This window comes from Charadrius vociferus, unplaced genomic scaffold (assembly GCF_000708025.1).
Source record: "Charadrius vociferus isolate BGI_N301 unplaced genomic scaffold, ASM70802v2 scaffold187, whole genome shotgun sequence".
Classification (NCBI taxonomy): Eukaryota; Metazoa; Chordata; class Aves; order Charadriiformes; family Charadriidae; genus Charadrius; species Charadrius vociferus.
The window spans coordinates 29,492-140,201 of record NW_009649180.1 but is presented as its reverse complement, the minus strand read 5'-3'; the positions used below and the strand labels follow the sequence as shown (position 1 = coordinate 140,201).

Sequence of the window (110,710 nt, the reverse complement as noted above, 5' to 3'; positions counted from 1 at the left end):
TTCAAGGCCAGGCTGGATGGGGCTTTGAGTAACCTGGTCTAGTGGGAGGTGTCCCTCCCCATGGCAGGGGGGGTGGAACTAGGTGATCTTTAAGGTTTCTTCCAATCTAAAGCATTCTGTGATTCTGTGATATGAATTAAAATATCATAATTTTAGTCTTTATTTTTAGCAGTTATTTTCTTTTCAATACCCATTGCATCCAGCTCAAAACTTCACTATGCTACAGTTTCTTTGAAGGGAATTCTTCCATATGTGTCTCCTTCCACTTAATAATAATCATTGGTTTAGTTCGATCCTTCAACCACATTTCTGAATGAAGGGGAGACCCCCCTTGGGATGTTCCATGTTAACACTACCATGACTTAAATTGTCTTATTCATACAGTTCTTGGCATTAAAAGAGGCATTACCATGTGCTTGGGGCAGTCACATGGGTAACAAGATCAACCAGGTATTTCAATCTATGTGACATGAATAGGCTTCACCAAAATGAGAGAAATGCCAGAGTTATAAAAGGCAGAGCATAGATGTCATGTTTATTTTGTGCTGCAGTCTTGTTAGCTTTAATTAGCTGTCAAGCCAATTAGCCTGAACAGATATACCAAAATCCTCCCTGTGAGACCAGCTCAAGTACGTGAGTCAGGGACTGGGGAACTCCACGGCTGCTCGGTGCCGCCTGTCCCTTTCACCTCCTTGCTGCAGCAGCAGGAACAGTAACTGAACACCCATTTTTGCCAAAGGATGCAACATATAGCAGTGACAACTTGAACTTCATGTAATACACAGAGAGCCCTTGCTGAGTCAGCCTCAATGATCTGCAAATAGCTATATATTGCATTTCCTTTCATTACTTCCTATTTATTGCAAGACATCCCGGTAGCTAAAGGGAAGGGACAGGATTTGCCCTGCATTTATTCTTCAGCTGAGAACCAGCACAGGGTTTATGTTTCCCTTAAACCCTCAAAACAAGGATTAAGTGTGACTTGACTGCTGTTGGCCCAGCCAGTTCTTTCACAGAGAGGTGTGAAATTCATCTAGTCCGATCATAGCAAAAATATTTCAGTCTCCTTTTCCAACTGGTATTAAAACTAACTTTTGCAGAATGAACCTTTTGCAGGAACAGCTGCAGTAGCAGGAGGTGGGGAGACAGGAGGAGAACCCTTGAATTTTACCTGCTGTTTTAAGCTCTCACGAGGCTTAGAACCATTTTAGGGCGATTGTGCCGTTTTTAAAGCTGTTCCAGTTTTTGGCCTTTATTAGATTTTTGTATTGTGCATTTTGTTATGTTTATATGTATTATGATTATATTTCAATTACATTCCCCTTTCTGAAAAACTAAAATTCTAAAATTAAATTATTAACTCTGTACTATTACGTTAAGTAAAACATCTTTCTAAATAAGGCTGCTGTACTCATTTATTTATCATATTAGAGTAGAAGAAGTCAGTCATATCTTTTGCAGGGTATGGGCATACAAATATGCTTTTTTACATGGTGTTTGTTTATTCCCTAAAGGTAAGAAAACAAAGTTGAAGGCTAGGTCTTGAAGTCCTCATTTATTATTTCCGGTAGAATCAGAACAGTAACATAGATAGTCCTGAAGATGAAAAGTAACCGCCTAAAGACAACTCACGGGGAAGTTGCTATGACAATGGCTTCTGAACAGAGGAAAAAAACCAACCCATTTTCTAATCAGAAGGAAAGCATGGCACAGGACTTGAGGTCATTCTGAAATTAGACCCCCTATATCAAAGCTTTCCATCAGACCTCCTGCACTAGAGCTTTCAGTGAAGCTCTAAAAGAGCTTTTGTGAATCCAAGCCTCACTGCGACCCCCAACATCTGCAGAAAAGTACAAGAAATATTTTCTCGCTCACAGTAGGAAAATAATGAGACAGCTAGGTAACCCAGACAGAACGACGGAATCAAGGGCAAGCTAAGCAGTTAAGAATGCCAATTCTCAATTCCATTCATAGATACTCAATTCGAACATCTTTCTAGGTGCTGCACTGGCATATCTCACTATGTGGAAGAGGTAGACACATGCTGTTCTACACCAACTTTCCTTGTCAGGGCTCCTCTAACATCTCACCAGCATGACACGCCTGGTATGCATCACTTCGAACATGTGAGCTGTTAATTGCCACCGCGCAAGATTTCCCTTGGAGGAGAATTCCCATGGTGAGATTTGTCCGCAGAGCCTATTCTGTGCTACTTAAGGGACAGCTGTTACAGCAGATGACAAAATCTGCAAACAAATTGAGACAAGCATGACTTTGATATGTGGAACTGCTGTTTTAGAAATGCCAAGAGGTTTATGTTACAGCATGGCTGTAGAGGTGGAGTTCCTATGAGACTTCAAGGTCTGCATTTGGCAGACACAGCATATACTAATTCAAGGAGATACAGCTGGGAGGAAGTGGTTGTTTGGATATGCAACGTATACAACGTGTATGTTTTTAATGAAGATAAGTTGTGTCACCAGAGATATCAGTTTATGAAGGTAAACAACATGCTGTCTTTGGGCACCAACTGAAATGGGGACAGAGACTCTACAGACTTAACGTTAAAGATTACCATAAGGTTTTCCAGAGGGGCTTTGGATGCCTTCACTTCAGCATGCCAAACCTGAGACTCTGTTAGAGACAACTGCTCTTCCAGTAAGTTCCTCTGAAATCAGTTCAAGGGGTCTCATACTAAATGCCCAAAATAAGAAGCAGCCCAATTGATTGGTCATTTGTAGTTTTCTTGAGTTTTATTATTATTGTTTTGTGCATTTTCTTTTTGGGGTAAAGAGGAGTCAACGCATTTCTACTGGAAAGAATATCCAGTTGAGGCACTGGGCCATCAACACATTCCCTACAGGCAGGATCTTCTGTCTGCTTCAGCCATACAGAATTAAATTTTGTAATAATAAGAATAAAGATGGTAATATATCTTAGCTGATTGAGTTTAAAAAAAAAAAAAAATCCTGAAATGACAACATGTTATTCCAAGAAAGTGAGAGTATCAAATTACGGCCTGTCTGCTGGAAAATATAAACTCATGTAGTGAAAGATAATCTATTGTACCACATTAAAGCCATTTCTAACTATTAAGTTATGACTTGGTATTTTTTAAATAACAGCTATGCTTATGCTTAGCTTGTCATCAATTCTTTGGTGCAACTTACCTTTAAATTTTTATACAGAAGCTCAGATTAAGCTTAATATAAAATTAAGATAAATATTCATATATTTTGAATATGTAATGAGATAAAAAATGTATTCAGCTTCTGAAAGGTTCTCTCCATCAACACCATTCTTACCACCTTTTCAAGAAATTTAAATTGCCACATGGTGAGTAGTCACCTCTGTACCAAGTACCTTCTAACAACTGGATAATTTATTTAGACTTTTTAGTAAGAAAACATAATATTTTCTATTGTAATTTCTACACATCAATTGATTTTTACAGCAACTTTGTTGTTCCCTGAGTTCCACTTGACTAAATGCATATGTACTGATAATGCAGAAGTTTTGAATATTGCCAACAATATATTAATTTCTCTCTCATCACAGAAAAAAATTCAAGGCCTGTTTGTAAAGGGTATATTTTTCTGTGTGGTTACCTATGCTTCGGCCTATGGAAACACTGTAATAATTTGAATAGCCATTTGTCACTGTGCAGTTGAACCAGGATAAATGTCTTTGCTATAAAGCACACTAGTGTCTTGAATTAGAAAAAACCCATAGTGATTTTATTATGTTTTGCTCTTATTTTTAGAAAACAAAACAAAACAAAACAACAAAACCAAGCCTAAAAAAACCCACAGTTATCCATTGGCTGAATTTTACAAAACGCACAATTTTTCTACACTAAATAGTTTTTACATTAAAGGTATTTTTTCCTAGAAACATGTCATCTCATGAGAACTTCTTCAGGAAACTTATTATTTGCTTGCAGGTTTCTATGTAATAGCACAATATGTAATCATTATATTATATATAAATAACATACGCTGTATATATAATTCTGTGAGTTTTTCTCAGACTTCCATTTTTTTAATCAATAGTGGAAGAGTCACACCTGATATTAACCTTTTAAATGGTGAATATTTAGGAATTCTATCCACTTTATAGATGGCATCTGAAAATAGAAATATTTCTCTAAACAGCCTATTATTCCCCTGCTGCCATTAAACAACATTAGAACCTGTCATTTCCTCACATTTAGTTATCTTTGGATTGCCTGCTCCTCCCACAGTTGGCTCCAAAATATAAAAAATAAATCATTTGTACTCTTTAAGATCTTATAGCTTTGATAACCCACTTCTAAATAGAGAAAAATAGTAAAACAGGTATTGATGCTTCTTGCAAGTGGCTTTTAGATTTGTCATTTTTTCATTAGTGATTTCTTTAAGAAAAAGAGACCATAAACTGCCTTCGTCCCAACTTTTTGGAAGTTCAGCCATGATAGCATGGTAATGAGCACCACAGAAACCATCTCCGATTCAAAGACAAAATTTTCCGCAGAGCTGAGAGTCCAGCATCTCTCACTGAAAACAAATCTAGTCCCAATTCTAGAAGCACTGTTTTTTTTTAAATTTTCCCAAAATAACTTAATAAATCATATGAATTAGCTTGAGCTGTGGTATTAGTCAAATGCATAAACACACAACAATCAATTGCAATTTCAAGTTGCAAAAATGAATTTTTGGCTTAAATATAAGCTATAAGTGTCAGTTAATTTTCATAGTGGTATAACGATTTTAAACCCTTATGGGGAGGGATTGTTTCTCTTGCAGTGTCTAGCATATTTCAGTCACAAATGCAACCGAGTAACAGTAATGCTAACACAAAAAGGACCATATATTAACAAACTTTTCTAGCTCTCTTGTTTCTTTAAGCCCTGCAAAACTGTCTTGTCTTTTTCATGAGAGGGGAATATTTTTCATCAGTCATAACTATACATAATGCTTACAAGTGAAGCACAGACAATTGTCTATTTCTTTTTCAGTTTTGATATGAACCTGTTTTGCCTCTATACATACACAAACCAAAAAAAAATGCAGAGAATGTCAGACAAACCCTTAGCCTAATATACATTTTAGCACTGCTTTAGACTGAAACAAATACATTTAGAAAAAAGAATATAATATTTTGCATTTAAAAGGTGACTTTGTGGAACCATCCATCAGACTAAAACGTGCTTGTGCCAAACGAAATGCTGAACACGGTTTGCAATGTCCAAAGAATAAGACAAAATGCAGCCCAAACCAGAGCCCTTAATCAACTAGGCTGTGCTCACAGCGGTCTTACTAGCCCACACCTAAAAAATGCTTTCGCTTATTTTAGACAGTTTTCAGACCTTGCTCCACTGATTTAATTTCTTTTGAACGCTGATTAGGTTCATTGTTTAATAGGAATGGAAATCACATCCTGGGTTCTTCTTCTGGCTTTCAAATTTTGCTAGCCTAATGCTCCAGATCTTTGCTAAAAGATGGGTTTTGCTGTTGACTCAGCCTGTGCAGTTTCACAGTCAAGCTGTGAAAAAAGCTTCAGATGAATTATACCTGGCGTATAACCTAAATTTAATCCATGCAGGTTTAGGGATCGCATTTCCCTGCAAGTCCTTGTGTGTTAAGTGGTAGGTGATAGATCGGCTGTTAACACACGGCATAAGCAGTGGTGACAGGTCTGCTCATAACAGAGAACTGGGATGGCCCTCAACCGTTTTGATCCATTACTCTCCACTCGTGCATCGTTCTGCCCCGTGACCGCAGCTCGGAGTGGGGACAGCAGCCCTCCTCCCATCCTGCCATCATTTATTCTCCCTTCAGCTGCTGCGCCAGGGGAAAAAAATGTAGCTGTAGCATTGGTGCGTGATACAACCGTGCGGGATGAAGCAAAGGCAGCCCCAGCCTGGCTGTGGCTGGCCAGAGTCACCGCGAGCCCTCAGGTGAAGATCTTGCCCCTGCCTACTTTATCTCTGACTCTTTGCAGTCTGCTGCCTGCGTGCCTCTAACCAAAGGAGAGGCTGTATTTCTTTGCCAGGCGAGGTAATTACTGCTTTCCAGCCGCGTGGCTTTCTCCCAGCTATCGACTGCGTTATCTTCAAAACGAGACAGTGTTAGAAAATTTATGTACTGAGTTTAGGCTCAGTCTCCCGTTCGCACCATAAGCTGTAACAACCGGAGAGCGTGTCTCAGGTTAATGACAAAGAGCTCCACTTACAGCAATTGCTGAAAATACGCTCCCAAGGACTTTATTTGACAGCCTATATCACAAAATTAGAGTATTTATCTTAACCACTGCCTAGAAAGAACAGTTCCCTATTGTAAATATAAAGCATTTCTCTATTTCTTCAAGAGAATTTGTGAATTAGTCCTCCTTTACCTCCATTCCTTCTGTAATCAATGTTAGAAATAGTATCGGAAGCTGACACACGTTATATTTTTTGCATTAATTTGCTCAACTGATTGTCAAGAAAAGTTGTTCTCAGCTGGTAACGTAAATAAAATATTACTGTATCTATAAAACACAAAATATCAACAGATAGCAGACAGAAGATATTGCTTTTTAAAGGTGCGTGCTCCTCAAGAGACATTTGACGAGTTTAATGCTTTAAAAATCTCAATAATGCAGTGATGTCTGACCTATATGGTTCCCATTACTTGACATACCACAGTATAAAATATAACAGCAAATGATGTATAATGATGAGTAGAAAAGACAAACCATGTGCTATAGGCAGAATCTGGAACATTTTCGCTGACTCAGTTAACTCCGTCCTTTTACAAGCTTTTTAACCAGGGACCAGTGGTTACAAAGGCAAAATGCACGTGGAGTCTGCTGGCCATTTCTACTAACTGACCAAAACCCCAAACTTACAAGCATGAAGTGGTCTCACGTATAGTAAGTTCTCACACTGATCTCAGTAGCAGTAATGTTGTCCAGCCACACAGATTTTTTTTTAAGAAACACTTGGAAGTTATTGGCATTATTGCTATGAATGTTTTAATTTCTGCCTTCCTTATTATTTTGAATATTACTGCAGTATAAGAAAAACTTCTGAAATACAGTTTTCAAGCAAATTTCTTTCTAAAGTGACTTGCAACAAATGCAAACAAGCTGTTTGCTATCTGTAGTAAATGAGCTCTTTTGTTTAACTACTGAAAAGATGCAGCACTGGTAGCACTGGAGGGATATTCCCTACCAAAGAGACAGTCCTCTAAGACCATTTCATTCAAGGTCTTCTTTTGAGACAGGCAACAAAGTTTCTATTTTTTTATTATTTTTTTTTCTTTCATAGAATCATAGAGTCATTGAATGGTTTAGGTATGAGGGGACCTTAAAGATCATCTAGTTGCCACTCCCCTGCCACGGGCAGGGACACCTCCCACTAGACCAGGTTGCTCAAAGCCCCTTCCAGCCTGGCCTTGAACACCTCCAGGGATGGGGCAGCCACAGCTTCTCTGGGCAACCTGTGCCAGTGCCTCACCGCCCTCATAGGAAATAAACTTTCATTAGGAAATAAACTTTAAGCACGAGATTATCTCACAGAGCACCTCAGACTCTAAACTACTGAGTCAATGATGTCAAATCTTCAGAAATAATGGTCAGACCAGAGTTGAAGTAACTATTGAGAGTGACAGTTTCTACATCCCATCACCAAATCCCTCCAGATCAGCAACGCAAGCTTATGTCCTGAACCATCTGCTGTAGGAGAAAAGCCCACTTCACTTACAGGCCTCACTTATTCTCCTGCTCTAAAGGAAGGGGGCACCTGAAGGTGGGTCGTAGCAGCCAGCACTGCACTTCTATGGAAAACCAGAAAAACCTCCATGTTCACGTAAAAGGTAGTGACAGAGTAAAGCTGCCCGTTCAACTGCAGCGGTAGGAACTGTGTGCTATGGTCATACCCAGTCTTGATTTTTTACTGCATACTTGCAGAGGACAGTTCAGCTCTGGTGCACTGCTTGTTCTTCCAGAAGGGAAGGCTTTAATCCTATTATCCTGTGGAGCCGACTACTTTCTGGCAAGAGTCATTACAGTGTTATCTGTGATTAGCAATCGCCTCCTCCACTGAGCCTGCATATCCTCCCTAAGGCAAAACAAAGACTTTCTCTCTCAGGGTTTCTTGTGTCATAAAAAATAGAGCTGAAAACACCCTACTCAGTCATTTTGTACATTCGGGTAGTGTTCTGTGCAGCATGTTTGAGCTCTTTGCACAATGCAATTTCAAACTCTGAGGCATCTGTTCCTCAAGTAATAGATCTAATTGAAAAAAAAAAGTTTCTCCTTTAATCTTTACAAGGACATATGAATGCATTCCTCCCCTAGAAAACAAAAGTTAATAGTTCTCTCTTTTGAGAGTTACTTTTGATTATTCATTTTCTATGTTTGAGAAGGGTTGTGTGCATAGTCTGAGATTTAATATTTGATTTCTAGGCCCCTGTCAGAAATAGCAGTTAAGATCATTAGACATTTTCATTCAATAAAGAAGGCTAAAAAGGGATAGCCCTAATGGACACCCTGCCATATCTTACCCATCATAAAAAATACACCTCATATAGTAAATACAGAGCTTCTAAAATACGACAAGATGCCTCACTGCCCTTAGCTTTCCTTTCAGCTAAGCAAACTGAAGTCATTCAGATTCTACAGACACTATTCATGGTACCTTAAAAAGTGAAATCTCAGCCTCGGAACACCTGCCAAGAGACGAGAACAAAATAATACGAGGAAAGACTGTGTAAAGGGATTCAAAAGCCTCAAATCCCCGAGAGCACTGTTATTAGCTGATAGATTTAGATTTCATTTCTGCTAGAAAAATTTCAGACATTAGGGACACCTCATCATAAGCAGAAAAGCAGAAAATAAAATGTAGTGACTTTTACCATATATCCTATTTGAAACAAAACAGATACTTTAACCAAAAACTGTTCTCAAATTAGAAGTACAAATCAATATAGTCAAGACAGATTACTGGAGAGTTTGCCAATTTATGTCTCAGAGGAAAAGTAAAAATTTTAACCTTTCCTAATAATAGTCATTTCTCACGAAGAAGCTAGGTTGGGCCAGCAGGTCTCCCAGAACTGAGGGCTGAACCACGCATGAAAGGAGACAGACCACGGTATGACTAAAAGTTCTTCTATAAATAACTGGAACATTTTTGGGGGAACATTTCAATGAAAATGGCAGAAAGTAAGAAATTAACTTTGGGGGTTTTTCCATTCCTTTTTATGTTTGGTTCACACTCCCCCACTCCCCCCCCCCTTGAAAAGAAACACGGGGAAAAAGAAATAAAACAGCTTTAAAAAACATAGTGCCCAAAATAATAAAGTTCTAAACAGCTGGGGGAAAAAATAGGGTTTGAGAGAAATTGTGCCCCCTTTGTAGCTCTACTTCTATGAAATCCAGCAATGTTTTCTAACAATTACAGTGACTGCTCATGTGAAAAGCACCCACATCACGGGCTTCCTTTCTTACTAGGAAGCCATCTGAAGGGGGTTAACAGGAATAACAGGAGGGGGGTGAGGGTAGGGGAGTAGTTCCATGGGTAGCAGGACTAACAAGGCTTTCTCCTGCAGTCTCTCCTTCAGTCAGAGCACTAGCAGGGTCTCCCCTCTCTTTCTCGCCCTATATTTTCACTTCATCTGTAGAAATTAAATTTTCGTAAAGATTTTTTCACTTCTGTCAAACGAGGATGAAATCAGACAACTGTTTTAAAAGTGATTTGAGAGAGACAGCAATTGCAGGAAACAGACACAGACAGCATAATAAGTCTTCTTTCTTTAGGAGACCAGACTATAAAAAACTAGGTGCACGGTGAATGACAGCACATTTTCTGCAAAGCAGAAGGCTGTGAGCCACCAATAGCTGCTTGTATGTGGAGCTTTGAAATGAAAATGCACACGGAGAAGTTTGAAGGCTAATGAAACATTTTCCAAATATATAGCCAAAGAATTTTATAAAAGGGTTGACATTATTCTGACAATCCGTCTTGCCGACAGGAGCTTTAAATTGAACAGATGGAAAAAAGTAATTCTGTTGTCTAACACCAACTATTCAGTAGCCAGAAGGAAGGAGGACACGCATGTAAGGGACGGAGCTACAAGGGTCATAGGCTCAAGCCTGTGTTCCCTTCCTGGCCTTGCCGTTGTCCTCTAGCAAGATCTTCAACAAACGGCACTACTCATGCCTCTTTCTCTGTCCCGTTAACCTTCTTGGCCATTTAGACTGTAAAGTACCACGATGCTAAAGTTGCAGGCGTACTTCAGGATTTGTGCTGTCTCTCATACTTCCTTCTAATAAGGCAAGGCTTTTAACAGAAAGTTACATCTCTGTAAATCTTAAAGTCCTCCTTAGATTTCCATGTTTTAGTGAAAAAAAAGTTAAAAGGCTTAAAGACTTTACAAACGGTTATTTTACATGAAAGTAAAAGGGATGAATAATTCAAAAGCAGAATTCAAGCACTGGTCATACTCTGGTTGCACTTAGTAATAGCTAGGAATAACAGTACTCAGCGAGGGCCTTTGAAAATGCCTGTAAGGTTTTTCTCCTTCAATCCTATAAAACTTACATCCGTATTTTATTTTCTCCCTGCATTCTACTACTTTGTTTTTCGTATGTATCATTATACAACAAAGAAATTTAAGAGATGTCTTATTTCTTCTTTTTCTTCTTCCACTAAAAAATATAACAAAATAGGGAGAAGGAAGGGTTTTTTATTTCCTTTGGGGTTAGGCCAGAACATGTTACTCTGGCCTTCTGCTTGGGACGTGCATCATGAGGAAATATCGGGATTGTATTATTCTTTTCCTTCACGTTTTTGTAAGGTATTCCTCAAGCTTTACCTGCTATTCCTTTTTTTCTGCCTAGTGCTTCCTTCCCCTCTCTGCCCTTCTCACAGAGAGAGGGAAAGATACTGATTTATTCCGGAACAGTTATCAAACAGCTCCAAACCTAGGGATCAGTATGGCAAAGCTGAATAAAAAAAGCTATAGTGTACTTTAAAAGAGAGACATTAGCTGCAAGGTAACGAAGGATACTTCATTGGTAATAAGAAACCCACTCCTGGGACCTCATACATATAACAAAAGACCTGCTAAAGGATAGAGTGCCCTATAACGGATGGGTATGTGGGACAGGACTACAGCATAGCTCAGTCTCTGATGCGTCACTTTAATCAAACCTGACTTAAGGAAATAAAGTGCTTAAATGGCTGCACAAATGTTGCTAGCATCATGGAATAAAGAGAGGAGGGGATCTGAAAATAGAGGCCATGGAAGGAGCTGGCTGAGTAAAACAGCCGGGCCACAGGAATTCAAGGTGGAGTGCCAAGCTGGGTGAAGACCCTTCCCTACAAAGTTTTATACCAGTCATATGCCAGCTGTTAATAACAAAATATATAAAAAAAAAAAAAAAGGGGCAATTTCTACAGTATAGGCCACTTCTGTGGCTAAGATCCTCTACAACATAATGCTTTTCCTATCCATTTCAGCCTGATTTGCTAAATAAATGAATAACTGGACTGTGAAACATGGCAGAAGGATATTAAAGGCTATTAGCATGTGAAATGAGCTGTCTGCTGGTGTAGTTCTAACCCCGTGTCGTGAAAATCTATGTAATTCATATGGGACCGATGGATAATTAGTCCTCAGGGCTGCCGGAAGTCCCTGATGTGTGAGAAATTAGACAAACTTTCAATAAGCTTTCTTCTGCCACTTCCTTCCCTGCCACATCAGTATGGTCCAGTTACACACATAGCGATGTATGTTGTAAGGTTAAAAGCTGGTCCAAAGGCAGGCATAGGTGAGGCAGCAACCCCAGCAGCTCCCTGTACTGCTGGCTGTCATCCTGGCTCTGGCCTGAGCTCTGGTTTCCCCGTTCTGCTGGGAGAAGCTCTGGAGACCTGCCGACAGATTGTGCTGTGCGCAGCTTATCCGGATCAAACAGAGAAAAGTTAAAGTTCTCACAAAGGCACCAAATATGAATGAACTTTGTCCTTGAGGGCTCTCTGCTGCTCGGCATGAGTCTAGCAAACCTTTCACACTACCACTGCCTCTGGGTTTAGTTTTGAGATAAAGCTGGGGCTCACACAAGGAAGTAGGAGAAGAAACATGATGGCAAAGCTCTGTGCTTCCCCTTTCACAGCTCTGAATGCAGCAAGGCACAGGAGCTGTGCCCGGACTCAAGGGTATCCAAACTCAAAATCTCCTACCTGACTGGGTTCCTGGATACCGGATTCCCCTTTTTGTCCTGTCGTTCTGAGGCCAAGGCAGTTTCTGGATAGCACTTTGCACTTTTTTGTAACAACTGCTTTAGTGCTTCATGAACTTCTGTACAGATTAAAAGAAAATGCAAAATGAGATTGGTGAATAAAATGGCTTTTTTTTTTCTGTAGAATTATTTTCTTTCTAGCTTCCTTAGCCTGGTGAATTGCTCTCTGCCAGAGGACACTTACCCTTCAGCTCCAGTTCTGTACTATGAGAATAATACTCATTCAGACCAAAATAAAAGTTTACATTTTCTGGACTGTGGTAAAATCTATGTGAGAAACGTTCGTGCTGATGGATTCTGTTGCTATGCCAGCAAAGGAGACCACACCACAGCTCTTCACATTCTGCCATCTACCAACAATACTTTACTCTCTGGCCTCAGTACAACAGAGAAGGCTCTTGGGTCTCTACAGAGTCCAGTCGATAAGACGCCATCCAGATGTACAGGCTGTTCCAAACCTTCCCGTTTGCCCTGCAGTCCAAATATATAACCTAGCACTCCCTGAAGCCCCTTGGAATCCATAAACTACTCACTGTACAGACAGCGCTGTTTTACCTTTTTCTGGGTAGTATTTTGCATTCTACTTAAGTCTTTGAGAATTCAGCGTGTAAAAGCATCAAAACATAAACTGCTTACGGGGAAAACAGGGTGATAAATTCAAACAGAATACAGGTACAGATTTATGTGAACCAAAAGCACCTTACAAACTATCAATTGAGCAACAAGGAGACTGTGGCGAATTACAAAGTTTCTCGAAAAAGTGAAAATCAAAGAGGAAGGCAGTTCACTCTGTGAAGTAAGCTAAAGAACTAGCAACACAGCTTGTTTTGCACTAACCTCTCTGGTTTCCTTCTCACATTCTTTTTGTTGATATATGTGTGTTTGTGTATATACATATATACAAATACAAACATTGGTGAAGCAGCTGAGATTTTCCAGATTCAGCTGGACAATGTTTATTTATTTTATCATCCTAATCTCTTGCACTGTGTAATCATTTTCTATTGGATTATCTGGAAGGAAAATTTCCGAAAAGGCAGGGATGTATCAGAGTGACACATGTGTCAACCAAACTTTGTAATCCCTAACATTGATATGTATTGTGTGGTATATCTAAGGAACAAAAGGCATCAGAAAGGGTTCTTCCTCATCTTGTATGAACTTACCTGAGTTTGAAGAAAATGAGAAGAAATAAGAGCACAACTGAGGAAAGAGGAAGATTTCAACTGAACTTGCAGCCCATTGGAGATCCTAATTGCCCTAAGGGCTGCTTTATCCCTTCCTCTTGGCATAGGTAATCAAATGGCTGCATGGGTCAGGTCTTGCATTCTACAATTTGTAACGTGGTGTATTTGATAACCACCCAGCTCTGTGCAGCTACCGTGCTGTAAGATTTATGGAGTCTACCACCATCTACAAGTTGCCCATTCATACATCTCTCTTGCTTACGCCTTTCCTTTTTATTAGGATGCACTGGGCTTTTTTTCATTAGAGATGATTTATTTTAACACTTGTGATAGTACTAGGTAATTATATATTTCTTTCTTCCCCTCTCTTGGAATACAGCTACTTTGGGAGTGAGTTCCGTTTTTCTGAAGTTGCAAGATTTAGTATAATTCACATTCTCAACATTTTGTTGGGGATAGAAGCTGTAAATCTTACCCTGTACGTGACAGAAATACAGATTTGCTGAGCTGTAGAATCATCAGGGTAAATCAAAAGTTGCACCATTCCACCCATCTATCATATTGCTTTAGTCCTTTACTTTGGTTGAAAGTTATTTCTTCTAACTTTTAACTCATAAGGCCACTGTAAGCAGTAAATTACAGGAGAACACCTTATGAGAGGGATTATCCAAGAACATCCAACACTTGTGTTCATGCCAGTCATCAGACTGCATCAGAAGTGTGGCCAGCAGGTCGAGGGAGGGGATTCTGACCCTCTACTCTGCTCTGGTGAGACCGCACCTGGAGCACTGCATCCAGCTCTGGAGCCCCCAACATAGGAAAGACACGGACCTGTTGGAGTGAGTCCAGAGGAGGGCCACAAAGATGATCCGAGGGCTGGAGCACCTCTCCTGTGAGGACAGGCTGAGAGAGTTGGGGTTGTTCAGCCTGGAGAAGAGAAGGCTCCAGGGACACCTTATTGCAGCTTTCCAGTACCTAAAGGGGGCCTACAGGAAAGATGGGGAAGGACCTTTTACTAGGGCATGTAGTGATAGGACAAGGGGGAATGGTTTTAAACTGAAAGAGGGTAGATTTAGATTAGATATTAGGAAGAAATTTTTCACTCTGGGGGTGGTAAGGCACTGGAACAGGTTGACCAGAGTTGTGGATGCCCCATCCCTGGAGGTGTTCAAGGCCAGGCTGGACGGGGCTTTGAGCAACCTGGTCTAGTGGGAGGGGTCCCTGCCCATGGCAGGGGGGTTGGAACTGGATGGGCTTCAAGGGCCCTTCCAACTCTAACCGTTCTATGATTCTATGATCTCTGTTCTATGTTCCCTGCAGCTCATTTGCAAGAATTAAGCTTGTACTGTAGGTTAACGCAAGCATTCACCCAGCTCAGTTCAGCTTCTGCTAGCCATGTAGCTGCTGCAGACTGATTCAGCTAGAAAACTTGCCCGGGAAGATAAACAAATATTCAGGCAGTGAGCCCACACTGAGCTCCAGTCTGCCACAGCTATGTTGATAGCAGTGTTTCATTTGTCTAATTTAAAGCTAGTTTCTTCATCTGTGTGTTAGATCCACTCACGGCAGTGTTGATAATGTCCTCAGGGACATAAGGAGCATAGAAGTACAGGACTAGGGCAGCAGATCCATCACCGAAGCCAGGACTCCCAGTTTCAGGCGACCATGAAATAGGTGTCTGTCTAGTCCAGAAAGAGTCACACAACATCTAGTCCGCACCTATGGCACAGGTCACAGAACAGCACCATAAAGTCTTTGACTATAGTCAGAGTCTCAATCATAACATGCTTCATGAAAGGAACAGGAGGGCTCAAAGGAAAATCACACCTAGAGCTTAATAAATAAAACTCATAAATGAGTTTAGGTAGTGATTGTGCAGAGACAGAGGTGGAAACAGACAGGGAAACTTGGCAGCCAGATCTGGGCCCTCCCAACCTTGACCCGAAGAAAATTATGGGTTCCTACCTACAAATGAAAATACAGGTTACTATGAAAGAAATTTGAGTTTGATATCTAGCTTCTTAGTTCCTGGGGCTGAAAGTGTTTGACAATTCTCTGGGAAATTGCATCCACATCTCTGCCAAGACGATCTGGGATGGAACAAACCCTTGATGAGACTCAGGACCCCCATTTATTTCAGTTTTGAGTGCGGTTATATTTAGCATAGATATGCCATCTTAAAAATAATAACCAAAAAAAGTCTCTAAACTACTTACCAAAGAAATTTTGTGCCCATATATGTGATCCTGTGTCATAACAGCTCCGGCTCTGCTCTGAGTCTTAATGAAGCTCATGTGATATCAGTTATAAATGGGAACTGTGTAGAGCAAGTGACATAGTGTATCTGAGAAGGAGTTATAAAAAAATATGCTAATTCTGAAAATAAGATTCTTGGAAGGAAATGTGAATATGTTGATGGAACTCTACAGAAAGCAACATATTCCTCCACAAAGACCTCGCTGTTGCCAAGAACCTCTTTTCACCCATCTTAAATGATTGCTTTATATAAATGCAGAACCTGTATGCGTTTTTACAGAAGAAAGAAGATTCTCTCTCAGCAGTGTTCACTTGCTCTTGGGGTTGGAGAATCTTTAATCAGGCATTATGTTATACAGCTTTTCAGATGTCTCTATCTCCCAAATTCTGATGACTGAAACATGTTTAGAACAAGAACAGCTATAATTGTAAAGACTTGTGCCTTTTCAAAAAGTCATGGCTAATGATAGTTTTTTAAAATGAGCTTCTCGGTACTCTGTATCCTTTAGAGGGCTGGTGGGAGGAAGGGTTACATGCGTTCCTGGTTGCTCCCTTTAGTTCCTCATTCTACTTCTGAAATCCCTTCTGTATGTTACTGAACTAGCTGTTGTGGAAAAAAAAAGAAAAAAGAACAGAGAACTGAAGCCCTTTGTGCATTTATCAGTTGCATCTTAAGCCATTTGCAAAAATAGTATATTTTGGAAACTACTCATCCAAATGTTCCTGTGAACACAAGTTCTGTCCATTTTTCACTTCTTTTCTTCGCAGGTCTCTTTTCCCTACCTTGGTTGAAAATAGAGGAATGGCTGAAATTTTTCAATTCAAACATTTTTGTGCAGGAAATTTTAGCTAGTCAGTTAAACAAATTTTTTTCAAGAATGCTGATTTTATGCAGGTTGGTTGGGTTTATGTGAAAATTGAATGCCTTTCATTTTTCATTTGAATGTCTTTCTAAAGCATTGGTCTAGTGTTTCATAATACCTACAGTTTGTGTTCTTCAACTCCTTTTTTTCCCCTCACTGAACTATGAATGTGTCGATGCAATGGCCAAGACTCTGTATCAAGAGGAGACTACGGAGTGCAACCACAGGCTTGATTTATCCAATACCAGCTGTACAAAAAGCGCATTAATCCATTTCAAGATGGAAATAGAGCTGTTTTCATTCAACATTTTCCATGGTTTATTTCCTGTGGTTTTCATTAACATTCATGATCAAAATTATCTCATTGTTCATATGCCAAGTAAGATACAGTGTGGTAAAATTATTCAGTATGGATGCTGTAACATAATTCATGTGATATGATTTTGTTTTTTGATAAACAAGTACAAACCTTTAAACACACTAAAGACCAATGACTAATCACTGTTAATGAATTAAAGCACAGGTCTAATTGATGTAGTTGTTAAAATTATGGTAGCATCTTATATCTCTATTCTAGGTCTTCCAAATTGGCAGGACTGAACCAGGGTCAGTACTGTTGCCCCTAGAGGCATTACATCATACTGTGCCAAGAAAGTGGAATATAAAATCATTTAAAAAATCCAGAAATCAATACAAAAAGCTACAACAATCTTGTTAATTTCTTTAGTTGTTTTAGCAGCTAACATATTTCTGCCAGAAATGAAACCTCCCCCGCTTTTTCCCCATGAAGATACTGATAATTAATGTCAGAGTGACACAGAGAACGTGCATTTCTATTACCTAAAATATTTGGCCAGAAATACTTCCTGCTCCTTTTTAACTCAATAAACATCAGCAAAAATCTATTGGATTTCTTTCCTTTATACTGTTCAAACGAAAATGAAGGATAACACCAACTGCAAATGCAGAGTGGGGAATAATCCCAGCATGTCAATTAAATTGACAGCTTATAGAAAAATGCTAGTGAATTCACTATATATTTCATTTTACAACCATTTCAGCTTGAATAGTATATCTGGGAAAGCTTCTTAGGACTACAAGAGGTTTTTCCAGAAAAGCATATTTATTATAGTTGTCTTGGCAACAGGAGCTCTGTGGAAATATAAATTAGGGCTTAAGAAGTTTTTGTTTTTAAACAGAGGAAAAAATAAGACAACTAGGTGAGCAGAACTTTATCGTCTGGTCTCTGTTAGATGCATGAAATGACCAGATCCATTCCACGTTAAGGTATTCCACCTTGCTTTCTGCTGATGAAGCTTTGAGTGGAATATAGTCTGAAACAGGAGCCCAGAGCAATGCACTGAGAAAGATGTAAGCAAGCTGCATGGAGCCCACATTAAAACATCAAACAGGATAATAAAGGAACAGGACTCTTGACAGAGTTAGAAAGAATTCAGAGTAGAAAATAGAAGACTGAAGGGACTTACGATTCTGATTTCTCAAAACCTTGAATGTTGTTATAAGAAGAAGAGTTATTAATTGTTCCAGACGGCCATCAGGATCCCAGCCTTGAGAAGCAATACAGGGAAAGACTAAAAAATTCAGCTTAAATGAAGCAAAGTGTTAAGCTGTTAATTAATCAATGTCTTTAAACAATGTAAAAAGTTACCTAGAAAACCGCTCTATATCAGTAATTTCTAAGCACAGGCTAAACAAGAGATTTTGATTATTTGTTCTTGTACAGTTGTAAAGAAATTTCTTCAAAAGTTTGCAAAAATGTAAAATACTCTATCCCACCACATTTTTGTACTGGAAAAAAACGGCAATCCCTTCATCTCACACAGTGGCTGAGCCTAGCAGAAAGCTGGGTGTTTGCAGTGCTGCCACCTGTGTGGCAGATGGGTCTGGACACAGCTCCACCTGAGCGGGTACACAGCCTGTCCTAGCGAAGTTGCTGCTGCCATCATCGCTTTCATATTAACATTTATTGAGAATCAGGAACTTCAAATTGGGAATCAAAGTCTAATCACCCATCTTCTCCTGCTGTTTTAGCTAAAAGGCTCGCCTGGTGGCGATTGCAAAGGGAGAGCAGAGAGAATGTGCAACTCTGAGGAAATAGCTTGGCCTTCGAGAGCTGCCTCTGCTCCCATCATTAGCTTTGGTCCAATAGCACATAGAAAACGTTGTGAAATTCAAAGAGGTAGCTGAAACATTTCTAGCTAAATGGCACGTAAACCTAATTTCAGCAGCAGACAGGGAAGAAAGTACTGAACTAGCTGAAAGACAAATTCACTAACCCCTGATTTCAGCCTGGATCCAGATTTCAAGTAAATTTTGTCTGCATTTTCCTGAGACCCCAGCCGTGGTGTGTCGTGTGAAGATCTTATTTTCTGTTCATCTTTCTGAACGGAAGCTGTAGTACATTTCCGGTTTGGCACCGGTCTAGCAAGGCCAAATACATTTCTTTCTTCAGTCAGCAATCACTAGTAAAATGACACAGGAAACAATCAATTAAAACTAATCTGACACCAAACAGAAGTTAACCAGATGGACAAGATAAATGCCATTTTTTTGATCATATTGATGCTGTTACGTTTAGAAATAAAATGTGATCCAAAAAGAACAAAAAGGTGTAGCCAGAAACTGAAGTTACTCTAACTCAGTGTGAACTTCAAAAAATTTCACTAGCACTTTTTAAAGAACTTTTGCCCTTTCTTAATCTCATAAACTAAACTCATTATAGCTAATGCTCTCAAAACACTCCCAAGGACATTGACAGATGAAACTTAACACAGAAGTAGTGTGTCTGGATAGAAATCGCTCAGTGTCCCAGTAAGACAATTCTGTTCTATCTCAAAGAAAGGCTTGTGTAGTGAGGAAGGGTTAACACCAGCTGCAGGAAATGTTTTGAGTTTTCACTTGTGCTACATATCACACAATACTGCTGCCTAAAGAGAAAACTGCTCCCAAGTGCAACCCCCTCAGCAGAACAAAGTATGTAAAGATGCAAATGACACTTACAAAGGGCACTCACTTAAGCTCTGTAAGGCAAGAAAGGGTACTCCCACTTTAAAATATTTTTTTCAGAAAGCTGGTATACTTCAAGGCCATCCACTGATGTAAGTTTAACTGTTGTCTACTCAGTGATTAAGAATTTGCCTTGGCTAAACTTGTTAAATGTCATCCTTCTTGAAGTAGCTGTTATCTTGGATTCTTCTGTGCTGCCCATTACTAAAGGGTCTGCGGAACTTAAAATCTTTGATCCCAATGAAACCAAAAAAGTACAATTTTCCCATTTTATTGATGGGTAACAAAGACAAAAGGCACTTAAGTTTGTACCTAGAACCTCAGGAGAACTGGCAGATTGAAGAAAAGAGCTCCACTCTTCCAAATTGCAATCTGCCATGTGAAACCTCACTGCATTAAAAGCTTTTTCCTCTCTTTTTTTTCCCTATTTACTATGCCAATTTACGGTCCATGAGTGACTTTTGATAGCAACAGTAAAAGAGCAGGGGAAATGAAACCTATGATATGTTTATAGCTTCTTGATATACGAGAACCTTCCTCCTTGTTTGTATGGGGATGGTTTGCAGTGCCAGCAGTTTCATTATGTTGAATCAAATGGGATTGTGTTTGAAGTAGGAGTTTTGACTAGCTTCAGTACCTTATCCAGCGGGATTCTGTGCATCGCTGGAATGATCCTATTTGACTCCGAACTAAGAAGGGCAAATTGGCTACTTGTGGCTGGATCATGCAGATATTCTCAAACAGGCTGCAAGACTTTGTTTTGTTTCTTATTTCAAAGGCGGAAAAGTGTGCGCTTACATCATAGAAGTAAGAGGGAAAATGATGTTTAACTTTTAGTTGGGGAAGGCAGGTGCTGAATTTCCACAATTGCCTGCAATGAGTTTTCTGAAGATCCTAGTCTAAAAGCTGCTCTTTCACTTGCCATATTGTCCTCAGAGACAGGCTTTGCTCATGTCAAGGTTGAGCAATCTCAATATCCGAAATGGCAGCATGATGACAAGCACGAAAGAGAATGAGAAATAAAAGTACTCGCTCTCTATTTCAGTCCCTTTTCATTTGATTCTTGCTGCTGATGCCGCTGCGGCTGAAATAATTGTATTTCTGGTGCAGAACCTCTGGCTGGAGACTCAGAGCTGGTAGATTTAAGAAAAAAAGGGATGTTCACTATTCTTCTGATTGTCAAGAGACACTTCCGCTTTACTAATGGAATCCAGCACGAGCTTGTTGAAGGATTTTCCATGCATGGGAGAATATGGCAACTATCAAAGCAACTTTAACTTTCTTTACTCCAAAATTGGTTTCCTGGCCTCTAGCTGTTAAAAAAACGTGCAGAATGTGTATGCATTCAGGATCAAAACAGCTGCAGGGGTATGAGACCAGATCCTATATTGATATTAAGGATGTGAAGTAAGCATCAGCTAGCTATGAGAATATCTAAGAAGAGGTAGAAGAAGAAACCAGCTGTTGGGACAAGATTCTTGCAAACACTCTCTTCTTTGGCTGGCTGCAGTCTCTCTCCAATTACTACACCACAGTTAATTTATTATTTTTTTTCTTTCAAAACCCATTTAAACATCACACCATAATACGAGATATAAAAACTCAGGTCTTGCAGCTAGAAAATGTCATTGGAAGTGCTGTTTCCATAACACTCATTCTTAGCAGCAGAATAAAGGCTGTATTAGTTACTGCTTGAGGTTAGTGCAGACACATTAGTTTGGAATTAAAGTAGTGTTTTCGAAATGTTTTGTACTTTTACCAAGTGGCAGCTTATTCTTGAAGGCATTCGCATAGTATAGTGGGGCGTGACAGTTCTAATCTGCTGCAATTAAAATGTAAAAGTATGATGCTATACTCCATCTGGACAAATAGGTGTTAACTGATTCCTCCATTCTTTCTTTTTCTGATTTTTCTCTACAAAGTTCTTTCCTTAGGTCTTAGAGATCCTATAAACCTCGCTGATAGCATTCCAGAGTGTGGGCATATTAAGAGACTTCTTTTAATTCTTTACGTCTGCTGATTGACCTCCTCTCGAAGTGAGTGCTCTACAAGCAGGGGACATTTTCATCTAGAATTTAACATATGGTGGTCTAAAGTTCAGATTTGATTTGTCTGCTCTGTCAATTTAAGTGCTACATAACCTTAAGTGCTCTGAAAAAAAATCTGTTCCTGTATGTATAAAGTAGGTTGTCAGAACTAGAGAACAGCTGTCCTTCTCAGGTCTTCATCTGTAAATTATGAGCAATAACATTCATTTTATCTCATAGTGACAGTAGTAAGACAAATTAATACCAACACATCATTGATATATTTTAAGGATGAGTCCACAGAAAAGACCATGCATACGTTGCTACTTTGCCATCGCAATAAGGTTATGTCAAACGAAGTTCTTCAAACCTGTTAAAGGACTACTTCTCAGTGTGGTTAATTAACAGTGTGGGGAGAGGGGGGAATCTCACTTTTTACCCTCTGCAAAGACATTCATAAAAAGTATCACAGAAATTATTTTTGATGATCAGATACCCCTCAGCCCTTTCCTCTCAAACCCTACCAGAATGAGTCTTGCCCTACCTAGCTTCTGGAGTTAATGTTCATACAGACTACAGTCCCGGCAAACAGCTCGAGCATTTCATACTTAAACCAATTTTTATGAAAAGTTGAAAAACCTTAACTATCATTGTTCTGGGTACTTCAGTAGTGGCATCTGATTACGCCACAACAAGACTTTCTCTCTCTTGGTTTCTAAAGAATGCAGGGTCCCACCTAGTGGGACTAATACTTTCCTGTTCATTCTACTATGGTTTACGTGGCATGAAATGATGAATTACAGGGCATGTTAATGTTCTGTAAACAACAGCATCTTTGAATGTCAAATGAACTCAAAATTAAAATTAAAATATTAATATCTTAACAGCATTCCAGAACTTCAAATCTATTCTAAATATATTGTAAAGTACATAATGTTTACCCCATATATTCTAATACCAACTATATTCTGATACGTTCTAAATACAATTAAGACATATCTATAGCTCATAATGGGAAATTTGGCTTACTGGATATAATTCTGTCTTGATAAAAACATATGCTACCTTGCATAGAAACCTCTTGTTAAAATACTGTTGGAATAATAATGTACACAAAACCCCATTAACATTAGTGCTTTTCTCATTACAGCTGATGGCAAAACCTCATTGATTACAACAGGAGCTCTTTTCAGTGAGCGTTTCTGCTTACTTTTACCGCAGGCCAAATTATACCTCTGTAATCTCTGGAACCCTTAGTATTTTCCATTGCCACATCAACAGCTGCTAGCAAGTGCTCGGCCTTATTTCAAGTGCGTGAGTCTCGGCCGATGTCCCCAGCCGGCTCGCCCCGCGAGGTCACATCTGAAATACACACATTCCGCTGTTTGAATTGGCATTTCCCTCCCATCTAATAACTAATCTCAGCACAGATTTGTACCAACTCAAATGAAAGATGCACGTAACATGGCTATCTAGGTGTAAATCTCTCTGCATATACTCATTTTTGGGGTAGTAGATCAATTTAATAAAGACCAGTGACAAGCCTGCTTTAGCTAAATCAAGATTAATTACTGAAATATGAAATAATAATATAGTCACCAGTTTAAGCTAGACAGTGTTTGTTTTAAACCATGCTTTCTGTTAATTTGATTCAAATCTGTTTTGATTCAGTACCATGTAAGGGCATGGAAGGACAGCAGGTGACTCTTCTCCACGTAGATAAACAACGCATGTCATTTGCCATTTGTCCTATTTTTTAAGTAAAGATGCTTCAATTATTGATCTTTTTTTTTTGCTTTCTGAGTATGAAGACTGGGATTTTGGGCTGGTTCACATGTAGATATTGAGCTCCAAAACCACCTATCTGTCAGCATCAGTTCCTTTCAAAAAGTGCAAACTTTCCCCTTTTTAGTGGTCCCTCACTCAGGGAAGACACCCACAATATTATCGTTCATGTAACAAAACAAAGCTGTACACAAAATAGTATATATTTTCAAAATTGTAATAGATCCCGGAGTAAAAAAAATGTAAAAAGATTTTAAAAATCACCCCCCTTAAGGTGTTCCTGAATTGAAAAACTCCTAAGCTTCTAAATAAAAACATGCACTAAAGATTTACATAAGTTTACAGGGGAACTGCCATTTGGGATCTCATCCAAACTGCCATCTGATGGATATAGATGCACACAGACATCCTGTTTCAGACTGTGGCCTGAGTTAACTTTTTTGAAGGAAGATGCAAGGAGCTATCTACATACATAGGCTTGGTTTTTTTATATTCACACCTTCCTATAACACTAATTACTTTCCAGGCTCTGACAAATTCTTGCTCATGAAGAGCAGTATTTCTCATTTAGTTGGTCCTGTCACAGGAAGGCACTGATTGTGGCAAATTCCTCCTGTCCTCAAGTAAGCTATTTTCTCCATTTCTGTGCTAAAGTTTATGTACGCTTTCTATTTGTTATACTGAGTGAAATAGCCAGAATTTTGCCTTTCGCCGTCACTTTAGCTTCTTCCATTTCTCTGCTCGTGAAGAGGACAATGATTTCATTATTATGATGAAAGTATAATGTGTATGGTCCTTCTTCAGCCCATGCCATCTGCAGATATGGATCCACATTTATAATGGTGCCAGCTGCAGATGCTGAAGGTACCATTAACCAAGGAGGGGAAAAACTCAGCAAAGCTGTAAAACACAACCATAAAGATACACTTGTTATTGTTCTTCAGTCTTTTTTAATAAGGTATGTGTTCTGCATGCCAAGCTCGAACAAGTAATATCAACAAACCTCAGCTACCTTGGAAAGAATCTATTATCATTAACAAAGACATTCACAGCTCTACCAATGAAGTCTGTAATGACAATGTACATTGTACAAACATTTTTTTATGTTGTAACCGGATAAAGAGTTGAAGCTATTATCAAATTGACAAGGCTGCTGACATAAAGCATGCAGGCAATTACTTTAGTACATTGAAGGCCATATGTCTCACATATAGTATTTAAACACGATAGCCGCTCTTTTCTTTTTGATGCCCATGTGTAATTCTCATGAGTACTATCATTTAACTATGCAGAGCAGCATATAAACTTGTTGGATTCACTCTGCAGAGGGCCAGGGTCACAGTGTTTTGTTATTATTAAGGAATACACTTTTTTACAAACTTATATTTACCTGCCTTGTTTTCTTCCCGTGCCCTTAGGTGTTTCTGCAGAACCTAGAAAACTGTGCTCAGTTATCTGCTGTCTCATTGAAATAAGAGCAAGAAGCCTCACGGATACATGATACAGGAAGCCCACTTGTGAAGTTTACTAGTTCCACAGGGACGGCAGTAATGTTAGCACGTACTGACCTGTGTGGGTATGAAATTGGCAGAAGAATTCTGTGACCAGAACCAAAGTGGGATGAAAGTCAATCACAGAAGCAGTTTTCCTGACAGAAATGTTGCTCTGAGAAGTGGTCAATGAGATAAATCCACGTCAGTTCCTGACACAAAAAAAACTTAAAGAACTAAGATACTCCAGGAAACAGTGGTTAACGTCTTGTTTCACAGTGGAATGGGCATTTTTGACTTTAATGTGTTCTAGTATTTTATGTTATTTCATTACATTTATTGCAGACATATTAATCTGAGAATGGCTATACTGGGTGAGAACAGTAGCCAGACTCTCTAGACTGTATCCTCCCTCCCATAGAGGCAGCAAATGGGTGCTTATGAAAGAACGCTGCCCAGAAAGGGGCCTCCTTCCCTGTAAATATCTTGCCAAGAATCAGCAGCTTAAGATCCCCTTGATTTGGAGGTGCATGCAGTTCACGTTCAACAATCATGGATGGACTCCTGCTCCAAAGAACCATTCGCAAAACCAAGCATGTTCTTCACCCCCACAAATCCTGTAGCGATAAATACATAAATGTAACTTTTTACTATAAAAAGATATTTTCTCTTGTTTGCTTGAAAAACAAAAAGCTCTTAGGATGGCTCTTATCTCTTTTATTTTGAGACATAGGATAATTTATTTCTATTCTCCTTCTCTACATCATTCATGAATTCAGGGAGCTCAGTATTCCCCTACAGATTTCTTTTGTCTGTTTTGCATCTCAGAAGTTACACACCTCTGATCATCCTTATGAGAACTAGAAAAGTTTTATATATCCTTTCCGGAGGCTGAGGGACTCTGACAAGGCACACAGTACCGAAGAATGTGTTGCATGGATTTGTACAGTAAATGTTTTCTATTTTACTTCCTATTTCTTTTCCAAGAATTGCCAACACCTTATTTACCTTTTTAACTACAATAAACATTACACTGACTGTTCAAAAAAGTATTCAGAAAGGTGGTGATGGCTAATAAAGAGTCTACACACACACACACAGTTAAACTGTTAACTGTTAATCACATTAGCTACGCACACATACATTCCTTTTCATTTGGTATATTGCTTTGCATTTGTCTTTTATGGCTTCTTCAGAATAAGATTTCTCCAATTAATGTCTGGTTTACAAAAAAAATACTGGTGGAAGAACTTCTTTGATCACCTTCTCCCTGAATACTGATGCAACCAATACATTTAGTTTTTCAGCCATAGCTTTTATCTTCCCTGACTATTCCTTTTATAGCTGGATCAACAGTCTGCTCCAAAACAACTCTCTCAAAATCCTCCTAGGTTCTGATGTGATAAACCCAGATTTTGCTACTAGTTTTCATATCTCTAACAGGATGCTCCTGTTTTATCTTTAACTAGCAAAAGATTAGGCTTATTCATGGTTGCTTGCTGGGAAATAGTTTCTACTTTGGAAGCTTTTTTTTTAAAAAAAAAAAAACCAACCAAAAATAATAATTACTTCCTTTACACTGCTGTGCAATCATGTTGGCTTTTGAAGGTCATTAAAATAAAATCAAATGCTATTGCATTGTTTCAACATTTCTCCTTTAAAAAGTGCTGTTCTTGATAGACTATCTCTGCTGCGGGAGATCTTAAACTAGCATATCTCACTTCAAAATGGCAAGTCCCGGCATAGTATGGAATGCCATATCCTGCATTATGCTCATCATGTCATTTATGGAAAATGTCGTAATATGGCATGAAATAGTGCATTGTTCTATTTTTAATACGTAAAACATTTTATTTTATTAAAAAGACTAAGACTAGCCATTAGTTGATACAGGTTGACATCTCTCATCTGATTTATTGGATGGCTTGTGATACAAATGAACACCAAATACAACGAAACCATTTAATACTAGGAAGAAGAAAAACAGACAAGCGTTCAGCGTGCTAATTAGAGGAACAGCTACTTTCTGGATACGTCTGTTAGCCTGGAATCATTTTTATAGGATATTGAAAACAGATGCTCTTTTAATTAGAAGCAGAAAATCTGAGTTTCAGCTAGCAACACCCAAGAGTACTGGAGATAAACCACAAACTTTACATGAGTTCTACCACCTTCTGTTATGTAAATGTCTGCTTATGTATACATCTGCTAGATGGCATCAGATCGGTTAAAGCATGTGCATCTATCTCCATGTGGCTGTGACAGTCTCCCCTTCACAGAGAAGGGACTACTAGTCAATACTACAAGTCAATAAAATAGCGTGAGCTGTTCTTCTTTAGTATCAGTGGTCAAGACCCGTAGTTTTTTAAACAGAGGATCCTGGCTTCTATCCTCAGTGCTGTCTGTATGCAATTTAGTTGGCTGTTGCCGTCTATGACTATATATAGAACCAGATTTATTACTATGGGTGTGTTACCAAGAGAGCAGATCCAGCCTGATAGAAGGAAAAATATTAATTCCCTTGAGTTCAAAAACATCTCCTGTAGTCTGCTTATCCTTCTCTCTCTTTTATAGCCATGACAGCAGTGATAGATGCACAAAGAATACCTAAGCCAGAATAAATCTCAGCAGAGAACAGAAAATGAAAAGTGACCTCTCAAAAATTTTAATTTTACAACAACAGAAGTACAATAGCACCATATCGCAAATGACAATTTAATACACACAAAGAAACCAAACCCAAATGTTCACAACCGGTCGTTCCATGTCTAAATGTGGACAGCAAAAATGAGAAGGGAAAAGCACAGCCTTGTTTACAGTACTGTCTCCTGAGGTTCAGGCAGCCATCCCAAAAATAATAGCCAGCAAGTCACAACAAAAAGCGTGACCTGGACATTAACTCCTGTTGGCTCTACATAGGGTAAAACGTAACTATAGCATTTTTATTCCTTCACAGTGCAGGGTTGTCCATGACAACACAGCTAAGACCATTCTTATCTTCTACATTGTTTTGACTGCCCAAAGTTGCATCCTCTTCACCAAGCATTTCTAAAAGCAGAAATATCCTAACATTTTAACTTTTCCCTTGTTACAGTCTCAGTTGGAAGCAGAGAGATAAGTGCACAAGAGGTACCCTGTTGGCTTAAGATGACACAATCGATGGTGAGACTTGTCTAAGCTGAGACAACGAGCTAGTAACTTAAACACTCCGAAAGCCCTAGAATTGCTGATGTCTAACAAAGACTGCTTAGCTCTCATAAAAGGGAAAGACAACTCCTTCTTAAGCTCTTTTGTTTAAAGAATGAAAAGAGGAAAAAGAACTAATGGAATAGGGCTTTAATTGGCTCACCAGTGCTCATGACACCTGTGGTAATTAGCTTTCTCAATACACTCTCATGGGATTTGAATAAAAGATTGAGGGTGTTTAGATCACACTGCCATGTTGAACATAGGTACAATATCCAGACCCGCTTGCAGACCTTGGCCCTAAGCAGATCACAGGACATCTGAACGCAGACTGTAGCTGCTTGTTACTATAGAGAGGACAGTGTGGGAGGCAAGCAGTAGAGTTTTAAATAGGCTTTAAGACCTAGAAAAAAGCCTGAGTCAACTGCAGAGAATAGGGAGACTGAAGGGAAGGAAAGCTGATACAGTGAGATGCATAAGCAGACTGGCAAGACTTGTGACAGTTGGTGTTTTCCTCAGAGCCTCAGCTTTTAGAATTAAGGGATGAAGCAGAGAGACTGATTTAATTTAATGTTAAAATATTTCTAGCTCTTGTCCAGGTCATTTCAACATTAAATTAGTAACTGCCTCTCCTACTTTTCACATCAGTTTAATAAAAATAGTGAATACTTGAGAGGAGAAAGAGTTTGGGAAACATGTAATCTACACAATTTAGCTATTGAAAGTTAAAACTTTCTTACTGTCACTATGGCTTTGTTTTGAGAGTCAATACTACTTTGATGGAGTCAGGTGAAAGTATAAATGGAACCCGCAAGGTTGTGGAGAGTAGAAGGCTAAGAGGGAATAAGATAAGAAAATACCGCGTTTTCCTTCCTTCAAATCTGATTGCTTCTGTTATGGTTGCCTTGGTACACAGTATTTAAAAGGTAGCTTCAAATGACATAGTGTCATCCAAAGTGAACCTAGAAGTCATGGTAACTGGGACTAGAGAGTGGAGAGTGCATTGTAGCTGTCTCTTGACCTTGCATGCCAAGACAAAGGTGAGTTCTTCTCAAGGAATGATTTGAACTTCTCCATTGTAAAAATATTTTTCTTTTAGAGTTCAGAGAAATGAGTATTGAATATATCCGTGGTCTCCTGCCCATCACTACTACAGCTCTAAGGATCCTCAAGCACTCTGCAAATATGAATTCTTTCATTCACACCTCCGAGTTGCAAAACCAGCCTTATACCTACATTACAGAAGAATAAATGGTGGTTTGGGCATACCGTGTGACAAGCTCAAGGTCACACAGCAAAGGAGGAGCAGATCTTGGAATAAACCAGGACAAGCCTATAATTCCTTGTCCCTCTTGGCTGGCATTCTTTCCTATTCCTATGCTCGCGTCTGATGACTGTACAGCACTGTAAATACCAGCCAGTCCTTCAGCACAGAAGGACAGGGTTTGCTTTAATGCTATTTTTAGTTAAGCAGATCCCACTTTTAAATCTGCAACGCCTTCATTTTCAATATCGTGATTATGTTTAATGTTCCATAGGAAGATGAGGGGATTAGTATGAATCAGAAAGCACAATGCAGCGTAGGCAGTACCACGCTGCCTTCTGAAACGCCAGCACCGAGCAAGCAGGAGCTTCGGTGGGGGCTTTACCCAGGGAGGAGGCATTAGGCAGCTGGACGTGTCAGCTGGGTGCCTCATCAGGCAGCTGGTGCGAGTGGAAGGTCAAGAGCACATTTACTGTTTACTGAATTTGTAAATTACTAATTATTCAGCTCACTAAGCAAGGCAGGCTCATTGCCTGCGCGTGATATTCCCCCTCCCATCGAGTCCGAGCGCATATGGAAGAGTAGGAATTCTCAGCTATATTTTGATAGATTGAAGTCATTAAAGTGCTGTAATAAAGGGCATAAAGAGCTCTAATGGGTAGGTCACTAGTAAGTCTAAGCACATTTCCATGTTTGTCAGAGAACAGGTGTAGAAAATAAAGTCCTGCTGTGCGCTGAAAAAGGCAGTACTCTGCCTCTGCAGAGAGCCTGGGGGGAGCCTGGCCAACCCCCAGATGGTGGGACGCGGTACCCGTGTCCAGGGGAGCAATGGCCAAGGAGGAGTTATAGAAGGGCCTTCATTCACACTCACAGCTTTCAGCTGTGGGCGACCGAGAGAGCAGCTGGAGAGAGCATCTCTGAGCTGGGGAGATTTCAGAGGCACCGACCAACAGAAGCTGTGGGAACTACAGTGCAAGAAAAGAGACGGCCGAGAAAGGAAGCAAAGAAATGGTCTGCAACATGAGAGTCAGAAAAAAAATTATACAGTGGGCACTGAACCAAATGAAAGGAAAACCTAGGGAGAATATATGCAGCTATTAGTTAGCTCGCAGTCACTTACAGTAGCTAAGTGGAGTCATCTCCGAAAGCATGTCCCCGTATAAGGAAATCTTTGCTACAAGAAGAATCCAAACATAATACTTCTGGAATGAATAGGGTTAAAGGAAGCAGTTACACTCTTCACAAAGTCTTTGGTTGCTGCAATATCTACAAAGACTCTTTATGACTGTCCTAGACTCAGAAAAGATTAACCCCTCCCCGTACTTGACTGCTCAGACAAGAATGGGAGTGAAGATTAACAAATTAGCAGATCTTCCCAGAATAAAGACAAGTAGGGCAGTACAGAAAAACCAAGAAAAGAGAAATTATAGGTAAAGTCAATGTTCAGCATGGAGGGATGGAAATAAGGGTCAACTGTAGCAGATGAGTGAGACAGTGCATTTCCCAGAATACTGGAAAACCAGAAGCAAGCAATCCAGGTGGGAGGGATGGACTTAAAAACAAACAAAACCCCCCCAAAATGCTTCAGTGGAAAACATAACACAGTAATGAAAAGCAGTCATTAAATCCAACAGAAAGACCGTGAATAAGCTGTATTGTTTCAGAAAAAGTTCTATGCCAAGAAACCTCCAAGCAAGTCACTCCACCTATAGGTATCCCTGGAAGCCATGCTTCACAGGCAGTGTTGGGACACTGGAAGCAGGGGAAGTGAAGTGATGCACTAGTGAAAGTGAGATAAAGAGTATTCTGCTGATATGGTAACAAGAGTTGGGTTTTGTGATGGCAACTTTCTTTTTTTATTCTGGCTGTGCATCAGAAAGGGGATATATACCTGAGATGAGGTGGCTTTGAAATTACAACACGATGTGGCTTTTTTTTTTTTCCTCCCCTCTCTTTTTTTTAGAGTTGGACTACTTTAATACAGGCTTTCATGGAAAGAGGCAGCTCAAGACTTTTTCAATCACAGTTTGATTTGCACTCCCTGCATTACCTTAAAATGCATGAAATTGCACCTGACATTTTGAAAGATCTGTTTTAAAACTAAGAAGCACTACCAGCTTCTCAAAGCATTCCATGCAGCTCAAGACCTAATGGATAGATCCTTATGCCTATTGCCTCTGCCAACGAGTATTTCAGTCTTGCTGCATACATATAATGCATATACATACATTGTTTTAGAGTATATGGGAAGCTGTTCTTCTAATCCTTCTCAATATAATTTACAACATTAATGTGCATCTCAAATTTTTTTGTAGGTGCTGATGCAAGTTGTGCTCTCATGTCAATACCTGGTTTCCTACCATGGCTCTACAATACGTAACCTCAGTGAGGTTTGAACAGCTCTGAAGGACTGGAGCTTTTAAGAACACTTGAAAAAGTCCCATCAGTCATGATGACATGCTGAGGAGTGCATACACAGTACTTTGAAACTGTTGTTCCTGCTATATAGTAGTATACTCCAGGGGGAGCTGCACACAGGTCAGGGGGGCATTAACTCAGTATGGGAACTGACTTTCAAGTCACTTGAAGAAAGAGGGAGGGAGGGCAGTGGCTCACATTCTGTCTAATTAGAGAAAAGTTTTATTTTAACTGTTACTTTAAAAGCTGTCAGGTTATAAAAGAAATAACATTCCCATGAAATGACTAAAGAGACCTATGGGACAAATGTAACTGCCAGAACTACTGTGGAGTATAATGCAAACAGCAGAGGCAGAAAGACAGGCAGTTATATCCTATTTGCAAATATGGCTAGAAATTGCTTCTCCCTCATTTTCATCTCTCAACCAGAAAAGGGCCATACAGAGATCCAGGGAAAATCTAGACTGAGATAAACATCGCGCTTCCCATGCAGTTTCCATATACCCCCTGAATTTGAGCAGTATCTTAACTCCTTTGTGCATTTCACCTTTGTTTCTTCCTGCCGTAAATTTCATCTCAGTTTGCCTTTTCAGCTTAATAGAATAATCAAGAGGTGACACTTAAAAGTGAAAAGCAGATTCAGAGATCCTCAGGCTGTTGAATAACGTGATTATGGATCTTCAGTTGTTGGAAGGAGCAGCAAAATGTGATGGATTAAGTTGCAATGATTTTAGCACATCTTTTCAGCAAACTATATATACGTGCTATAGTTTTGCTGCTTTCTACAGAGGAACATCAGGCACTTTCGTCACCAGCTGGAAGCTGCTTTTGGAAAAGAAGGGCACCAGTGAGATTCGGAGTTTGCATGTGGTGCTAGTGACCCCCTTTGCCATTTTGTCAGTGCTTGTGCTGCACTGCCTCTGAGCCTCCCCCACCCCCAAGCAGAGCTCACAAAGGTCCATTAGAAATCAACTGCAAAATAATTACTGCAGTGCTTGGCTCTAGATCTAACTTGGAAAGTGCTAAGTCATCAGCTCTACAATCCATAAATTATCAGTTCTGGTCAGTCTCAGTGAAAAAATGAAAGCCACAGCTTCTTGAATGCACATCTAGACATAGCTTAAATCCAGTCAAATTAAAATAATAACACATGATGAAAATGTGTAATGCTCTCTGCAGTGGTTTGCAGTGCCTTTAGCGTAAAGGGAGAAGCAGATAAGGGTGGCTCTGAGACTGAGCAGCACTCATGCCACCCTGGGTATGTTGGTCATGGTCTAAACCTGATCTGAAAAGCAGGGAAGACTTTTTTAGTGGAACTTCTCCATATTCTTAAAGATAATCTTGAATGCTTTCCTCTTCAGAGTTTCATTCCCCCTCTCTTTGTGCCTGACTACAAGGAAAAAGTAACATTTAGACACAGGACTGATGATCCAAGAGATAAAGGTACTAGAAAAAATATTTTGTTTATGAATTTTCATCGAACATTTTCCGATTTTCACATTTATTAATATTCTCTAAGTAATTTCACAGAATCACGGAATTTTCAGAGTTGGAAGGGACCTCTAGAGATCATCTAGTCCCACTCCCCTGCTAAAGCAGGATTTCCCAGAGCACATTACTCAGGACTGCATCCAGGCGGGTCTTGAAAATCTCCAGAGAAGGGGACTCCACCACCTCCCTGGGCAGCCTGTGCCAGTGCTCTGTCACTCAAACCGTAAAGAAGTTTTTCCCTTGTATTTGAACGGAACTTCTTATGTTCCAACTTGCACCCATTGCCCCTCGTCCTGTCACTGTGAACCACCGAGAAGAGTGTGGCTCCATCCTCCTTCAACCCACCCTTTAGATATTTGTAAGCAATAATAAGGTCTCCCCTCAGCCTTCTTTTCTCCAGGCTGAAGAGTCCCAGCTCTCTCAGCCTTTCCTCATAAGGGAGATGCTTATTTCTGCGATAAGTTTTTGGCGTAAAGACTCTGAGCAATTTAAATTTTCTTGAAACCCTAGCCTTGCACAGCACTTGATAAATAGCTCTTGTGAGCTGTTTCCATTACTTTGAGTGAAACCAGGCTCCTTTTGCAAATACTTGTGTCTTAGAGTTCAACATTTGTCTTCTTTAAATACTTCGCTTTTATTTGTCTAAGATTAGCTGTTTCACAAACATTCTTTGCCACAGATTTCTTCAACCATCTGTGCTAAAATACTCTGTTAAGACGAGAATACTGCTCGTAGATAAAATTATCCATTTTCTCAAAACAGACACAAAATATACTTTCAGTTATTTGTCCAGCCGTGTTAATAGGATATTAATCAAAGAACTAAGAAACATTTATCCAGTTACTGTGTGTCTATCCGGTACTGTTGCGTCTAAGTACCTCACAATATTATCCAGAAAATGTTTCTGTGAGGGAAGAACATACTGATGCTCGTATTTTATAGCCCAAGAGCCAGGCCTGGAGAGGCTGTAACAGCCTTCTAGGGATCATCCAGAGGTTTTGACAGAAAGGAAAACGCAACCACAGACTCCACCAGAGTATCTCTTCTTTCCTGAGAAAAGAGGAAAACTATTTTGCTGATTGATCTTCTCCAACCAGCACCACTCAACTATTGCTTTTTTTCTTCCTTTTTTTTAGGGGGGGTCAAAATATAACCATATAAACAGAGTGCAAATGGTAAACTACCAGTAGTGGGACTGGTGTGGTACTTCAAATTCACAGACTAACAGGATACATATAATTCAAGCACTAAATAGGGACCCAGCCAGACCAAAATTGAGTCAAAATCATCAAAATGGAAGTGACTAAAAAACCAGATCACTATGTCATACTCTATATTTTAAAGTTGGGTCAAAACTGCTAAACACAGACTATAGTCTCCTACATTCAACATATACAAATAATTGAATGGACTCATAGGAGGAGCCAGGAACACCCTCCTGACACTTTAGATGATAGATGGATAGATGTAATGGGGCACGGATGGTGTGGGCCTCTGGGTGACAACTGCCCAGAGTGGAAAACACAACCTGGAGAGGACACAGTGCTTTAGGAAAGGCAGATGCTTCGAAAGGGGTGTTCAAACATGAGAAAGGGAGCTGTTTAAAACTAGGCAGTTAAAAAAAGAGAAAATGCTAAATGTCAGGGTGACTCCTTGAACTAAACTCCCCGTTGGAGTTCAGTCCTGTTGCGCGGGGCCCTGCTTACCCAGCTTCAGCACAAGCCTGAGGCATCGCCATCCTTCTAACTGTCCTTTGAAAGACCTGAGCAGGCCTTGCCCTTCTACCATTAAAACAAGACTGCTAAGGTAGAAGACGAACTCGAGTTTCCTGTGCCACAGCAATTAAGGATTCTCATCCTGAAAATGGGAAACCTAGGTCCTGTAAGGATCCGAGGGGAGAGTGTGGGGGGATCTGAGCTGTGTCTCCCATTCCCTGGGAAGGTTACAGGCCAAGAGCCGAGAAGGGACTGCAGAAAGGAACGGACAAGCAACGGCATTTTGAATGGCACTCGGAGAGCACTGAGGCTTTCAGAGTCTTCTAGGAATATTCCAGGCACGAGCCTTTGTTTTAGTCTCTCTGACACTTTGTCTGGTTTCTGAATCCCAGTGGTACTGAGGTAGGATGTATTTTGGCATGCCATGAGAAGTCCCAAACTATTGTGAAAGATTTACTTAGATAACTTTCCATAAAAAAATGCAAGAGTCTTTACAAGTATCCCATTTACTTCCAACTTTGAAGTTAAAAAAATCACAAATGCTTTAACCAGCTAAATATTTATAATAACTTGTCTTATGCATGCAGTGCCCAACGCCTTCCAAGTACTTTCACAAGCTAGAAACAGAGAAACATTCAAAGCTGAAAGAGCCATATTTGGGGTGAAAAATGGAAATTGTTTAAAAACACCACCATCAGCTAGAAGAGAAATGACATATTTTAACATATGGGCTATTTTAAGTTGAGCAGGCTGTAAGGATTATAGTTAGAATTTGGCCAGAATATCAGGCCAGGATATCATACTTGCAGAAGAGAACAGCTGTCAGTAATACAAATAAATAAGCAACAGGAGCCCTCCAAAGAAAGAGACATCTGCACCTCTGGCCAGCCTTGAGCCTGAGCTCTGGGGCGACCCACCTTCAGCACTTTTGGTGCTCCTTCCCGCAGCATCCTGCGTTTCCTGGTGAGGAAGCATCCCCCGAAGTAAATACCTACTGTCCAGAATTACATGCAAGATGCCCAAGGCATGCAGCGCAATTGTACCAATTTGTCTTGTAAAGTTCTTGTAACATGGATGGTCTTCATTTACGGTGGGTTTTTCCTCACTCAAGCAGCAACGCTTACTTTTCTACCACCTGGATTTCTTCTCCGAACACCACAGCCCTTTGATAGGCAGACCTCTGCAGGCAAAGTGCCAGCACAAGAGCCCTGCCAGCAGGTGACAGCCCTGGGCTCTTTCCAATGCATGCCTACATCTTCTGCAGATATAAGACACCTTTGTGAGAAGTTCATGAAGGTAGCGGAAACAGCCAAGAGATGTGTATTCCAGTGATGCTACAGCTGCCAATATTGTCACTTGACAGCAGTTGGCAGGAAAGCTTACCACTGCAGACCTGACCTCAGCCTTCGCTGCGTTGGGTACCCTGAAAATCTACTCCCACTTTCTCTCATGTCACAAAATGCTATTTTCTTTATTGGGGAAGACCGAAAGGGCACATATTTGCTCTGCATTCAATAGATTTCTCGTTAGAAGCAAAACTTTGGGTATACAGACACACAGCTAATTGCCTGAAGTGCTTGAAAATTTGCACTAAATACATGTATATATATATTCCCTTAGCCAATTTTCTGCTGCTTAGCTATTTGAAGTTGTTATATCTCTCTGCAAAATGCAAAGTTTTATTGCCCGTAAATCAAAAATTGCATTGTGGCACTTGCACTCTTTGTTTTTCCTTACTTTTAAAGTCTGTTTGCCAAAGGCAGTATTTTTATTCCCTGAAATTTCATGACAGATGGTGGGCGCAGACTGATAGTGAGCCATTTTCATAAGCGATGAAAATGCATTTGACCACTCTTACGGGCTTCCAAAGAGCTCCCGAAGAACCAGCAAGGCCGGGCAGGGAGGAGAGCAGGGGAATGGCTGCTTCTCCCACGTCACTTTGCCCTTGAGGCTCAGCTGGGTGCTGGGAAGCACCAAACATACTGTGACCAACAAGTAACTCTATATTTTGTGTCTCTCTTTCAGCAGCTCCAGACCACCTCCTTTCACCAGACAGACATGCTATCTAGAAGTTGTTACATTAACATTTCCTTCCAGGTACAGCAGTTCTATACATTTTCCTATTTGGGCTGCACAGGGGCCACAAATGAGATCACAGCCTCTTTCTACAAGCTGTTATACAAAATTATAGATCAAAAGCTACAGCCTGAAGTCAACAAGCCTGGCAAGGAAACGTCAGTGGTATTATTCTTCAGCCAAGTGAGGCAGAGGATGATAACTCCTCTGAGGTAAGTCTACATAGTCTAGATGGCCCATGAAGAAAATGCATTAAAGAAGATCAAGATATGTGCAACTTGGGGTAAAGTTTCTCAAGCTGTAGTTGATTTATGCCAGTTCAAGGCTATTATGACTGTAATATTGTCTTCTTTTCCCTTCAAGCCTGTCGAGGTTTTCATGGGATATCTAATGTCAAACCTGACTGACTTGCCTAGGATTATAAAAGAAAGTCATAATATCCCAGAAACGGGAGACAATTTTCTGAGTCCCCACCCAGTAGCTTTCATCGTCAGTTCCTTCCTTATTTCTGCATCTTCTAACACCACAACACATTGAATGCAGCCTTGGCTGTGAATAGAAATGTATCAGCTATACAGAGGGAACAGTAGTCTGTAAGCTACTATCCTTCCTCCTTCTAGTCATGGTACACATCAAGAACTTCAAAAAGGATGAAAGGAAAGTAACTATTTCAAAACCACATGGCTGATAGGAGAATCCCCATTATATAAACGTGCCATACATGTATAGCTACAGGTGAGCATTTCTTCGGAAGCATATACCTGACATCCCTCACTATCTTCATCCTAAGCTAGTGTAGCTTCCGATGTACTTGTTCATGTAAGTCTCCGTACGTTCACAGAATGTCACTCAGTTAAAATAGAAAGGCAGCTACTATGCCAAAAGGAGATGTTCTGAACTGCTCTCAGCTGGGAGTCTTATTTTATGCAGCTTACAGAAAGGCTTCTGAAAAGCAGCACATTAGCGCAAAACGCAAATGGTAACTGAACAGGATACAATGAGACTGTTCTCACAAATGTCTCATCAATAAACATCATAAAAGACTTACGTCAAGAAATAGTACTCCATCTACCAGTATACGCAAACCATAGTAAATAATGAAAACATAAATAGGAGAGCAATAAGGAAGGCAGGCAGGGAGTACAAATGATGTAATTGAAACACAAATAAAGCAGCAAGGTTACTGGTGAAAACAGAGGGTATTTTCTATAAGGGAAATTGTGTGTATCTTTCTGCTAGAAGCAAGATTACTACTGGGGTGAAGAGTAAAGTGCATGGATTCATCCATATCAAGATGCTGGAGTTAAGAGACCCGAGTCCTTTGTGTTTGCAGAGTCACTTGGGAAAAATAATTTGAATTTATTTCTAATTGAAGTACTTGCACATCTCACATTGCAATGTGAATGCTCTCAGCAGAATTCACGGAGCTTTTGTTTCCGCAGCGTAACTCACTTCAAAATGCCCCTGTTCTTGAATGAGCGTATCCATACTGTCCTCTGTGGTTTAAGAAAAAAACATTAAATTCACCTGACTAGATTAACGGTCTGAAGCACCTCCATACAGACAGGCAGTAAATGAGAAAGGGAAAAGAGATGCACCAATGATGAAGAAAAGAGTAAGACAAGACTATAAAGCTCGTTTTGTCTTGTGCTGCAGGCAAGGCTTGTCTCTAAAGGTATCAGGTAAGTGCAAATGCAGTCTTAAATTCAGCCAGCAAATGCACAAACCACATTTGCACAGAAAATGAGTAAGTTAGCATTCACGTGGAAAAGGTATTAAGAAATTAAGTTACAGATAAAAATTGGAATCTATTTATTCTTAAGTTCTTAAAAGCACACGTGTTTTCTTTAATTAGAAGCAAGCATCCACAGAAGAAATGCAACCATGTAACTTTTAATAGCTGAAGCATAAGCATAATCAGTTGTGATGGAAACTCCAGATTACACGCTCTCATCTCTTGACCTTGGAATCACCATGTTTCTCTCTAGCTGTAATTAATATCCTCGTATTAGGGGGGCAATGACTTTGTCGGGAATGTCAGTAAATACAGGCACTCTGACATCCTTCGTATTGCACAGGTGCCACAGGTCGAGCGTGTGCTCCAGGCTGCTGCGCACCAGCAGCTGGCACTTCTTTCTATACCCGCAGGACTGACCACAGACGTTCAACAGGGTGCACACCCCATTTTCAAGCACAGTGAGGAGAGCACTAGACAGTTCACCCTATAGTGACCTGCATAGTGTCGTGCAGTCACATCCTAGTCACGGACACCCTTCCATCATTAATGAAAGGGGTGGGATAACGCTACTTAGTACTTGTTGGAAATCAAGGCTGTAAATTTCAGTGCATTTCAGCTCTCCTGTAGGTAAAACTCGAGCTACCAAGTGGCTTCATAACAAAGGCTGGTCTTCTAGTACCAGAACAAACTCCGTTAACAAGGTAAGCACTCATGTGCTCCACACTTTTTCTCCTTCAAGTTGCTTCCTTTGTTCTACAAGTTTCACAAATGGAAAAAGCAAGCAGTCTAAAAGAAGAATGTTTACATCTTGTTGGAGAGGGGGATTTACGTCCAACTCTGCCCTTCATCAGGTTAAAACTGACTGATGACTCCTCCAGCTCTGGCTGGGGGCCATAGCAATATCCATGGTGTGGACTGCCCAGCTTTATACTTGTATAAGCCCAGCTTTAACTCAAAAACAAAGAAAGAAAGAAAAAAAAACCACAAACCCAAGAACACCAGATTTATCACTCTCTCTGCGTTAAAAAAAAAAAATAAAGTTTGTGCCCCTACTCCCCCATTCCTCAAAGATGAGAATTGTTGGGCTGCTAAACAATGACAAAAGGCAGCAACAAGGTTTTTTGCCTTTCAGCTGCAGGAGAAACTCTGTTGCCCTCAGTGGCACTAGAGCAAGAGCTCAAAGTCCATTCTGGAAGATCAGAAGAAATAGGAACAGAATGATGTGAGGAGTAAACTCAGAAATGTTGTGAGATACTGAAATGTTATTTCCCGGAGTAATTATTTGCCTCAGTGAGTGCGCTGAAATCAGCAACGCTAAGGCAGTCTGACACTTTACACAGCATCCTGTAGCACAGTCCTCCTGTTAAGCTACACAGGCAGAGTAACATGCCCTGTCCTCTTTATGGCATCATTTAAAGTATTGTATTAGTCTTTTTTTTAGAATCCCTTATGATTTCTTAAAAAATTGGGTCTCTGCTTGCTTCTCAGCTTCCTATCTGTAAAAGAGGATACAGTCTCCTATCTGTAAGACATCTGTAAAAAGATGTTAAGCTGCATAAAAACGATTCTCTAATCTTCTCGGATAAAACATAGGCTCTTCCAAGAGCCAAAGTCACTAAGAAGAAACTTGCTGCCTGCAATCACATCTGGTAACGAGGTGCTCTGCCCCTCACAGGACACCTCACTGTTGAAGGGTTTGTTTTAATCATATTGCTGTTTGAAGTAACAGCTAACCATTCACTGACCTTCGTGCCCCATTCCCTCTCTATATCATATATAGATGTGTATAAATACAAACAGGTAAGACACCTGTAAAACCCAGGTAATTAAAAGTTTTACAGGTCTCAAAGCAACATTTAAAAAAAAAAAAAAAAAAAAAAAGAATAAAGATTAGCAAAGAGGGGCTCTGGGGCCTCCAGCAGGGCGAGGAGCGAAGCAAGAAACACAGGCAGCATCTCAGTCCCTTAAAAAACAGCAACCCGAACCGCCGAGAGCAAGCGCCCAGCAGGCAGCGCTGGCCCGTAGCCACGCTCCCGCGCGCGCCAGGGCGAGACCGCGTCTTCTGCCCTTTGATGGTAGAGGTTAGCGCTGGCAGCAGGGCACACATCGCATCGGAACCTGTACGCAGAGGTGTCTGTAACTTGAATAAAGAAATTTAGAAGAGAAAGGTCACGGCCCACTGCACGGGTGGCAAAAGGAAAGACTTGTCGCAACTTCTCGTGGGGCGCTGGGACAATTTGCATGTGCTGCGTACAAGACAGCAACACATGGCAGAGGAGGCTGTTGACAAGTTAATGACTGTATTGCTTACATTGGTGCCTAAACAAAAGAAAGATGCACATTTCTATTTTTTTCGAGTAAGAGAAAGTTCCGTATGTCGAACTGTGGAAGCTGGAACCTAAAAATGTGCATCTGTCAGTGGGAAAAAATGCTGTTATCAGTGAATTCTGGACCTTTAAAATTTTAAGCTCAAAGTCAACATAATTAGACACTGGTATTTCAAATACTTGTGTCTTAGAGGGCTTCCTCCACAAATTTGTATGAATATACCTTAAAGGATTGTAGAGAGCTCCGAATAGGTCATAAAAGGAAAATGCTACTCAAGCTGTACGTATGTTTCCGCAATGAGAAAGGCGTTGTATGGGTGAAGGCTTATACAACAGTGACTTCTGCTGTGACAGCCTTGTCAAACCAGCGTTTCGCTTAGTACAGCTAAAACTTCCTGGTATTGCTCCTAATACTCAAAATACTTAATATGCTTTAAATAGAACTTAACAATATGCTTCTGGCAGAAGCATTTATAGTGTGAGAGGCCTTAGTTCCTCTTCTTGTTCCTACAGCAAGGGCTAAAGCATCGATTTCAGTGGGACAAGGATGGAGACTTAAAAATTAAACCATTTGTTCGCTAGTCCCCAAACAAGAAGCTTTTCCATTATTAGTAAATTCTGAACACTTCATGTTGAAAAAGGGGGATTCAAAAGAGTTGTCAAGACTTACATCTGACACCTTGATCTGATGCTATTGCATCTTACCCAAGTTAAAAGCAGAAGCAGTTTTAGTGAACTTCTGTTATGCCTGCATCCTATCAACTCTTACAGATTTTCCTTCCAGGGAAAAGTGCAACAACATGTTTAACAGCCTTTGCCTCTAGGAGAAAACAGAATATAATAAAGTAACAGGTTTTGAAGGCTTGAGAAAGTCGCTTTGGTTTTACACAAATGGTTTCAAGAAAGAGCTTTACCTAGGATAAAAGAGCCCATGAATCCTCACAAATTTTGATAGAGTTATCTTCTGGACAAACAATTACTAATGAAGAAAAAACATCTGTTGCCCATAAATTAGAACTAGTTAACTGTCCATCGGAAAATATTTGATGAAACAAAAGAACTGTCTGCACCCCTCTGTGTTTAAAGCCAATTTCCTTGCTTATGTCTTCACAAATAGGTGGAAAATAACTCTCCACACAGGCTATACACACTGAGTTACTCAGCATAAACTGTCACAAAGGCTTTCCATTTTAAGTCATACCTTTTATAAGTATGACTTGACACTGAGCCAGTCAGCCCAATGCTCTCTCATGCTTTTCGCATACTTTACAGACTAGATTATTATTGTCTCGTCTCAACTAAAGGTCTGTGGCCATACAAGGCTTCGTATGCCTTCAGCAGTTTACAGTGATTGTTACAAAATAGCCCATAATAGGTGTTTGGATTTAACACACTAGAAGTGTTGCATTTACAGATAAGAAATATGTAATACTTTTCAATCTCTGTAGAATCACCATTAGTTGAATGCCCATTGATTGTGCACTATAGATGGCAGCATATATTATTTTAAGATTCAATCACTTTGGTTTTTCATGCCATGCATGGCAGCTGTTGATTTACAGTCATCACTAAGGCTGCAAGTTCTCACTATTAATTTTGCTAATACTTTCTGTCCTATGGAAGAAATTGTCATAGAATACATATTCTTTTATTTTCTTAAACCTAAGCATGACTGTCTGGTTTGGGGTTTTGGTTATTGAAGTAGTTTATCACAAAAACAAGAGAAGAATTTCCTACCAGGCTTGTGACCTTGAGGGTGACAGCTTGAAACTCGGCTCGTAATTTTGCAAGAAAAAAAAAAATCAGTGCTATATACAGCATAAAATTACTGTAAACGAGATGTCGTAACTATAAAAATAAATAGAGTGTCAGAGATAATGTTCAATGTGTCAGTTTGCATCAAGGGATAGTTACTCAAATTTAAAAAAAAACAATTTCATAAATGCAATTCATCTTCCATGTATTATTGTTTCTGCTGAAGAAATAATTTTTAACATCTTTTTTCATCTGTTGTAGATTTTGTACTGACCATAGTAACATACTGGGAAAAGAAAGATTTAATCTCTCTCACATACCAGAAATATTTTTTTTTCTCTAATCATTACATTCTGTACTACACACAGTAAAAATACCCAAACAAAACTTTTAATGATGACCAATTCTATAGTCTAACTCCTGCTTTGAGTAGCTGGCTTGAGGCACCTTTTAAAGGGTCCTTCCTTTTTCAGAAATTACTCAACAATTTCCTGAAAATAGTGACTACCAAGAATATGGATTAAATATAACAGCAGCCTTCCTTTTGCTGAAACTTAACGCCTCATTTCAATGTTTATCAAATGAAATATTCCATTCCGATTAATTTACATTTTCTAAATATAACTTTCAGGCTCAAACCAACAACAAAACCCAAACAAACCAACCCTGCAAAACCACACACAGAAGACCCAGGAATATACACTCAAAGGGGAATCCCCCATAGCATAGGTTACCTGAGCTAACTTTTTCTTTTTTCCCCCCCATTGAGGAATAGGCCACTTGGGCTTGGAGTGCCTATAGAACCAAGAATTCACACCATCAAGCAGGACGACTCAATGGGTTTTGACAGAACAAAGCCTTATTTAAACAAAAAACACATCCACTAAGTAGCAGGGGATAACAAAAAGCCATAAAAAACAAATCATTGAAATAGATCAGGTTTACATCTGCCATACTTGAAAGTTGTCTCTGGATTAAAAACCTCCTTTAAGAATTCAATGGAGAAATAACAAACCATCTCCGCTTTAAAGGGCAAGATAAGATTGTGGCAGAGCTAGGAACCTTCTGTAAATAGACTCTTCTTTGCTTCAATAAATTTCATCATTCTGTGCTAGGAGAAAAAAAGGCGCCATTCCTCGACCAGTGCTATATTTAATGCCTGTAAAGCAACACTTCCATTTGTTCACGTGGTAGTAAAACTTTGGCTATTCGAAGTAGCTTCATTCAATCTAGAAAAGGTGTGGAGAAGAGGTAGCGGGAGTCAAGAACCAGCCATTTAAGAGTCTAAGAGGTAATTTTGCTTAGCTTAGTAAAACAAAAGCTGGAAGTGCTCTGCATCATGAAGTACGTACACTGCGGCAGAGAACTTAAACCAGTATGTTCAGAAGAACAAGTATTAAGGTGCCACAGATGCATTTGGTCTGGACATCAGATGATTTCTAAAAATAAGGGAGTTAGATCTTGCAAGTCTCATTGCCAGAGCACTGAGAGCAAGAAAGAAAATTACTTTCAAACTCTGGGTTAATTGTTTCACGAAAGTTTCTGAGTAGCTCTTGCTGCAGGTAAGAGAATTGAAAAGAATTTTAAGGGCCCATGACTTCCAACATCCAACACTGGTTTGTTGCTGTTCTTGTTCTTGCCATCATACTGTGTATTACAGACAGCCTACATCTTCAAATCACTGACAGTAGAAAGGGTGTAAAACGAGAATTGGGCTTTATTGCAAGAACAGAAAGAAAGAAACAGAACGGAAAGAAATAAGAGAAATATGGCTACTTCTGGTGAGTTCCCGCATTTCAGAACTTGTTTTATAAAGTGCCCTCTCGTACCTTCAGTAACATCTTAAGTTACCGCAAAACCGGTTAAAATTAGAATAATGATAGTTTATTTCTAGTGAAGGTCAAGCACCATTTGTGGGTCTCAGTAATTTGTAGTAAGTCAGTTCAGCTATACTTCTGCGTACCTTATCAGCGCTGTGCTATCACAGAATCAGAGCAACGCAGAGGGAAATCCAAATTAATTCAAAGATTGCAGCCTCTGTAAGCCAGCAGAGGTCATAAAATCCTAAGGCAGGTGTGTGGACTTTCTCAAGTTGTCATCTGTTGCTTACCAAGTAGGTTCTTTTACGAATGTACTGCTGACACTGCTGGAAACATAGTAAGGCATCACTTTCAGAAACTGCAGACGTGGAAGCCTTGCTAAAACGTTATCTGAAATTGCAGGCTGCTGAATGCTGGAGGGGAACAGCCGCTGCTTTCACGAGATCATCAACAGTGAGTATAACAAGTGCCTAGAACCAAATCAGTAATTAATACGCAACCGCATACTATGCTTTATGAAACAAACCGACTTTACATAATGTCCCAAAATACTTTAGTATTAGATAACAGGGTGAGGAAGAAGGAGATTAGGTTGCATCAGCAATAGAAAAAAAATATCTTTGAGAGTTTAGATGTGCAAGGAGTTGAGGAGCAGTGACACAAGTGAAGCATGAAGCAAGGAAACGGGGCAGAGAGGAAGGCCGCACGCGGTGAGAGACACACCTTGAAAGAAGATTTATCTACTAACGGTAGCGAGACTATAAGCAAAGGGCAACTAAAGCTGAACATAACAGTAAAAGGGAAGGCTTGTGATGTATTTTTAACATAGTTCTCACGTAAACTAGAAGCTCATTCCTATTGTGAGAAAAATGTCATGGCGCACTTGCCAAAATTGTATGTCTGTGTGTGGTTACATGGCAGAAAAGGGACAACTGACAGGAAAAATGCGGCAGCGATTGCTGATCAGAAACCCCGTTTCAGCTCCAGAAAGCACAGAACTGCCGCTGTGGAGCCAGGGCTGGAAGCATGATGCAAAGACTGAGGCATTATGAAGTATCCCATGGAGGAGCAGAGCTGTGAATGAAGCCAGTGCAGCCCCAACACTCCCTTACCCCACGCCGGCAGGAGACAGCTCTGATCCCGTCCTGCGCAGGACAACAGAGCAGCGTCAGCATCAGCTAGGAATCAAGTGTCTCTTGCAGTTCAAACCTTGCAGCTCTGAGGGAGACTCTGCCATGTTAAGACCAGGAGGAGGGAGAGAATATGCAATTGATTTTCACAACTTCGTTTGAATTATTCTGCAGCTGTAAAATAGTCGCTCTGGCATGAAATATGCGGTACCACCCTGAAAAATGAATTCTAAATAATTGAACTGCAAATCAGAGCAGGTCTCAACAGATCACACTATAACTACAGCTATTAAACACACATTTTTTTACTGCAGTACAAGTCAGGGTATACAAGCACTCATTTGAATGCTAGAAACACATTGTCAGCCAGAAGCCCTGCACGGCCACACAGTTCAGCCGACCCCAGATATAAGTGATACACATTTGCCACCATTGGGACGCACCTTAAGGGTTGCTGAGGACATGCAGCTTCTATCACCGTCCCGCAATTCAGCTCCATGTGTCTGGTTTCTTCAGCAATTGCACTTACTCATCCTTGCATCACAAACCTACTTGTTACTATAATGATGCGAGCAATTGCTAGCGCTCTCAAATCATATCTTCACAGCAGAGAAGCAGTTTCTATCTCTTACCTTAGGTGCTTTTGGCTGACTCCACTGGAATTATCCTCTCAAGATGTTGAAACTTAGAATTATTTTCACCACAGAACTCTACGACTTCAAACACATTTAGACCCCTTGCACGTATTTAGATGAAGCAATGCATTTTCAGCCTTTTATTGCTTACGCCAGCCAAACATCACACAAGCTCGAATCCTAAAACCTTAGGTTTGTCACAGGTGGGCCACAAATATTGTCTTCATTAGGTTAAACAATTAGATTATTTGAGCATCTAAATGCTAACCTTGAATGCTTTTGTGGAGGAGGCAGATTTGGCAAATGAAGGACTTATGATGATTTTAATTGATTGGCATTGTTGCTACCGAGATAAGATGAATCTGCAGCAAAACCACAGGCAAAAGCTGTGGGAAAAGGGTCGCTTCCTCTGAAGATCGAAGTCACCACCTTCAAAAAGCCGATCATCCCCTGCCTTTGGAGGAAGGCCACAGGGAAGATTACGTAAGAAATGTCATTCACATTTGCACCAAAAACAACCTTAAAAGAAAAAAAACACCGCAAAAATAAGCAAAATTTGATCGAGAAACTTTTTTTTTTTTCCCAAGCTGTTTGAAGTGTTTAATGTTCTGACAGACTCGTTTCCAATTTTGGAAACATCAGTGTATTGTTAAATATGCAGTATGGATGTGGATTAAGTTAAGAGTAAACTGCTGTCTTTGTTTTCTGAACTTTTAATAAATCTTGAGGAAGATGGGAAGGACCCAAAATCATCAGAAAGGCCAAATTGGACACTTCAGGAGTGGGGTTTGGGGGTGAGGGGGTTCTTTTGCTTTGTGTGTAGGGCTGGGGGGTGGGTGTGTTCGATTTTGGGTTGTTTGGGTTTTTATAGCCAGCAGAAGTAGTATTCTAGCTCTTGGACATTCTCCGTATACTGCTAAGCAAAGGAAAGGGTGATAAATCAAGACACTGTATCTCTGAAAGCTTCCTCAGCCACTAGGCATTATTTCCTTCAATATGACAGACAGAAAATAACGCAGAGACACACATTTAGCATATAATGTACTGTTAATAAAACATAGCAATGACAGATAATTCACCCTAATATTAAGTGACTATGTTACATATTTCAAAGATTCTGGTGACTTGACTCTTAATGATTAGATTTCTGCTATTTTACCTTCTGCATTTTTAGAAAAAAAGACTCGTATCTTAAATGTATTTAAAAAAAATCCTCTGGAATATCATATTTTACACATAGGGGAAAAAACAACCCCACTGCATCTTTTCCAGGTGCATTTTGCAGAGGAAAATTAATTACACTTACTTGAATGAGAGCTGCTGAGATCAGAATACCTTTAATACGCCTCTTCTCACTGTTTTTGAACTAAGTTACAAGATGAAATAGACATAAAATACAAAAAAACCTGAAACGTTTTCCATACTGGAAGCCTACAAGATAACCTCCAGTACTGAAAAAGTTTTGAACTTTTTAATCACACTATGATTTTCATGCACCGTTTATCTCAAGAAAAGGATCCATCTAGACAACTTTTAAATATAAACATTCATATAAAATTATTTATAATGTAATAAACAACTATTCTTAGGAAAGCTTGTAAGGAATCGTTTGTTAAAATAGAGTTGAATAATCCCAAGTTAAGCTAGTATGTTTACACTTAAGTAACAGAACCCCCTATTCACCTGGTTTTGGGATTCACACTCGCATCATTTGGGCTGCGCTAGCAAAAGCATCTCTTTGAATATTAAGAGAGAAAGTAGTCAAATTGAATAGTTATAAAAGTTTGCTACCAAATGTTCATCAAAACCAACTTTTTCAGTGAAGCACGCCAAGAATTTTCTAAGCAAAATGATACAGAATTAAGGTTGGGGGAAAAAAAAAAAATCTCCTTAAAAGTAACCAAATTAATAAGAAGCCCTTACACCCACTGACACAGCAGCCATTAGAAAATTCCCAGGAAGAGGTCAAGCACCTTTTTTATACTGTTCAGTTTGTACTGCAGGTCTGGGACCTTTACTGGTTGTCACACAAGACCAAAGTCAGCCTTGTTGGTATCTGTATTATTCACAGCAGTCTCTTTTGTTTCCAAGCCAGTGCACGTTTTTCCAATGTCAGTGTATTTTAAAAGAAACTGTCCATTGTGAAATGGAGGTGTAGAATCTTAGAAACCACATGGAGCCTTAAACGTAAGTCTAGAAAAGATTAAAAATACTGTATTTCAACCATGAATACACCTCGATCTGAGATGCATCTAGCAAAGCCCTTCAAGACTGCTGAAGGCAACATTTGCATTCACTGAAAGGGATTATCATACGGCCTCCAAATTTACCAGACACTGAAAAAGGACCCTTGTCTGAGGTGAAGAGGTTGGCAGCTGTCAGAGTGTAATTCTGGATCTGGGGAACACTTGCTCTGCAATTCAGGTCAATGTGAACAGAATGCAAAGGTTGGAAAGTGAGTAGATGCTTGTCCACACATTAACAACAGATCACACACGGGCTGCAGTATCTTCAGCCATTTTATGTCACTTTAACTATGGAGAAATAAAGTTAAAAAATGCTGATTTCTAGCTAAATTCTTTACCTGCAGCAATACATGCTACATAGTGGCTTATGAACATGCGGGGGGAATTTTCAGACTTCTGTTGTCTAGATGTATTACTTTTGAACTATTTTTAACATACCCACAGAACTACATTCTTTATTTAAACACCTGGACAAAGTTACTCTTTTCAGAACGATGACCAAATCTAGCTCCAGTATGTAGTATTATAAAATAAAATGGTGTATCAGGAAACTCTTGATCTGAGCTAGAGGAATCTTTCTAGTGTTTAACTGAGACTTCAATTCTACTTCCTTGTGGTCAGAAGTACACTAGGTACAGCTGTTACTGACCTGCCAGAACCTGCCTATTCCCATTTTCTTTGTCCTCTGTTAGAAAATGGCACCATGGTTTGTTGCTTGTGGGTTTTGTTTGGGGTGGGGGTTTTTTTTTGGCGTTGTTCCCCCCCCCCCAAGAAAAGCAGATAAGGTGCAAGTTATGCCTTATGACTGAAGGCTATTACTAGGTCTGCAGATTACAAGACGACTGACCATCCATCAGTCTGGTTCATGCTGAAGTTGACTAGCTGGCATCTGAGAATAAAGCAACAGATGAAGCAGAAAAGTCAATACACAATAGTTACCTTCCCTAAGCTTTCAGATTACTTAATGAACAAATGATGCCAGTCTGTCTGAAGTGTAAAAACTGAGGCACAGAATTCTACAATGTACCTTTAAGATAACAATTCACATTTTTGCCTATTAGGTTTTCCCTGGTTTCCATTGACACGCTCTTGAAAATAACAGTGATAGACTTGTTCTCCCATTAAAGCCTCCATCCAATCAATTGCATTTCTGCTTCAAATCCTTAACACACTGGGTCAGAACGTCTCACTTTTTGTGTCCTGTCCTGCAGTTTTTGAATGTCTTTGGTATTTACATATGCAAGGCTGGGCAAAACCACAGAACTGAAACTTGTTCCTCTCAGGCTGGCCACTCGAACCTATAGGCACCAATTTTAGTCAGAAAATAAAACCTTATATGAGGTCTCAACTAGAGTCAAGGAGAACATGAGCTATAGGCACCTTTTACACACAAGTCAAGTTATAGAAATTGACCTTTATTTAGTAATCAGTTTCTTTAACTTTTTTTTTTTTGATACAAAGTGACATTTTCATTTTAGTACAGAAAATCCATGTCAGAACAGTACCTGTCTGTTTCAGTTGTACCACTGGAGTCTACTCTGACCTCAAACTTTAAAAAAACAAACAAACAAAAAAAGAGATAAACAAAAAAAACCTGCCGTCCCTCACCATGAGAAGTACTTCGACTAGTAATTCATCCATACTATTTCCTATTTTTTAATTTATATATATACAGTATTATAATAGTATGGTATAATACTATATAAAATACTATATATATTTTATTTGTACTATAGTTCAAAATACTCTCTTTATATAGTATATAACTATGTAAATACTATATAAAGTATTTTGAACTATGAAATAGCAACTGCAAAACAGAATTTAAATTTAGGACCAGATCTTTCTTTGAAGAACTGTGCAAGAATCCCTTTTTTTAATTAAAAAAAGCTACAAACAGAAGCAAAACTACAGCCTCTAGTGTAAAACTAGACACCCTACATAATGAAATGTTCAGAACGGTGACCGAGAAGCAGTTCTACTCAAATGATAGTTTAAAAACAACTAAAATACAGTACCCAAGAAACATGGCACAAGAGACAGAAGAGACAGGTACAAAACCTGTGTTAGGAACACAGAGTCAGAAGTGCAAAAAACAAAAAGGGAATTGATACAATGGAGTTTGGTACAACAGGTAAATAAGTACTGCAACCAAAACTAAACGACCACTTATTTTTTGACAGTGAAAACACTAACAATTTAGTACCTTTCTAAAGGCTTTTAATCAAAGCCCTAAAATGTGGCTGCTTTTAAATAAAAACAATCTATGTGAATGCTACACACTGAAGTACAAAGCTTAAGAATTACCCTGCAAAATTGCACCGACATAAGCTTTCCGTATTTACAGTGTCTAAAAGTGACAGAACACAGCATGCTAGGCCTAGCTTATGACTCTTCCCCTCCAGTACTTAATCCAGGCCCAACAACCAAAAATTATTATTTCTCAACACACGTTAAACTTGGATTGTTCAGATATATTATGACGTTTAAATATTAGGTTCATGCATTAAACAAGAAACGGTATCTTTGACAGACAAGTGTTGACAGGATACAAACAGTGGTCTGCCCTGTAGAGGAGTGTACTTCCTTCTGAGCTTACTCCCAAGACGTACCTTTTCAATCCCACGTTATTACCTGGTTGTCAAGTCAACAATGTGCTTAGAAACGGTCAAAATCGCAACTAAGAGTCACATTGCGCATAAACCATTTGCTCATATTCAGAAATTTCACTCCGTTTTGGAGAGTCACCTCATTAAGTGAAAGGACACAGAGTTAAAAAAACAAAACAAAACAAAACAAGACAAGACATTCAAGTAAACAGCAACAACCAAATACTTTGAAAAAGTTTTTGTAAACTTGTCATTCTACAGGGTTTTGCAGCATTGTTAAATTCGTTACTCATGGACAAGTACACGCAGGTCGCAACCCCTCGTGACAACCTGTCCCGTGTACATGTACGACATAAGAGACAAGCTCGGTGAAGTGATCTACCCCTTCCCACGTGCCTCGTCAGGTCCTTGTGTGTTCAGTGTTATCATTCCCCTTCATGAAACAGAAATCACTTACAGATATCTTTATATAAAGACAGAAATGGACAGAGTCCGTTGGATAGAAAGTTAGTTGGTTATTTCCGTCCGCAAAGTAGTTTCACAGCGAAATAAATCTACAGCGGGCCAGCTGGGATCCACAGGACTTTGTTTTGTTCTTGATCGACGGTTGTCATAATCTGAGTGCAAATGCTTGAAAGGGCTCCTCCCTGGACAGTGCCTGGAGAAGAAGAAACACACCCCCCCACCAAATGAGACCGGAACAAACAGTTATGCCTAATCACCAAGAGCAATCTTCTGCATTTTTCTGCAAAGCGTTTATCAACAGATCAGAATTAATCTACCGTATTCAATATTTGCCAGATGCATGACTCTATTAAAACAAGAAAAAGAATAAAGAGAGCAAAGAGGTCAAGCGTTCAACACACAGTTTCTTCTGCTAGCTCTTAGCACAGCCCAGGGAAGGCACAGAACTGGTGGCTATAATCAACTAAGGCAACTGTTTTGTTAGAGGCCTCCACGTACTATTTTCAGAGGCATCAGGTGGCAAAGTTTAAGTCTAAAGATGGTCAGAACCTGCTATAATAAACCTTCTCTGCTGAGCGTGTGGTGTTAAGAGTTTTATATTTACGTGGTAATATACATAGAGACTATAGCTGTAGCAACTGGACACTATTTACAAATATTAGAAGTAAATTATGAGGCAGCTCACAGATCGTTGAGCTAAATAAAACAGCAGCGGTTGCCACTCCAATTCTTATTGTCAACTACATTCAAGGAACAAAAGGCCAACAGCAAGCGACTCCCTGAAAATCAATTCAAAAGATAAATGAACACCTTGCATTCTACCCTTGCTAAACATAACAGTCATAAAAAGTAAAATGCCAACACTGACACAGGAGAGGAGAATGTATTAGCTTTAAGCATTAAAAAGTGAGGAACTTCATGACTTGAGAAATACGTCAGCAAAGCCTCTGGCCTTAGCTACCGCTAACGCTGGAAACCCATGGAAAGTCTTCGAGGGCTGAAGGTATCATTTCCGTTCTTGAAAAGAGAGAATTTGATCTCACGCAAAATATTACTTGACTCTGCAGCATATACTACAGTTAATGATCTCAGGTGAGTTTGGATACAGAAGGCAGCAACCAACAAGTTCTATGAAACGTGACAAATGGCAGCGAGGAAGAGATTCAGATTACAGACCATGCGCACAAATTGGTGCGGGAAACAAAGTCAACTTGAAAGAGTCATTAGTCAAAAGATGCACTTTGTGAAGTAGTCGGAGCTCAGGTCTGAGAGACTGCATCACACAGCTTCACAAGGAAGCTGCCATGTCCAACATGCCTACCTACAGGCACAACACTATCACTGCAACAAGTTTAAATGTCGATGAAGTTTGAACACCAGTCCTCGCTGACTACCAGCATCCGGAAATGTTGATGACAGCAGGAGTCTGCTGTACTTGGCACAACCAGAAGGAGGCTCTTCCCACAGGGCACGTGAGAAGATACACATAGTACTCTCTTGGACTGAGTGCTACTTTCACTATCAGGGTGAAATTAAAATGCAACAAATGACTTAACAAGGAGCAGAAGATAACATGTGGTGATGCAATCTGGCCATGCACAGGTCAAGTTCTGTGAAGGTTTAGTATACCATTTGAATTAACATTTGTATGGCTATTACAGACCAGGTAAGTGATTCTGTTGAGAATGTGCAGCTTCCCTCAGGATGTGCTGAGATAGCTCTACACTAAATACATCACCCTTCCCTCCCCTGCACTTGGCAGGTATGCCTCAATATTTCTCTAAGAATCCCATTGCTTTGGGGATGAAAACTTGTGGGTTGGCTGGTTTAGTGTTTGGTTTTTTTGTTTTTTTCTTTTTAACTTTTGTTGCCATTCACATCAAGATGGCTAAAATCTCATCCCCGCTCTTTTGAATGTATGTGGAACCACATGGAAATATACTCTGAAATAAGCAGACACAGTTTTCTTTGTCTGGTAAAAATACTGTATTAACTACAATCCAGGGTTCATATAGTATACTTTATGATGTTAAAAAGGCCTCTAAAGTTGAATTTAATTATTCAAAATTACAATGCATGCTCAAGAAACCCTTGACAATTTTTTTCCCCGTCTTGAAAGATTTAAAGTATGTCTCACAAATCACTCACTAATTTACACTACAGGGTTTTTTTGTTGTTGTTTGCTTTTGGGGGGGGGTGATTTTTACAATCACAAACCAACTTATACTCTTTAGATGGTATAAAAATGACAACACTGTGTCAAGTTATCTTGACCATACTTCCAATACTACTAGCTTGTAATACAACGTTTTTAGAATCTCTTTGGGTCATAAGATTCATAACATGCTAAAACAAAACCATGTAAAAGCAAGGGATAGTACTTATTATTTTGAGATTGCCTCTCCCAGTAAAACACCAAAGCATGAGTTTTCCAAAAGGAAAGGCAGAATGAAAAAAAAAAAGTGCTCTTTGAAGGAACATAGGGTCTTTTGAATTGCAGTGTAAATGGATTAAATTGCCACTGTGTTCCTAAGTGAAACGTTGATTAAATACTAACCTGTAAAGTACTTGCTATACTCTTGTTCTATTTTTTGAGCTGTCTCAAACTGTTCTTTGGAATGTTTTTGTGTAACTTTGTCCCTCAGGAAGATTGGATCTTTTTGCTCTCTGCAAAAAAAGAAAGAAAAAAAGAAAAACCTTGTATAAGAGTAATTTATTTTTTTTAATGGACTTGAAATGATTACCTCCAGTTGGGTGAACGTAAAAGGCTAATTAATTTGCAAGCATAATTCTGTGCATAGAGTGCCATCTACCGTGTTTCAGCAGTATCAGCATAGTCATCGGGATTATTTCAGTGCTAGCAAATTTATTTGCTATCAGACCAAGACAATATTCCTTTAAAGTCTCAGAGACTGAGAGGGGCTTGAGGGAGAAAGAACCTATTTTTTTCCAGTTCACGTGAATCACATACACTCCAGTACTCCCCAACACAAAGCTGGGCTCAAGTACTGCTCTTTTAAGGGCTTGAAGTATCAAGCATTGAGCAAATACAGTATTTCTATGTCATCTTATATATAACACATTTGTGAAATTACTCTTTTTCTATCATACAAGCTGCTGGAAATAAAATAAGAAAAAATATAGAGAAGTACAAGTGGTGAAAAAAATATTTCAATTCCAATCAAGCCTTGCAACTCTGTCCTCCAAATCTGACTTGGGGTCCCAAGTAGGGGATTCTGTTTAAAAGGAAGCAGAATTCATAATCAACTAGTAAGGTCATAGAGATAGGTACTAAGACAATATGAGCACAGTTTCTTATAGAATTGAGAAAAGCAGCACCATTTTATTTTATATATAAATAAATAAATAAAATCGCTACTAAACTAACCTATCACTGCTCTCTGGCATTTCAGAGAATGCCAACAGAACCTGTGATATATCAAAAAGGCTATTTGGAAAAATCTTTGGTGCTTGTAACAGGCAGAGACAATGAGCCACTGCATCTTATTCTGATGACTGCTAGAAATCCTTGCTTGTCTAGTTCAATCGCTCTCTGTCACTTTCCAAAAAAAGGAAATAACTGTAACAGTCACCATCCCATTTCCAAAGGGGCTTAAGACATGACAGTTCCATTTATCATTCAAGTGCATAATCCTACAGTGGTAATGAAATATACCACATTGCTTTACGTCTTGCTTCTACTTGAAAGTGGTGATACTTAACCTCTTTATTAAATAGATAGTCATCAAATTTACCTACAGATCAAGAATATAAGAAGTCTTCAACTTTCAAAACGAAGACAGCACAAGTGTAAGATCTCTCAACAAAACTGTTTCTTAATGCTTATGTTGGGAGATTATGTCACTCCTTGCCAAATCAATCAATCCAAATGTGTGAAGGCTTACTCAACCATTAGGGGAGGGACTGGTGTTTGTAACTCCCATGTTCTGTTCCTGGCTATATTCGAGCAGGAAATTCCCAATTACTGAAAGAGCATGGCCTGAGAAGACCACAGTACATACACTCCATGGCAAAAGGGACTTCTGTTGCTGTTTTCACGGGAGAACAAAGGTGGGAAAGCTGAGGTTACAAATCAATTGGCACTGCATCCACACACTTGGCCCGGCAGAGAAGATGAATAGCTCTTTGTCACGGTCACCACTTAATCCTCAATGGGCTTCACCCATCTCTGTCTTACAGTTTGATACAAAGGTGAGCAGGAAAAATCTGAGTGCCTCCTGGAGTATGTAGTTTAGTCTACATTGTCTGATTTCTTTGAGAGATTCACTTAATTGTCATGCAACCAAAATGAAGACAAGACCATCTACCTCACAGCAGTTTTTATGAGGATTAATTTCCACATTTTAAAGAGATTTTAGATGACTAGGATGAAAGAAATAATAAAGGAAACAAGCTTATTTTAAGCTAAAACAAACATCCCTGAACTATACCCCTCACAGACTTACTTGATTTGTTTAGCATTTTTGTAGCGAATAAAAATTACAATAGGGTAGATATGAACACTGTGGAGCCGTTCGATGGCATGAGGAGCGATGTCAAGCAGACAATGACAATCCTAAGATCAAATGTAAATGCAAAACACTCATTCAGTTAAAGAGCACAAGCACACATGCAAATCCCCCATTTCTTCCCCTACTTAATCATAGCAACCCAACAGAATTTGCTAGACATTTAGCATTTTGGGACTACTGAGCAATTTGTACCCAAAGGATTTATAACAAAAGACAGAAGATGAAAAATTGCAAGGAATTCCATTCATAGTACCAAAAGCATGCATTGATAGAAATAAAAGTATTTGAAGAACTAATGAAATGAAAACTTAGATTGAAATATTTGCAGTACATTTTTTTTTAAATTCAAATATTCATATTCATTTTCTCTTTCAGAAATCATAAGCAAACACAAGCACTAAAGTGATGAGACTTTCTGTGGGGTTTGACAGAAAACTATAAGCAATGTACAGATTTTAATTAACATCTGTGTCTAGGATTATTATGATGTTTATGTTCCATATAACTGCATTAAACAGAATACTTAAAAAGTCTAAATCCTTGTTTGGGGAAGTAGGGGGTGGAATCTATGGAGTCTAAGAAAATAATTTCTAACTTTATTTAATAATACTGAAAAGAATATGGACATTCCTAGTTTCTACAAAGGTGAGCTTGCATAAAACAATCTTTAAACAGTTACATGCCAAAGCAAGGTAACTTATTTTATTCAGTGGCCCGGGGAACAATTCTCTGAAGGCCTTAAAGGACGACAACGCTAACATTATTTCCGCCCCCCAACATAGTTTGACTGTATATTGCAAAAGGTACAAACAACTATAGCATTATAAGTGACTCACCTTTTCTGTTATCTCTTTTATTGAAGCTACGGTTGTCACATCAAAATGTCCACTCCTCCGTTTATAATCGATAAACAGACAATCCTTCACACCCCGTTCAATGGCTTGTTGGGAAGCTTTCATAACCTCTGTTTCATAGAACCAGAAGAGATCCACTTTCATTATTATTCCTTAGACACAGAACATAGCTAACAAAACAATGTATGCAAATTCAGATTCTTGGGTTTTTTCCCATCTTTGTGCTACCGTTTAGTTCACTTATATAGATGTTACTACCATGTATTCCAAGCAAGAATAAATTGGTTATATTTGCATACTTACCAAGAGGACATCTGCAAAATTTTCCCGGGGATTCTTTGACCAACATGTCTTTCACAGCATCAAGTAAAGGTCCCAGAATAAGGACAGGCCTAGGAGAGGTACAGTCCACTTTCTGCACACGCTGATATGCCAGACTTGCAGAATCTACACACACAAAAGATTTACTTATGAAAGTATAAACGATTTTCCTGGCATTCCTCAGATATTCCACCCTAACAGTATGAAAACAACTCCCTTGCAAGGGTAAGGGCCTTGACAAGAACAAAAAATCCTCACCACATCCTAGCCGTTATTGCAATTTTCTCCACTTGACTTTTTTCTGATTGAACCTAGTGCTTCTTCCCCCTGCCCTCACCCAAATTTTAACACCAATCATTCTTATTTTTTTTCTAAATGTGTAAACAAGACACAATATTTGGTTTCTCTGGTTTGTTTTGTTGAGCTCTTACGAGGAAGTAAGAATTGTAACCAATAAGAGTTTTGTAGAGGAATGATGAAATAGAAGTGAAGATTTTTGAGCGGTGCCCAGGATGTCTGTCAAGACTAAGCAACCTGGACAGAAATTAAATAGTTGAAAGGAAGATCAAAACCATGCATCAAAAAGCAATCTTCCTCTGCAAATGAAACATTAATGCTAATAGATCTAGGAATCAACTACCAAAACAAATTAATTTGAAACACTCTGGCTTGCTTTTTAATAAAAAAAATAATTATTAAAAGTAATGTACTTTTAATAGTAATGTGGTGGGACACATGATCACCATTTTTATTCAGACCAACCAGAAAGCTACATTATTTATTGTGTCACGCTGCAGCTGTTTAAAAATGAAATAGAAGGAAAGGCAACCCCTCCCAAGTGTAACAAAGGTACTCGCCATCCAAGAAGGGAATTGAGTCTGTACTGATTGTATCAAGAGCCAGTAAATCCTTTCCATCTTTGGAACCACTTCGCTTGTGTTTATGCTTTCTTCTGAAGAATGACCTCCGTGCTGCTGCTGATAATGTCTTAGATGAGCTGTTTTCATCTTTAGCCTCAGACATGCTGTGTCTCCTGTAGAACTCCTGATCCATCCTATAATGAAACAGACTAGTTGGTATTTAAGCTTGTCTTTTTAAATTTTTCCAACAAACAATATCACCACTGCTTCTGGAACACACTGGAAATGCTCATCTCAAGCCTTAGCCCAAGTATCTTCATCACAGAAAACTAATCAGAAACAAATGTTAATATAAATCAAATAATAAGCATCTGAAAACCTCACACTACCATCATTTCCTCAAGGTTCTTATATATTGTCATGGTTTTGGCTGTGAGAGTTGACTTTCTTGCTAGTAGCTGGTATCGTGCTATGTTTTGGATTTCGAATGAGAATGGCATTGATAGCACACTGGTAGTTTTGGGTTGTTGCTAAGCAATCAAGGCCTTTTCTGCTCCTCACACCGCCCTGCTAGAGAATAGGCTGGAAGAGCACAACAAGTTGGGAAGAGACACAGCCAGGACAGCTGACCCCAACTGACCAAAGAGATATTGCATACCATATGACGTCATGCTCAGTATATATATATATAAAGCTGGGGGAAGGAGGAGGAAGTAAGAAATGTTCAGAGTTATGGCATTTAGTCTTCCCAAGTAACCATTACACACGACGGAGCCCTGCTTTCCTGGTGACGGCTGAACACCTGCCTGCCCATGGGAAGGAGTGAATGAATTCCTCGTTTTGCTCTGCTTGCATATGCAGCTTTTGCTTTACTTTATTAAACTGTCTTTCCTTCAACCCACGACTTTTCTCACTTTTACTCTTCTGATTCTCGCCCCCATCCCACCAGGGTGAGAGTGAGCGACTGGCTGTGTGGTACTTAGTTGCCAGCTGGGGTTAAACCACAAGAGTTCTTTTTAGCACCCAATGTGGCGCATGACAGGTTGCGATGACAAACCTGATCAGAGCACGTTAGAACAAAAGTGTGATACGCATTCATTGTATTGGATTGATAGTCACAACATTGATTTATTCGCTCTCAACCTTGTTGCTCTCAGGGCTGTGTTCTGTAACACCGTATCTGCTGTATGTGCTCCCTGTTGTGCTGTTTATCATCCCTGGGAAGCGGTCAAGATTATAATTTTGCTGTGCTTTGTAGTGTGGACTAATGATATGATGAAATTGTGTGTGCTGTTGCTGTACTTGCTAATGATTAAGAGTGACGAACAAGGCGAAACGGCAGCAGCGGTTTCATCTCTGTACTTCGGGAGCCGTCTAGCGGAAACTTTTAGTAATTACACTTCTTTACCTTTTCTCCTCGGAGGACCAGTCTGTGGGGGAGACACTCTCTCCTTCACCTCCCTCTTCTCCTCCAGCCTAACTACAACGGCGATGAAGAATTGTGAACGCCCTTGGGATGCTCAAACCAGCACGCTTCTATTGCTAGGTGCTTCATTACTTCTGAATATGTTTCAGGTCTTGCTTAGGGTTGAACCATGACAAATATAAATAGCAGCAAAGCACAGAGGGTGACCACTCTGACAGGCAGGGCAAAATTCTCCAAGGCAGAAGCAGCAGTACACACCTATTTGCCAGTAAAGTCAGCCTGACACAGAAGTGAAGATCCCATTCTTTCTATGAAATTGCATGTTATATTCATCCTTACAAATAACTTACTAGCAGTCCAAAATAACAGTTTTATTTTATATGAGCACAAATATTTTGGCCACATAACACATGTAAAATGTAGTTGGTTTTACTATCCATCTTCCAGTAACAAGCCTATCAATGATGTGTGTCGGTCTGCGTGTATATATCTATATATACATATATATATAGTACTTCCACACATTCCAGATAGTGCCATTGTCCCACTGTCAGGATGAATTTTGAGTTACGACATGGAGAGAAGACTATTAGAAGAAATGGAAACCAGAAAACCAGTAATCTTAAAATGAAAAAATATTTTAATCCCTGAGTGATAACTAATGTGATTTCAGTAACAATGTAAAAATTTTAGTTCCTGCACTCTTAACTGTTCTATCAACCTTACAAGATTGTAGATACACAGCCTTACAGCGATGTTGCTGTCCACAGATAACTAAAACCACTGATGCTTCCCAAGAATGACTGTGATAACCTTGGATTCAAGGATATTTTTGCTGTTGCTATTCTCACTTTTGTTATTGAATTGTCTATCGCAACACCAACACTGGTCTACATATCACTTCCATTTCTGGTTTACTATTTAGTAGCATTAAAAACAATTTGATAGAGCAACATATTTAATTCAATGTTATTCAAATATACCATCCCTAAAATGACACGTCTAAGAATTAGTATCTCCCAAAAAGACTAGAAGCAAACAAGTCTTTTATACCATATCTCACCAGACAGACTTCTAAAGACTGTAAGATAAATACTGTAACTGAGGTGACTCACATATATTTACTTGGAATCTGTCCTCTTTCCAGCTTCTGAGCATTCTCGTCTAGCTGCCAAGCCATCCAGCAACCGAAGTTTCCCTGTGGTAGAGTGTCATCAACATACAATATGTCATCTTTCTTAAAGCTTAAATCCTGTTCCACCTCTGCCAGACGATCATAAAGTGCTCTGGAAAGGAAGACATAAAGAGGCTCTGCAACTGATCTCCATCAACTCAAGGGAAGAACGTGCATACTTATTTTGAAAAAAGTTAACAGATTAGTGGCATACTGTACATTTCAAGAGCATACGAGTTTACAGTGAAACGTGCAGCCTCTACTATGCTACAGATCATGTACTCACTGTCAAAGACTAGTTGGGATAAATTAGTAAACTTTGAATTTAAAATTGTGGTAAGGCTGATGTACTATCTCTCTCATGATGGTCAGCATATTATCCTAACAGCCGTATGCTGTCACTACCAGTCATGCTCAAATACCTGATATAGAATCCATCTCCTGGAAGCTCTTTTATCTTATTAAACTCTTCTATTCTGTATTGAGTCTTTATTTTGATGTTTTCTCCAGGCTTCAACATTTCAAGATAAGCTTCCTCAGCTGTTTTATTTCGCATATCAATGGACCCATACTGCAAAACACAGAAACCCTTAGGTGTGAAATTGTATCTTAACAGGCAATAGAATTAGGCGAGCTTGAAAAACACGCAAAATGAGTTTGTTCTTCCCACTGCCAGGCTCTATATACAAGTAAATCTTGCCACTTAACTCTAAGTTTGCACCTTAAAATGTCTAGCAGGGGACTGAGACATGGGGGTGGAAAACAAAATACCCAAGTGAACGCAGCAGATACGCATCGTGAGAGAAAGTCTGCACTACTTTAAATAGTTTTCAAAAGGTAAGCTGAGAATCATGAAATTCACACTGGAAAGAAGTTAATATTTTTAGGGAAAGCAAGTGGTCTTATGGAAGTCAGAGACACAATTACAAAGCATAATCTCCATCTGGATACTAAAGGCACAACAGGAGAGTCTCCATGCCCACACTGTTTCAATACTCAGTTTTATCTGAAAAGCTCATAAACACATATGTGTTTATCACCTTAACAGTCCTGCCAAGTAGATAAATATTCTCATTTCAGATATAGAAAGCAGAGTCCAAGACATATTGCATGGCTCTCCCTAAACTCTGATTAGAATTTCATAGCGATAAGATCAATATTGTTCACTGTTTTGCAGTATTTTTCATGAAAGATCAAGAGAGCAGGTGTTTGTAATTCCAAGTGAACATACATTAGTCCCTCAAACTGGTGGGCAACTTGTGCTCTCAACTGTGGTTGTTCTCCAGGTCTACATCATCCAGCTCTTCAAATGTCACAGTCAGAATGAAGGTTATGCATTCTCACCATCATTACTTGGGTTTTGTGGCAGGAACTCAAGATTCGCAGAACATCTCCCATTGCGAGACAGCACGATTCTTTGTCCAACTTCCTCTTGATACCATCCTAGACAGTTTGTCAGCATGCTGCAGGCTTTTCTTAATAGCTTACCTCAAGTATCATGTCACCCAAGACTAATCCATCAGGTCCTTTTGCTGGACTATCATCATCTACATCTGAGACAAATATGCCATACAGGTTTCCACCACATATCTGGATCCCAAGATCCACTTGGGACTTCTTAACAACAACAGTTCGAGGTTCAGGGGTCCTTTTGTTTGTGTCCACCGGGGCCCTTTTGACAGGGAGAAATAACACACGTACTTCAATTTTAAAAGTTGCATTGCATCCAACCAATTAGCCATCTGAAGAATATATATTTACATAATTATTCTTCAAAATAAGTCACCTACAGATACAGTCTTCTAATACAAACATATGTTCTTTGCAGACCTTCTTAACGAAACCAATCTTGTAATAAACTTTCTTCATTCCTCGCAGACCCTGTCTTTCAAAAATAGTCTGAAAACATTTTATCCTGGGGCCCATTTAACTTGGCTGCCCACTTACTTCCACCAGACACAGCACTGACAGAAGTACACTTGCTTTTTAATACCCTTCACATGCACCCTGACCATTATTTTTTTTTTCCCTTAAGGCAAAAATTTTACTCTGTACCTTAAGGAATTCCGGGGACTTGTAGTTGGCGTGGTTTGTTTGGACGGGGGTGTCATTGTTCCTTCATCCTGTTCACTCACAGTATCGATTACGGAATGATTGTCAGGCGTTGCAGCTCCACTGCCTTGAGGGGTGGAATGATTACTCACAGGTTCTAGGCGAGAACTAAGAGGAAATAAAAAAAGAATGGAAGACTGGTGAGTTCGTGTTTCACCAATGCCAAATATTTTCCATGCAGACAAAGTTTTTAATTTGGCTGTAAATCAAGTATAAAGTAAGGAGAAAAAAAAAACCAAAACCCAGACAGAATGCCAAATAACATATGTTAACCATAAGTCTAAGAGAAAGATAAAGCTCAGTTTTCAAGTGTGATTATTCATAAAAATGGGCTGGATAATTTCACCAGGTCATATGCCTTCTCTAATTAGTTTTTGGGAACTCCAACTACAAAAAAAATTAAAACCGTTTTGAAGTACTGGAATCTCATAGTCCTAGGAGGAAGTCATCTTTGGTTTTAGTTTAATGTATCTAAGAATTATGCCCAAGGAAGAAAATATAGTGGGTGCATCAAGCATTTTTCTTTTCTTTTTGACAAGCACGTATTCACACTTTACTTGTCTAAGCAATCACACTTCTTATCAGCACAAATGTGCTGATGTTTGCAAACACATTACCTGCACAGAAGTTATCTACTAGCTAAATAACCGCATGGACCAGAGAGTATTTTTTCCGAAGTCTAGCAAGCCTTACCTTGATCGTGAATGATTGCCAAGCTGATACATATGTGGGTTATACTGAGCCAGAATAGTAATGGTGTCACACTGCTGTCCAATGATTAGTCGAGCCTGTTGCTCTGTAGCATTTCTCAAATTTATTCCATTAAACTAGGGGAAAAAAATGCACAAAACCAGGATGTCAAATTTTCAGATGGAAACTAGCAAAATCATTCTTCCAGTCTTCTACTTAGGTTAATGTCTAAATGCTGACTAATTTCCACTGGGGTAAAAGAAGGATTACTCCTTGGAAAGAATCACTGTAATTTTAAAATATTTGGTAACCTGACCATGAGTTTAAAAATCTTTTTACTACTGAAAGACATATGTATTCTGAGCTGTGTTATGATTTGATATCACCGATTAAATACAAGCTGGTTCCGATCACCGATCTGAATAAATTCAGGATTTAAAGATAAATTTAGATCCATGATCTATTCAGGACCACTGCAGTATATTCCACACGCTGTGCAACAGAAGATGCCTTAACATAGACAAGCATGAACAGATCTAGTATTTACAAAGCAGCTCTGTACTTTACAAAAGGCTCCTCCACATGTTTATCTAGTACTGTAGGCAAACACATGACTGTAGCTAATCTAATGCCTACCTGAGTATTTTTTAAACCAGGTATCTCAGATAACGATATGGGCACAGCAAGAGCAGCATGAAACAGCTGCTTAAATATTTACTCACCTTTATCAGGCAGAGTATGGTGTTGGGACTATATTGTTTTAAGTACCGAAACTAGCTAGCTTAAAATTTAATTGTATCTATATAAGATGCAATGCAGATCTACCATCAAAAGACATTATGTTATGATAAAGCCTGACAAAAAGTCACAACAATCACAATTACTGGAATAGTGCAATACAGAGTAGCCTTGGCTGTATCTCACAGCGCACAAGCTTTCACAAGATGCTATTTTGGGGGAAAGTAGTTATGGCTGGATTCATATAAACTGATTCATTAAGCCAGAGGAATAGTAAGCAAACAATTACCTCTAGTAACTGATCACCATACTCAAGGCCAGCTTGATGGGCAATGCTCCCACCTGTTACTTTAGAGACAAATATTCCACCATTTTCTCCGCTCACAATGGAAATCCCTAGTGGCTCAGAACCCTTCTGCACTTTAACATGACGTGGCTCTTCCATGTAGGGCCTTTTAGAGGAGATAGTTAAAACTGATTTGGACAAAATTGCACTTGAACCATCACAATGTCAAAGTAACATGCAATACTTTATGTCTGTTTGAACTATAATAATAAAATAGGTTTAAACAGTTACTTTAAAAAAAATTACTGTCAACTGTCTTAAACGCATTCCTTTAACACCATGCAACGTACAGTGGCAGAAGTAAATGTGTACCAGGTACATGACTGCTCTAAAACATTATGGTAAATATGAAATTATAAATAGTATGGTGGTGAAGTTGGTAGGAAAGAAGCTTCCAAATGCATATTATATAAAAGTAATTGAACCACCGTATATAATATGTCATTTACAGACCATATTCCAGAAATGTATGTCACAAATATAAATGCTGGGAGTCTTTATTGCCAGTGAAAATAAACACCATAAATAATAAGTCGGTAAACCAAAGGACAGCAATGCACAACTATCAGATTTCACATGTGTATGCAGGGAAACATAAATTAGTAATGAGAATTAAGCAGTTGCAAACTCAAGCCATTAAGACAGCAGTTTGCATGGTAGCATTACAATTACCATGCAAATTCTCCTCAGGGCAATTAACCAAACATGTAAAATAGCACGAAGTGCGCAATACTGCTCGAGAAGGACAACCTTATATCAGGCCAACCTCAAACTCCTTAGTGATGAGAACCTAGGCCTAGGAGCCACAGGGATTCTCAGAAAAGACCTATTACGGAACAGATATCTGAAAGATGTAGAAGATTTGAGAAGAAAAGAACACTTAGAAAAAGACACACAGTAGTAAGACACTAGTAAGTAGAACATTAGAACGGCTTATACAAAGGAAGACCCTGATACATTCCCCTTTCCTCCCGCCGTAGTTAGGACATCTCCACCTGTACAAACAGGGCTGGTCCCTTCATGGTGCGTATAAACAAACAATTGCCTCCAAAAAAGCACTGGTTCATATTGCTGTGAACTTAATAATGTCTACACAGCAAAAGGCATCGTTAGATCTTAACAGCTGAGCTCCTTCTGAATGAATCAGCTTGGGAACCCGGTGTGGTGTATTTTTTTATTTTCATAGCATTTTACTGCCTTTGATATCCATTAATTCAAATGCTTTCTTCCCTAACACTTCCTTATATCATATAGACATTCCCTAAATCGTGCCAACTGCTTAAACTATTTTAATTGTGCTGTTCAGAGACCAGATGAGTTAACTGGACTTCACTCGCTACTACTAACGTGCTTCAGGCTGAGGAAAGGTATTTTTGGAAAGAGTAGGACTTGGGGCTGGGAGCAGAGGGAAGAGGACATCATTTCATAAATTACCCTTATTGCCACAGTCTTTGAAGGTAACTATTTGGTAGCCTTCTGCAGTAGAGGCATAATACTTTGCCAGCTTATTAATGCATAAGAGATAAAAACTGGCTGCTGATGTGAATGCAACTCTGGAAGCCAGTAATTCTTACATCATCATCATCATCACTGTTAGAAGAATGCCCGCAGAGCTTGGCTATCAATGAAATAAAGATAAGGTAGGTTTACTACCATCAAACTTAAACTGAAGCCCACATTTTTTGCATGTAGCATCTTAACCAAACCGTGCTAACTCCCAGAAAATTGCAATTTATGAACTTTTTTTTTTTAAACTTATTATGAACATGTAAATCATGATGTTATATGAAGCTTAAGATCACAAAATTTATCAAGGCGTACTACCTCATTAAAAACTAAAATTATATCTTTCTGAACTTTATTTATTGTACCTTTCTGCTTTTCCATCTACCACACGCATTTTTAAATTTGTTTTGTTTGTTTGGTTTGGATTGCAAGAAGACAGAATCAAACCCATACAAATTCCACAGGATCATTATCTTAGAATTCTAGTAAATACAAAATGAAAGATAACTAGTAATGCGTGTAGTAGAGAATCAATAATAAAGTAAAACAGAATGATAACATTAAAAAGGTGTCTTGATAATATTCAGACTGCCTGCCAGAATCACTAAACACTGATTGGAAAAAATGTCTTAATTGATCAGATCTTTTAATTTTCATTTGAATTAAAATCAACAGAACAAACAGAAACATTCATTTTTCTTTTTATCCGTATTATTATTATTTTTATCTGGAGAAAGGCAAAGCAAGTTACTTGTATTCTGTGGGGAACAGAAAGAATTATACAACCAATTAACTATTTAAAATGCTGTCTAGGCATCTTCAAACATCTAAGGATAGACTTAAACTGGCTACTTTCCTAAAGTAAGAACTTTTGCATTTCTTAGTTTTTTTGTTTTGCTTTTAAAAAACAAAACGAAACAAAGCTTACAATTATATTCTTTTTAGAAAGTCAATTCAGATTACGGTTTATACATATGCACAGCAAGCGTGAAGGGGCTGGAACCTGATGGTACTTCAATGGTCTGATCAGCATTAACAGAAATTGTTATTTCCCAGAGATCAGAACATGTATCTTGTTCTCAGTGATACAAAGTTATAGGGGCGTCAAAATCCTAGCTTTTTCAGCTGAACATTATACATCATTAGTCATGGGAAAGAGAAAAGAAATTCTGACTTTGAATTTGCAAGTGACAATTAGAGGAACATTTATATGAGAACACAAATCGAGTACATGTAGTACAGAAGTCACACTGAAGTAAGAAAGAATGAAAGTTCACAAAAACCTCTTTACATTCTCTTTCAAAGTAATACTGTCCTTTGGACACAATATACATTCTCAAGTTACTATGACAACTTAGTTATCAATTCTTTAAATGAGACAAAAGTTTCATGTAATATCTCATGAATAACTTTTTATTACTACCACAAAACTTAGAATACAGAATATCCTTATTACTTTATCATTTGCATTTTTTATGGTCAGTTCTTTTACATAAATCAAGCAATACAAAGGGGTCTTGAAGTCCACATAAATGTAATCTATTCCAACACATCATAGCTCCTTTACACTGCCAGAATGGCGTTCGGCTGCCTTACTGTAAATAAAAGCCTGATTCTTATTTGTGTCTTGCTGTTCAATGCTTTGAATTAATGCAAACTTTTTCATGTATTCAGTCTGGCCAGATCATGATAAACTGAAATCAGATGTCCAAGGCTGATACCATAAGCAACGTATCTTGAAGATGTTCATCATGAGAAACAGAAAGTCGTATAGTCGAAAGTCATATCGGGTTCAAATTCTGCAAGCAGCTACACATATACTTAATGCTATTGCTAGCAGCGGTCCAGGTACAGCCAAAGCGATCTGTCACAGCAGTAAAATTGCATCTGTACATATGGATACGTTCTTGCACAGTTATGCCCTCAATTTTTCATGTCATCTGGCTAAATCGAATCAAGGCACAGTAGCTAGAGCACATAACCTACAACACGAAGGCACCTGATATTTAGCTATCAGATGTTACTTAGTCTTCGTTTTATTTAGTTTTCCAGAGTACAGAACAAGCCTATCATAAAAAAGCATCTGAGGTAGTTCAGCTGAAGGGGTGTATCCCAATTCAGACCACTCTTATTTGGTGTGGCCACTAATTTAACATGGAAGAAATAAAACCCTTAATGAAATTCCTTAATTTTCTAAACTCAATAATCTACTCTTCAGTTTTGAAGAAAAGATCCACACACAGATCTCTTACATACTTTGTGAAGAGAATAAGAACATTGAGTAACAGGACCTGAGAAGCACCTCTGCACCTACCCATTTGTCACTGAAATTAAATGTTCGCATTCCTTCAGCCCAATAAACAAATGTACAAGATTTCCTCAGACACATTTGTATTAAAAGCAATAACACGGGGACCTTACCTATCTTTTCTACGTTCTCCAATAGATACTGGGCTAATAGAAATCCTAGGTAACGTAGAAAGGGAGTTCTGAGACTGGCTGCTGGCGAAGGAAGACGTTTCCAAGTTAAGAGGTGACTGTGGAGGAGTAATCAAGCTGGGACTGCTACATTCAGAGTGTGACAAGGAGCCTATGGAAAATCAACAGTTGCGTTTTAGTATACTGCATCTGCCAGTTTGGAGACCTACACAGACATAGTGAAAGACACCATGCACATCTGAGACAAGAGACTGTTCCCTAGCACTCTATTAACCACGTAAGGAGGTTAGAGAGACCAGAGAACTAATTTCAGACAGTGCAAACTTACTGTCCTTAATGACTATATGTCAAATCTGCCCTCTGTAAGTCTGCATCCAACTCCTGCCATTCTCAACAAGGAGAGGAGGTTACAGACAAGCTACACCGTATGCACGTCTGAAAACACTTAGCAATACAAAGTTAAAGAAAAATAATAAAAAACAGGGAAGGAGAAGTAAAATAAAAATTGAACATATGGATTTATTTTCAAATCAAATATTTATGTACAGCCCTTTCCTTTGGGTAGGGGATACATTATGAAACACCTGAAACCACCAACAAAACCCCAGCACTGATACACAGAGAAAGGAAAGCTCTGCAATTTCAAACAAGCTAGACATGATTTCGCTTGCATCTCTTCCCTGGTTGTACCCTCCCTGAGTTAACTTACTGAACCAGTGCCCCGACAGAAACATTCAGTTTGCTTCCTCTGAAAAAGCTACAGAAAATAAATCTCAAATTACTAATCACAAATTAAAACCATCTGTATGACCTGCATTTGCCCAGATAGGAAAACCACTGCATACAATCCATTACAGCTACAGAACATTTGAGCAATGATAGCACTGAAGAGTTGCCGTTTACTGTCATCAAACTCTGAATTCTACAGCTCTCCAGCATGCCAACTGGTATTTGTATCACGTCTTTAAAAATATTTTCACTGCATTTAAAAATATAATTTACAATCAGTAATGCAGTAATATGCAAAACAACATACTTAAAAGTTTTAACAATGAGAGGATTCTTTAAGACATCATTCTAGAAGAAAACTACAACTGTAAAACATACAGCAATGCTTATTCTTACTTATTTTGTGCACTTTTTCCTTAATGCCATATCCTAGAGTCAACTAACAGAAAAATCAACTCTCACTGGAAAATTTCTTTTTTTTAAACCTTTCTGTGGCAAAATGCAAATTTTGAAACCTTAATAAAATTGACATATTTAGATTTTGGTGCAAGCTGATATAACAACTGCAAAGGCTTTAGATTGGTAATACTGAAAATAGTACGACTGAAATTACTGATGAAATAATTCACCTCGGTCAGAGCCCATCATAGACCTTGGATATCTTGGTGTTAAAGGGATCTTAATTCGTTCTGTTCTGTATTGCAAGTTACTTGAAGAACCTATTTTTACAACAAGAAAACATTACAATGATAAAAGTAAAAGCAACTACATTGAACAAAAAAGTACAGTTAGATTCTACTTCTTCAATGAGCATTAAAATGACCTCTGAACTTATGCACAAGCCTTGATGATTACCCTCCTATAAATCGTGTATATCATATTTCTAGTAAATCACCTTGATTGGATAGTCAGTATAAAGAGAGCACAACGCAGCTCTACAGTATATATACACTGTTCACTCTTGTATGAAAAATACTTCGAATATTTTTCAATCAAATGAAACTTAACTTGAAGTCCGAGGGAGAATCTAACATCTCTGTTTACTAATAATCCATGGGACTTTCCAAAAGGCATTTAAAATATTCTGATTACATTCTGCTTAGATGAAGACATCATTTTTTGACACTGCTTGCAAACTGTTATGCCATTTTTTGCTGCAGTTACAAAGCCGCCATGCTGTATTCAGATGGAACTACCAATCATTGATGGACCACAAACACGCACAAAAAAGTTATTAAACAACTTAAAATCTAAAAAATTCTGAAATGTTCAAACGTCATTGCTACAAAGCACATATTTGCTTTTGTATTACTAGGATATGCATAAACAATCTTACACGCCAATCAAGCAAACATAAGCGTAACTTATCTTCCAACAACACAATTTACTTTAGGCCATTAGCCATCCTTGATTTTTTGTTCTGGGGGCTCTCCCTTTTTCTCTTCTCTCCACCTCACTGAACCTCAAAAATACTTCAGCTGGGCCTCCCATCTTTATAAGGGTACTTTCCAACAGTAACAGCCATGAAAAGGAGAATCACTCACACAGACACACAGCATTTTAAAGAGACTGTAAAGAACGAATTAAACACAGCTACTTCCAGGGAACACCTTTAGCCACAAACCCACAAAAAATGAAGGAAAGGAACACAAGGAAGCCTTTAGGCTTTGCAAGCTATGACAATCCCATAATGCATGTAGTTAAGGAATTTTCAATTTATCCTTTGTCTCCAATGTATAGGAGTCCCACAGAAAATAAATCAGAAAAGCTAGTTACCAAGCCTTGCGCTGGATGGTAATGAATTTGAGCCATGAGATGCTCTTGTACGTGAATTTTCAGAGTAGTCATTGGAGTGTTTATGACTTAGGTCCAAACTCAGGCGACCTTGATGCTGGGAACTACATCAAAAGAAAAGGAGAATAGGGCAACAGTTACAATGGGAACTTCAGAAAATAGCAAATTGGCCAACAAAAAATTTCTGTTATCCCTGAGTTACTGAGTAAAATAAATGCTCCTCTCCTTCCCACTTCCTAATCATTTTATTAATTAATATGTCAGAGGAAAAAGAGCCTAAAGTGCTATAAAAAAGGGAAGAAGGCTTTATTTGTTTTGGCAAGGGCAAGAAAAAACATTAGAAACTACTTCATTACAAAAATAAATTTCTTTGTCAATATCAGCCAGCAGAGCAGAGGGAAACCTAATCCATCAGTTACTGAAAGACATGAAAGCAACTGGCACATCACTTCTACGCAATAATGGTTTTGAGAACCCTGGGTCAAACTAACACACAACAGCAGAGCATTTCACTCTGCACTGTATAAAACAACTACCAGAAGCAATCTCATCCTAATGAAAGCAAAAATTTAAGGAGATATAAATTTCAAAACACCTGGGATGCAGATGCTGATGGCATATTTGGCTGGCGACTGATGGGCAATTGCTGGTGTGAACTCTATGGCTCCAGGCAGTATAGATGGGATTTCTCATCACAGCAGTTACTGCAGGGCATGGTGCTAAGCTTCTTGGTACAGTACCTGCTTAAGATGATAGAAAACACATTCTTACCAACATTATTAGCGTATAAACTACATGTTTTAAGTATACTTAAGTATGTATATAATTACGTATTAAAAAATCTGCATGTATGAACATGTATCTAGAAATAAAAATTATTAGCATACAGATAAATACATTATTAAGTACCACGTGACACCTTTTAAGCAGTACATGCATATTTCAAATCTGGATTAAAATTTTGTAATGAGTCAGTAATAAAGTGGATTAGATTACCAAAAAAATGAAGTCATTCACAGTATATAATTTTAATACGCACTAGTAACTAAAAGATTTTCTGTTTTCAAGTAGCAAACTTTTTTATACAGTAACAAAAATTCTGCATTTCTCTCTGAATAGTCATCTGACAGGAACACAAGTTTTTATTTGGTACTTCAACTGACAGCAGCTAAAATTATTCTTGTTCTTCCATTGCCTCAAAGACTCCCACTTCTGGTGTGTCTATCAATTTAAATCACAGTATTTCAATATTTATTTATGAAACTTATTACTAAAGCTGTTCTTTTAAGTACACTCATCCTTCAGTACTCAACCAATTGAGAGCAGCCCTGCAGAGAACTTGGGGGTACTGCTGGGCAAAAAGCTGGACACAAGCCAACAACATGCACTGGCAGCCCAGAAGGCCAACCGCATCCTGGGCTGCATCGAAAGCAGCGTGGCCAGCAGGGCGAGGGAGGGGATGCTGCCCCTCTACTCTGCGCTGGTGAGACCCCACCTGGAGCGCTGCATCCAGCTCTGGAGCCCTCAGCACAGGAAGGACATGGACCTGTTGGAGCGAGTCCAGAGGAGGGCCACAAAAATAATCAGAGGGCTGGAGCACCTCTCCTGCGAGGACAGGCCGAGAGAGTTGGGGTTGCTCAGCCTGGAGAAAAGGCGGCTCCAGGGAGACCTTATAGTGACCTTCCAGTACTTAAAGGGGGCCTACAGGAAAGATTTAGCTCCCGAAGCACTTCATTTAGTCTGTGCTAATTTAAAACCTGCTAACAAGAACCTCAATACCAACAACTGTTCAGTCAGCAGAGACAACACGCTAACCATTTTCTGTTCTATCTGATTACACTGATTTTTGTGTGAGCTGCTTGTGAGTCCCCTCTTCAGTGACTTAGTATCTCAAACACACTGGCATTTAATCTTTAATTTAGATTAAGATCACAACCAGTTCGGGCATTCAACTAGAGATACTCCTAGCATTTGACCTCCAATAGGCAGAACTTCGTATGTTGTACTTTCTGAACATCAGATTTTTTTCCTTGGAAGTACTTCAGAAGTTAAGCACCTAAAGCTTGGGATGCCTCCATTTACTGTTCACTTTCAAAAATATTGGAAATCTCACTTGCCTCCCTAATGTATAGGCTACACTTTGTTTACCACTAATGTATTCAAAACTCCTCTGCACAGAAACTGATGAAACACAAATCCTTCAGCCAGGAGTTGCTCAGTTTCCTTAATGGTTCTTAAACAGGTTTCATTTCTTTACAGTCCAAAAGCTGAGCCGACCACGTTCAGACTCCAACAGACCATGAAAATATGTTTTGTGAGTTATTCGTTCTGCACTGATCACAACCAATCCCCAATATTGTCCAATACGGACCAATTCCTTGGGGCATCCCTAGAAAGTACAAGTTGTGTCACCTACCTGCTGACATGCTGCCAGCATACAAGGCGGCAGGCACAAAGCCATCGCTGTGCCTAGCAGACCGTTTTGGTGAATATGGTGCCCATTCCTGTAGCTCTGGAGACAGATGCTCCTCGCTAGCTGGACCATACTTCTGCATCTACAAAAACATAGAAACTTGATTACAGGAAGTTGGAGATTCAGAAGAAAAAAATAAAATAGGCAAATTTTGTAGGCAGTAAGCAACTTCAAACTTTCTAGTATCTACCCCAGAATGTGCTCACCACCACAGTGCTTGTTACACCTCTGTCTTTCAATGATGGTATTCTCTTCTTTTTACCCTTTCCTTCCTCCATCTTTTTATTATATTGTCATCTTTTTAGGCCGATGTTTGCAACTTAACTGGTATACTTTCCTTTACAATAAAACACCCAGCATTTAGTTATGTTTCTCCTTTAAAATACTGCTTTCACAGGACATTTCAACTATTATGTCAGCCACTATTGCAAGTGTTTCCTAAAGAAGACCTGCCTAACAAGCCAGATAGCGTTTTCCTCTTAGCCTGTTTCTTCAGATACATGTGGAGCAACCTCTCTTCAACAGAGCAATTCAGATTTTGGAACCATCACAACTGCTGTTCTGTACAATTCGAATAGACACTGGTGAGTTAAAAAACACGAGAATAGCTCAGTTACTGACAGGGATGCTAGAGACCTACAAGTTCAGTGCTCAGCATGCAGAGTTTACATACTTGAAATGTACAACATAAAATATGACACTGAATTATGTAATAAGTGAAAAATAATTACTGAAATGGCACTTACCATAGCAGTATTTTAATTAAATGACCGGTTACTGAGAGCACAAAGACTATAAAATGCAGAGGCACCTTCTTAGAACCAATACTTGATCACTACCACAGATGCATTAGTAATTGCATCACCTACTACTCAGGGATGAAAGTTCTCTTAAATTTATCAACTTATCAAAGTACACAAACTTAACTGTGTATATACACAACTAAGGAAATTGATACCACCCAATATGGCTACAAATTCAACTACACTGCATATTCTATACACATATTTTTGGTATTACAAACACTACTTCAGCAATGAATACACTCAGACTGGACACTACTGTTACACAACCTGATGTAGTTGCAGTGCAGAAACACGATTCCACCAGAGAGAAATTTTCAGAGTGAATGGTGTCCACTTTTTGAGGCACAGTATAACTTCTGCTCTCTAGTCAACAACTTTAGAGTTATAAAGTCCTGCCTATTTTATAGGTGGATGGGGGAGAAATTAAGGAAGATAAAAATAATAATCACAGAACCTTGTCCTAATTTAACCCCAGAAACATAAATTAACTAATACATCAAATAATCTTAAAAACCAGAAATTACGATTTTACAATTCTATTATACAGTTTTCTTTTTCATCTCAAACCAACACCTATATGATACCTCCAATATCACTTGGGCAATATGTCAAACCAACTGTAATATGTCCCTGTCAATCCTTTCTGGTCTTCTAAATAGCGAATGCCAAACCAACCCACTCTGTTCCAGCTAACAAATTTCTAAGTCCCCACCTACACGTGTCCTTGTCACAGTTGGCAACTCTTCACTTACTATAGTATTACTACAGTTATGACCAGAACAACATACATGCCCATGACAATGCACTGTAATGCAGCATGGGAGTATCAGTGCTAATGGATCAACTCGATGTTCTGTGTAAAGCAAATACCCCATATTCAAACGTGTTCAATAGCTTGATCTTGTTTTGTCGTTGTGCCAAAAGCTGACATTAGAATATGTCTGCCTTCGCTTCTTGTGGTGCAAATCTTGATGAATAAACATAACCTTTCTCTTAGCCATACCACTCTTTGGACCTGTTCACAATAAATTGGCTGATTTCAGATACAAAATTAACCCCTTCTCTGTCATTGATAATGCAGAATTTGCTGGACACTTTTATAAAAAAGGCTTAAAGCTCTCCATAACTATTTTTCCAAAAAAAATGTAGGGAATGTGGAGGGAATACAATGGAAGAAGACAAAAGATGACACGTAAAATTGCCAGTTGTTCTCTTATACCAGTATTTTTGCAGAATATGGATCCAAACCTTCCACTACTACCAATTCAGCTCTGCTGTCTCTATTGCTTGTAAAACTCCATGAAGAGCGTGGGATTATCCAGGTATAAACAAGTATGGGCAAAGAATATGATATTCTAAGTGACTGTGATGCGATTACATACAAGCAGAAATAACACTTTTGAAACTTCAGATTTTAGTTGGGGGAAAAAAACCAAATCCATATCTGCCACCTAAGCAAATCTGAGGCAGTGAACCTGAAACTAGAGTATCGATTATGCCATTTTATATGATGCACTCATCTAAACAGGTATGTCTTCCTAGACCACATAAAATGTTTTTTCCATCTACTCTGGTAAGACACCACCCACAGTCCCCACAGAAGGGTTGTTTATTATAACAAATCATAGTCTCAGTTTGAACTGTATTATTAACCATATTCTCAAAACCAGTCCATCTTCACAGTGTTATGTGCCTAACACCATATGAATTTCAGAGTAGATTTACAAAATTATTTAGACACATAGAAACACTTACAAAACACAACACTGTGAATGGTATACCTTTTTCCAGTAGGTTGTACAGGAAGCTGGGCAACCAATCTGGTTTTTGTAAAACTTCGGAGACCCTATTTTCAGCTTTTCTAAAGCTGCTTCTTCACATTTTTATTTAGTCATTTTTAATCTTTTTTCAGGTTGTCAAAAACATACAGGAAAGAGCCCTGATCTGTCAACCAGCATTAAAACCCAAGATATGGCTACTAAGCTGAACTCTTATCATTCTGTTTGGTGGCCACAACTGCCTGTTAAAGACTGGAACTCCATTAATTGGTTTTGAATTTTGTGATACTGCAAAGCGACAGCTGAGTCTGCGGTAGCTTATCAGGGGACCTGGATTTTGAGAACAGGCTATGCTTCTACTTTTATGATATTTAACTGGGCACCCAAAACCACACTGAAGATACACGTTAAGGTTTCTAGTTTTGTGCTTCAATATACGAAGTTTCTACCTGAAGCGCAGGATTAGGAATGGACATAGGGGTCATTTTATGCCTCAGTGCAGGAGCTGATTTTGGCCTTGGTCTTTTAATCTCTGGCTCTTCAACCCTCTGAAAGCCAATGTCGTCTTCACAGGATTTCCTTGAAGAGAGATGAGTGCAGTCTTTTTTTCAGAGTAGCAGAGTCCTGTTTAAGTGCCAAGGAAACTGGAGCTTGGGCAGTGGCTGGGCTGGTGGGTGGTGATCCAGTTGTTACCGTAGACTCCGATGCAGAGCTTGTCTGCTGTTTATGTTTAAACTTGATAGAGTCACTTCTCTTAGGAGGAGTTGGAGGAGTTGAAGCCACTTCAGCTTTTGATGGCTGAGGTGAATGGCCTGTCACCTGATTAGGGGAAAGGTACTCCAGCTTGGGAGGGGTTGGTGGTCTTTTGAAAGTATCAGGATCAAAGATAGATTTCCTTTGTTTTGGCTTTTTGTACACTGAGAACTTTTCTGTTTCTGTTGCTGAGATATTAACCATTACTTTTGGCCAGGTACCACCGCTATGCTTAGTTCCATGTCCTTTGTCAAATGCAGTCTCAACCATCATACAGTCAGCTCCTGTAGGTTCATAAGGCAGCCTCCTGTTGTCCAAGTCAACAGCTCCGAAGCCTCGGTCCCCATATGTCTCTGGGCTGAATGAGCTGAGACTGTGTTCTGAATTACTGTGGCAACTGTGCACTGTGCTCCTGCGAGAGTCTACTCGTAATGTGTTATTAGGGAAAGCTTTATGATCGCAAAATGAACCGCTGCCCTGATCACTCTGGTCCTTCTTGCCATCCATGATGTCTGGATTGAATATGTCAGTCTGTGTTGAGCTGTTGAGTTTCAGATTTCTTTTATTTTGGGCTTGTATCTCTGATGCATGAACCCTACAGTTTGATATCTTTTCTGAATCCTTCAGGTTTTCAAATATATTTTGACCACTCCAAGATGAACTCTGAGGAAAAACCTAAAACAAAACAAAACCCCAAACAAGTGATCACCTTATTATTCTGGCTGACTTCTGTTTAGTACGAGGCATATTCTAGCCTCCTTGTTTTACCTATACCTGAATACACACCAACACGTGTATAGACATGGTTGGGAAAGGTTTAATAAAAATCTTACAGATGCAAAGCACAGAACATCAGATAAAACAAAGCTAGAAAATTTTTTGAAAGGTTTTCAGAACAATTCCAGAAGGGCAACTCCACACTGTGGCAGAAGCACCACACTGACAGTGAAGGGACCTGCATTCTACTTTTACGTCTGTTAAGTGATGCTAATAAGTCATCTTCCATTGCCCATTTTCCCTCAAACATTTCATCTTTTTACTTTGTTAAAACCTCAAGCTCTCTCGAGCTGGAATTATCAATCACAAAGCCCGTGTGACAGGCCCAGCATAATGGGATTCTAGCCTCAATAAGTAAAACAGAATAATATCGTTATAGCAATAAACCTGAAAAAGAAAGCCTTGTACTTAATCCTCACGATAGCCAGAGTTCAGTTTTCTGCTCAACTCCGCCCTGACTAAAAGCAAACCTTTCTGTAGTCAGGAGGGAGTTTATCTTTCATGTACAGAACTGCTGCAGCTCTAAAGCAGAAACCAAGAAGAAAGAAGCGATTGTGCTGGAAGTCATTTCACGTGACCAGCAAACAAATAGGAAAGAAGTAAGAACAATAAATAAGTTTCATTTCCTATCAGATGCCACAATAGCTTTACTTTGGAAATAACTGTTGAGCGTACCACCAGTGAAACGCATCCAGATGGTATTATTTTTAACAGAGACTTTTCTATAATGATATACTCATTTTTTCATATACTCTTCCCTGAACAACTAAAATAATTCTGTCTAAGTTTAAGAAAATTCTCCAAATTCAGTTGCTTCTACTCACCTTCATCAGTGACAGGGTGAGGGAATCCCTACAGTTTCGTAGCAAAGCTTCACATTCAGTAAGTGACTTATTATCTAGTGCAATGCCATTGATCTAAACACAAAAAACCCCAAAACAGACATCTGTAAATCAAGGGTAGCAGGTAGGGAGCATCTTAAGGTAGCATCTCTGAGACAAGGAAAACGCGAGTTCTATATGTATACGTGACCGAAGTCCGGTTCACCTTGTCCTGTCTTTTTCCATTCTCCACTAAGATAACAAGCCTATTAACTACAGATTGTAATTCCTACTAGAGATACAGTGTAACAACGCTTGTTTCACTACACTAGCCTCTATCCGTGGCAATCCCCTGCTGTTTCACAGGAGTTCATAAATCAGTAGGTTCTTTATGGCTGAAAATGCACACAGGAAAAAACTTCCTCTCCAAAAGGATGACATCTGCGATATCATAATTCAAAAGACAAGAAACATTTCATCCAGCCAAAGGATGTCTTTTTGGAACTGAGCTTTCCTATTCAGTATAAAAATCACAGGTATCATTATATATAAGCTGAGTAAGTCAGTGTCTCTGTCAAAAACGCTCCTATGAACTAAGTGTAGCAAATAACCTGCGCTTTATATTAATCACTCAGTCTACAAAAACATTAATTTATAATAAATATTTAGTAAATATACAACAAGGGCATAATATAGTGAAAGTAAAAAAAAATAATTGGAAAGTTTGGGCTCTTAAAGAGTAGCATCAATGATAACACTTGAAAATAAGTAAAAAATTAAAAAAAGAATGCATTCTTAAGACTTACAGCAATTATTCTATCTCCCACAGTAAGGGAACCCTCTTTGGCAGCTGGGCTTCCAGGCACAAGAGCAGCAACAAATACTCCATTTTCTAGACTGACCCCACTATCTGAAATACAAAAATAAACACGAATTTATTCCTGCAATTCAAATACCTTGCTTAAACAGTATGTCTGAACTGCCTGCACAAGAAAGAAATAGAACTACTAAACTGACTGAATTTCAATTTATGAAAACCCTTTTAAAGAAATAAGAACACAGTGGGTGGAAATACAGATATATCCCAAAATTTAATATAATCATACAAAGCTGGGGAGACCGATGGGTTTAACAGTCATCTTTAGACTCCCAGTAACACTACAGACACGCAGCTAAGTACAACTAAGTAATTAAAAAAAAAAAAAACAAACCCCACCCAAGAACAAAAAAGAAAATCTGTACTTACAGAATAAAGGTATCATCAATATGAGCATTTTAGTTTGCTAAAACCAATTAATGAAAAACTTTATCTAGGAGGTAGTAACAGTTTTAGTGGGCTTTAAGCAGAGGCTCAGAAGATATAGCTTTATGTCAAGCCATTTTTGGCTGAACAAACACGTACCATTTATATACAGCCTTTATAGCCGTTACCTTTATGTCCAGAAACATTGATGTGAAGAGGTGTTATCACTCGCCCACCTAAGGACTTCCTTCTTCGAACCACCATGTTAATAACACCTCCTCCATTAAGAACAGCTTTTATGACTTGCTTTTTATCCTTATTAGTAAGATCTACATCATTTATCTTCAGTAACCAATCATTCACTCTGGCAGATAAACAGAAATAAGCAGACTGGTGTTACAAGCGTACTTCGTTGGACACAGCACACAAATAACCTTCATGAAAAGGAATGCAACAGGGCTGATCTCAACATGCTAATCCTTAATTATCTGGAGTTCTCCATCCCTGATAAAAAGCATTAAATAGCAGATAAATGAAAACCAGGACTTCTACTCTGCACTTCCCTAGCAGAAGCGTATCCTCAAACCAGTAATGAGTACTCCTTATTTTAAAGCGACTCTTTGGACAGAGGAGAGGGGTTAAAAACCTCCTATAGATACTAAGAATAGGAGCAGGTTTCAAATTATCCCTTGCTCTACTCCTTTCCCCCTGCCCTCCCCCAACAGCTCACCCTCATGTCTTTCCCAAAACTTAAATAAATAGATCAAAGTTTGAGGAGATAGTCAACGGAGTAGGCGAGACACAAAGAAACAAAAGAACATTTCAAATCCCGCTGAGTTTTAAGGGATGAGTCAAATAGCATTTCATTTCTGAAATGCTTTTAGGCATTGGTTGTCTTAGTGTGTTTAACCCAACCAACATTTTTAATATACAAATGACTAATGATTAAAAAAACTTAAAAAAAAAGGGAAAAACTGAAGACAATTTACAATATGTTCATCTTTACTTTATTATGATCAACAAAATACAAGTATCTTCCAAAGTCAAACCCCACCTTAATCGACCATCAGCGATACTTCCTTTGTCTACTTTGGTAACGAAGATTCCACAGTCTCCAGGGAGGTACGGTTCATTTACGCCTTCTGCCACATCAAACCCAAGTGCTTTCAAATCCATATCGTCCTAATAAATATTATTAACAAGTGACTCAACTGCCCTGGCAACCAGTGTGCCGCTGGCTGTTAGCAAGAAGCATTACTGCATGTTTCTACTATGCACTTATATTTACAGGGTACCTGTTCTAGGCAAGTTTTTATATTTTGTACTTGGATAGATAAGCTCCCAATTCCATTAGTTATTAGGTATCCTCTGGCATTAGAACAACCCTTCTCCCTCTTAGATCAAGGCTGAAATAATGCAGAAGGGGAATTTCACCAAAGAGGAATAGGAAAGCAGAACATCATGATAGAAAGCATGTTCAGACATATATAACCTGTTTTAAGGTATGATGCTGGAGGTGCAATGAGAGAACAATGACACTTTCCCCAAGAATGGGCATTACTTGGGGAAAAAACAACTGTAAAGGTAAGGAAACAGCACTGTGTCTTAGTGATGAACTCAGGAAGACATCTGCTTTGGTATGGCTAAAGACCAGAAGTAAACACGAATTAAAGCTCTAACATTATGGGGGACCATTTCTAAATATAGATTAGAGACGATATTCTACCAACCCTGGCCCAAAACAGATCATCCTCTAGGTGAAAAGTGATAAACATCTTTAACAAACCAGTCATTGAACCAAACAGGAACATTTTAATTTAGTGCTTGCTTTGGTAAATAGCGAGGTCACTGTAAAAGTAACAGCTAAAGGAAATAAACTGGGACCAACTGCTCACAAACTGATTTATTATTGCTATTTTCAGTGTTAAACGGAACACTTCTAAAAATTAGAGAACTCTACTTGAAATCAACTGGACCGACCATCTCAGCATTCTTTAGGGAGATGACACTTGAAATTTAAAATCTAACACGCAAAAAATAAATAGAGCTTAAATCAGACGTGTGAGGCATAGTTCTAGACATGGTTCAATGACTAATCCCCCTAAAATCAGAACAGCGGAAAGTCTTCAGGGAAGCTGAATAGAAAACATGCAAAAATATTAATATTTACAAGAAACTCAATTGAGCTAAACCTGCCAAAAATATACTAAAATCCTTATGATTCTTCCATATGTTCTATGTAAGTAAAAAGTTCATGCGGAAGAGCATGGGGCTGCCATAAAATATAAATTGAGTAGAGATGCGCAGCCTCAGAGCTGAAAAGGGAATATTGCTGCTCTCAGTTTTGAGCTGAGTCTTTATGTAGAACCTGAGCTTAAGCAGATAGGTGAAGCTGAAACAAAAATAAAAGGATTTAAATTTATTCAACTCTATAATCTCCATTCTGGAATTCAAATACCAGTAGGTCAGCAAAGATTTTTCTCATATATCTAATCAAGGTTGGCACAATATTATTACTATATTTTGATAGCAGCAAGTGTAATCCAAGTCAAAATGGAGAAGATGGCAATGCACAAAAACTGATTATAAAGGAGCCGGTAAAAAGAGATAAAAAACCACAGTGAAATGGGATTGTTATTCCAGAAAGAATTTAAAGATGGTGGCCCTAATAGATCAGCATTGGTACTCAGTTCATACAGTGTTTTCAATCTATATATTTCAACATATAGTAACACTGAATATTGGTTTGAGTACCAAAAAAGGAATGTCTTAGCAGTTCTGTTGGAATGCACTGTCAGAACACAGACAGATTGGAAGACCATAAAAAAGATGACCCCAAATATTGCAGTAAAATAAAAGGGATTTAATTTGACAACATTAAATCACAAACTTTGTCATTCAAGAATGACAAAGAAATTCTGGTATATGCAGAAGCTGTTATAAATGAAACTCAATCTGGAAGACCACCTGTGTGTTCTATGTGGTCAAAAAAATCACTATTAGCAAACAACGTGATGTGCCAGCCAAAAACTTCAAATACAACAGCATTCAAAACTGGCAGACAACGCAGTGAAATTAAAATTCTAGACTACAATGAAGAAAAATAAAGTTAAAGGACAAAAGTACAACTAGGATAATGAAAGGATGTAGAGGTTGTCTGGAAAACTAAACGTAAGAACTTTATTTAAGATTATGCCAAACTGGAAAGGGACTGAACTCTCTCTACAGACAAGCAAGGGAGATAAGCATCTCCTTTCATCCCAGATTTTTAAGGTGAAGGGCAATGTTGCCCTAAAATATATGTTCGTCATGAATAAATATTTTTAATATTTTAAAATTTCTAATCATCAAATCTGAGCAAAATAGAAAAAGCTTCATGTAAAAGCTTGACTATTTTATGCATAAATTATACGTGCTGTTTCCTGTAAGAGTAGAGGACTAGGCTCTCCAATGCCTGTGTTTCCACCATGTCTTAAGCTTTGGCTGCCTCAGCACTGCCATTTCTGCAATGAATCACTGACTTTAAGAACACTAAATGTTTTACTTAAAACATTTTTTTATAGTACATGGAGCTGGGTACCCTGCACGATCAGACGCAGAAACTATTTTTATCTATATTTCATATGAAGAAAAATATAAAGCTTGTGTATAACAGCTTGGTTTTGTAAACTACTTTCATCTAGACCTTACCGCTGCGTATGTGTGTGGGGTTCTTAGAACAACAATGAAGAACTAAAAAAAATTAGATTAGAGTTATCTTTAATCATACCTAGTATCAACATGTTATAATTGACTTCAAAATTGTCCGGAATATAAGACAATGCAGTTCATGTTTTTTACTTACTCTGTCTTTTTCGAATTCTACCACTTCTGTTTCCCATTCCAGAGAATCTGTGTCTATGGCTGAGTCATGGGAACTATGGGCCATCAATTGACGGAATCTGGCCTCTTTTTCCAATTGATTCTCCATCTTCTCCCTAGGCAAAGAAAAAAATTATTTATAGACACAATCCTTTTAAATAAACTGATACATAATGTTATCATCATGACATATATTTTGTTTCCAAAATCAAAAATCAAAGCTGTACCAGAAATGTGCCCCATGCTTCCATCTTTCCAATATTCTTGGGCTGCTATTGAATTGACTTTCCTTTTCTACCTATTTTCCTAACATAGTCTTACCTTTTTTGCATTATTTTTACACGATTGAAGTGCACAGCTAGGTTTCTAACATCTCCCCAAATGCATTTAATATACTCTCAGATGAGCTGCATCAGTACGCTCACAACAAGTGAGGCATGATAAATACTGACAGCAAAACCTCTTCCACAACCCATTGAGATGACGTATGACGCACATCTTCCTTGCATTCCTGAACCAGTGGGAATACAGTTGGGAGGAACTAAATTGTAGTGACTTCAGTGAAAGAATCCCATTTTGCTTAAGCATATCTCTACAGTACAAAGCCTAAAATGTGTGTCTCGTTAATAAGACAAAAAGGTTAAGACAGTAAGATACGGTCCATCACGACAACTTCCACAACAACTAAAAACATAGGCAGTGTTTCCACATACAATATGATGAATACCTGCTGCCCCACAGCTATAACAGCACAGGAATCACTTGTGAACACAGCTAACAAACCAAAGTTTTTATCACAAACTTCCATGCGGTTCGATCATTTCTCTAACATACTTCAGTTCCTTCAGTTCACGCACAGCATCGTTCTTCTGTTTTCTCATGTCATCCAGATTGCGAAGAGCTTCAGCCAAGTCACTCACAGCCCGGTCTCTCTCCCTCCTTAAGTTGTCACACAAAGTCCTTCAAAAACAAAGAAGTTTTCGTTTAGTTACCTAAAACTCTAAGTAACAGACTAGTTTTACCACATTGTATAGTTAATGCAAAATTTAAACAAAGCAGTTTCAAAGATCTCTCTCTCTCAAAAAAAAAAAAAAGTATAAGTAAGAAAAAAATGACGTATGCTAGGTCTTAAGGAAAAGCTTGTCAAGATAACAGAAACTTTCTTCATCCTTTTCAAAACTTTATATCTACTTATATAAACTAGCAGAAAAAAATCCTGATTGAAGGATTTTCTCTTAGTTCCTTACATACATTTAGTAGCAAATATGTTCAGTTACTTTTCGTGAAATGTCCCCATGGGTAAAAAATTATTTGCAGGACTATAGCTATAGCAGGATTGGGTATATCATGCCTAAGAGAAAGCATACTTTGTTGTTCATATGTAGCAGTGCTGTTAGGCTGTATGATATTTACCAGAGACATATTATGGGTATGAAAGCATAGGCAAAGCAAAGTATCTTTAAGGTGCCCTCAACTTCAAGAAAAAAGAAAAAAAAAAAAAAAAAAAAAATCACTCTGTGACAGCTAATGCAGAAGTTCCAACAAGTTGAAGAAAGTGCTAGAAAAACCCAGCAAGTCCTAGAATTGCATCAACTGCACACAAAGTGTTACAAAGATCACTCGTGTACCATCTAGCATTCGTTTACCGTATACTTTCCCTTTCTGCAACAATCTTATCCCGCTCTTGAAAGGCCCAATCTCTCCTACACTTGGCTACTTCTGCTTCCTGGACAGCTTCCTTTAGTTCTTGTGACATTGCCTCATATTGTTTCCGAAGCATTTCAATTTCTTTGTTTGCTCTTTCTATGTCTAGGGTAGCAGAATCTTGTATCTGGGAATTAAGAAATATAGATAATTATTTTAGGCACAATTTTTAGGTAAGTATGCACAAACAGCTTTTACTGCAGGCGTGTTACCTGACGTATTCAATTCTTGGGTTTTCATAAAAAAATGTTCTTTTATCTTAATGGCAACTTTTGGGAGAAAAAAGATAAAAACTATTGCAATGTATTTCATTCAGTGGCACATAAATTTGTGCAAACGCAATCTACGTGAATAAGAATCCTCACTTTAAAATAACACCAGTGAATATGTTGTAGTTCAGAGATGGCATTCCATGCTTCTACTTTGTTCTGCTCAGCAGATAGAAAAAAAAAACTTCAAGGATATTTAGAAATCAGATACACCATTATAAGCAGTTACAACACAGATTTCCTGCATTACTGTTATTTACCCTGGGACAACTAGACGTACATTTTCACAACACAGACTTTTGATTCACATAAGTCTCTTAACTCCAAAGCAGAGCAACGGAATTCCAAAAACGTTTTGTTTGAATGTTTCTTGCTTCAGATAAGAATTACTTTCTATTTGAATTAACTCGTTCCTCTAACATTCTCTATTTTGAACAAGAATTTAATGTGGATTGATGTTTAGTACCACACACCAGACAAAAGCATCAGTAAGTGTGCAGAATTGTAAGAATGTTACTACCCACACCGAGACATAAACTGTCAGAATAGCATATTTATACTAAGAACACGTACAGATTAGAAAATTTACAATCACACTTCAGTTAAGTTCCTTTGTGAGGTATAAGAAACGGCTAACATCCTGAGGTTACAGACACCAACACCACATATTATAGATGGCAACAGGTCTACCAGCAGGTAATGACCTGCCTAGGCACCCACTGGATCACAATATTTTATTTGCCATCTATTTTTACAAATGGAAACTTAATATGAAGCATGACTGTATTTCGTTCAAACAAGTTCCATCACTATGTCTTGAAGAACACACATGTGTTTATATACAGGTATTTTAGAGTGACCCAGGGAAAAGGGGGAAGACACCCCATGTGCCCAGACCTTCAACTCATCTCTTGAATATTACTGACCCTTTGGAGTTAAGAAAGAAAAAGTCATCTGTGAAAGCGTGCAATACCTGACGGGCTTGATAATATTCCCTTAGCAGATGGTCTCTCTGGATGATAGCTTCTGTTCTCTCTTTTCTGGCAACATCTCTTTCTTCCTTCACTGTCTCTATATCCTTGCAAGCTTGGTCAAGTTCCTTCTGGGCCTCAGCTTTGTCCTTCACTTCATGACAGTATTTTTCCAGCAACTCATTCCTCTCACAAATTGCTCTATCTCTCTCCACTAGAGCTGAGTTTAGCTCCTAAAACAAGATCCATTGTTTGCAGCAGGTTAAGTACAGAAGGAAACAGTTCACCTTTCCAACTGGATACACACTGACACCTTAAAAGCCTAGAGAGCTTACCTCTAATGTTCTGAAAAATAGGAGCAGAACAGACTGTGCTCACATTGCATAAAAGTAAGTACTAGCAAAGAATATTTCATTTGGTAATTAAAGATATCACACCATCACATTAGCACAGTGCTATGTCAGAAGTAAGCAAGAAGCTGGGAGCACTCACAGTTTTGAGGAACCAGTCAGACTTGATGTTTTAAAAGAAGGCTTTAAATACAGCAAAGGGTGAGACTACATAGCAAATATTTTTACGCAACTGCCTCCATCTTATAGGGATGAAATAATTTAGACAACCCAGTTACATAAGTATCTTATAGTTTCCTCAGAAGTTTTAAAGGGACATTAAAGTCACACGCCAGGAAGATACCAATGTGCAACCCACAGAATGTTCAAAGATAGAACTACAGTGTGCCATAATGCAGAATCATGGTACATCTTATTAAATGCGGAATTCAACTGCATCATAATAAAAAAAGATGAGTAAAATGTAGCTCTAAAATACAATCTGTCCTTTTAACGTAGTTTAAACTAGACTTCCTTTGGAAGAATGAGGCATTGAAGCAGTTGAATTTCATGCCACTGAATTTTAAGATGGTCCAGCTCTCCAGAAGCATTCCGCTGGTGGCTACAAAGAAGTCCTCCTACGTATAGACGCTCCTGGCTGGAAACTATTATTTTTTTATCTCAAAAAGATTACCAGAGGCAGCTGATATCTGAAAAGCAAAAGGATGAAAGGGTCCAGATACTTAAGGATACAAAGACACCATGTCATAAACTGACTTCCATTCTATTTTCCTCTACAGTTGGCAAGGACTAAGATTGAGTACTCAAAGCATGGATGACAATTGTATTTTGTTGTACTAACACAACTGTTTTTGAGATATGGCATCCAGTTAAGGCTAGTCAGGTTGTTAAAACAGTTCTGCGACAGTATCAAAACAGGTATTTTTGTTGTAGAGTAACAGACAAGCACTAGAATTAACGACTCACTCTGTGAACGTAAAACATAATAGTGAATCGCAATTACCAGAGCACTCAAGTTTTCTGAACATCAGTAAGAGCTTCCATTGCTCCGTACCTCAAACTGGGTAAGATGGATCTATGGTAGTTGAAATACTACCAAAGGGCAGAGCTTCACCTCTGAAGTGAAAAATTTCTGACCCATCTGGTGGTACAGACAAGTTTTAGCACTGGAAGCAACATTTTGCACAGCTTAACTATAGTCTTTATAAAATGTGCATTGAAATGCGTGTATAAAACTTACACAAAAGTATTCTTTTCCAGCATGCAGCAGAGATAAAAGTCATCAAGTATGAAGCTCCCAGAAAGCACTTCATTAAACATGAATTTACAGTACTTTAAGGTGATTTGAAAAAATACATATTGCCACATCTTATTCCAGCATGCTTGATATCAACTATCTGAATAAGAGCAGCCATTGCCTCCAGCGGTCAGTAGTAAAATTTCACCTCTGTCTTTTTCCTGTGACATTTGCACAAAATTAAACGTAACAGCAGAGGGCAATGTGCCATTTGGCGCTGATTAGAACAGCTTCTGTTTGGAAACATTGAAGTGGTTTGGTTTGAAGAGCAATTCCAAATTTGTGAAGAATTCTTATGTTTGAAGGAAGTTCTCACATGTGAATATAGTGCAGTAACCTCATACAGGATAAAATACAACAGGTCTATTAAACAGAGGGGAAAGCGGACTACCACCAAGATGAAACACAACATTTTAAGTATTTGCTGGAGCAAAAGATTATGCCAAACAAAAACACCACTGGGCAAGTAGAGGGGGAATTCTATAACATCTAATCCCTAGCTTTGAGTAGCCAAACTCATAAGAACTTAATCCAAAATTGCCCATAGTGCAAAATCCTGAGATTTCTTCTAACATCTATAAACGCCAGACAATTATTACATTTTGGATGTAAATTAACCCATTATGTTTAAGCATATATGACCAAAAAAGCTTACATATCTAACTACGAAATTGACTGACTGACCTCATCATGTCTCATGATACAACACCTCTTCAACCTCAAACAACCTCTTCTCCATTTCAGTTGCTTTTGCGTTTCTTTGGGACACAAAAGGTACACTAGCAAACACAAGTTTGATGTAAGAAACTACACTTAAAATGACCTGAATGCATTCAGCGCTGTTTCCGGGGCACTATGTAATAGGGCACGTAAAGCTGCCATACATCACAAGGACAGGGAGGAACATTAGGTTACATTTCGGCAAGCACCAGAGCAACTATTCATGGACAGGATCATCCCACTTATGCAGGGGCATTTTTCAGGATGCTATTTCAAGTGAATGTATTGCTTGATCAAGAAATGTTTTCAACCTTTCAAATACTTGCCTCGCAAGAACTAGAAAACCCCTTATGCCCTGAATGCAGCTGCAGCGAGAGCCAGTACTATGTGACACAGGAACACACCTGCTCACAAGCAGAAGAGTCATAGATACAGGAAAGGAAAACAGGAACAAAAAGAAAACTCACAATACTGCTATTTTACGCTTTTTAGTACATCACAGAGGAAGTTATTTTTGCTTTCTGATGGGCCCATTCTGGGGGTGAATGTCTGTGCCCTGCCAGCATCTCCCTCATCAGTCCCAGGCTCTTTCCTCCCCTTATTCAAACACCCCTTCAAGTCATGTAGGTAGGAGGGAACACCCATGTATTTAAAATTTTAAGTTCCTGCCCCTTAAAGCGCTTTGAAAAATTACTCATACCGCTGCAATGACAGACATAACAAACTGGAGCAGAACGACTAACTGTGTCTATTGCCATCGGTATTCCTTACTAGCTACCCTGATTCCACTGCAACCAACAACAGAAATTTCTATTGGCTTAATGGCTTGACGAAAGTAGAACAGGTATGAAATATGTAGAAGCTAAATTACAGTGAGCTAATTAGCTCACCGCAGAAGCTAAATTATTTAGCTGGCAAATATGAGGGGTTGAAAACTATTCTTCAAACCAGAAGTTAGTTATTTTTGTAAAGCTCTGATGCCGTATGTCACAATCCACATTATGTTCCTCAACAATGGTGTGATTTAAAAAAAGCTCCACATCTTAATCTTTTATAAAGGCATTTTGTTCAGATGTAATGCTGTGAAAAAAGTAAAATGAGATTTATAGGCAATGGAATACATTTGCTTGTATCTATTTCATGCTAAATTAAGTATTTGTAAACCAAATGGTCAAGTCAATGCATGTCAGCTGCAATGAAACTGAGCAGTAAATTGTGTTTTGGAAATCTTAACAGCATCATTATAACATGGTTGTGATATAAGCATTTCAAGAAGGTATTGCTGAAAAATACAAAGTTCTGGTTTCACACACTTTAAGGCATGCCTGAGCTCTAGCGAAAAATCTTCAAAGTGTCCTCTTTAACTTAAAGGCAGAAGAAGGGCAAATGAGTAAGAACATGCATGTCAGCACAGGCTTTGCATAAATATTTGAGACTACTTTATCATGTACCGGTTCAAGTCATAGTAGATAGTATCCAGTGGTTCCTGTAGAGGTTAGAAGTTAAAAATAATGAATATTTAGAGCTACATCGTTACAGAGAGCATTACTTGAAAAGGCATAGAAGACTAATGCAGTAAAGGAAGGATTTATAATCAGCAGAACGAACAGAATTAAGTCGAGTGAATAGCAAATTTCAACTGACAGGTACTCTATTCAAACATGCAATCTTAATTAACGGACAGTAAAAAGGAGTGCTGTAGGAAAACATCAGCATGGAATTTCCTCTTTGTGGTGCACTCCTGTTTTCCATTAATCAGTCATACATTTCTGATTCTGGCATCAACAATGTATACTCATTTCCCTTCCCCATCGGAACAATAGGTTAGTACCTGTCTTAAAGCTTCCATCTCTTCACTAGCCACTCGCTTCTCAGAAGAAGTGTTCTTCAGTTTGGACTCTGCAAGCTCCAGCTCTGTTTGAAGCTTATCTACCTCTTTAATTACTTGATCTCTCTCACTCATTATGAGGCGGTATTCATTGAAAACTGAATCCCTTTCTTCCTTGTATTTTTCTGCATCCTTTGCTGCCTTCAGCTGCATTGTTTTGAACCTTGTCACCTCTGACTGTAATCGCTCCATTTCTCTCTGCAACTCTTTGTTTTGTGCTGTGGCGTTGCTTAGTTCCTGCTGTACTGATTCAAATCTAAAAACAAGCAGAAATGCCAATAAGATACTTGTTCCTCATTTTCCTTGTTCATACATTAAAGTTTTGGCTGGATAACCAAATGCATACATTGGTAAAACACAACCACAAAGGTCATCTTCGACAACATACTCAGTGCTGCGAAATACAAGTTAGATTAATTATTGCTTTAGGATACTACAGAACCTCTTTAAGGAACTGAAACGTAAAAATTTTTAGAAATAATTTAAAACTAGTTTAATTATTAAAATTCAATTTCCATCAAATTATTCTAAAAGGTATGCAAAACATTGTCATTATTTAACAGCACAAGTTTAACCTTATTTATTGCATGCAGCTCTATTCATCTTCGAAGTTAATTCCTTCTCCCAACACACACTTCCAGACATGTGGGAAGAAGGGAAACAAATGCAGAAACTGGAAAACCAGAACAACTTCCAGATGCCTGTAAATGCCACAAAGTTGGTAATGGACAATTTAGAGGAGAAAAAAAAGTGGGTTTACAGTAAAAATGCAGACAAGGAACTAAAAACAGGTAATTTGAACATCACTGTTTTCATCAGTTGGTCATCCAGTAAACCTGAAATGCAAAATATCTTAAACCGGCAAAAGTAGTTTTTAAAATTTTAACAGATGAAAACATATGCACTTTACCATTACAACCTACTAAAGTATGGCACAATCAAAAAAGGATGTAAAAAATTTAATTTAAAAGTAATGACTTTGTGTTTATACTGACAAAGTGCTATTAAAAGTAGGACTATAATTCCACAGAGAAGTTCACAATTAGGTTTAAAAAGGAACTTAAGTCCTTAAGACTCGCCACCCATTGTAGAGTTTGTCTGGAACACTAATTCTGAGGTTTAAGAAAACCTTGGTTGCATTCGACTCCTGTCTCTACAGCAGAATAAACATAGCTTGAAACGCAGGCTATCCCTTTCTCACGTGAGGTAAACAATGGTTAAAACTCCTCATACAGTTCTAAAACTTTAGCCGGGAAACACTTTTCTCAAGAAAAAGCACAATTCCTCCAAATAAACATCCCCCTCGCACTTTCTAGGACCTTCCAGAAAATCTTACATAAAAATACAGGCTTACTCATCACACCAAGATAACATACATTAGAGAAAAATTTTAGGAAAAAAAAGTTAGAAAAGTATTTGTGATTCTACCACAGACAAAATAAGATGCCACATTAGAATTGTTACTGCTTTCACAGCGTATCTGAAGATATCAAAACCTGACTGTACCTTCTAAGGGAGGTCGAATATTGCTGCTGAAAATGTATTGCTGTGTCCCTTTGCTTCATTAACATGTCAACCTGCTTCTGAAGACGCCTGTTCTCCTCCTCAGCCTGTTCTAGGCGGCTCAGATCCGTATTGTGACTTGCGATCTTCTCATTGTACCGTTTCCTCAGGGCATCGTAATCCTTCTTCACACCCTCTAGCTTGTCCATTGCTGTATCATAAAGTTTATTTAATATCTCTGATGACCCATTTTGCTTCATAACCTAAAAAAACAACAGAAACTGTATTAACGAACTCGGTTTTTAATCAGTCCAATAAATTTGATTTACAATGTATATAAGAAACAATATTAGAACAAAAATATATTAACCAACTTTAATAATCATTCTTTTTAATTACTAAGAAAACACTGAGCCTCTTCTAAGCCTTGCTGTTACTCTAAGCATTACTGTATCTGCTTAATGTTAACTGGGGAAAAAATCTGCTTAATCATAACTTAGAGCACACAAGTTTAGGAAAATCACTCCCTAATGGTAACTGTTACGAACAGTTATCAAACTCAATTTGTTTTCAAAGTACTTTGTAGATTTAGCAAGAGGAAATCGTTACTTGATGACCGACGGTAGCTGTAATTTAGGAAACGACCACGAGGTGGCATGAATGACAGGTTGCCTATATCCTTCATGAACAAATTAAATAATTTAAAACCTCAAGAGAATAAAATCTACCCTAAAATGTGTTATACACATAGGCATATATTTTAGTATTCATGCAATATTTCATCTGAGAACTACCCACAGAGGTTTGTGTTTCAAAAGCTATCCATAAAATACGATCAGGAAGAGAAAAATCCATTTAAACATGAATAAAGTCTGACCTGGATCTTAGTTTCAAATTAATTTCCATTGACATAAGAATCTTGTTGTAAATAGCAATGTTGATGATAAATGACCAGCAACAACAGAAATCCCCTAATGAGCTTCAGCAAATCTAGTCCTTCTTCCTTCTCAAAAGGCAAAGAAATATGCCTGAAATGAGGCCACACCTCCCCCCCCCTTTTTTTTCTTTTTTCAAATGATGCTAATTTTTTCTAGTTTTGTTTTTTAAACTGAAACTTGGCCTTGATGGAGTGGTGGGAACAAACAGAAATACTCTATATAGAGAGGTGCCACAAATTTATATAATCTTAACCTTAGCCTACAAAGGTAAGTCCCTAACTATCTGAAAATTGAAAGTACTAAAAAAATTAGAAGGAAGAAGAGACAGAAAACATGAGCTCTATAAAAAAAATTGAAACCAAACACACAGCAACTATCCTATATGCACAAACTGGCCCCTCATCTTCTTTTGTGCCTTATATTCAGAGTAAGGACCAGCTCGTGAACATGGAAGAACCTGGATGCCCGCAGACCGAAGGAAAGATCAAAAGAAACCTCCCGCTCTTTGCCCAATACTCACTGCCCACCGGTAGTGGATAACAACCGTCATTGTCAGGAAACCACTTCTCTACACAGGCAAGACGTTCTTCAGCCTGACACTGGTCTCCTTTAATTAACCACGATACGTAAAAGCAGCGAGTTCCTGTTCCTAGAGCGGTCGTGGAACAAGGCTGCTGCGGAACAAGGCTGCTGCGAGAGTCTCAGGGCCACGGCTATTTCCACATACATCCCTATCCTCAGTGGACTCAGCAGCATAACTCATACAGACTTGGACCCATGATTAGCTAGCGTGCTTCAGTGTACCATTTCAGATATGCTAAACATGTGGTAAACTGTAAGCATACGTAAAGTGTAAATACATGTTGATTTAAACCTGCTCAAGAGAGCCATTCTCCTGAAGACTACTTCCCAAAGCATTCTGGGAACAGGTTTGAGAACCAAGTATTTGAGAATCCAAACAGAAACAAACCACTTCTCACTGTCTAAAGCATATATGGAATGTCTTTTTGCTGAAAACACACTGAACAACCAAAGAAAAGAAGGATGAATATACTTGAAATGGGATGGAATTCAGCATAAACTTGCTAACAGAGGAAGGCAGAAACGCCATAAACAGGAAGCAGTGTAATAAGGAAGGTCTCCCCTTCAAAATCCCAGTCCGAGAAAAAGTAAATAGTCCCAGCTGGACCGAGGAGGACAGCCGTGGCAACAAGAAACTTCATATGTGAGCAGCAGAAACTTAAGCTGGTCAGCTGCTACACAGCAAATCCATGAGAATCCCACACAAAGAGTCGCCGATCAAAAGGTTTTGCTCTCTGAGGCCACCGAGATGTTGTGTTTTGCTATGGCCTGACGACGAAACAACACGTCAGAGGGATCAACATAAATACTGCTAGTCTAACTCAGATGAGAAATGACACAGACAAGATAAGACTCTTGGCGCCCCTTCAAGACACCATGATTCACTCTGACATGCTGAGAAACGGAGTTACACAACTTTCTCACCGAGAGTCACATACACAGTTTTCTTTGAAGGTTTAATCGTGATGTTGACATGAGACTGAATTTCTTTAAATAAATACTTATTTCAACGACACTTCAGCCTCCTCCTGAGCTGCCAGATAATTTCAAACCTCAGGACAGAACCTCAGAATACACTAGCCTTCCCTTGGAGGTTTTACATCCCTGCTTTGCAGCCTGGGAAACTGAGGCAGAGAGCAACGAAGCGATTTGCCCAGGTTTACACAGCAAACCATTTCTGCTCCACAGAACAGCAGCCACCTTCTGAACCAAGCCACTAAACCATTCCACAGCAGAACTCTCAAGAGAAAGCTAGAGAACGGGAACAAAAGGACATACAAATCTTCTCTCCTCTTGGCACTAGCCCTCAAGCACCTCCTAAAGTGCCATTCAGCACATCCAGCTTGCTTTGACCTTTGCCCCTCCTACCCTGGCAAATAATTATTTTTGTTTGCAGAGGTTTTGCTTCTGAAGCCTAATGTTTGACTTGCAAGTTTGCCCTGTGAATCAGCCTACATACAGTTAACCGAGATATTCTGTTTAACCATTCCACATGCTACTGTAACTATTCTAACTAAACGATCAGACTTTTCCATAGGTCAACTGTGGCCCTGCTATGACCAGTTGCTCCTTTACTATTACTCTTCCTTTTCTTTCTTCAGAGTGTAGGAACAACGTTGCCCAAGAGACAGCCTGTTACATACAGCTCTGAAATGTCCACCTCTTCCCGAAAAGCTTGTCTTTTTTTAAGTTCAGAAGCATTAATCAACCTATAGCTTTGTTCTAACTGAATAGCATCTGCAAACCTAAATAACCAAACTCAGCTCAATCATTCCCTCAAACCAGTACGGTGTCACTGCAATAATTAAAACAAAACAAAACAAGACCCCAACCTACCTGTCACTCATTTTTTTTATTGTAGTACTTTCCAAAATACAAACATAACGTGCAAGTTTAAAGCGAGCCCTGTCCCATAAAACACTCTAGGAAAATAGTCATCTTTTTAATCGCTTTGCAACTTCAAGCTAGGATTCTGATGCCTCTCCACCCACTTAAAAAAAAATATCACGCATACACAATCTTCCTCATGTACATTTTTTTCATCTCTGCATCAAGTTTTCTTAATACCATCTAAAATTCCATAACCCTCATTCTTTTTCCCGGCTTAACATAGAAAATCGATTAGTATCCAAGACCTCATTTTCTCCCCTAGTGCTGTAAAACGAGGCGGATGTTTTTGAATGAGTAAGGCATAAAAGGCGGCGATGCTGCACATTCAGTTTTATTGACTTATTTATCAAAGGAGCAATTAATGAGCTCTTCTAGCACTTACCCTACGAGCTGTAGCTTACCTGCTGCTGCTGGCTGCGCAGGTCCGTTATCTCTTTCTGATCCTCATCGTGAAGTCTCTTCATTTCCTCACACGACTGCTGGAGATGATTATGTTCTCGCACCAGCTGCGTGTTTTTCCTCTTCAAGGTATCCATGTCCTCCTTCAGCTGTGACTGGTCACTCAGCAGTCGACTGTGCAACGTGCTGCCATGGCACACAAAAAATGCTCTTAGAAGCCAACTTGCCAGGACAAAGTCCCGGACTAATTAATTTCAAGCATGAGTTTCTTACCAAGAAAGCAGGTCAAACTAACTCAATTCTGCATTATTTGAATATTTCAAGCATCAGGAAAAAAAAAAAATTGGAAAAAAACAGGGACATAAATATGAGAATACATGAAAGTACACAGTACTCTTAAGCAGTATCAGAAGAGATGATGTATTTATGCCACCCATCAATGCCATTTCATAGCCATTTTAAAAGCAAGCAGATAGACAAACGGAAATGGTGTAATGTGAGTATAACGTGATCCCGGAGACAATAGGTGTTATCCCACTAACCACCTCCCTTTTGGGCCCCTCAGCTGAGCAACAGCTAACCAAAATACAGGTGAAAACTACAAAAATCTCATTGTATGCTACTTTTTAAAAACAAGCAAACCAACCAACCCAAACAAAAAACCCCACAACCAACAAAAACACATTATGTATGTTTCTACTACATTAAGCAGGTAAAAAGTTATCAAAGTTACTCCACACTTCATTACACAAGCCATAATTATTGAGAAAAATACACTCTCATTTAAAAGTTAAACAACTGAGAGCCGCATGATGCAGCTGTCTTAGAGATTATAATTCAAGGTAGCAGTCCAAAATTAGACCAGACCACTGCTGAGCAAGAGCAAAAAATCAATTGAATATATTTTACTACCACAGATCAAACAAAGAGTGAGATTTGGATACTGACAAGTATTTTTGTTGTTGAAACAGAATGATTCAAACTGAACTCTCGCACCTGCTGATAAAGTGTTTAAAGACTATATTTATTAAAAAACCATATATAACACACAGCAATGAATAGAATCAATTTACATTTTAAGATACTTTGTATTCCTTCTTTATGAAGTGAAATATTTCCTGCACAGAATGACCTAAAGCATTTTAAAAAAAGTCTCCTTAAAATTATGACAACCTGACAAAAAAAAAAAGCCTTTGACAAATTATATTCACACAATTAAATACACATAATCTTTACCTGTGGCTTATTAATCTGTTATCTGTTATTCACATTTTGTTGGAAATTATAATTTCTTTGGAATGGTAACTTTTTTTTTTTTTTTAAGCATGGGGTTCTAAGTATTACTGCAGCAGAAAATAACATTTGAATAGTGTATACTACTTGATTCCCTTCTTTACCCTGAGAATTACTGATAGGATCTGAGCAGGAATTACGTGCGTGGATTTCAATGTGTTGTCATGTTTTGGATACCTAAACTCCAACAGCAAGTTTCAGCCTCCCTAAAGTTTTAAGTAGGAAACTTAAAAATTCAAATCCAAGTAAATCAAGTTCTCATCGTAAAAAGAATTACCTCTGAATCAATTAAAACATGCTGTACTTTCTTCTGACCGGGTCATCTTAGCCCGTAGCAAGTATAAACGCGAAAGCTTGTACTTGTACATACGCATCCTTTTGCAGAAGCGTAAATTGTTGATCTCTGAGGAAAGTGTCTGTATTCTTGGTATACTTGAGTATTTCAATCAATCACTCTATCTTTTAAAACTCAGAGTTTTTCTTCTCATATGAGAAGGTAAATCCTTTTCTACTATTGTGAAAATACCGAAATAAACAAGAGTGTAATGCAGTATGGTTTCAGGGACTACAGAACCGCTAAATAAGGTAAGCAAAACACTAATTTTTTAGGACACAGAATACAAGTGTTTCACATCAGCATTGGACAGACATAAGTAAATCAGCTTGGAAAAAAAATCCATCTACAATGTACAGAACACTAAGGCTTTGCAAGAACTCACTAGCAAATTAAAATACTTGAAAATCCTCTAATGAAATTAGAAATAAAGCTCTTTGTAAAGAAACCACACAACTTGCTACACCTGCACCTGCTGACAATCTTTAACACCATTTTCAGGGTTTTGAAGAAGAATGCAAAGAAACGACGTCTGTCATTACAGACTCGATGAGTTGTGGGTGAAAGTGCTATGGAAGAACTAGCAGCTCCCAATGAAAATAAAATGCTGTCATTAAATATTAGTCATCTTTTATAGTGTAGATTTAAGTGAAACAAATTTCAAACCAAGAATTTACCTGCATTTCTATTTCTGAGCTGTCTTCCTTCCAAGTGAAGAAAACATATTCCTACTTGAATCTATGACTGTTTTCTAAACAAAAATACACACTAAAAATATTCTCCAATTTCTTCCTATTTTATTGCATTTTCATAAACACTTACAATTGGTCTAAGCCTGTGTTAAAGCTTACACAAGCCAGTGTGAGAGCTATCACAACCTATTTAAAAAACAGTAAGAAATGACATTGTCTCAAATTATATTCTGCTCTCCAGCCTGACAGTAAGACTACTGAATTGTAATTGCAAGTCAGTAACTAGGCTTTCCTTGTCAGTGTGCCATCAAGACATCAGGGATTTCTATCTCAAATTCTTCAAAATAAAACAAGCAATCCAAACTTTACCATTTCAAATAGGCCAGAAATGTTTTGTCTGATGCATGCAAACATTAATCTTGTGATTAAAGTAAAAACAAAATAAATTAAAAAAAAAAATTATTACCATGTTCCAATACTTTATGATCTAACACAGACTGGTAAACTCTTACCTTATATACTAATACTTACTGATAAAAGTCTGCCTCTTTTGCTGCTTCTTCACACCTTTTTAGTGTCTTGGTGTGTTGATTCTGCAGAGACTGTAGGTCTGACATGGCTTTCATGCACTGAATCTTCAGTCTTTCGTAGTCATGATTTGGTTTTGGACTAGGCCTAGCATGGAAAAAGAATAGCAAGCCAAACATCAGCTCCTACAGAGAATGAAAGTCTGGGAAATTACTATCCAATAAATAAATAGTATCACACAACTCTTGATACTTCGGGTATATTATGCTTTAATTGAAATACTGATCACTTCACATTAAGATACAACCATAAGTAAAAATTCACTGACTTTAACCTGTATTAGTTTTACACTGAGACATAACATCTGATCATGAGATAATTCTGTCTAACACTAACACAGCCAAAAATAGTCCTGAGTGAGCAGGTACCTCTCTTCTGAGCAGCCGTGTTATCACAGAGCAGAACTGTCACTTGATACAAGACCAAGTCAATCGCAGCACACTCGGCTGTCCCGCATTACTGTGCCAAAACTCTCAAAGAAAAAGCGGAGAGCTGCAGGGAGAGTTTGGCTGAAAAGAGGTTGCCAAAGTCAAGTGGTGGCTACGTGGAGACCTGGGCTAGGAACAACTTCTCACCCTGGCAGCAGCTAGAGGCCCTTTCTACAGCTCCCCAGGAAAATCAGCATTAGGGGTGAGAGAAAGAGTTTCAACGGGACACCAAACGTACGCACCTGTGTCAGCAGCATCTGGCCAGTTTGACTAACTGAGCATTGAATTTAACTCATTTGAACAAGTCATTCTGCTGAATTACAGATCTGATTGTTACCATGTTATTTCAAACTACTATGAATGAATAAGAAAACATGGCAGAATCTACCTCACATTTCCATAAGATAACCCAAATGTTGTTCAAAGAATTATTAGGAATCTCCAAGACAACATTATCTCCACAAACCCATTTTCAGTAAGCTGAACAAAGTGAAAGCCGAAGTCAATCAAATGAAAATTTTTGACTGAATTTTTTTTTGGTATTTCAAGATCACTGGGAGAGGAGAAATTTTCTAAAATAAATCTTCCTTGTCAAGCAATTGACCAACACAGATAATGTCTAGACTGTGTGGTCACTGCACATGACACCTTTATTTATTTATTAGGAAAAACATGTATCACGCTCGAAACTACATTAGCAGGATGATGCCTTCTTGTTTGGAAGCGCTAAGCTTCTGAAAGAGACTCTACATAGTCACAAAGTTTTTGCACCATTGAATTCTCTAGTTTCAAAATGGAGCTTCCAGCAGCTGTCCCTGTGTCATCTCCTGGGTCTCTTATAACTCCACAGGCAGTGAAAAAAAAAACAAACAAACCAAACCAAAAACAAACCAAAAAGAAAACAATTGCTTTCTAATTTGACTCTATTTATTCTCATATCACATTTGCTCCGTCGCTGCACAGAACACCCTTTCTCCCTCCCACCTCACTCTCTCCCAAACGGCTTCACCGTAAGCACAGCCTGAAAAGCAATTTGAATCCTCTTTGCTTCATACAGAAACAGCAACGCGGATTCTGGAACTGAAATGCAGCTGGCAGTTGAATCGAAATGAAAATGGTTTCACACTGCGGCAGTGGCGAGAGTTGTTAACAAAAAAAAAAAAAAAAGCCACATCTGACTCACAGACTTTTAGGGAGTGTGTGTATGACATGAAGGTGCTTTTTAGTAACCCAGCTGCATTTGGGCTGCTGAGTCGTACAGCCTTCGATTGTGATTCCTCTTTTTCTTCTTTCTCCAGTGAAGTGCTCCCGCGAAAAACAAAATCAAAAAACCCCTTCCTTGACTGGCAGTCTTCAGTAACAGTTAAAATCCAAATTCATAAAAGTAAACAAATATTCAAGTCACATCTACAGGGATGTGTTTTAGGCTTTTTTAATTCACTGTTTAGGGGTGCCAAAAGAAGTAGTACGTTATTCATACAGAGCTAGAGACATATTACTGCAACTACTGCAGCGTTATTCTTTTAAAGTACAACTCTAGTTAGCCTAAGTAAAACTATTTGAAATGTTCACACCCTTGACAGAATCGCTAAAAACACGAGTATTGATTTAAATTAGACTTTAGGGTGAAATTATTGAAAGTAGACACCATCTGTCCACCACAGTCATTAAAATGACAACATCAACTGAAGTACAGTTTAACTCTCAGTTGAAGCATTACTCTTAGTGAGACCCATTAACAGATATTCATATTAAGCTTGTAATCATAAATACACATTTCTGCAAAATATTCCAGTGTGCCAATTTTTTACCAAAGGATAACTATTAGGTCAGTCTCAAAGCTATGGTGAGAACTTGTTCTACAAGTCTAACATCGATCACAGTTATTTCGTATATTGATGAAGTAACACTAGCATTATTCTAAAAAAAAAAAAAAAAATGCTATTAACAAATGGGTATCATGTAGGTAACTACAGAAGTTAGCCTACCTACGCAATGAGGAAGGAACAACAATGCCACCAGTATCATCCTACATTCTAGCTCATCTACATGAAATAAAAAACACCAGGATAGCCAAGGCCATATGTTCCTCAGTGCTGTTCCAAGGGTTTATGTCTCAGCAAGAAAAACAGGAATACGCACAGGAGGAATACTGGTCAGAAGTCAAAAATAAAAATGCAGTCCATTCAAACACATGTAATGGTTGACTCTTGTTTAAGTAAGACCACCACAGTTTTATGCTAAAATGCCTCACAAAATAGGAAAAAAAAAAAAAAAAATTCAGTAAAAGAGGTGTCAGTTACTATTTTGGAAGCATTGGTTCAAACGTTAACAAAATTTAAAATGCTAGTGTCAAAGGTCCAACTGTTTTTCTGATACTCGTATAACAACTCTAAAAATCCTTTCTATTCCCGTGGAAATACCCTGAGCATAAATCAAGGCCACAGCGAGACTGACATTTACACGTATCTGATGCTGACATAAAAGCTAATGCCAACGGCAGATCCAATTTTGTGGGCAAAACCTACCCAACAACTTGAAAATGTTTTCATTTCTATTGCAGTTCCAGTACTACCAACAACAATTACAGATTACACACAAAACAGTCTCTTCTCAAAGGCAGCTTTCAGGGGTTTTACCGTATTGCAGATCTCTTTTACTTGTACATAAGTAGTAAGAATAGTAAGTTTAAGTCTATGAGGTGCACCTTGAGCACACTAAATTATTTGGTCAAATCTTAATCACCACAACACATGCACGCATACAGTCACCATCAAGTGACACAAAGCACAGCATGAGCAATCCTACTCCTGTCCAGCAGGATGACACATGTTCATCTGATTCAGCACATCACAATCCACTTCTGTGCCTCCTCTTCCACTGCTCTAGACTTAGTCAACGCTTGCGTTGGAAAACAACTCTCAGTTTTGCAACTGCCAGCCCTCACAGCCAGCGCAGCACAGCCTACGACTGTGTTGTGAGCTGCAACTGTTTAGCAGCACGCCATCGTGACATGTCGAGATTTGCCTCTGCACCACCTGTGTTAGGTACAGCCACGGCTAAAGCGGGATACACAGCCAGGAAAGCAAAAAGCCCTTTTTCAGTTGTAAAAGTCACCATCTAAATCATGATCTTTCAGCTTTCACACTTCAGCGGAACAGTTTGCAATGTCTGGGCTTTGACTCCTGGAAGGCTGAAGATTAGTTTTATATGCAGAAAGAATACAAAACAAAGTGGGGAAAAAAAACCAAACCAAACCAAAACAAAAAACACCAGCAAGCTTCCCGAAACCATAGATGTGGATGCGGATGGGAGGAGTAGCTGCTTTTATAGTGACAGAAAGAAATGTCAACTAATAATCTTTATTCATTTCCTACTCTTCAAATATTTAATTGTTTGGAAGGCAGCATCCTCCATATAACATACACTGTTTAAGCACTGCTTAAATGCAATATTTATTTTGATGAGTTGTTCTTTAAGCTGTAAACATTTATATTTTCCACAACATAAAAATCCTACACTGGCAGCAGAAGATGGATTCGACAATTAAAGAGAAAAAACTAGGGCAGTCTAGAGGACAGCTCATCAGAACTGTATTAATAGCATCCTGGATTATGGAGACCAGTATTGTAAGCTGTAAAATCCTCAATGCTTAAGCTCTAGTGACTTCAAATAAGAAATCCCTCTGTATAAATAAGTAACTGGAAGCTATGCAAAAGATGTTGATATTTGACAACCTTTTCCTCTCCTGTCGCACAACACTTGGAGGCCCTTAGATAGAACACAATTCTCTTAAAGTTGCCCTCAGAACTCATGGGGGCATGAAGATGGCTAAGGAGTGAATAAAGTGCCCAGATTCTCTCAGTTCAAATCTTGACCTTATCTCATAAGAACAAAAAGTTTATTAAATCACCTAAGCACGTACAGATAGAGCTGATGAAATAACATATACAAACAACAACAAAAAAACATTAAAGTTCAGAAAAACATCGTGACACCACCTCCCAGAAAATCTGTTCTTTGCTCTTATTTCAGATTCAGTGACAGACATTTTTTTCCAAGTTTCAAAAGATTTCTCTTACATGTGCTTACTGCAGGCAAAAAGTACCCACTCAGTGTGCCCAAAGTCACATTTACAAACATCAGCAGATCTTTAACCCTCTAAAATAAACTAGTTCTGTTTCCTACCCAATAAAACCCTTATCTCTAACTCATACACTCCCTGAGTACTATCTTCCTCATAACTTAACAACCCTCAAATTAGAATGAGCTGCATAAAGCTGCTGGCCATTAACTGACTTTGAACACATGTTGCATTAATTTGGCAGCACCCATAACTTCTCAGTGGAGGAGAGTTCCTTACTCTCAACATGTTAATGCTACATAGTCCCTTACTAGATGTATACCAGAAAGCGTATCTCCTAACAGAAACACTCACTCCCCTCAACAGAAGCCCAAACCTCTCTCTCCTTCCAGAAGCATAGGAATAGCTGAGGTATTTTTTCCCCCCCTCTCCTAATTTCTGTCTTCCAGCCAAGTATTCAGAGCTATTTTCCTTTCTTCTCTCTTGCTTTCAAAACAGCAAATGCTTCACCCACTGTCTTCTTTCTCTGCCCACAACATAACCCAGGAAGCCTAAACAACCCGTTTGCTTTCTTCTCTCAACACAGAGATGAGCCCTACTCCTGGAATTCAGCAGGCAGCTCTGACACCTGGATGTGGTCACCTACATACGCACACACTTCACCAAGGTGCAGGTAGGTTACAAGCAACATATATACATTGCAATATCCTTGCTGCTTTACAGGCAAGCAAGTGTCAAGACACTTGAAAACACTACTGAGGACTAAATTAAAATGTTACACTTCCTTGATTTTTACCTGCAGTCATCAAAAGTTGATCCAGGAGATGAAAGTGCAAGTCGCTTGCGCAGCTCATCCCTCTCACGAGTTACTTGACGGAGCTGATACAATATTGTCTCCAGCTTCTCACTCATCTGTCTTGTGTCTATTACAGGTGGTGGAGATGATGCTTTACCAGTCGTACCTGACCAAGGAAATAAATAACTGGCAGTCAGAGAAGTCCTCAAAAGAACTATACAACTTCCCTAAAGAAGTTACCACTAACTTAAAAAATGAAAGGAGTCATGGAAGTCTTCATCAGGGAGTTGACACAAGAATAACTCCAATTCAGTCAGACCCCATGCTAGCAGAAAGGCCCTACAGAAGTTGCAAGTTAGGTTTGCATGAGTAGGTTCCTTGTTTTCTCATGAACTTACACGTTGCCAAAGAGGCAACACAATTTGTCACAATTGCAAAGACCACAGAAACTACCATAGTGACAGAGGTCATAGGTGCAAAGCCATTTCCAATAAAGAACCATGTTCTTGCTTCCACAAAAAAGTAAATTCCACCCACATCGACTTACCCCAGCAACTGCAAAGAACCTGTTACAGCACAGGGGCTCTTTTCCTGTTCCTTTAATCTAGCAGCACAGACATACTATTCTGCTATGTGCTACTGCCAATATTTATTTTTAACGCAATTCTAGGCTTTCACATGTCGCAGTTTATCAGTCCAGTATGTGAAGTTAAAGATTTTGCTTGCCAACAAATCATGAGAAACAAGCTTCTTTTTTAACAACATTGGCTAAACGTGCATATTACCATCACTGGAACTGGACTACACATCAAATTTCCTCTAAGGGGCAGTCATACATTTAAGAGTTCTGTGGGATCTATTAATTCTTAGCTTTCTTCATATCAGAGATGAACAATGATGCCTACTGTCTTCTCAGACAGCTATACCAATACAAAGAGGTCTTCTTCCACATGAGATATGAGTGTGGTATGTTTCACAATGTGCTGACAATTAATTGAACTGTAATTATAGTTCTGTGCATTTTAATCCCAGGCACATGAGAGCAAACTCAAAGATACAGGTCACAGATGTGAAAGTTAAAGGCCTAAATGTATACAGGAGACTACTATTTTCTACCCAAAAGATAAATTCTAGAAATAGTTTGCATAATTATACACTTGAAACAAGCTGCTGACATAAGTATTAACTTGCTGGGATGTACCTTTATTATGCCCTTATTTTAAATGAAGAAACAAAAGACACAATAGTAAAAGAATGCTCTCTGATCACTGTCTTTTCAGAGAAAGAACTTCAAACAAAGTAATTTCATCTGATCAAATGTTAATGAGTTGCAAGGATTGGCTTATATCTAAACTCAGTTCAGCATGGTTTTGCAGAATGTAAAAACTCCCTCCAACTTTTAAGTAGAACTACCTGTGCTTTAAAGTTCCCACACTAAAATAACTGCAGGGTCAGGGCTATCATACATACAGCATCTAGAATAATAGGATCCTTGTTCTTATTCCTTTCAGCTGTTACTGTAATTCTTTAATGAGAATTTATGGGCACAGATTGTTCTTTTCATTTAAGTATTGCATAATAATGTATGTAAATGCTCTAATAGCAAACTGAAGAAAAAAAATTGCTGGAACAGCCTGCATTCTGTAGAAAGACACAAACTCACATTGCTCAAACGAATTCTCAATGAAGGCTGCATTTAAGCTTTCTCCTACTACTGTTTCACTCCTCCATCCAGATGGAGCCCCTTCATCCATAAGGACTAAGGATCTCACACTTAAAACAGTTATCCTTTTTTTTGTAAAATAAGAACCATTCTATATAATTTTTAAGGCAAGATTATACAGAAACCAGTAATAATACAAATGCACTATCGTAGGCTCATGATACAGGGAATAAACAGGGGAAAAAACAAATAGATAAAAAAGTCAGAATATTTATTCATTTAGAATAGTTTGGATACATCAATGAGCAGGGAATTTCATAAACAAATTAAAAGGTAAAAAACAAACCTAATTCAGGTACTGACAGGCTACATGGTCTTGGGTAAATTCAGTGGCAACCTGCACATCCTCTCACTTGAGCCGACACATCAGACTATGCGTAATGTTGAAAAAGTCCCCTTCTTATCCTTACAGAGGAGTTCAAAAGCTTATCTGTCATGCTGGGGCTGCTTGCTAGCAAAACAAATGAATAGGATGGAAGGGGCACAAAAGGAAGGAGGAGATAAATCAAGAAGGCTAGTGTGCTTTACATGGAGGAAAGGGCACTGGATTAACAACAGTCCATCGCTAATATCAGTGTTAACCCCAGCAGCAGTCCCATGGACAACGCCTGCTACCCAAGTCCTACACAAGCATGCAACGGCTGCTCTGGGAATCTGAAACGTAGTAAAAGGAGTTAAGAGCTATACCTCTGTTCCTCCACCTTTTTCCCCCCTTGCTTTGACAACATCCCAGTGACAATCTTCTTCAGGCGAGGAGAACATTTGTGCACACAGTCCCAAAACTGTGCCAAACAAGACACGACTGCTTGAAATGAACACAGGCATATTAGCCTTAGGAAAGAAGCTTTCTTGACTAATGTGAAGCCATCCGTCTTAGTACCACAGAAGATTATTTTTCATTAACTTTTTACAAGTACATCAACAAATACTTTCATCTCAAATGCAATGATATTGTTGTCAACGCATAATACCAGCCGAGAGATGTATGCCTTTAAGTGCTGTAAAAACACAGATCAATATGATCCAGACATTCCCCCGTTATCCTTAAAAGAAGTCCAAAAAGTTTATCTTTGCTTGATTTACTAACAACCTTACATTTTCAATAGTTGTCCAAAAGGTCACATAAATGCTAAATCAGATTTGTGGACGCTCAAAAAAAACCAAACCAAAACCCAAACCCTAAGAACTTCAGTAAACTCTGCTTTCATCAGAAAAATTCAATACTCTTCATTTCCTTTAACGGGGCTTTTAGAGCTGGATGCTAAAAGCCTTTTATTGCATTTGACATCCTGATGCAGTAGAAGGAAAGTGACCTGTGCTTCCAGCTTTGTATTCTTTTTCCATCTGACTGCATATTTTACGCAACAGTACTTCCTTTCTGCACTTTAACCAGTCAAACCGGTCTTAAAATGCACAAGCCTAAAGGCTAGATGTCCATTACCCAAATTATGCCACCTTTCAGTAACTCACCTGCTTTCTCAGACAACCTGGACTGATGAAAACGTATTTACTGCAAGACCTGCCAAGTGCAACTCATTCATCTGCTTCGGTAAGCCTCATGACTCACTTTTCACGTGAGCTGCACTTGGGCTCTGAGAACCCGGCCGTATGGAAGTCGCCTCCCTGGCCAGCCTCCCAGTAAGCGGTGCTCCACCAACACCAGAAACGGCCTGACAGCGGGGACACCTCGTCTGGGCAAAATGCATTTTGCCAATAATGCAGTAGATGCGCATTAAGCACTGAGCACGCGCTGACTTAATCTAAAGCAAGATTTTGCAGGATTTCCATCATAGGACCTGTTCTGTCAAGTAACAGGTGATAGAACAAGAGGAAAAGGCTTCAAGTTGCGCCAAGGGAAGTTTAGATTGGATATCAGGAAGAATTTCTTTACTGAAAGGGTCATCAGGCACTGGAACACGTTACCCAGAGCAGTAGTGGAGTCCCCATCCCTGGAGGTATCTAAGGGTCATGTGGATACAGTGCTCAGAGACATGGTTTAGTGGTGGTCTTGTCAGTGTTCGGCTAATGATTGGACTAGATGATCTTACAGGTCTTTTCCAATCTAGGAGATTCTGTGACATGTTGTATAAAAGAAAAGCCTTAAAACCAGAAGCTGGAGCAATCGTATCTTCCGTACTTACAGCCCAAACGCTAGACTTCACAAAGATCCGTTATTATAGTACATGCCAAATACAATTCTTGATGATTAAATCAACAGTGAGTGAAGAGATAATACAGTCACACAGAAACCACTGCTCAGTTAGCTTCATATTTAGGGATGGGATAGCACACTTTTTGAAGAAAAAAAAAAAAAAAAAAAGACCATTTTAAGAGAAACAGGGCTGGGAAACTTGTTAAACTGACCACGATGTACCATAATGCCAAATCACTATAATGTTGAGGTGGGTAAATGGTACCAAAGCATAAACAGCTACTTTTAAGAAATACCATTAACATAACATATTTTGAATTATAATAAACTCATTACTCTGAGAAATACACTTGCATGACAGGTTCAACTAATTCAAAAGGCAATCTGTCACAAGCTAACAGAGTGCCTGAACTTTACAATGATTTTTTTTAAACTGATCTTATACATTTGTGCCATTCCTTGCTTGCAAACAAACAGGAGACTATTCATTGTACAGTCAAGCCTTTTTCATTGCTTTCTTTCATAAAAAAGTGAAATCAACAGGGATGTTCAGAATATGATTTCTTTATGGCCTTGTAAATCACGACAGAAAACATTAAAAGAGACTTGCAGGATGTATTGCAAGCATGAGCAACAGGGTTCCTCCCCAAGCTCAGCAAGGGGTGGGGAGTAAAGACATGTCAGCTGTAGGAAAATGCATGCTAAAATATTTACTTTCTTTCAATAATTTATGAGGACGAGAACTGGATTACATATCAGAAATTATCATTTACATACATTTCTTCAGATGTATCTTTTGAAGTGGTCTTGAAATAACGGAGAGCAGAGAACAGAATTGCACGTAGGCGAAATAAAACAAGCGGCACACTGAGGAAAGGAAACTGAAAGGTAAAATAATGAACTGTGGAAACAGTTTCATCTGACAGACAGAAAACCTAATAGGTTATGAAAGCAGTGAGGATCCTGTAACATGCAAGGACAAAAGAATGGGTAGCTCTTCAGTATTTGTTTTAATGCAGAATATAACAAGCTCAACAAAACCACCAACATGTAAAAACAAACTTTCAACTTCAGTTAGTTTAAGACTTTAGAAAGAACTGAACAATGGTTCTAGAAAGACCAATATGAAATAAAATCTACACAACCTAATACTCAAAACTAGCAACGAGAGGGGAAAAAGGGCAAATATGTCAATTCGAGAAGTCTTTGCAGGCCTTTGCTGAGCTAAAACACAATAGAGAATAAAATCTGTTACCGCTACCAAGGAAAATACAGCTGAAGTTTCCCTAGTGGAAAAACTCAAACCCTACACATGTCAGGCTTACAACCACACACTGAAGGCATAACCTAGACAAAAACATCCAAACCGAACCCAAGGGGGACAACAACTAGGGTCAACCGCTGCACATCAACCATGGGAATGAGACTCCACCAGTGCTCGTTCCTTCACATCTCTTCCTGCAGAAGAGTTGTGAGCATCGTCTCACCATACTGTTTTATAACCCCTAAAGAAAACTGCTGACACCAAAAGGATCTCCTGAATGCACATACTGATACACGGCCTCAGGAAGTGATGAAAGACACCGTGTTCCCAACATGCTGTCTGGAGTGCAGGAGATGGGTATTCACACACGCTGTATTTCCATTCAAATCATTACAGACCAACCAAATCCTCAGAAATTCCTCCAGGGAGCTGCCAAATGTTAAGAAGATATTATAAGCAAACAAAATACCATGAAGTGGTCAGCTATTCATTAGTAGTTCTCAAGCCTTATCTACGCAGAACCCTTAACAGACCAAGAATTAACTCAAACTGATTACTTACAGGAAATGTTAAAAACAAAACGAAAACACACTAAAAAAACCCAACCAACCAAACAAACAAACAACCCCCCAAAAAAGCCAAGGAACTCCAACCCTCCTCCTCCAAGACTGCATCAGTATACATCAAAGTTAACTTTTTCTGTTGTTACTGTCGGGTTTTTTTTTTAACAGGACATTTCACCCACTGAATAATTCCTGGGTACCTCTGAAGTGAGGTAAGTGGAGAGAACACTGTGCACGGCTACATATCAACCCATAGCTGCCTGGAAATGGACACCACAGAAATCAGTACTCTTCAGATCAAAGGACAAGAAAATTACATAGGAAATAGATCCATAAAAAGAGGTTGAATTCAATCATCGAGGCCGAATTTTACAGGAAAATGACTTCTGAATAGAGAGACCGGTTGGGAAGGAGGTGGAACATCAAAGGCAATCACTGCAGTACAGAGACGGACTCTGATGTGGTGTAGTGGTAG

General features: G+C 38.8%; 1 protein-coding gene across 1 annotated transcript; it reads right to left on the bottom strand.

Moving 5' to 3' along the window:
• Positions 1–51,137: 51,137 nt before the first annotated feature.
• DLG5 (discs, large homolog 5 (Drosophila)) lies at positions 51,138–107,962 on the bottom strand. The gene is given in 33 exon segments (XM_009888661.1): positions 51,138–51,967; positions 54,332–54,441; positions 56,241–56,350; positions 57,143–57,270; positions 57,464–57,607; positions 58,339–58,535; positions 60,883–61,053; positions 61,364–61,512; positions 62,430–62,613; positions 62,997–63,161; positions 63,747–63,880; positions 64,771–64,933; positions 68,755–68,923; positions 70,131–70,220; positions 71,278–71,399; positions 71,891–72,035; positions 73,712–73,850; positions 76,802–76,955; positions 76,957–77,780; positions 78,707–78,799; positions 79,510–79,613; positions 80,135–80,310; positions 81,001–81,128; positions 83,791–83,923; positions 84,642–84,767; positions 85,454–85,638; positions 86,754–86,984; positions 90,950–91,262; positions 92,513–92,772; positions 96,321–96,504; positions 99,169–99,312; positions 104,534–104,699; positions 107,824–107,962. Coding segments are annotated over 33 exon segments (5,784 nt in total). The 3' UTR covers positions 51,138–51,863.
• Between the last annotated feature and the right edge of the window lie 2,748 nt (positions 107,963–110,710).